At 49.8% G+C, this 143,720-nt stretch overlaps 2 protein-coding genes across 2 annotated transcripts; both read right to left on the minus strand.

Moving 5' to 3' along the window:
• Window positions 1-8,810: 8,810 nt before the first annotated feature.
• Window positions 8,811-68,762, minus strand: NUAK1 (NUAK family kinase 1). The gene is made up of 7 exons (XM_040990968.1): window positions 68,541-68,762; window positions 43,085-43,205; window positions 25,837-25,988; window positions 22,000-22,065; window positions 14,031-14,150; window positions 12,105-12,237; window positions 8,811-9,974 (listed from the first exon to the last, which is right to left on the minus strand). Exons 1-7 carry the CDS (start codon window positions 68,760-68,762, stop codon window positions 8,821-8,823), a joined length of 1,968 nt encoding a protein of 655 aa, XP_040846902.1. The 3' UTR covers window positions 8,811-8,820.
• Window positions 68,763-124,292: 55,530 nt separating this feature from the next.
• CKAP4 (cytoskeleton associated protein 4) lies at window positions 124,293-131,919 on the minus strand. Its single transcript, XM_040984879.1, has 2 exons — window positions 131,467-131,919; window positions 124,293-125,932 (listed from the first exon to the last, which is right to left on the minus strand). The coding sequence occupies exons 1-2, from the start codon at window positions 131,917-131,919 to the stop codon at window positions 124,604-124,606; spliced, it is 1,782 nt and encodes a 593-aa protein (XP_040840813.1). The 3' UTR covers window positions 124,293-124,603.
• Window positions 131,920-143,720: the final 11,801 nt, after the last annotated feature.

Consider the following 143,720-nt stretch of genomic DNA (forward strand, 5'->3'; position numbering starts at 1 on the left):
GCTCCAAGCAGGTTGTCTAGAAGCAGGGTGTCTCCAGAGGCACCACAGCTTAGGCAGGACTCCTGGGAAGCGCACAGACACATCCGTAAGCAGGAGCTAACTGCTGAGGTCTGAGTTCCGCAGGTGCTTATCATCCTAACTCCTCCAGCCCATTCCACCAATAGAGTGGAGGAGCCTGATTCATTCTATGAGTTCCACCTGTGGAGACCAGATCCTTTAGTGCTTAACACCAGTGGGATAATAGCGGGGGAGGGGATGATGGTTTTCCCTGTCCTGTTCACTTGGAGAACATATTGACTCAGGCTAGTGTCTTCTGAAGTTCTCTGTTCAGCCCCTGCAGGAAGACGTTATCTACACAGAGATGGTAACAGGCTAGAGAGCCAGTGGGTGGCATGGTGGATTAAGCTGTTGTCACCATATCACAGCACGGATTTGAGACCCAGCTGCTTCACTTTGGAACAAGCTTTCTGCTAATTCACCTGGGAAGGCAGCAGATGATGGCTAAATACCTGGGTCTCTGCTACCCATGGGGGACACCTGGAGTCCTCTGACTCTGGCCTTGGTCTGGTCCAGCCCTGCCCATTGTAGCCACTTGGGTAGTGATCTAATGCATGGAAGATCTGTGTGTGTGTGTATATAAAATTCTATCTTTAAGATGAATTCTGTCAGGGAGTGGGAATGGGGGGGCGGACATCTCAGACTCTATGGAATTGTACCATAAAACCAAAATTTCAAATAAAAATTTAAAAAGAGAAAAAAATATTGAATTTTATAAGAAAAAGGCTGAGTTAACAGAAGACTCATCCTTTATATCCAACAGAACATATAAGAGCTTGGGCAAAACAGCCAACCAGCCAGTCTGGGATTTAAATCTAACTCCACTTTTAATGGTTAGGCGACTACTCAGTCAACGTACTGTGCTTTTCCAAAATGGTTTGCTCATCTGTAAAAACAGCAAGAAAGGAGCGTGAGGAACAGCCAAAGAGCAGAGGGGGGTAGAGGCCTCTTACCATGCCTGCTGCCCAGTTGGCACTTGGAGCTACTAACAAGAACTCTCCTTGGGGTGTGGTGGACATACTGCTCAGCATTCATTCACCCTGGGTTAGTTTTCCCTCCTTAAGTACTATAGAATCAATGACTACTCTAGAAGACAGGTTGGGGTCAGGAGACTGAATTGTAGCCAGGTCTTTTTTGTTTGTTTGTTTTTAAGATTTATTGATGCATTCATTTGTTAGGCAAAATGACAGGATGGGGAAGACAAGGAGAGAAACAAAAAGAGAAAGAATGAGATCTTCTATCTGCTACTTTATTCCCCAAATGCCCAGGGCTGGGCAGGCTGAAGCCAGGAACCCAAAGCTCCACGGGTCTCCTACATGGACAGAAAGGGCCCAAACACATCATTTGCTGTGTTTCCAGGCACATTAGCCAGGAGCTGCATCAATAGACAGGACATGAACAGGCACTCATATGGGAACCAGCATCACCAGTGGTGTCTTGACCTGCTATACAAGAATGCTGGCTCCCAGGCCTGATTTTTTAAGAAGTCCTATTCATGCCCTGTTCCTCATTTGCATGGTTAGAAAGAGCCCCAAATGAGAGAAGCTCAAATGCCCAGTGACTGCTTAGAGGCAACACCTGGTAGAAGCCCTGCACAATCCGTGCCGGAAGAAAGAACAGCTCATTGTGCTGAGCTTTAGGGTTTGCTCCTTCAGCACACGTGGTGGTCCAGACCAATTCATGAACAAATGCTAGCCTGAGGAATGGGTGCAGTAGACAGTGAATCAAGGTACAGTGGAGGGCCTGGTGTGATAGCCTAGTGGCTACATCCTCACTTTGCATCTGCCAGGATCCCATATCAACACCGGTTCATATCCCAGATACTCCACTTCCCATCCAGCTCCCTGCTTGTAGCCTGGGAGAGCAATAGAGGATGGCCCATAGTCTTGGGACCCTGCACCCACATGGGAGACCTGGGAAAAGCTCCTGGCTCCTGGCTTCAGATCAGCTCAGCTCCAGCTATTGCAGCCACTAGGTGAGTGAATCAGTAGATGAAAGATCTTTTCTGTCTCTACTCCTCTCTATATATCTCTTTCCAATAAAAAAAAATAAAATAGAAATAAATCTTCAAGGAAAAAAGATACAATGGATATTCCTGGCCAGGTAGAAATGGACAGTTCAAACTTTCAGTAGGAAGAAAGTAATTGTTCCAATTTAAAACAAAAGTGACTTCTAATTTCTTGTACCATCTTCTACTGGAACCAGTTGTGCTAACATGGAGCAAGCCCAGTCTCTCTCTCTCCTCTCTCTCTTTCACACACACACGCACATGCTTAGTCTGTTCTTTCTGGACTTCAAAGAGCATCACTGCTTTTCCATTTCCATGACCCAAGCTTTTCACCAGCCCTTGGATTAAAAATACCCTCTCCATAAATTTCATTGGCAGTGGATTTCTGCAGTGGAAACATATTCACATTTGAAACTGCCCATCACAGCATGCATCTCATCTGGGGACCACCTGTTGAAGGAACCAGGCGTTTGCAATTATGATCACAGCCAGTCCACGTGAGAACACGGTCACACATGTTTAACACAACATCACACTCCCTGGACTAGCTTATGACAATGGATCAGAAATTAGCCCTATGAAGCTCCGTTTGGAAGACCCCAGGGCCTTTGCAGGAATGTTCCCTTTCCTTTTGTCTAGTTCTTCATCTTCTGATCTCCACCCAGAGGTCACCTCTTCAGACACCTCCCTTGACGACCCTTTCCACAGGAGCTACCCCCTCTGTTCCTTCCCGGCCTCCGCATCTTCTCCATCTCCTCCATAGCACTTACTACTGTATTTAGTTGGGGGAAGTTTTATTTTGTTTCTTCCCTGTGGTCCCATTATTCCCAACAGAAGTAACTCATTATGAACCCCATCTTACCTTTGGAAATCCAGGTCTTTGAGCTACTAAAGCTCCTGTGGTGTTCAAGCCAATGTTTACTGAATTTTGTGCTATGAAAGCTGATTTTATAGTTAAAATATTCCCCCCAAAATGTATCTCTTCTTCATAACAGTACAGTAACACTGATGTCTTCACCAACATCTTCAGGATCAATGAAAAGCTTTCTATGCACCTGGTTCTGCTAGACACCTTATTTTTCCCAATAGCCTTGTCGATTAGGGATCATTTAATGGTATTTTGTAGATGAGGAAATGGAGACCCCAAGGTTAAGCCAACCCAAGTTACTTCTGTCTGCTTTGCATTCCTTCCTTGCAGCACTGGGTGATTCTAAAGGAGCTATTGTCATTCACATACACCACAGGGAGGGTCCAGGAACCAGGCTGGCCAATCATAGCACATTTCCCTCTGGGTTCTGCAACTGGGACTAGGCAGAGGAGACAAAATGACTCAAGCAAAGCTAATCACCCCCCTTCCTTATCACATATGTGCCAAGCCATCTTCTAGTGTGTGATTCTAGGGTCACTGTTTCCAGAAGCTAGCTTAGGACCATACAAAGCTTGCCTAAGAATAAAACCCACATCCAGTGCAAATGTGTGAAAAGGAGTCCCACAACCTGTATGGAACCACAACATCCAATGTAGCATTTCCTCCTTGGAACTCTCAACTTCCTGAAGCAGTAAATTCCTCGCATCACCTGACATGAACCTCACATGTAAGAGCACTTCAAAAGAGGCAATGGATAATGGGATTCAAAATTTAGAGCAAAAAAAAAAAAGAATAAAGCAGCATGGTTTCGGGTTTTTCCTCATATGCAGTTTGCGTAACTTTTCTGGACACCCCCTCATAGAAACCCCATGAATGTTCGTTGAACTTCTGTCCTTAACATGAACACTGCCCATTAACTCCAGCAACAGTTGACAACATGCAGAACTATGTTTTTCCAGAGCATTTCACTTGAAAGCAAACTTCCTCCTAGTCCCTTACTCTCTAAATGACTGCCCATTTGCTAATGGTGCAGCAACTGCAGTGGAAGATTAAGAGCCTAGGGCCCGAGCAAATTGCTTTTTAATGCCGCATTGTAAGTCATTGGACATTGCCCCGGAAAGAGAGGATTACTGTTCGCCCTTCACAAAGAGCTTTATACTCAAGAGGTAACTTAATAAAAATTCCCCCTTTTCTTCTTCACCAGCCATGTTAGAGATGGGTTAAATCACAATATACCTATTAGATGAGAAAAACAACACCCACAGAGGTATAGCAATATTGACTCAGGAGCAGTCATGAAGTCCAAACTGGATTGGAACTCCTTCCACCTCATCCCAGTTGGATCAGCATCATCACATTCTCATTTGGCAGCCCACAATTACAAGCATCCACTCCCCAAGTCACTGGTGAACTGACCCACACCTGCTCAATACAGTCAATTAAGTGCCAGCAGATTAGACTGCTGAGCAGATTCAGAATGCCAACTTAAATTCAAACATCACATAATTTCATTTTCAGTATAAGCATGACTCAAATATCGCTTGGACTGTACTCAGACTAAAATATCACCCATTGTTTATCTGTAGCTGAGATTTAACGGAACATGCTGTAATTCTATTTGCTAAATGTGAAGATGCTACATCAGGTATTCTTCCAGTAGATCAACTCTGCAAGTGGTATTTTCTTTGGAAAGTGAACCTTGTTCTGAATGGATTCCACAAACTACTACTGGGTGCATAGCATGACTGTCTAGCATAGTTTAATGTCATACGCTATTACAGCCAGGACCCAGGAACATCTCAACCTCACCCTAGCACCCTTTATCCTTTCCAAGATCTTTCTCTTTATAGAAACAATGGCAAAATGGGGCTCAAATGTCATTACAGCATAGGTGGAGCAGGGACTTGCCCAGTAGAAAATAGTGACCCATTGATCTTGACTCTGACCCAACAGATGGAGTTTGTCCACCATTGGGATAGGAGAGCCCCTAAGAGGGAAACAAAGGAAGTTGAAGAGTGGGGAAAGAGCATGGTTGAATGTTGGTCTTTGATGACATCTCTTTAGTTTGAAGGAATCTGCATAAGAATCTGTACACATGGAAGCTCTGGGGCAAGTCAAGCGGGGACATACAATCAGGGAGGATAAAAGAAAGCTGGGACACCAGGAGGAGCAGATAAAGGCGTACTTGATTCTATGGTTCTTTTTTTTAAAATATTTATTTTTATTGTAAAGTCAGATATACAGAGGAGGAGAAACAAAGAGGAAGATCTTCCATCCGTTGATTCACTCCCCAAGTGGCCGCAATGGCTGGAGCTACACCGATCCAAATCCAGGAGCCAGGAGCCTCTTTTGGGTCTCCCACACAGGTGCTGGGTCCCACAGCTTTGGGCTGTCCTCGACTGCTTTCCCAGGCCACAAGCAGAGAGTTGGATGGGAAACAGGGCCTCTGGGAATAGAACCAGCGGTCATATGGGATCCCGGCATGCATAAAGCAAGGATTTTAGCTATTAGGCTAATGCACTGGGCCAAATTCTATGGTTCTATGGTCCCCTACATGTCCACATCTTGGCTCCAGCTGCACTGTCGAAACCCGAATAAATTCCCTTTTCCTCTGATGGCTTATTTGGGTAGGCTGCAGTTAGTTCTACCCACCCTGGCACCTACTGAACTAAGATCAACAACAGAAGAAAGAAGCAAGGTCCCAGTTTAGTTGAATTCATCAGCACTTTATTTAATTTAATAGTAAAAACAGAAACAAAAAAATGAAAAAAATCAGTTACCAATGAAAACACAAACACTTTGAGTGGCTGTCCAGTTTTGTTCTGTTTGTTTTCCCTGTAGGCTATTCTGGGCTCAAACCAATCCAATGAATGAAAACCAATTTTGACTGGAACCATAAAGCATGTTGCACCAATTAAATTACACCAATATATTATTATAATACCTTTGAAATGCCTTTCAGACCAATAAATAAAAAAGACAAATTCAAATAAAAAAGTCAACTTTTTATTACCAAAAAAAAATAGAAATTAAATAAAAGTCACAATATGGATTTAAAAAAATGTGCAGTCAAGTTTCTCTCTCTCTTTTTTTTTTTTTTAATCATCTAGGAATGATACCATGCCAGTAAATCCCTACAGAACATTTTCCAGTTTGGCAACAAGCAGTCAGTTGATCATTCACATTTGTACTCAAGACAGCAGGCTTGCACAGAACTCGCCTGAAGTGACCCCTGAGAAGTGCTCCCTGCTCGGACTGCAGAGGCAGGCAGCACCTGGGGACAGGGCTGGACATTCAGACGGAACATAGCACTTTCCTTTTGCCTAAGGTCTTGGAGCACTTCCTGAAAACTGATCATGCCTTGACATTTACCTGCAAAAAGAAAGAATTCTACCCCATTTGGCAGATGTGTAAACTAAGATGCTGAGAAGCCCCCCTGGAGGCATAGACCGGAAGTACTGACAACCATCCTCCTGCAGTGCCCCCCAGGTCATGAGAGGGTCCCTCACTGGTAATTCCATGCAAGTGAATCAGGCATGACTTCTTTAGCTGCTAGGGGTGGGAGGGTTACTGAGAAAGCAGGGAGCTATTTTCCAGGACTTCCCACAGAGGATGTCGACAGGATGTCAGAAGTGGACAAGGTCAGAGAGGCCAGCAGCGAAGCCACCCCTCTCAAAAGAAACCATACACCCTCTAACGCCACCAGCAACCTCACAGCTGATGGAAAAGCAAACAGCTCAGAGTCTGCCTCTAGATGGAGGAGGTTCTTGACCACGTCCACTGTCTGTCAGAAGGGAACATGTTCGAGTTTCAGGGAGGGAGAAGGACGGAGAAGGATTCTCCCTAATAAACGTCCTTTATACTTAAAAAACTAGACTGTTGGGAACTATGGAGAAGATTCAATCACTTGGTGACAGGGAAAGAAATAGCAACCGACAGGCAGGTGTGATGCCTGCGTCACAGGGGCAGCCACCAGCCAGGCTGGCGTGCAAGCAGCCGGCAAGGTGGCAGGAGGGCAAGGTGCCTAGAAGTTGTGGGTTGCCCTCCAGGCACTCTCACACCCCGAACCATTAATTTGTCAGTTAGAGACTGTTTTTTTGTCTTTTTAACCTTCTGGGATTCAGAAAGCCAGTGGGGTTGAAGGGTAGGATGGTGGGCAGCCCCCTGTGACGCATCACTCCACCTGATGGAAGTGTAAAGCGGACAAGGGGAGCGGACAGAGGCATCCCCACCCTAGTGGATGCTCTTAGTGCTATCAGTAAACAATTTTCCATCTCCCTGTGAGTTACTGTTGTTCAATGTTCCCAATGACAGCCCCAAACCAGTCCCAAGTGGCTACCTCAAGCCAGCCATCCGATTCAAGGATTTCTCTTGGCCTCGGCCAATAGAATCTGAAGTCATCCCCCAAAAGACCATTATTAGCTCCTAGCGATATCCCATGATGGGCGTGGCACCTTTTCACCTGTAACCTGGATGTTTGGGAACTATAAATCTAGCTCTAAAAAACGTATTTTTAAGAGTTCTGTCCTACTTCCTTTCTGCGTCTTCTAAAACAATTTGGACGACAGCTAAAGAGACGCTTCCTCTCTCTTACATGCTTCCTCCCAACCTGCTCCATTCTTTTTCACATCTTACCCATTAAATGAATGGAACTTTCTTTTCCCCCAAAGTCCAGGAGTTCATAGTGAAGTTCAAAAGCATGACATTCAACCCTGGTCTATCAGGGGGATAAAGCACCTTGTGCCCATCTTTCCTCATCCAAACATCCCATCTATACACTAACTCCTAAAAGCCACCTCCTCTCTCTCTGAGGGGTTTACACTCAGGGGACAGGAAAATCCAGGAACCCCAGGCACCACGACTCAGCTGGGAAATCCTTCGGCATCTAGTGTCACATCCGATTCAAAGCGTCTGTAGGTGAGAGCCCGAAGAGCAGCATTCCAGTTAGCAGAGAGAAAGCAGAGTGGCACATGGCCCCTTGCTGATGTACGTCAAATTCCACTCATGTGGAATGATCACTTTGGCCTACATGATCACTTTGGCCTCTGATGCCACCAACTTCCTTCTCTGTCCCCACTTTGGAGGTTCCAGGTCAGAAGAAGGGCTAGAAAAAGATGGCAGATAGCGAGGAGCTGAAAAATCACCAAGGTGTGATTCTACGTCCTTAGCAGAGTTCAACACATTCTCTCTCTGACCAGGGCCCTGCCTTCCATTCAAGGTAGAAGAGCTAATGTAACAAAGACCACACCAGTGGTGTGGGAAAAAATCCCAATGTAGACCCCATAGGATGCTTTGAGCTAAGTCCCAGGACTTGGCCAAATCTAGGATGACAACTAAGTGACACGAAAGCCATTGCCTCCCTTCCCGTTCCCGTGGCAACCATTACTAGTCAACCACAGCACTCCCCGATAGGCCTGGACTACTCAAACCAGCTCACCCAACAGATCATCAATTCAAGCTCAGGTTGCTGAAATCCACTTGCCAGACAGACCAAGCCTGATGATACCAGGAGAAAACAAGCACAGCAAGCTCGTTGGCTGTATCCCAAGCAGGTGGCTCTCATTTTTCTGGCCCCACCTCCAGAAGTTTGTACATGACTTCTAGGGAAAGACCCTTCTCCCTCCTCATCCTCTGTTTCTCCCTCCCCTCACAGGCTGGCTAACACCACTACTTTCCCTAGGCAGCCAGTCCTGCAGCAGGTGCCACAGAGCAAATGCTAGCTGGGACCCAAATTCTGACTGGCGCTTGGCAGAGCTGGCAGGCAGCAGCTTCTCCCTTTGAGGTGCTCAGGCTGCAAACAAGGCTGGGATGCGATGGTGCTAATGCTGCCAGTCTATCGTCACAGCCAACAGACAGTCCCACTGCCCGACGCCCGCATCCCCCAGGGCTAGTTGAGCTTGCTGCATATCTCCAGAGCCTTTTTGTACACCTGAGTCACATCATCCATGTCTGTGAGGAGAGAGAAGCTGCTATCCGCCAGCCGATTTCGGTAGCGCTTCAGGTACTGGGGGCGGGGCCGGTTGTGGAGCCCCTCGAAGTCCTGGATCTGGAGGAAGTTCTCGGCCGAGACACAGCTGCGGATGCGCTGGCGAGCAGGCCGGTTCTCCTGCAGGTCCAGCAGGTCCAGAGAGTCGCTAGAGAGGATGCTGTCATCGCTGATGATGCTGGAGGGACGGCTATAGCTCCGCGACAGGCCCTCGGCCGGGATGCCGGGCTCTGCCAGGGATTCCAGTGTGGGCATTTCAGGGCTGCCGAGCGCCGGGTCCAGAGTGCCCGCCGAGTACTTGCTGCTGTGTTTCAAGATGCCCTTCCTCCGGCAGGAGAGGCTGTGGGAGGGACCTCGAGCTGGGTCTGGGGGCGTGGGGGACGGGAGGCCGCTGCCGGGGGTATCATTACTGTCCAGCAACTCAGAGGACTCGCTTCGCTCTGGCGATGAGTAGTAACCCGATTCCCTCTGTTGCGTCTTTTTCAAGATGCCTTTCTTGGGCAGCGTGGCCGACTGCTTGGGGCTGAGTTTGCCCGGCACATCTGCCTCCGGGGAGGTCTGGAGGGCCACTCCAGTCCGACACAAGTCCTGCTCCATCTTGAAGGCAGCAGGCATGGCGGGTCCCACAACACCTTCAATGAAGCCTGTGCTGTGAGAACGATGCTCGCTGTTGCTTCGTTTCTTCAGGATCCCCTTAGGCCTCTTGGGACTCAGCTTGGACGGGCTTTCGGGTGCTGAGTCCTGGCCAGACTGGGCAAAGTCATTCTCTTTCTTGGACTTCTTCAGCGATCGCTGCCGCTCCAGCACGACTTCCGAGGCCCCGGGCTTGGCCACGCCCTTCATTTTGGCTTCCGTCTCAGCCTGCAGCCCGGTGGAACGGTGGTGCCAGTCAATGATCCGTGCCAGCAGTGGGGACTCAGAGTCATGAAGGGCATCGCAGTCACATACACTGCTCTTGTAGCCCCAGTTTACCCACCAGTGGTTGGCGATGTCCTCGATGGTGGCACGGCGATCCGGATTCACCATCAGCATCCAGCGGATGAGTCCTCGAGCATCTGCAGGGAAAGAGGCACACGTGGAGTCAGGCAGTGCAGGGGAGCTTGTGGCTCTGCGACACAGGTGACCCTCTGGGAGTGCCTACAGAGACACATTCGCCTTAGCAAGCCAATGCCTAATCAAGACTCAGAACCTCGGGCCAGCAAGCCATCACATCCTGGCACGTTCTTCTACACAAGCAAAGACACTGGAAGTGCTGAACTGTCCAGTCAGACCTGATCAGGTCATCAGAAAGAACCGTGAGCAGGTGAGCACCATTCCCTTGGTGAGCACCATTTTATGGAAAGGGAAGACAGGTGTGGATCACCTCAGCTTGCTTTATTCCTCCACAGGCTGGCTTGTGCACGCATGTAGCACCCGTGGTCAACAGGAAACTGCAGAGGACAGAGCAGAGCTCAGGGGCACTTACCTGACACCCATGGGTAATTCAAACAACCTTTGCCCTCTTTGCCAGGTTCTGAGATCCTCATAGAGTGAGCTCACCCCCTTTCCTTGTCTGACATAAGCCACGTTCTACCAAGCTAGTCTACGATCTTTGCTACCCACTCACAGTCTGTCCAAAAAATCCTGATTGCAAACTTCTGTTGATAGAGAATTAGGGGGAAGGCCCCCAAACAGATGTGGTGAAAGTCATGGGAACCACAGAGCTGATGAACTTTTAAGATCAAACTGCTGATGGGTTTAGAGCTATGGTATACAGCAAGTTAAGCCACAGCCTGCTATGCCAATGTCCCTTAGAGGTGCTAGTTCAAGTCCTAGCTGTCCCACGTCTGATTCAGCTCCTTGTTCATGTGCCTGGAAAAGCAGTGGAAGATGTCCAACTGCTTGAGACTCTGCCACCCACGTGGGAGATCTGAATGGAGTTCTAGGCTCCTGGCTTCCGTCTGGCCCAGTCTTGGTTGTTAAGATCATTTGCTGGGTGACCAGCAGATAGACGATCTCTCTCCCTTCCTCTGTAAGTCTGCCTTTCAAATAAATTAATAAGTATTTTTTAAAATTCAAACTGTATTTCCCCAGAGGAGGTTGAGTTATCTCCTGGGAAGGACCACTTTCCTCTAATCATTCACACAGGCTGATATAAAACTTACGGAAGCCTAAATATGGGGTCTGGGTTAACTGTACCCCTGAAAACCAGAAGGACGAACATACGTTCACCCCCTACAACATGCCAGGAACTGTGCTGGGGCAAGTTAGCTGGTGAAGCAAATACGCCCACCACGGAGCTCAGCCCAAGCTTTCTCAAAAACAACAGGTTAACTTGCTGAAAACACATGTAGAGAGGGATGTGTTTCTCTTTAAAGTACGCACACGACGGTTGATCTTCATCACCTGAGAATTCTGATTTACACATTGGCCTACTTGCTAAAACACTCCTGGGAGCCTCGTGTCAGCATGAGTCCAGCATTCAGACGAGATGCCTGTGTCTTAGATCCGGGCACCTGCTCTGGTATCCAACTCCTGAGGTTATCTTCCTGTCAGTGCAGCCTGGGCAGGTGCTGCTGCCCACACAGGAGACCGAGACTGTTTCAGGCCTCCATTTGTCCCCTTGGTTGCAGATACTTGGGGCATAAACCAACACATAGGAAGTCTCTCTCTTTCTCTCTCTCCCTTCTCTCATGCTCTAAGTACAAATGCATACAAGCCTGTCTGCACACATGTCAAAGAAATAAATATATAAAATCTTTTCGGGAACTCTTTCAAGGGCTGGCTGGCATTGTGACACTTGAGGCTAAAACTCTGCCGGTCATCTTATATGGGTGCCACTTCAAGTCTTGGATACTTCGTCGTTTTAAAGAAAAAAATAAAAATCAATTTATTTCTATTGGAAAGGCAGATTTACAGAGAGGAGAGACAGAGAGAAAAATCTTCCATTTTTCTCTGGTTCACTACCCAAATGACTACAACAGCCAGCACTTGATCCAATCCTAAGCAAGGAGACAGGTGCTTCTTCTGGGTCTTCCACATGGGTGCAGGGTTCCAAGACCTTGGGCCATTATTCACTTTATTATAAAAAAAAAAAAAAAAAGAATGGCTTTTCTGGAAAGAAGAAGGAGAGAAAGCAGGAGACTCCTTGAGGAAATAACCCGACCACACCCTCCCTGAACCTGCAGCCCCACCAGGGCACACACCTGAGGGCTGCGTGGGCTCCCGGTATTCACCACTGCTGATCTGCCGGATGAGATTCTTGTGATCAAAACCGTCGAAGGGCATAGTTCCATACACGAGAGTGTAGAGCAACACGCCCAGTGCCCAGCTGTCCACCTGCAGCAGAGAGGCAGGGTGTACAGGGATGGGATGCAGTTTCCCGGGGGCCACAGCCCGGGAACAGCCACCTCCCTCGGCCCCAGTCTGATGAACTTAACATCTGGGAGAAAGACTCCCAGCCCAGCCTGATGACGGCATAGCAAGCCTTTCCATTTTAACCAAAGGCCAAACTGACTGAACACCCCTCCCAAACCCATGATCCTCTTTGAGCCTTTGTGAAATAGGTATAGGCAGGCCCATTTGCAGCCCCATTTGGCAGATGACAACACTGAGGTACAAGGACATCAAATGGTTTCTCCGGGGACCCAGTCCCAAGTGACGGCTGGGACGCAGGACTCTTAGTTCCTAATCTGGGACTCAGAGCCTTCCTGTATCTCCTCAGGAATTTCCTGTATCAGGAATTTCCAAACTCAAACCTCATAGGAGCCAGGCAGACAACAAACGTGGACACTGCAAACGAGAGGCAGCCAGACCACGTGGAGAGCTGAGGACAAACCATGGAGTGCAGGCAACCTCGGCCTGTAGGAACGCAGGCCCGAGCAGGACCAGGGCCTTTGGTTTTGGAAAAGCAGTAAGAAACAAAACTTTGTGTGCGTGTGTGTGTGTGTGTGTGTGTATGTGTGTGTGTGAGAACTCTTCCCCCAATTATTAATGATGCTCCCCCCCTTTTTTTTTTATAGCAACACTAACATGGCCAAATAAAGCATGTTTGCTGGCCGGATCACAGGCTGTCAGCTGGTAACCTCGGAAACAGATCCAAAAAGATGAAAGCAGCACTCGCTTATCCGCGATGAATGTGTGGCCTACGAGTGAGTTTTTTCTAAGAATGGGCAAACTGAGCCCCAGGCTCCTCCCTCGCAATCTTGTTTTTCAAAGACTTTTCTCTTCCTGGTGATTGGTACAGTCTCCTGGCCCCAAACACACTCAAATGGATAAATATTTGGAAGACAACATTTCAGCATATTAAGCAGCTGCTATTTAAAGGGCATGGAGTGGCTGAATCGCTCACTCCCCCTCTCTCTGTAAACAGACTTTTTTCTCCCTAACAGAGTAGTCATTTGCAACTCATCCACTTTCAAATTAAAATGTTCACGTACTCATATCTCCCCTAAAACTTCAGGAATGTACAGAAATACATTTCTCAGGAATTAGAAGGTGCAATTAAAATCTTTCTGGGGGGTGCAGACTATTTCCTCCGCAAAATAGCACATGTCGTCAAGTACATATGAGACAGTCGCTGCAGAGTTGGGGCTCTCCGTTTCCTTGCTTGTCCCCTCTTTAGTTAATATACCAAGAGAAGACCGAGTGTCCAAAGTCTGTGGCCAGTGTGAAATACAATATTCGAACCATGAAACATTATATTGTCATTAAAAATCATGTTTGCATGTCACAATTCTAAGTTTGTAACAGCACGATATGCATTTGGAGGTGAGACATGCATATGCGCACGAGTTTGAGGAGCTTGATCTCAATGATTGCTGAAATGGAGAGCTCACGTTGCCCAAAGCCTCAAAGGAAGCTCACAGGTATTGTGAAGTGCTGACCCTCTGGTAGAGGATTGTGGGTAACTCAACTTTCTCCTTTCAGCTTTCCTGGATCTTCAGAATTTTCTTCCAGGTGTTTGATGCTGGCTTTTTAATCACATAGGACATTTTGCTTTGCTTGCTTTTTGCGTGTTTGAGTTTTTTAGAATTTCCCTGATCCATCTCTTGCCCTTTCCATATGGTCTTCCCAGTCTTCCCCCTCCCCTGCGTGCTCTCTCTCCCATACACAGCAGGCGACCTGCTCACCTCTGGTCCTCGGTAGGGCCTCCCATTGACAATTTCAGGAGATGCGTAGAGTGGGCTTCCACAAAACGTCTGCAGGAACTTGTCCTTCTGGTACAGGTTGGAAAGCCCAAAGTCTGCAATCTACAGAGAGAAGCAAGATGCAGAGAGCTGTGTCAGCCAATCAGATCTTGGGGCGCTGGATCAATTCACAGCGGACGCAGTGGGTCAGGGGCCCCTGGCTGGGTCTGCTGGCTGCATGGCCACTTTCTTGTTAGTCCTGTGTCTTTGCTAAAGATGGTTCAACACAACAGGGCCACTGATTGCCAACCACAGTCGTTAGCACCCATCCAGAGTTTGGCCACGTCTGCAGAGTGAACGTTCTACCACCTCCTCAAGAATGTTCACATTTCCTGCCAATGTTTCACCTAACCTTTCTGTAATGGCACTCATTTTCTTCTTTGGTTTCCTAAAGCATGCTCATCATTCGCCTTTTACTGCACCACTTGCACATGTATATATAAGAATATGTACACAGATGAAGGGTCTCTGAAAAGTCACACACTAATCCATTTTTTCCCATAAATTATAGCACATCTGATATACGGGTGTCTTCCCTCCCAGACTCCGAGGCAACGGACAAGTGCCACATCCACCCCTCGGGTCTGCACCACTCGCTGCTGAGCACTGTCCCTCTCCACACAGGGACACTTGTCACCAGAAGAAACATGAAGTTTTAAAAGCTCCAGATCACTCACAGACAATGCAAATCCATCATCACAAATGTAAATGCCACTTAGTGAACAACTTCCAATTGTCAGGCCTGGCCCCAGACTGCATCTACATAACAACACAAGCACAGCTCATCAGCTCATGCTCCTGAGCTGCAGGCCTAGGGATGGCTAAAATGGTACATTTAATGAGACAGATATTCTGCCACAACTTTTGTTGAAACTTCCTTGGGCGGATGAGGAAACTGAGGCTGGCCATGCATCCAAGGAGATCTACCTGCAAAGAGGTGCAAGAGGGATGGCATTATGATGTAGTGGGTAAAGTCCCCTCTCCTGCAACGTTAGCACCCCATAGAGACACCAACTTTCATCTTGGCTGCTCCTCTTCCTATCCAACTCCCTGCTAACGAGTCTGGGGAAAGCAGTGAGGATGGTCCAAATGCTTGGGTCATGTCCCCTATGTAGGAGACCCAGAAGAAACTCCCGGCTACCGGCTTCAGCCCTGGTCCAACCCTGACCATTATGGACATCTGTGGGGTGCACCAGCAAATGGAAGATCTCTCTTTGCAGCCTGACTTTGAAATAAATGTTAAGAACATAGCTTTAAACACACACACAAAACAAGAAGCAATGTAAAGCCCTGTATCTGGCAAGCAACACACTACCGAGCCACACTGCCCCTGAGTCATGAGCCAACATTACTGCAGCCTGAGCCAGCCTTGCACATTTCTGCTATTCCCCAAGCTGATTTCCATGTGAGGCTTTTAAATAGTCTCGGCTAGTCACATGCCCAGAGAACAGTCCAGCCCACACACCAGGGTGGCTCTGTTTAGAATGCAGTCCCAACCATAAGCCTATTTTATGAAAGTCGTCCCTGAATGAATGGAATGTCATTGAAAGCAGCTGGTGTACAACCGCCCTCAGTAAACACATTCTAGGGGCTCATGTGGCACTTCATTGCTCTGAATTCCACGTTCTTATCAAGGCCCCTGATTTGCTGGCAGCAAGTGGGCTGGAAGCTTTATGAAGTGTGCCCTGTTGATCAGAGGGCAGAACGGAATGGCCTCAGCCTGCAGTGGACGAGGCCCTGGCTTTGCCAGGACAGAGGTAGTGGGGACACATGCTCCCAGGCCCTCCCTGTGAAACTGTCATTGCCACTGACACAAGAATAGACTAAGAGCAGCCTTCGTTCTTGGCCACTGCTTTTGGAAAGCAATATTAGACATACATACACACACACACACACACACACACACACACACACACACACACACAGGGTTCTCAAGTCTTCAGCCACTCAGACTTGAGTTTCAGAGCAAAGATTTAACACCACAGAGGTCAAAATAACTATAGATAAGAAAGGAAGACTTTCTGAAAGCTTTGGTGTATCCATCCATAAAATGGGGATAGAAAAGATTAGCTGCCCGCTAGAGTGACCTGGCAAAAATTAAACAATTCAAAGGACAATGCTCATAGCAGTGATGGCACACATGTGGATCTCAACCATTTGCTTCTCTGTAACTCCACATGGTTCGTGAACATCATGATCTTTAAACTGAGTTGACCCTAAAAACTGTGACTCTTAACCTTGAATTTGATGCAATTAAGTAATTGAATCACTGTGGCTTTCTTGAGCCCCTCTCAAATCTTTGGATTAGGTCAAGGAGAAGGTCAGAACTGGGCACAAGTGTGCCCGTAGCATGCCCTGGTCTGCAGCTGCAACCAGCCGTGGGTTCCTAGTGACCCTGCTTCTCCATTTATGGCAATCCCTAAGGGATTCTTTCAGAAAATCAATATTGCTTTTGAAAGCAACTTGAACAAAATAAAAACAGTGGGTGAAACAGCCGAGGAAGGATTTTTGGAACAAGGCTAGTTCCACAACCCACACTGGGAAAGACCGATCTGAAGTATGACACAACAAGCACATCTTGAGCTGAGAGGACGTGAGCACTGCGAGCCCTGTCCCCGGCTCTGGCAGCAAAGGCCAAAGGTCAGGGCAGTGCTCTGCAGCCCGGGGACCTGCAACAGCAGCAGCCTCCATTCCACCTCAGGCCAAGCACTGTCAGGCCTTCAGTGCTCCCAGCCACCCCAGGACAAGTGTTCCCTCAGCCTCCCCATTCTGTAGATGCAGAGACCAAGGTACAGAGTGACCAGGCAGCTTGCCTGAGGGGTTGGCAAGGAGCTGACTGGGCCGGACAGCTCTCCACAAAGCAGGGCTGTGGCTTTCCAGGTGAAACGTGAGGAAATGGGCTTTACCACATGCGGCTTCTGGAGGACAGGGGCTCTGTCCACAGAGCCACGCACACAGCTCCTGTCCGGTCTGGCAGATGCAGCTGCTTCACCTGGGACAGCCCCAAGCCCCAGCTGTCGAGAAGCAAAGGCTGCAGGCCACACGAGGAGTAAAAGGAAGAGCCCAGCTTCCCTCTGCTGGGATCTGAGCTCCTACCTACTCAAGACCAGGACAAGAAATGGCCTATAAGCAGCAAGCTGGGGGCTTCTTCCTGGGGTGATGGTGGGCAGTGGTGAGCAGCTGTGGCCAGCTTGTTGGCACACACGACTGGCAGCCTGGCTTCACAGCCCCCATCAACACGTGGACAGTCTCCTGGGCATAGCCGTTCCAAAGCTGCCGGCACACAAGGTGAGGCTGACTGCAGCAGGGACCAAAACAGGGCTGTGTGTCACACACTTTTAGATGCAGGGCAGATGCGGGTGGTACTGGCAGAGGGTAGAACTGAACAGGTGTCAGTTGTTGGAGTCCAGTGGCCACAGACACATAGCCAGGTCCATCATTAGGCCTGGGAACATGTCCCCACATTGGAAAGATTAGAGTTTGCAGACTCCCCTCAAGGGACATAAGGCCCAGGAGTTCCAGCAGGGACTCATATACTTCGCTTCTCCATTCCAGTCTCCTTGCTACTGCTGGCTTCACAACTGCTAGATTCTGAGTGCCAAGATCCACTACCAAATCCCCAGCACACAGCCAGCCCGACCAGGGCAAGCAGAAACATGGTATATATGTGTGATCAAATAATTATCATCTTGGAAATAAGTACAGGAAGAGGTGAGTGAATGTAGGCATGCTTGGTTTATATAGGGGCACTCTAGTGTGTGGGAAATAGAGTGAAAAGGTAAGTCTATTGGGTTGGAAAGAAATGTTGATCTCCAAGCCTAGGCTGTACAGACTATACACCTCCCTGCGTTTCTCAGGACCCCGCACAGGCTGGACACACACAAATGGATAACTGAACAAGCAAATGAATCAATTAGTACATGAGTGAATGAATGCAGCGTTCTCACATGTATAAAAGCAAATCCCGGGTGGCTCTACTTAAGCCTCAGAGGTTTCTGTTGCATCTGGACCCTGGCCATTGAAAGCTTCTTTTTCTTATCCGTAGCAGCCGCATTTTCATTGTCATCGGGGGCAGCGGGCCACTCCCCTCCTGCCCCTGTCCTCTGGGTGCTGGGGGCTCACCCGATTCCCAGCCCTCTTGGCCGGGGTCAGCTGGCCCTGGAGGTTGGCTGTCTTCTCGGGGCCAAGCGTTGGTACAGGAGCCTTCTGTGGGAATCATCCACATTCCATTCTCCCAAAGAGTGGGATGTGAATCTGGCTCGTTTTTATTAATTGCAAATTAATGCTCTGCCGGGTGCTATTTCAGTGGACAGGCTTCCGCAGAGTATGGAATGCAACCCCAAGAAGCACACTGCTCTCATTCTTTCTGCCGCCTGACTGTGTGAGTATTTTTAGAAGCCACACCCTCTCGCAGTGGCCAGATAAATCATTTTCTAAATGCCAGATGTGTTGCTTGCAAATCAACATCAGGCAAGGAAAGGGAGAGGAGCAAGCTACACGGTTCATGGCACAACAGCAGTGACACATGACAAGTTTAAACCAGTAGCATTACTTACAAGGTTCCCCAGGGCAAAGTCTTCTACTCTTGAAGCACAGAAGATGGACTCGGATGTAGCAAAGTACCAGAGGGGGTACCAAGGGAGGAACTGGCAGCTTATGACCAGTGAGTGGAAACACATCTACATCCAGGGTCCCTGGGGTCCAGATACAGATGGCTGGGACACTCTTGCGCTCAGAGGGCAGCTTGCAGCCATGTGTCTGGCTGCCTTTGTCAGCAAGTGCCCTTGCTAAATATGTCTCTGCAAAACGCTGAGTCAGGAAGAGCCGAGCGCATACAGGCAGAAGGCAAAGCCATGCCAGTTGAGACACTTTTTTTTAAAGCCTTTAGATTGGGTGTGAGATGATGGGCAGAAAATTGGCTTGGAAGTCAAACATGGGAGTTCTAATCCTGGCTGGTCATGTTTTCACTCTACAATCAAACAGTTGTGCCAAGCACTACCCTACACACAAGGAAAACCAAGACGCAGCATGTGCCCTGGGATCTTGGGCATGTTATTTTAGACTTTCTAGATTATAATCATTAAAAAGCAGGACCGGGAAACAACCCTTCGGGTTCTTTCAAGCTCTGGGATTCTCCAACCTTAGTAGGAATCCATGATCAAGGAGAGAGAAAAATTAAGAATTTTCTTGAAATATATTTTAGTGATTTGAAAAGCAGAGCGACAAAGAGACAAAGATTTTCCATCCACTGATTCATTTTCCAAATGGCTAAAACAGCCAGTGCTGAGCCAGGCTGAAGCCAAGAGCCAGCAGTACCATCTGGGTCTGGCATGTGGGTCACATGGGCCCAAACACTTGGGTCATCTCCTGTTGCTTTTCCAGGGAACATCAGCAGGGAGCTGGATAGGGAGCAGAGTAGATGGTACTTAAACCAGCACTCCAATATGGAATGCATTACAGGTATAGGCTTATTCCACTGAACCACAATATGAGCCCCCTATAATACAATGAGATTTGGTTTATGTTTGTCGTAGTGTGTGTGTGTGTGTGTGTGTGTGTGTGTACATGTGTGTGACCAGCAGGATAGAAATTCTCCAGAAAAAGATGAGGAGAAAGACCTAAGATCTAATCAATATCTTAATTTTAGAATGTTCTATTCATATGGCATCTCCCTATCCAATGTACAGGAATCCTAAGGAGAACTTGGCCCAGAGTGCTACTAGGCACAGCCTCCAAATGGGCCATTCTTCTGGGCTCTTGCCCTCATTGTTCCCCTGCACAATTGCTTTCAGAATTGTAACCATTCTTCCCCTCATTGGGGAATTCTGTGACTTGCTAGGAAGCTATGCGCCTTATCACTTCTGGGACTACATCATGGGACCAAGAGGTCATACTGTACTGCAGAACCCAATCCCCAGGCAGCAGGCTCACATTCCAGGCCTTGTAAAGATTACATTTCCTTTTGAGAGCTCTGGGGGCAGGTGGCAGGAAGAATCTAGAGAGAAAATGAACAAGGTCAATGACATACACCCTTAGAAGGCCAGGACCCCAGCACCTTCAGAGCAGCTGAGTTTGGGTTTGGTTCCCTCACCCATGGTCAGCCACTTGAGCAGGTTCCTGGTAATAGCAATAAGCACTGACTGTTCTGAACATAACATTGTCTAGAAGTTCTACATTTGCCACTGCATGCAGTAACTGCTCAGCAAAGATTCACTGAAGAAATAAATTAAAAAGAACAATTCACCCAGGGACAGGAACTGGCATCCTACAACCAAACAGTTAGGTTATCCAATTCCAGGCTTACTGCTTCTAACCTTGACTCACCTACAAACAATCCTTGGCAGGTTATAAGTCAAAACACAGACAAGCTCTCTTCTAGTCCTCCAAGTGAGTCTGTGGGTATTTCATAGTACAGGGGTTTTCTCAATGGCAAGCTCATAACAACTCATATGACCCAGAGTTTGATAACTGAAGCCAGGGTTCCTTCTACCACAATCCAGCCATTTGGCCACATATGGAGAGAGACCCTAAGATTTCACTTCCTACCCTACACAGAGCTGTTTTGATCATCCATCCATCTGTACCCTACAGACTACTCAGAAATACATGGCTAAAGCCTGCAAGCAAGGGAGGTCACCAGCACACAGCTCCCGGAGTCCCCTCAAAGGACGACTGTGACTAAAGGTTGTGTTCCGCTCTTCCAACAGAACCCAGACACCACATCAGCTTGTTTCATCATGCACACACCCCTCAATCAACAGCAACTACAACCAGAGCAAGAGGGGAAGACAGAAGATCATTCCCAAGCTTTGTCTGGGAATGGCACAGACGTCACAAGCAGTCAATAGGAGGTCTCCACGGACACTTGGGAGTGCTAAGGCCGTTTCATAATGAAACCCATGCAGGGAGCTCCGTTTATTTTGAAACCAAATTTGCTTATTTTGCAGACGTGATCAAAAGGACATTGGAAATGTTCCCCAGGACACACTTGAACCCTGTGGGACACAACAGCTTTCTCCAGCGCCCACAGCAGCCAGCAATAATACTCTCCCTCCAAGGAAAGCCCATGGCTTGCTGTTTCCCAGCAGCACACAGTATCCTCACCATCCCACGGCTGACTTCAGAGGGTGGAAGTGCTGGGAGTAACAGAATAAAATGGCTAAAGAGCAGGTGTCCACTCTAAAATACTCTGAATTGGTCGGGACGAGATTCTGCCAGCTCTGTCTTCAGACCAGAGATAGTCTCCCCAAGATACCATTAAATTTATCTTGACAATCAGACGCTGGACTCTATGCTTGACTGAATTCGAACTGTAATACTGCAACAAGGTGGAGGAATCCACCATGGAGGGGTTGGGGGAATCCCAGAGTCTATGAAACTGTGTCACATAATGCAATGTAATTAATAATAAATAAAATAAAATACTCTGGAACCCAGGTATAAAATCAAGCATGGAACTTTGAACTTGGGCTGGTGGGTCAGAGACCCTCAACTCCACAGCTTACTAAGGTATTTAACTGTTCTTTGCCTCCATTTTCTTTCTGTGAAATAAAGCAAATGGCAGTATCAAACTCCCAGGCTGAGTGTGAAGATAGAATTTAGTGACAGTGGACAAGTGTGAGGCGAAACACAGGAAATGGACCGCGTGTGGGAAATATTCTTGTGGGGACGCTTAGACTGGGAGCCTCCCGAGGGCAGCGGCTGCAGCCCAGACTCCTTAACACACTGGAAAATATCTGATATGCAGCAGGGTGCTAATAAATGCTTATGGAACTTCATCATCTGAGCTGAGCTGACAGCCAGAGCAAGAGGGAGGCCCCATGTCGGCGGCCAGGCCTGAGCGGGTCAGTCCCTGTCTGGCTGTGAAGCCCGCCCCCTCCTCGTGTCTCCAGCCTCGAGGCCAGAGCTTTACCTTAATATTGCAGTTGTCGTCCAACAGGATATTTTCCAGCTTCAAGTCCCGGTGGACCACGCCATTCTGAAACGAGAAGACAAAGAGGAAGCTGACTGGGGTGGCTGGAGTGAGAGCATGGGAAAGAGGAAGGAGGAGGCCAGGTAAAGAAGGGGTGAGAGAGTCAGCCTGGTGGTCTACAGCCCCATCCTTGAGGACCGCCCTAGTTCACTATCATGACCCATCCCCCAACACACACACCCCACTTTCCCTCCCCCTGCGGCCAGCGACCCAGCCGGGACAGAAGAGCATTAGTCACTTGCTGTGTGGTTAAGGGAAAAATGACTGGAATCCATTCTCCCCCAGAGCCCATAAAACAGCTGGGGGATCTGTGTTGGAACGCAGTTCTACTGTGTGAAAGCAACCTAATCCTCCTGCGGCAGTGGCGGCAGAGGCAGCAGCGGTTCACAGCATCTGTCTGGGATGCGATTCCCAGAGAAAGCAGAGCTGCACCTTCCTGCTACTGACACGTGCTGTCAGCCTCCCGGCCCGGCTGTCTATGAGTCTGCCTGCCTGCCCACATCCCCCCGGCCAGAAAGTGACCTTATTCCAATCCAGGAAACTGCAACTGACCTGCATCTGGCCCGGGGCCAGCAGGGTATTTCTGAAGTGACCTGAAGGCAGGACTCCAAAATCCCCCCTCTCTGGCTCAGAGTCCTCCACCCAGAGCCCGAGCTGGGTGAAAGGCGAATGGGGGGGGGGCGGGAGGCCAGTGAGAGATGGTGGCCCCTGGCCTCACCAAAGCAGGTGGGTACCACACTGTGTGATTTTTCAATTCAGGCAACTGTGGGTATAGCTGGACACTGGACTTTGGGAACAAGCAGGCAGCCAAGCCGAAAGGTGCACAGGCAAGTCATCAGCCCAACACACACAGCACAACAGCCAGCCTCCTATTTGCACCGAGACCTAATCATCTTGCAGGCCCAATGGGCACGAGAAGGGCAGTAGGACTGCAAAGCCGGCCATCTGGGAGTGGGCAGGTGAACAGGAGTGCGCTCCGACATCCTTCAGCACAGAGGGCAATGGCTGTGGAAGTTACGCTTTTGAACAAACCAACTGGCTAGGAATTTCATGTCTTTCATTCAAGATTCCTTTCATTCCACGTCTATGTGTTTACAACTGGGTCTGTATTGTTTATTTTCTTTTCCATCTGACAGTTCCTAGTATCTCCCAAAGCACTGGCTGGAGGGAAAGTGAGAGAGAAGGAGAGAGAGACAGAGGAAAAGAAGTCTTTCTGCTATGCTTTTCTAATGCAAGCCTCTGGGGAACTGTTCTGAATTCAGAAATGCACAAAACTTAGTCTTGATCAAACACAAGGAATACAAGCACCTGACTTAATCCAGTTTTGTCTTAGGAGAAGCTTGGTCCATCTTGTTACATTCTTGCTTCTTTTATGATTTGTTTTTATTTGAAAGGCAGTCCAAAGAGAAGAGACAGAGATCTTCCATTCGCTGGTTCACTCCTCAAATGGCCACAACAGCTAGAGCTGAGCCAAACTGAAACCAGGAGCCAGGAGACTCTTCAAGGTATGTCACATGGGTAAAAGCACCCAAGGACTTAAGCTGTCCTCCACTGCTTTCCCAGACCATAAGCAGAGAGTTTAATTGGAAATGGAGCAGCTGGGACATGAACCATTGCCTTTATGAAATGCTGATGCAGCAGGCAGAAGCTTAGGCTATTATACCACAGTGCTAGACACAAGACTGACTCACTTTAAAGACAAAGCGACAGAGAGAGAGAGAAGACGAGACAGATCTCCCATCACTGATTCATTCCCCAAATGGCCTCAAACAGCAAGGGCTGCAACCAGGTTCACACCAGGAGTTACAACTCCATCTGGGTGACCCACATGACTGGCAGGAGCCCAAACACTTGGGTCATCCTCCTCTGCCAACTTCCCAAGAGCATCAACAGGCAGGTGGATGGGAGGGGGAGCAGCCAGGACTGGAACTGGCAAGCGGTAACTTGACCTGTTGTGCCACAGTGTCAGCCCTAGACTGCTGATTTTATAATGAAATGGAATAGGTCTAAAACAGCACCCTTCATGCAGAATGCAAGTGTTCGGGTGCTCCCAATAATGAAAATACATTCTGCAGTGCTTGCAGGTGGTACCTGGTGACTGAGTACAGAAGACTGCATTGCCTGGATCAGGAATGCCTCTTGAGTCAGCTAAGAGTAGTCAACTAAAGTTCACAGGGGTTCAGGCTGTGGGGTCGGGGACCCAGGCACAAGGATCTTTTCCTGACCGCCAGAGCCACTCTGAAATGTACAGAACAGAACAGCTCCCAAGCACAAAGGCCTCACAGTGCCTCAATGTGGATGAAGGAACTGACACTATTGAAGATGGCATGTTGGGTTTGAGTCATATGGTCCTAAAGTAAACAACCTCCGTAGGGATGACAGTTCTGGGTACAAGGCTGACTACAACATACATCGATCATGGCTAAAAGGAACACAGCTCTGGAGAGCCATACTGCAGACACCTGGGATGGGTACATTACTGTTGAGATAGGAGCCCATCCCAGCAGGTAGGATGCAATCAAGGAAATGAGCAGGTAGGTGAGGAAGGGTACCCCGCTCACAGCAAAGTCCCAGACCTTCCGCCTGGCGAGCCCACTTCTGCAGCCTCCCTTACAAACAAGGCTCAGAGGAGAGGAAGGTACTCATGCATAAAGATGCTGACCAAGAACAGCCTAACGAGGCCACAGCCAGCAACTGGAGGCAGGTGTCAGAGGGGAGGGTAGAAGGGAGTCTAGATTAAAATATCAAACTGAAAAGGTAAGACACAAACTGGGTGCACCGAGGGCTCTAACTAGACCCTGGAATCGATATAGGTCAATGGTGGGAAAACCAGTGACTTCCCAACACCACCTGAGATGCTGTTGATGGTGAGATAGGAATGTTGGTGTCTTGGTTTTGCCAAACACATCACAGTTGTGTACAATGTTGCTATGAGGGGAACGGAGGAAGGTATATGTGGCAACTCTCTACCTTTGAAACTCTTCTGTACATGTGAAACCATTCAACACAAAAGTGTAAATTGAGGGGCCAGTGCATTGGCACAATAGGTTAATCTTCCACCTGTAGCATTAATATCCCAGATGGGTACCAGTTCATGTCCCGGTTGTTCCACTTCTCATCCAACTTTCTGCTTGTGGCCTGGGAAGGCAATAGAGAATGGCTCAGGTCCTTAGGCCCCTGCACCCACATGGAAGACCCAAAATCAGTTCCTGGCTCCTGGCTTTGGATCAGCTCAGCTCCATCCATTGAGGCCATCTGGCAAGTGAACCAGCAGATGGAGGACTTTGCTGTATCTCTCCTATTCTGTAAAAATCTGCCTTTCACAAAATAGTAATAATAATAATAGAAATTTAAATTGAAAAATAAAATTAATTAGGACAGAATTGTGGAATAATAAGCTAAGCCTCTGCCTGCTGCACCAGCATCCCATATTGGTGCCAGTTTGTATCCCGGCTACTCCACTTTCCATCCAGCTCCCTGCTTATGGTCTGGGAAAGCAGCACAGAATAGCCTAAGTCCTTGAGACCCTGAACACATGTGGCAGACCCAGAAGTTCCTGGCTCCTGGCTTCCACTCAGCTTAGCTCTGGTCACTGCAGCCATTTAGGGAATAAGCCAGTGATTCAAAGATTTTGTGCATGTGTATGTGTTGTATGTTTGTCTTCTCTACAACTCTGTCTTTCAAATAAAACTAAAACAGGTTCTAGAAGGAGAAGAAAGAGTCATGCAGGACTAGAAAAGCCATGAAGGGCAGAGCTGCCAGCCAGGTGCAGGGTACCTTGTGACAGTAGTGCACGGCGGAGACGATCTGCCGGAAGAAGTGCCTGGTCTCCCGGTCGCTGAGGCGCCGCCGCTCGCTGATGTAATCGTACAGCTCTCCTTTGCTGGCATACTCCATGATGATCACAATCTTGTCTTTGTTCTCGAACACTGTGGAGGGAGCAGCCATCAACAAATGCTCAGTCTGTGCAATAAAGCTCACTAAGGACTAGATAGGGAGTGACAGGTGGAGATGTCACGGAGGGAAGAGCAAGCATACCCACTGGCAGGGACACAGGAGGGCCTATTCGATGCCAAGAGTGCTAAGACAGGTTCCCCCAGCTCTTGTTTCCGAACATACCTTTGTATTGTTAAAGGACCCCTGCCCTGTTCCCTCCACCAAGCTCCCTCCACCAGACTAGCTCTCCCGCAGACCACTTCATGGATAATAACAGACACAAGCACCACTTAGCAACCATTCGCCATGGATCAGGTCCTTGAACTTCAAAGGTCTACCCTGCCCCGAGATGGAGATACAATCTGGGCATCTCTTTGTTCCAAACTTTGCAGACTTTCCAGCTCATTCAAAGAAAACCCGATGGTTCCTAAGGTGGCCCAGCAATCCCTACACTATCCCAGGGATCTCCTCAGCCTGGTGACACATCCACTCTGTGTTTTCACGCATTCTGTCTCTCCGACTCAAATGTAAACGAGAGTGGGTCTAGTTCACTCTCAGATAAATCCCAGCACCTGGCAGAAACTCAGTGAAACCAGTGAACTCCAACTTCCTGAATGCTTTCTGAATAAAACAGCTAATGATGACTTGTACTCAGCATGCACAAGTGTACGCAGAAGCTTCTGAGGACCTGACAGACACTGACTCACTGAAATCCCACCACAATGATCAGGTACATTTCTGTCATTTTCACATTTGGAAAACGAGAAACCACAGGTGCTGGTGGTTAAGAACCCTGAACAACCTCAATCAGGTTGCTTCCCTCTGAAGATGCACCCAGTGTGGGCCAGGTCACAGCGGGGGAGAGGGAGCTTGCTAGGGTCCCCCGCCGGGCTCCTCCAACGGGGACCTTTGCTCTTCACTCAGCCTCCCCAGCACCCCAGGAGTGCTTCTCCTCCCCAAGCTCTGACAGCCAAGTTCTAAGTCAGGTGCAAGACAGTCATCCAGCAGCCAACCACGAGGAAGGGAAGCCACAGAGATAAAGCTCTAGGTCCTTGGCACCACCCTACCCCAAATCTCCCCTCTGCTACCTGTTTCATCCTCTGGGACTCCACCTACGATGTCTCTGCAGCAAAGACAAAATCAGTAACAACCCTTTTGAAATCTCTCCCTTCTGAGAGTCTACAGGTTTGGAAACCTCCCTGAAGGGCCCCCACCTGCCTCCCTCCATTCCATCAGTCTCTCTTCTCAGCAGACCTCCCATGCTCCCTGCCGCAGAGCTGTGGTTGCTTCGCAGCATCTCACACACGACCACATCACTCTTCCCGTCCAGGCTCCTCCGACTGCTGTAAGCATCACCTGCCACTATCAGCCAAAGCTGCCCCGACTCATCAGTCAAGACTGAACCCAGAAGGGGTTTCCACACCATCTCCCTCCACCTCTTAGGGCACTTTCACACTGTGGGCATTTATTTGCTAGTTCATTTCTCCACCTCCTCGACCTGGAAGCAGAGAACTTAAAAAACAAGAGCAACAAAAATTCACCATGTCATTCTGGAATCCGCTTCTCCTGGAGCAGCCTCTTCCTGCCTCTAACTTGTCCTCTCTGAGCTCGGTTTAGTCAAGTATAAAGTGTATATCCTATGAGTTCAGTTCTCTTCAGAAGCAAGGTGTTAAATGCTTAATGGGAGACAAGCATTTCATAATCATTATTGCTGCTGGTATTGATATTATTGGTCAACCCCTCTCCCCGTCCCCGCCCCAGAGCCTAGCACCAAACCACACACATTCATTCAACAACTGAGTTGAACTTGAGCCTGCCCTGGGCCTGGGGCCCTATCCTCCCACGCCTTGTTACTGGCTGCTAGAAGCCCAGGCCCCTCCAGTTCCTTTTTGGCTCCTTCAAGTCCAGCCAAACCTTTCTGATAAAATGCAGGGCGGGGAGAGAGCTGGTAGGAAGCATGAGGAGGAGGAGGAGGAAGAGGATAGAACAGCCAGATAAACTTGGCTGCTCCGGCGTCTACTGGCCTTGGTGTGCCCTGCGGCTGGGGCTCCCGCCAGGACTGCAGCCTGCGATGCACTTTTCATTAACAATCAGCTTTGAGAATTGGCAGAGCTGCATCAAGATGCATGGCTCACACTCCCAGAGAGTGATGGAGTGACCTGCAAGGCTTTCTAATTTTAAAGTAGGGAGGAGGCAGAACGAGGGCAAGTACTTGCACAGGGAAGTCAACAAGGCCTACACTACAGAGGACTTCTGAGAGGCCACCAGAAGGCATGCATCCCGTGCCTCCAGCGGTCAGAAGGCTGCTCTGGTGCCCACGTTCTTCTCTTTGTAACACACTGGTCTGGTACCACGGAGACATAAATGCACTTCAGCTCAATAACAGCTCAATAGGACAAATAGTTCCCCAAGCTCCTCAGTAGGTCCGACCGGCCCTCACTCTGGTCCCCTTGCTGACTGCTGTGGGAAGGTACTGAGGAGTCGCCCCACCCCCACACACTCCCTGCAAGATATCCTGGAGAAAGGCAGGGTTCCATGAGCGGACATAGGAAATCATGCTGGGGAAATGAGAGACCGTGGACAACGTAGATTCCGCAGTGTCCTGCTGGCTTCCTGGGCCACCTCGGTATTCCTACTGCTACCCAGAATGCCATGGGAAACACTGGATTAAATGATATGAGAGCTGAGTGATAAAAACAGCCTCTTATTTTCATGGGCAGGGCTGGTCAGCAGGGCAGCCGGATCAGAGAACTACCCCAAGGGGGCCAGGTCTGGCTCTGGGTCACCATCCCCCACTCTGTAAGCCGGCCCTCAGCTACTGTATTCCTCTTCAGCTTACGCAAATCATACAATGCCACTGTGTGCTAGAGGCAGCTACAGGGGACCGGTGAGCTGGTCGTGGGTTTAGTGCTGTCAGCATGGGGCTTGGCCCATGCTGAATGAACAGAAGTTCCTCTCCTAACGGTCGCATCTGCCTCTTGGGCAGCTCTGGCCCAACAGAACCCTGCCTTGCTCTTCTCCCCGCCAGCACGGCTCTTTCAAACATCTTGTAGCTGCTGCAGACTCACAGGAAGGGACTTTAGACACCGTCTATTATTTTTCCAGAATAGCCCAGGATTTATAACGTACAAGAGCAAGGCCTTGGGAATTTGTCCTAAAAAATGACCGGTTTCCGCACCCTTGACCTCCCCGCTCCCTACCGGCTCCTTGCCATGGTTAAGGTCACTATCAGAGAGGTGATAGGAATGCTCCTGGCCTTTCTTCTAGCAAAACGGGTTGCTTCCCCCTGGGCATTTTTACAACCCGTTATTTATAAACCCAGAAATCTTGTCTGTGTTTATATTATTAGTCACCAAGCAAAAGCTTATTTTCCACCAGTTGGGAAGGGTTTCCTTTCTGAAAAATGAAAGCCTGGCTCTCTTGGCCAGACAGTTTTACCCAGAAGCCCAGTGGCTCCAGAATGGGAAGAAAAACTCTGGACTTTGACATGCCAGGCCTACCAGGAAAACGCAAGTCCTAAACAGAAACTGGGCTCAGGCGCAGCCAGCTCACAGCAGCGGAGTCAGGTCCAGCGCGTGCACAGCCTGGCTTCTAGAATAGTAGCCAAGTTTTATGAAACACCTACTATAGGACAGCTGTGGGGATGGACAGAAGACTTGACCAGGTTTAAAAAGAGGAAGAAAGCCAGGCAAGATAGAAGGGGTGGCATGTGGAAGGTGCCTGGGACAGGAACAGGAGCACTTCTAGCAGCTGGCAGGTGCCTGGGAAGAAGGGAAGAGCAGAAAGAGGCCTCTGAAAAAACGCCAAGGCTTGAATGTCCACCCAGAGCATTGAGCAATTGCAGGGCAGTCAGCCAGGCAGTCAGACTCTGTGGAGAACAACCCCAGAGCTGGGAATGGACACCTAGGATCTGGCTCTGTGAGACCAGGGCTTACTTCTTTCTAGAGATGGAGCTCTCCACTCCTCCTACAGAATGAACCACTATGGTTCGGCTGTTGTATGCCACGAATGAAAACACTCAGTCTTGACCACAATCCTAAGAAATAAGCATGAGTTCAATATTCCAGATCAAAAATGTTTCAGATACGGGGCTCTGAAAACTACAAAGACAGTTCAAAGAGTTTACAGGACAATAGGACTCTGGAGCAGGTGTGGCATCACAGGGGGCTAAGATGCCACTTGGGGCATCCCATATCGGGGCAGTCAGGTGTGAGTCTGATACAGCCCTGCTAATACTGTGCATCCTGGTTCAAGTGGCTGGCTCCCTGCCACTCACATGGAACACCTGGATGGAGTTCAATTTCCAAACTTCCCTGGATGTGGCAGATTTTTGGGGATGAAACAGGAGATCAAACATCTCTCTCTGCTTTCCAAGAAAATTAAAATAAATATTTCTTTTTTGCTAAGTTTATTTTGTTGCCAAAAATCTTTGAAATCCATGCATCATTATTTCACAATATCTATTTTCCACAAACTTTTTGAAGTACCCTTAGATTGGCATATACATAGTGATGGACCTTGGGGATGGGACCGAAGCATAAACACAAAATTCACTTACATTTCACATAAAATTATAAACTTGTCCTGATGGTGATGCTAAACAATATTTTTCATAATTTGGTGGATGAAACAAAATTTTGTGGTATGCAAGTTTCTGTTGTAGTATTGCTCGAAAAGTTTGGGGTTTTGGAGTATTTCAAATTTTGAGATCAAGAATGATCAGACCTGTATCAATGGTATTTCCACTTTATCAACAAAGAGCCAGCACTCAAATCCAGAAAATGCTGCTTGAACCCTGTAACCACCCTCCTTGCTCCCTCATCCTGCTACAACAACCCAAGGACATAAATGAAGAAGTCAAGTTCATGAGCATATGAATATAAGCCAAGATCACAGATCAGTTTTTGCTGAGTTGAAAAAATAAATAAAAACACTGGAATCAGGTGGAATATATTTTCTTGTTTCTGGCTTCATCAGCCCAGGTAGAACACGATACTCTGCCAGGTCCGAGTGTGTTCTGCATCAGCGCCTCAGACTTCTTCAGCATGTGACTATAGCACAGCTTACTCATCCACTCTACTGCTAAGGGATGTTCTCATCAGAAGGTCAGCAATAACACTGCCTGTGCACATCCATGGGCACGGCACTGGGTAGACACTCAGAGAAGACCAAATCCCAAATTCATGCAGCTGAAAGCCTGGGTGCTTACCACAACTCTCCACCACCCTCTTTCACCATCATTTACTCTCCTTGTATTTTACTTACTGAAAATTCTCCTTCCTTAAACAAAGCAAACCTCACTGCCTTTTCTTCTATATATTTTTTTTAACTGAAGATTTGTTTTAATTAGTTAGGTGAAGGACAGAGTGACACAGAGACAGAGAGAGAGAGAAACAGCAAGACACAGAGAGGAAGGCAGAGAGAGAATTTTTTATCCACTGGTTCACTCTCCAAATGTCCAAATGGCAATAATGCCAGGGCTGGGCCAGTTCACAGCCAGGAGACCAGAACACTGGGTCTCCCATATGGGCGGCAGAGGCCCATGCTCTGGGGCCAGCTTGCACTACCTTCCCAGGTGCAATCAACACGGAGCTGGATCAGAAACAGAGGAGCCAGGATTCAAATGTTGACATTAGAAGCTGCAGCTTAACCCACTGGGCTACAACACCAATGCCCCTGCCTCTCCTGAAAATGTATTTTGATCTCTGCAGTGTTCATCTGAACACTTTGCTGCATGTGAAAGTGGATTAAAATGCAATAGAAGGTCTGGTCTTTGTTCTCAAGGAACTACTAGGGTCAGCCAGTGGATATACATCAACCAATTCAAGAGCCAACCTATGTCCACTGACACTGTAAGTGCCCGGGGGCTTGGGAGGAAGACCCACGAGGTAAGCCTGAATGGAGCTGAAAAGCCTCCTGCAGAAAGCAGGCAGATCTGAACCAACCCCGAGTGAGCTGGCTGGGCTCTGAAGAGCTGATTTGGCCATCACTGCCGCATCTCCTAATACTCAAAGTCTCTCTCTCCTGTCCTACACAAGTGCCTTCCTGCCTCCCAGACACCAACTTGAATTGTTTTTCCTTGTTTTCTGTTTATTTTTCATTTCAAGGAAGAGTAGGAAAAATGGTTTCCATGGCAACAGCTGCTTCTCCAACATTCATCCTGAATTTCATCAGATGTTCAGTTTGATGACCTGATTCTGCCTTCTGACTGCCTGCCTTTCATGACCATACTTATCCAACTCTAACAGCTCCCTACTGGCGCCCTTGAGGTTAATAACACAACTTGTCTAAATGCCTGTTATAAAATCAGTGCTCTGACCTGGGAGCAATGCTGAACTGATGAGTGAGGAGATCTTGGGGTTTTAACCACACCCTGGCCATCATGGAGCCAAACCCATTAGACTAAAAGAGGAAAGTGAGTTGGGAGGCAAAGGGAAGGGGGTTGAGGGATCGGTTCTGCAGGATACTCCAGGCAAAGAGAAGTTTCTAGAACAGGGAAGATAGCCTTCCATGGAAATGGCAGTCTCTCTCTGGCTATGTGTAACCTCCAAGGAGAACTAGTTTGCTGGTTTTAAACAAAAAGGCCAGAATATTCTTTATGTCTTGGCCTTCCATCAACTCCATCTCCTCCACTGGTTCCAGGATGTCATTGCTATGGTGCTGTCTGCCCAGGCAGAGTTGTTTTCATGTACAAGGGACTTATTTCTTATTCAGAAACGGAAGTGTTTTCCCTTGGAGAGAATCGCCTGCAACTCATGTACAATACAAGATTCAGTCTTCGCAAGTTTCCTCCCCGAGAACTAACCTTCGGATCCTGCATGGGCCCATGGATTCACCAAGCTTCCCTCTGATCCCTTTGAGTCTGAAAGCTCAGGGCAGTGGAGTGAGGAAAAAAAATGAGCCTGGCAGCTCCCATGTTGCCAAGGGCTTGGTCAGAGGTGAGTCAGTGACGTTTCCTGGCCTGGACAAGGGAAGGCTTTGCTTTTTTAAAAAATCATGCATTGTCTTTCTTTATCCCAAACATTTCTAGAAGTTGACTGGCATGCCAAGGGGAGCCACAGCCAACCAGGCCACCCACTGAGGACAAGGAGAGTAGGCAGAAAGAACTGCTAAGAAAGAGTATACGCTGGGGTAGGGGAGTTTGAGGGGAAACGATGGTTCAGTTGACTAATCCTTTATCTGCATGTACTGGCATCCCATGTGGCCACTGGTTCATGTCCTGGTTGCTCCACTTCCCATCCGGCTCCATGCTTATGACTGGGTAAAGCAGTGGAGAATGGCCCAAAGTATTAGGACCCTGCACCTGCATGAGAGACTTGGAAGAAGCTTCCAGCTAGAATCAGCTCAGTTCAGGTTGTTGTGGCCATTTAGGCAGTGAGCCAGCAGGTGGAAGATCTTTCTGTCTCTCCTCCTCTCTGTAACTCTGCCTTTCTAATAAAAATAAATAAATCTTTAACAAAAAAAAAAAAAAAGGTAGGGAAGGAAGGAAGGAATTGAGAGGGATGGAGGGAGGCAGAGTGAGCAGATGCTACCTGCACAAAGTTCTGCCAAGACCCACCTGTTTGTCCCTGCTGAGATGCCTAGTGCCATTTGGGGATACAATATCAAATCTCAGGGAGGAGGGAAACTGGGCCAAGGTAGAGAAGAGGGTTGGGTGGGAAAGGGACTGGAGAACACCCAGATGCACTCTACCTTCCTTCCACAACCATCCCTGGTGGGAAAGGGCCACTTCACAGAAACCAGGTAGCGCTATCAGGTGGATGGGACTCCATCATCCATCATCTTAATACTTAATCAACTAACCACTCTAACCAACATGAATATTCATCTATACTAGTAACTAAATAATCATATGTAGCACATATATTCCATAATCGTGCATAGATCAGCACACCCAGACTGACTTTACACCCACCACAACATGACTATCCCTTCCCCCAGGGGTCCCTTAATCTATCATCCTCCATGACACCAGCAACCCGCCCAATACGGATCCCCCTGCTCACTCTGTGCCCATACCACTTGGGGGTCGCTAGACTGAAACTATAACTGACATCTAGTTCTTACTTCAGGGCTATAACATCTAAAATTGCCCACATGTTCCCCTTAAATAAGACATCTCGATGGACTAATGACTAACAAGCCCATGCTCACACATAACTGTGGTGTCAGGCATTTGGTATTTGGGGGGGAGGGTATGCTTGGACTCACCATGGCCATGGTGGTCCATAAATCAGACGTAAAATCATAGCAGGGCACCCCCGTGATGTGGCCCACAGCCTCCCTGATCATGCCACCCCTTGGTCCTCCTACACTTTTAGGTCACATACACAGTCACAATTCTGAGTCTGAGAGCCCTTGGCCGACAACCAGAGCCTCCCACAACAACCCCAGGTGGAGGTTGTGCCATCTAACCAGGGTGGGAAAGCTAGGACTGGGGTTAGCACACTGCTGGTTGCAGCCCCTGAGGATGCACTATGGGAGGCTCAGCCATCAGAAAGAGCATCTTGTCAATGCTGAATTCCTGCCAGCCTCATGGGCAACTCAGGGCAAACCTGGGTCCTACCATGTAGCAGTGGAGTATGGGAGTCAGCCTTACTGGATTTCAAGTTCTATATCCATAGATAGGACTTAGCTTCTACCTGTGTCCCCACTCTGAGGACTGACACAGCATGCGGCAGCAAGTGCACAGAGGGGCACTCCCAGTTACATGAGCCAGTGAGGCTGAGCTTTGAAAAGGAGAATAAATGAAAGGAAGCACTGCACAGAGACAGGCAGTACCCACACATGCACCTGCCCCTCCACTCCAGGTCTATATGTGTGTGACAGGAGGGGCTGAAAGCATGGTGGGTAAAGGAAACTGATGCTCACACACATTACATGACCCATCCTCAGGCCAGGGGGGAGATAAGTCTGCTTGCCTTAACATGGGTCTGTTGTTCAATCCCTGGCTCTGTTCCAAGCACACATGTCAACCTCAAAGCTTATCCACCAGATAAGCTCACTTAGAAAGTACGGGGAGGTGGGAGTGGGCACATAGCCAAACAGTTGTGCCATTTCATGGGATCCTCTCATATCCCACATGCCATCCTATATCAGACCGCTTGGTTTCAGGTCGCAGCCTGGCTTCCTGCTAATGCCCACTTTGGGAGGCAGAAAGCAATTGGCTCAAATCCTTGGGTCCCTGCCACTCACATGGGAAACCTGGATTGAGTTGCCACCAACTAGCCTAGACCTGGTTATTGCAGGCATTTGAGAAGTAAACCAGAGGATGGGAGCACATTCTCCCCTAAGCCCTTCTCTTTCTCTCCCCCACCCCCCGCCTTGCAAATGAATCAAAATAAGTAAGTAAAAAGGGTGCTGGCTCATGAAAGGGAGAAGGAAGGGTGGTGCCCCAAACCCAAAAGTCCTGGATTGTGCAGGTTCAAAGTTACGGGTCATCTGATCCAACTCTCCCTTTTACTCTGCAACGCCATGCCCCCCACCACTGTGGTACATGGCCAGGGTATTCTCAATACCCTTCCCAAAAGCACACTGTTCACCAGCCAAGTCAATCAGTTCATTTCAAAAGACCCTATACTAGATTGCAACACGCTTTCTTCTTTTTAAAAAAGTAGCTGTGAGTACAAGTGGCATTATTTAAGGTGCTAGAAAACACTGAATTGCAGGAAGTCCAGTAGGGTGAGGCAGGACAGCCAGGGAGTAGGACTGGGTTCCAGTTGTTTTATTTCTAATCTCCAGCCTCTAGAAAAATGACTTGGGTGTAATCGAATGAAAACAATGAAAATAATGCCCTGGAAGGTCAAATAGCCAACTACAGAGGAAACCCACTGGAACCATGGCAGAGCTGGGTTCATACCTCTGGTACTGTGCCACGTCCAAGGGAGAGTCCTTCCCATGGACACAAGGCCTGCACATGGAACCGGTGAATCCACCAACAAAGGGACTGTTGTGAAAACGCTCCACAGTCTGACTTTGGTTTACAACAGCGAACATGAGCAACATGCGATACTTGGTCAAGTTCAGCCAATTGCTACTTCCTGAGGTGCTACGTCCCTGATGAGAGCAACAAGCCAATGGCCAGGTAAGTACACTCAAGCCCACTGGTGTTACCTGGGGGTGGTGGCTGCTGGCCATGTGTTCTCCTCTGGAATGAGGCAACTGAGCCTCTGAGAACTGGATCCAATCTGAACCAACTTGAACTGGGAATTAGACACCCTTCTAGAACAGTAATATCTTCATGTTAAACATATGCATGACTAAGCAAGCACATGAATGGCCACAGACCTTGTAAGATCAATTGAGCCACTCTAAGCCTAGTTCGGGTCTTGCTTTTCTGTCTTCCTGCCTGAGCACCCTGGATGAGGACCACTGAGCCTGAGCAGGGGAAGCCACACTGTACCCAAATAACAGCTCCTGCTGAACTTCACACCCTTCCAGAAGAAGCTTCCCTGCTCCAGTAGTTCTCAACCTTGAGCCTGCACTGGGATCATGGGCAGGGGGTCCCATCACCCACACGGAGGGGCCTCACTCCCAGGGTCTGTTCAGGAGGCATGATCCAACAGTACCCAAATATTGGCTTTGGCTTCTCCGTGGACGCTCTCTTTGGTTTCTCCTCTGCTCTTTGGGATGTACAGGGCAGTGGTTTGCAGCAGGAAGAGAGAGGGAGAGCCCTTCTGTAGTGCCATCCAAGGAGTCCCAAGCAACTTCACAGGGCAGGGATTTATAGGGGTAGGAATTCAGAAAATATTTGAGAATGTAGACTCCCTTCCAACTCCTCCTAAGCAAACAGGTTTCAAGCCCCCAGAGCAGGATTGGGGTCCAGGGACGATATCCAAGGAGGAGTGTTTGTCTATTTCATTGTGTTGGATTTACATCTGAGAAACTCTTCCAACAGACAACAGTCTACAGCTAGCAACTGTTCCCCGGGCTTTCTGCTTTGGCCCAGAAGACTGGGCTCACCCCTACCTACCAACACACGATGATAAAAGGGTTTGGACTCTGCCCAGAGTGTCATAATGTACAGGTTCAGGAAAGAGATGCAATCTCGCCTGGCCAGGAAGAGAGATTTTAACACCAAGGCATTATTAAAAAAAAAAAAAAAAAAAAAAAGGCACAGGCAGAGCCCCGCCCCTTCCACACCCCCTTGCTTTCGCTTTCTCGACCTGGGCTGCTGGCAGATGGGAAGGCCAAGGTTTCCTGGAGGGCTGGGCAGCAGAGAAGAACCATCTCCTGAAATGAGCCACTCGGCACTTCTGCACATTGGGTCTCCTACACTTTCAAAGGGGAACCCCGAGTGAGACAAGGTGCCTTTGATGTCTGAACTCAGTCCTGAAATCAGAGACTCAAGCAAAAAGGGGGAAAAAAAAGTGTTTTTCTCTCTTCCATCCTGGGTAGCGCTGTTGAAAGCTCCAGCAGCCACTTCCTTTTCGGCTGTTTTTCCCATGTTGTCAATTACCTCCCTGCTGAGAGAATGAAATTCCTCTGACTAGAAACAGGGGTCCATCTCTGGCGTGGGGATGTCTTTCTTTCCTCCTGTTTAGGCTACCCCTGGCCTCACACCTTCTATAGACACCATGCATGCGTCATCTTTTATTGACTTAGCATGATGAGCCGGGTTTGGTTTGTGTTTGCAGGGCTGACAAATTTGAGGGTTAATCACCTTCACCCCACAGGGTCACCAGCAGATTTAACCCCAAGGTCCAGCTCTAGGAAGACACAGCAGAATGGAGTTATTCTGGAGATTTACTGAAGAGCGAGCTGACTCACTGAAGTCACCGCTTTTATGGGCCTGTGAGGACTGGGCATTCCACTGAAATAACTCTTATTTTCCTGGTGGTCCACAGTTTAGAGTAACGCTTGACTTCTGAGTTTACCGGATTGGAGTTCCCAGCTTTCTTTCACAGGTGATGGCTGAAATGTTTGCTGAGTTAATGCTTCCTGACTTGTCACACAGCTACCCCCGTGAAGGCATGGGGTGAACCTCCTCCCGTGAGGCACCGCTGCAGACCGTACAGCATGGGCTTCGGCGGGTCCCTGCCTGAGCCCACTTCCCACTCAGTCTGCCTTCTACCAACAGGTGTAACCTTGGAACCAGGTTTTGCCTCCACGTGGAATTCTCCCTGCCATAAAATGGAAATGATATGAACCATTCATATTTCACATAGACAAGGAATTCATTAAGCCAGGGCACTTCACAAGGTCATGAACAAATAGAACTAAGGAGCAGACGCTGGGCCCAGTGGTTAGGATGACACCTGGGATGCCCACAGCCCGCACCCATGCACCTGATCTTGAGTCCCTTGCTCCACTTGTGAGTCCAGGCTTGCAGCTGATGTGTGCCCTCAGAGGCCGCTGGTGCTGCCCAAGAACCTGCATGCCCGACACCCACACGGGAGACCCAGACTTCACCCTGAGCTAGCACTGTCACTGCAGGCATTTGAGGACTAAACCAGAGAATGGAAGAGCTCTTTCTTTGTCTTTCAAATAAATCAACTTTTTAAAAATCACTTTCTCAAGACTCCCTGAGCTCAAAAATCCATCAGAGGGCCTTCCCTGAACATCATGCTGCTAACTGTCTGTGTCCTGGCCTCGGTTCTCAGACCCAGGAGAGATGGCCGATCAGCATCAGATTCCCGATGTCTTGCAGTGGGCCTGGCTCTCGGTAGGCACTCCAGCAGCCCTTTTGTAATGAAAGGATCCCCCTTCTTCGAAGCGTGTATTCCCACATCTCCACTGAGTGCAGTCCTGCAAAGTACCTTCTCCTCAGAGAAATCCCCAAGCCCCTCCTGCACAGAGCTCAGCACGTCTTTGCTTTGTCATGTTGCTGCTGTTGACACTGTGGCCACTGATGTGGCTTTATTATTATTATTATTATTATTATTATTATTATTATTATTATAAAGATCCTTGCTGAAGCAGAAATTCTAAAAGTCTTTAATAGCTTCTATGCACTTGGCTGATATCCAAACAGCCACTTAGGAGGCACTGAGTTCTCACTAAGCAAATGAATGTGTGTCTTCACTCTAGGCTCAACCTGTCACCCAGCAGCTTCCAGACAGAAAGTGCCCCACCCCTTCTGTGAGTGGCAGGGAGAATTCACCCACTTGGAACCACATCCCCCCGGCCACTGCTCCGTTCCAGAGCTGCAACTGGGACAGCAAGATCAAAACAGAAAGAGCCCATGCTGCCAGGGGCTACAGGGCCAGCCAGTCAAGCCAGGAGAGCTGTGGCATGCTAGAAGGAAAAATTAAACAGAGTCGGGAGTACTGTGTGTCAGACCCACCACAGGGAACAGCACCCAGTATGAGAAACAAGATTGCAAACCCCTGTCAAAGCAGGCTGAAGCCCCAGTCCCTGGCACCTTAGATTCTGATCCTATGTGTTACAGCTCCTCTGTAATTATGCCAATAGCATGAGCCCAAACCCAACAGAATCTGCACCTGTATGAGAAGAGGAAATGTGCACACAAACTGGTAGAACACAAGCATATGGGCAGGCCCAGGAACCCACAAGGACTGTCATCTTAAGCTTAGACCTCCATCCTCCAGCATCACAAGGAAATACATGCCCATCGCTTGAGCTGCCAGCCTGCGCTCCACTAGCCCCAGCCGACGCATCCACCCAGCATGTCGTCAACCTTCTGCTAGAGCCTCCCAATTGCCAAACAGGAGCCGCAGGCTTTGCCCACTGCAGCTTGCAGGCCCATGGAGAAGGCACACGAAAGACTGTGAAAAGTTCTACAGATAGCACCAGGACTACTGATCTAACCCACTCAGAGCTACATGTCAGGGGTCCTGCGCATCATGGGTGTCCCTAGAGAGAGGGGATTGGAGCCCTAGCATTCGCCTGCTCCAGATCCCTAGAAGGGAAAAGAGCAGCCTTCCTCCCCAGTTATTTCATGGGAGTGGGAGGAACAGAACTTGCGTGGGAGAAGGGAAAGGGAACAGAACAGAAACTACCGATCTCTAAGAAATTCAAAGCAAAAACAAGGCCATGCTTAAGTCCCAGAGAGTTTTCTCCATAAAAACAGCATGTTGGATTTGAAATGTGCACTGCAGGTCCCAGAACACTTGATAGTAGTGAACCTACTTCAACCTGCTGAGGTCAGGAATTGCTCTCAAAATCTGATGAAAGCCTTGCTTCCCCTTTCCAGAAAATAATAATAATAACAATTACTCCATGCACCTGGCACATAAAACATCATATGCCCCAGATATGTTCCTAGAACTTTCTGCAGCAATGAAAACACTCTTGGGTACCGTGGCCACTGGCTTCACGTGGCTGCTGAGCATCAGAGATGAGTGAGGTGAGCAGGACTCAAGAACCGGGCTTTCCGTTGTTTGATCTGAATTCATTTGACATGAAATCTCTGCCTGTGGTTCGCCAAGTCTGTAGGGGATCATGTGGTTACACTGCCCTAGAGGGACTTGTGGCTCCTTTGGCAGTGTGCTCATCAATGGACCCGCAGTCAAGACCCACCACAGTGACAAATCAATCCAAGGATGGTCGTTGTGGAGCCCACCAAGTTGGGATATCCTGTCACTGAATCCCATCAGCAATGCCATTGAGAGAGGGGGTGGCATCATTCCATTTCACAGGCTCAGTTACTGAGGCACTTGGAGGCCCACCACCTTGCCCAGGGTCTCATCTAGTCCACAAGCAGAGGATCTGAGACCAAACCCAAGACTGACCAACATGAGAACTCTAGCTCGTGCCTGACTCCCTGACACCTGCTGGAAAGGTTTCATGAATGGAGGCCCATACTCCTTCCTTTCCCAAGACCTCAAGAGAAATTACTTCCACTCCCTAAAAGAACTCCCACTGGATCTGACTTGACCTTGTAATGGAATACTCTTCCATCAGGTTCACCTCTGACCTCTTTGGAGGGGAATGTATCCCGTGCCCCATTTGCTCTGCGCACTCCCAAAGCCAGAAAGGGCACCAGTACTAACCAAGGAGTTGGATTTCAGCTGCTGCAGACCACAGCATATTGGGAATAAATTTCCTCTGCCTTGCTGGAGAAGATTTCCACTCTGGGCCGAGAAGTCCCCAAGCACAGTAGCGTGCTCCAAGCCCAGGATTCACCCTGGTCTATGCTGGGCAGGGCAGGTCATCCATACCACCCTAACCTCAGGATGTTGTGGTAACTAGGACACTTGAGCAAAAACGCTCAGAATTTAGGGATTTCTTGCAAAGTGCAATTTCCTCCTGAATTTCTATTATGACTTATTTCTAGCATCTAGAAATCCCCCCAGGTCGCCAGGCATATTCAGATTTGCTTGATGGCCTGGAATTCTACTCTGGCCAATTCTTCCCTAAAATGCCTCCTTCAAGGTCCAGGCTGGTAGCCATAAATCTCCAAGGAGGCCTCTGCCCTCAAGCCCCTACGATGCCTGAATATGCTGCCTATATGACTCCTCACTGCTTTTCCACAAGGCCTGGCCTTTGGGATCTGCGTCATACTCATCTTCAAACCCCTAGCCTCCGTGAAGAGAGTGCTTGGCAGGAAGTGGTACTCAGGAGGCCATGGTCCTCAAAGTTTCTAAAACATAAGTTTTTGGAGCTTCCACTGCTCTCCCCAAACTGCCCATTCCGCAGGTCCTGGGGGAGGCCTCAGAGTTCACATTTCTTGCATTTCTAATACTCTCAAGGGATGCTGCTGTTATTGGCTGAGAGACAAATCAGGGCAAAAAAAAATGTGTGTGGAATGATAGAATGAGTTAAAAATTTCCCTTAAAAATCCCCCAAGGCCTCCCAACATGAGCTTTCAAAAGATCAGGAGAAAAGAGATGATCAATATTTACTTCTAGATAAGAAGCAAAAATAGAAGAAGGAGGGGAAAAGAATGGAAAAATAGACTAGAGAACCAAACGAAACAAAACTAAAAATGTCAGAAATGTTTTAGGGTCACCATCTGACTTCCTTTTAATCCTGTGTGATAACTTGTTATGGTCAGAACAGAAATTTAAGATAGATTTATTTTTCTCACTCCATCGTTTGTGTGTGTGTATTCATGGGAAATGCTTAGAGTCAGCAAGTCCAAGATTAGGAATTTTTCATAAGGAAGTAATCAAAATGAACACCAAAATGATGCTCAAGGAAGGTCCCTGAAGCTCTGTTTATTACAGCAAAACTTTGGAACAACCTAAGTGTTGGGCAAAAAGACTAAGACTCAACAAATTATGGTATGTTCACAAGTTAAATACTATAATCTTTCAAAAGGTCTTTACATGGAATATTTAAGGACATAGGAAGAGATGCATAATACAACAAATGAAAAAAAAATAAAACTGTATAAGTAGTATCATCCAACTCTGTATAAAAACCACACACAGATATAAAGAAATGGATGAAGACCAGATATGATGGAGCTATTTATCCAACTGGGACAAACAGAACTATTTTCTTAATTTTAACTTTTGTATTTAAGTCATTTCTGTAATAAACATACACTGCTTAGATAATTTCTTTACAAGATACTTAAAAAAAAAAAAAACCTTTAGGATGGGGCTGGAGGGAATGGTCCTATTTTCCATTTCTTCCTAGCAAGGACTGAAGAGCTGAAAGGCAGCCCAGTGATTCTGGTGTTTTCCCACTCTGCCATCTCAACAATGACTCCCTTCCTGGTGCTTAGCGCACCTGCTCCGAGCAAACCCCAAGAGCCTGATTTTGAACGAGTCTTCACACTACCATCAAATGATCATCCCTGGAGGATGACTTTTATCACAGATCCACTGTGCCTTGGTCATTTCCAGGAAAAGTCCATTTTCCAGAAACCGTGGACTGTCTACCTCACAGACTAGCTTTCAAGCAGGCAGGCTGCTTAGCAACCACTGAGAAACTGAGAAGCAGGAACGTGGCACCCTCCAGTGATGTTTCATGACCCCAATGAGCCACACTACATGTGTCTGGCTGCATTCAAGGTAACCAAATCAGAGATAACACCCTGCTATTTTTTGCATCATGAGGGAAAATACTTGGCTCCCACTCAAAAGGGCAATTACCTAAAAGTCTTGGCAGTCTCCATGGTATGAGAAATGGGAACTGATAGGAAGGTAAAAAATGTAAAATAAAAAAAATCACTGACCTTCATAAATACTGATGATATGAGGATGGCTGAGGGATGACATGATCTCAATCTCTCGTCTGATGTGAACCATGTCTTGGTCATCCTTAATTTTGTCCTTACGAATGGATTTTATAGCAACCTGTAAAGTCAGGAAATGAAACGTTACTCAGAGAACTAAACAGATGCAAATCAGCCATTGGAGGAGTTTGGAAAATAAATACAGATGTTACTTGTTGGCAAGACCCACAAAAACCAAAACAAAGCTTCGAAATACCCCCCGTCATGTCTTTCATTTATAGCAAAAACACCCTTCTTCCAGCAATACAAAACATCAGGTTTTTAACAACCTAGGGTTTTTGCTTTTATTATTATTTTTTTTTCAGTAGGAAAGAGGCTGCTTGACATGGTCAGATTCAATTACTCTAGGAATCTTGCTCCTTTGAACAAAGCAAAAAGGCAAGCTTGACTTTCAGCGTGTTCATTCAATGTAGTCAGGTGACATCTATACCACTCCACTCCATGTGCAGTCACTGCAGCAGTGACCCAGAACAGAGCAGTCTGTGTGGTCAATCCCAACACCAGCACAGCTTCAGGCCTCGTGTTTGAAGATGCCCCCACTCATGCCAAATCCTTCCTGTGTTCCTCTTCAGGCCCATCCATCTCCAATGGCACATGACATGACAGAAAGACTCCTCTAGAGACAAGTGGAGTAAGACGAAGGCAGTGACTGATAGTCCAGTTCCCTGCCCAACCCCCGTGGAATGCAAAACTCCATGCCAACATTGTCAATGAATCCGAACTGTCCAAAACTGCCACGGCCAAACACAGAGCCACTACTCCAAAGAAACACATAAACCCGGGCATCAAGCAGCAACAGAAATCTAATAAGGAAAAGCATGTTGGCCAATGGAGGCATCTTTGCTCAGAACAAACTGGTTGCTAATTTAATCTATCCTGGCTCCAAGGGAGAGGAAAAACTCCTTGTGGGAGAAGACACCCATGGATAGCAAGGAGTCCACCAACCACCATGACACCTGCTCAGGAAATCTGCAAGGGCCCTTCCCCAACTGGTCCTCTTGTGACCTCAACTCTCACCTAAGTGTTAAAAAACACCAAATTCTCTGGACAGAAACATCTTAGCAGCAGCAGCCCATTGTCACACCTTGACCATCTGGTCAAGGTCAACTGGTCAACCTCAGCCAATGCATCCACAGTTCTTGACCCTTACTAGTTCTTCCCACTGACCACTGAAAATACAAATCTCTCTAAAGTACAAGACTGTAAAAAAATCCATGCAAAATGGAATTGACTAATAAGTTTATGTGCATACAGAAAAAAATCGGAAAACTATTCACTCATGGTTTCTATCATGAACCTTTTTTGACCATTTCTGAAGATCCCTCATAGGCAGGAGCTTCAAAAATGTTGCATCCATGTCAATCTAACCTTCTAATCCCATTTTTTTACAAATTTTTTGAAGTGCACTTTGCAGAGAACTGTGTTGAAAAGGGAGAGATCGCCTGAGTTCATAAATAGCATGATTAAGAACCTTTTTTCTTTCTTGTTGTGGGTGGTGTTGGTGGTGGTGGTGGTGGTGGTGTCCTAGCACCATGTACCATCCGGAATGGAGACAATGGGTAACGATCACAGAAGGTCTTCCTGACAACCCACGGCAGGTCCCATCCTCCCTTAGACCATGGACGGACACATGGATCAGGCAAGCTGCCAGGCAGGCTTCCAGGCCCCGTGCAGCGCCATTCAGTGCTTTCAAGAAGAGCCACCCTGCTGACGTCACAAGACAACGCTCTGCCTGTTGTCTGAGGACAGCCTGCCATCCCAGGAACTTGTTCTTGGCGGAAGCAGACAGTGAACACACACAGGCCAAAAAGGATGTGGGTGGCTGTTGGACTCGCTCCTGCATTCCTCCATAAACTCAAGTCAGGCCAAGGGTAGAACCCTCCCCTCCGATTATGCAGCAAGCTGAACTTGGCCTCAGGAAGGCCTCGTTGTCAAATTACAATAAGAATAAAATCTTTCACCAGTCAGGGTAGTGACATTCTTGTGGAGGGGGAAGAAATAAGCCCTCCTGTCAGCAAGAGGTCAAGGGTCCCGTGGGCCATTGCCAGGGGATGCTGCCAGCTGGATCTGGAAAGACAAAGTGCCCATATTGTACTAAAACCCCTCCAGGGCTCCCTCGATGAGGACAGCCACAGTGGCCAGCCTTCCACAAAGGCTGCCCTCCATCTACATCGAATCTGTTGCCAAAAGCACCCAGAGACAGCTCACAGGGCACCCCCACATCAAACGGGGTGACAGGAAGTCTGGAGGCAGTCGACATCACTTAGAACCAAACCACCAATGTCAAGAGCAGAGGGAAGGCAGAGCAGGTAATAGAAACCAAGAAAATAACAGCCATGGTAATGACAACAACTGCCAGTCATTGGAGCACTCTGTGTGTGGTCCCATGCTATGCTGAGTGTGTTGTACACCCTGAGTATTTGTGTCTTTCTTCTTCAACACCTCAGTTGCCTCCCACCCTTTAGGAGGATCCTTGCTTGCCAAGCCCCGTAGCTGATCCAGCCACTCCCCTTCCTCGGCATCCTCCCCATGTCATCTTTTTAAAACATCTCACAGCAACAGAAATGATCTTTCTTTGTGTGTTTACTGCATATGCAGCCGACATGTGTAGGCCACAGGGAGCTTAGGGATGATGGTCTTCTGTTGCAAGGCTGCTAAGACATAAAGGGGCTTTGCCAAAGCAGCTCCTGTAGGACCGTGTGCTTCCCAAGGTTGGGAATACACTGAGGCCAGTGCACAGGGAGGCACTGCAGCTGGGGGCCTGGCTTTGAGTCCAGGCTACAACTGTTCTCCAGCTGTGTGAACGTGGGTAGGTTACAAAACCTCTCTGCCTCAGTTTCCAAATTTTGCGAGTAGAGAAATCACAGTGGCTACCTCATGGGTGAATCTGTGAAGATTCTAGTGGGGGCTGGAGAACTGCTCTGTGAAGTATCAGCCATTTTTAACCCAAAAAGTGCCACAGGGAGAACCCCGCTTTTCTTTTCTGCCTCGGAGCAAAGCTGAGCTGCCCATGATTCCTCAAGGCATAGCATCGGTGTGTGGTGGTCCCTAGCAGGGCAATCAGTTTTCTTCTCAAAGAACACAAGGATGACTGGGATGCCCACCCTTGATCTGCAAGTTACAAATTCATATCAAACATCAGGAAGCCTTAAACAGCTGGGCTTACCATGGTGACCATGCCACCTGCATCCAAGGGCAAACACCCAACTTCCATTCCTCCTATCTCCTTATCATGGCCATTCCATTTAGACTCCGAAGTCTCCCTAAGGGCACCTACTTCAGCCTTTCTGAATCTTGACAATCTACCACATCCCAGGCCAGAGCTCAACATAGGACAGATTCTGCCCCAGCCTTGAAAGGGAGCAGGGAGGGAATAGAGACATAGAACTTGAGCAATAAACCCAAATTACTCCAATTATCACATAATTGCCCTCATGGCCAAAGGCTACCCAAGAAAGCACAGACATGCCCAGAATCCCTCAATGCCCACCAGGAGCAGGAAAAACAGATGAAAGGAAAGGGCCCAGCAGGAGGAGATGAACACATGTCTGAATCACACACCAGCCCCCTCCCCAAACCACATCATTGCTATGCACATCAGGGCACACGTCACAAGGAGGACTCAGGTGCTTGAGCCTGGCCCGGCATTCAGCCACATACATAAACGCCCCCAAGTCTAGACGGCACCCCGTGCCCTATAAATCAGTCTGCTTTTAAATCAAGCCACCCTAGAGTCTAATGTTTAAACCTTACCCAGTGGCAGGTTTGGCCATGGACCTACAAATCCTGCCCCGTGGTGCCTGCCTGTTTAGGGGCACATTCAGGCCAGCCAATTCCCACCCCTTGCTCAATCTAACAGTTCAGCCTCCTCCTTAGGGTTCCCAATTTTAGCAAGGTTTGGGTTTTTGCACATATTCACTAAAGACCACCTGCTTGGCAGCCTCTTAGGTACCTTTTTCCATAAGGTCCCATGGTGAATGCTGAGGGTTGCTGATCAGGCCAGGCTAGGGGACACTTGCAGGTTCTCCAGCTGTGTGGTGACTCAAGCAAACCCAAACCTCACAGGTCATTGTATCCCCATCTTTACAACAGACTTAGTGAGTCCTACTTCTTGGCTCCTGCTCTAGGGAGTGGAAGACACAGGAGGCAGGCTATGTCTACCTGAGGCTCTACTCAAGACAGCCTCTGCCCTGTTCCCTCTCCAGCCACCTCCCCTCAGTACTGACACATTGACATGTGCCAGCTGTAGGCTGGATTCCAGATAAGTCCCTGGCCAACAGAAGTCATCTGGCATCTTGTAACAATGCAATTTCATAGGCCCAGGTTGGGGCCTGGGATCTTGCATTGCTAGCAAGCTGCTAAGCAATGCCACTAATGCTGGGCCAGAACCAGACTTCAAGAGGCCAGGTCTGGTGCTTCATCTTGGGCCCCCATATCTCAATATTTTAAATCAGCAGCTGTACACTTGACAGTCACTAAGTAACTAACATTTATTCATGTTAACCATGGACCCATAGACCTGACTGACTTTGGCCTTACTGCAACCCCATTTTACAGAGGAGAATTTGAGCCCAGGCGTGCTGAACCAGGAGCCTGATGATTGTCTAGGCTGTGGACACAGCAGGGGTGGACAACAAGTCCACTCCAGAAAAAATGCCCAAGGGTCTCTGGAGACTGGAGAAGATGGACCACCTTCAAGCAGAGGGAATCTTACAGGTTCCTATGTGAAGTGCCAGAAGGCAGGGTTGGGGAACGGAACAGCAGGGAAGAAACCTGCTCATAAACATGGCATGAGCATTCCTGAGTGAGAACAGGTTTGTCTTCTAATCCCAGCAGCACGAGCTGGCAACCTCCGTGCCACTCAGCGTGTGATCTCACCCCAGGCCATGCCCAGGCGCCATGGGAGCTACGGAACACTGAGCTGGAGGTAAGTGGGAATGAACAAGGGGAGAGTCTTTCTACCCAGGAAGCCCTCGGGCCAGCTGCAGAGGAGACCAGCAGCTGTGTCCAGCTGCAAGCCAGCAAACAGGAGGGTTTTACTGCCCTGGTCTGGGAGGTTGACAGTGTCTGCGGTGTGCCCTTGACTCCACGTGGACCATAATGACCCAAACTCTCTGAGACCACGGATCAGCTCGCATCGGCCAGGCCCTACTCGACAATGACTACAGTGGAGAGGCCACCCAGAAAACCATCTTACAAGCAAAACCCCTAATGAATGAAATGACCCCCAGCTGTTGGTACAGGAGCCTAGCCAAGTCAGGACAGCGTGCAGCAAGCCGCACGACACAACAGGCCCTGTAGGAACCCAAGCCAGCTCCGCCCCAGGGCCCATGGGCTCCTCTCCCCTTCCTCCTCCCAGGCCTGTTGATTCATGTTGTTCCATGGATGTTTTTTCAGACAGAAGCATGCTGAGAGCCAAGAGTTGTGTCAACAGGCTTTGAGAGGTGCCCAGTGCCAAGGAGCGTGGCATGTGTGAGGACAAGCTTTTCAGCCAAGAATGGAATCCGCCATTTGCCACCAATACGGCCCTTGAACCTGGCCAGAAGTTCAGAAAATAAAATCCTGGGGTGATGTTCAGTCCTCTACTTTCCAAAACTCCCCCTGAAAGAAGATGAGGATCCCTTGGATGATGTCAATTTTTCCACCGCCATGAAAAATGTGTTCTATTTTTTCAAAGTTTCAACAGCAAAGCAGGTTTGTAGTGGACTGGGCTGGGGCTTGACCAAAGAAGCCCTGGGCTAGGACTGTGCCAATGGGCTAGGGCTGTGCCGTCCTGATGCACAGGGACGGTCACTTCCTGCTAACACCCAGCCCCTGTCAAGGACTGAGCTGAGATTGTCATGATCACAGTGGCAATGCAGCAATGGGAGGAGAGCTCTTGACTAAGAAATCTCAGGACAGATTTATATCATGTGTGGCATTGAGGCTTGTAAATACAAGATAGTGACCCTGGCGAGCTGGGCAGGAATCAAAGGAGCGGCAAAAAAGAAGGCCATGTGTCCACACCCAAAGCAAGCCACTAGATGCTCTGAGTTGTGAGGTGGGAGAGGAGTGTACAGCACATGGCCTACACAGATCCCCGGGTCAGGAGAAAGACCATTATGCAGATTCCGAGGGCCACTCTCCACCTAAAGAAGTGGGGGGTGTAGAGGGAGGCCTGGCATCAGCAATTTGTTTTTATCACTTCCTGCCTGATGTGCCACTCTGAGGCTTGTGATCGGCCACATTAAACCAGAGTCAAGGGCCCAATGCAATGATGGCTCAGGAGCAAAAACCTCGCATCACACACTGGGATCCTATATGGGTGCTGGTTCATATCCCAGCAGCCCCGCTTCCCATCCAGCTCCCAGCTTGTGGCCTGGGAAAGCAGCAGAGGACGGCCCAAAGCCTTGGGACCCTGCACCTGCATGGGAGATCTGGTGGAGGTTTCTGGCTCTTGGCTTTGGATCGGCTCAGCTCCAACTGTTGCCATCACTTGGGGAGATTGCCGCTGGATAGCCCCACGGGGGAGTAGCATGGGATCGCTTGGGGGGGCTGCTGGCATCACAGCTTGGGGAAGCCCATGGCTGTCCAGCCTTGATGGCTCATATTGCAACCCCAGTAGCATCCCAGCTTGACTGGCACAGAAACTCTGCCTCAATGCCTGGGCCCGGGGGTCAAGGCACCTTTCTCCCCTCCTTGGCACACTGGTGACTGTCCAGCCCACACCTTGCTCCTTGCCTGGTCTCCTATCACACGCAAAGAGACAGGCTCAAGAGGGTTTTAGCCCATTATTTCTTAATTGGCTGCAGGTTTTGTTTCTAAATATTAACTTCGGCCTGCTACTGAAATCACAGACCTCGGGAACGATGAACGAAGGTTTCACAAAAGACCAGGAGAAAACAAAATGAAGTTTTCGAAGGTAAAGCAAATCAGCCTGCTGAGTTTAGGCAGTGCAGGTGAACAGGAACAAAAACAAGACTCGTTTTCATTTCCCAAGGAGGTAAAGTATCATGAGCACAAAAGAGGTCTGGCTTTCAAGTTTGTATTTTCACCAAGGGTGATTTTATAGGGAAGTGAAAAGCAAGTCATGTCAGAAGTCATTTTTTCACCATGATACAATTCTTTTCATTCAAAAATTTGAGCAAAGACTATTATCTGGGATGAAGGCCAATGGTGAGCAGCTCCAGTGGGTCCCCCACAGTCCCTGGAGAGCACCTGTGGAGGACCACGACAGACACATGCATTATCTACTTACAACATCTTCCTCCCTCTAGGGGACACTCTCGTGGCCCATTCTTCAGAAAGTGAAGAGGCTGGCCCCTGCTCCTCAGCCCCATTGCCAAGTCCATTTGGAAGCCTGTCAGCTCCCTAATTAGCCCTCCACAGTTAATTGTGCCAGGGATGCTTTTATCACGGCAGCATCTCTGGCTACACAAGCTTAGCAGCCCCCAGAGACGAAAGCCTAACCCCTAAGCAGTGAGCTCATGCCCAGACACACATCTCCAGCTACCCATTAGGTGCGTGAGCCTAAGGCGGCGCTCAACACTCAGTTCCTGTCCTCAAGGTCATCACAGGGTCCCAGGAGCAGCCTGGGGGTGCAGCTGCTCATGCTTCAGGAACTCTGGACCTGCTCTCGTCCTCTCTACCAAGAGCCCTCCATAACTCTCCCACCTGACTCCATCTGCAACTTTTTCAGCTCACAACTCATCCTCTGCAATCAGGACCCAATCCTTGACATGATACACACACACACACACACACACACACACACACACACACACACACACACACACACATTCTCTGGGCTTGCACGTTCCATACACAAAGGCCGTTCCTGGTTTGGTCACAACGGTCCAAAGGGGCTTCCAAAAGTTCATGGGAAATGAAATTCTGAGCCAAGTTTATTTTGTCACAAAAAGAAAAGCCTCAAATCCATGATCCAAGGGGTCTTCCAAAAGTTCAATGAACATACATATTACAAGAAAACAAAGTACGGGTTTCCACATTTTTTTATATCAAAATAAACAGTTTTGAGTTCCATTTTCCATGAACTTTTCTAAGAATGCACATACCTCCAGTGCTATGTAGGTGACTGTTGGACATAAGGGATATATGCACAAACACACACAAAAAAACCACCTGTTGCTGAAACAGACCTGGGTGTCAGACAGGGACTGTTAGAACTCATGCCATCATGGGACATCTTACTCCCTTCAATTTATGCCCCAGCCACCTGCTGCCCCAAGTCTTCTGTGACTTGTTGGTGTCTCAAGTATTAAATCCCTACTTGCCTCCAAATCACTCCTTTTTCTGGAAAGGCTAGGGTGACTCACAGTCCTGGATCCCAGCAAGCATCATACTTGCCAACTGTCAAAGCTTTACTCCATGCCAGGCACTGGGTTCCACTCCTAAAACCTCTTAACCTCCATACTCATTCAATTCTTGCAGAAACACTATGATTTCTGCTTTCTTCAGGAACATGAATGAAGCCTGAGGGAGACAAGGGCATCACACGCAAGGGTGCATCACTAGCAAGCCAGAGAGCTGGGTCTCAGCACAGAGATGCTCCTGGAAACCTCTGCCCTTTACTGATAAAGAGCTGAGCCCAGCATCCAGCACATGGCAGGTGCACGCAAAAGAAGAACAGATCCAACTCTATGCAGGGAGAACACTCCAAGCTACAGTCTTCTCTTCAGCTGAAGTTGCAACCACTTCCGTCTTCGAAAGCCCCCAATGCTTTGGGGTAAAGGCAGAATTAGGAAGGGACTGGGAAGTTTACCCTAAGACAATGTGATGATGAGTCACCACTCCCAGCAAGCAATCTTGGAAAACCTGCTCTGCATAAGGCATGGATCCGGTCTGTAGAACTGAACCTGGACCTGCCCTTCCCAGGCAACTGGAGACAGCAGTAAGGAATTAGCTAGAGGAACACCCTGATGCCATCCTGGGCTCCAGCCCTGCCCCACCACATACAGGTTCCAGGAGACAAGGAGTTCAACTGCTGTGCCCTTACCTTGCCAATGGGCGGGTCTGCATCTCTGCAGCTGGCTGGGGAGGCACCCTTCCCGAGGCCCTCGGACCCTGCACAGCTCTGTGCATATGGGCAGAGGTGGAGTCCACCAGACAGCCACCCATGCCTCACTCTCCCATTTTCATCTCTGAATCTCAAAGATATTGCTAAGCAAGAACCAGTTCAACCCAGAACTGGGTCTCATGTTGCTCAATGACTCATGTTTCCCCATAGAGCACACAGTGTGTCCACAGTCCCCGCCTCACATTCCATGTTCTGCACTTGGTCTTCTAAACACAGCGGGCCTGTGACCATTTCGCTTGAGAGGCACCCACACATCCTGAGATGTTATCTTCAGGATCCAGTCAGATGCCATTTCTGTGACTTTATCTCATGCTTCAATAACGCCAAGCAGAATTACTGTGAGATTTTGGCCCAGGTTTTGAAGAGGGCGGGGGAGGGGAGATGCTTGGTATGGATGCTTTTGATCTGCTTGGCCCCAAAGTACTAGACATCTGGCCACCAAATAACGTTGGCATCCCACAGAGTATTTGCCAATATTCACGCCTGCCACCTAAATCCCAGTGCATCCATGGGGACAGTGACCTATGGCCACTATCCAGAAACAGCAAGTGTTCTGTCTAATCCATGGATCCAATGTGCTAGAACAAGGAAACACTTGTGGTGGTCCAAACATGGTGACATTACCTCCCTCCTCACCACCCCAGCCCCAGCCTGAGGATAAACTCTAGGGAAAACAAGCTTGGATACTACATTGTCCCAATGCAGACAATCTGGTTAGGAAGCTAATCAGAACAACTCGAGTATGTGGCTGAACAGGGACACTCCTTCCTGGCTCGAACACGGCCTGCTCCATGGCAACACTTCACAAGAACTGTTCTCTGACAACACAACTGTCAACTCCAGCAAGCCTGAGCCAGAAGCATCCCCGTGGAGTCCTGCCATGCTGCTTTCTGATGTCCGGTACACACAAATACCAATATTCCCCAGATGTTCTGTATGTCAAACATTTGGTTTGAGACACAGTTCTCCTTCGCTCGCTCTCCAAAACTCTTCCATTTGTTTAATGGACTCATACAGTTCTTCTCAAATATCCTGGAGCAGACATCTGAAGGCAGACTGGCTCGAATGCAAGCGACCCATCTGCAGAGGAGACGAAACAAGTAAATAAGACAGCCCTTCGTCGGGATTTATGCTCCCTGCATCTTTAAGCAGGTCATAAAATGGGAGCAATGCACAGATAATAATGCAAGTGGCTTTTCAAGTGCATCTCAGAGTCCATCTCGGTATTAATCGAAGCCTGATGTTGCAGTGGAGACTGTGTCTGGCAGGCTCAAAGAGGAGCTAAATCTGCCTCTTACTCCCTCCAAAAAGAAGCCGAAATCTTGGCCACTTGATCAACCAAGATAACTGACGTAAAGCGATGTTTCTCCTGGTTTCAGTTATGCAAACACAATAGTTTCTTTATTCCAAAACTACTTCTCCCTTAACCTACCATGTCAAACACAGGTAAGAGGGAGCAAGGTAGGAAATGCAATTGATCTTGAGTCAAGAATCCTAGCTCAGCCACATACTAGCTGGGTGACCCTGAGCAGTCCTCTTTAGCTCACCTGTCAACACAGAAAAACAGATTTCACCAAATCCACACTCGGGACCCATTTCAGCTCTGAAGACTGGGCAGGGGAGGTAAGTAACATTCAGAAAAGCCATCCAGGAGACACCACGGAATGCAGGCACCGCAACCCTGCGGCTGACCACGCACACCAGCCCAACAAGCCTACTCCTAGCAGAGTCAGGGAAGCCGGAAAACCAGGCCTGGAAAGCTGCCAGCAACAACCTCCCGACAGATCCAAGACATGACAACTAACTCTTCACTTTTCTGTGTGTCGTGCATGGCACACCTCCTCTTCCAAACGGAACCCTAACTGCCTGCCTCCCATGGGTGAAGGGACCAGGCTCAGGTTTGGGTTAACCCTCATCACTGTCAAGAGAAGGCAAACTCTAAAGACACAGCTTACCAAAAACTGCCCAGCACACAGGACACACTGTGTATGCTTCCAAACAGCTGGTGGGGATACTTTATTAAGGTTCATTAATTTTTATTGGAAAGGCAGATTTTACTGAGTAAAGGAGAGAAAGAGCTTCCATCCACTGGTTCACTTTCCAGGTGGTCACAATGGCCAAACCTGAGCCAATCTGAAGCTAGGAGCGAGGAGCCTTTTCGGGTCTCCCATGCAGGTGCAGGATCCCAAGGTATTGGACCGTCCTCTATTGCTTTCCAGGCAGGGAGCTGGACAGGAAGTGGAGCAGCCAGGACATAAACCAGAACCCATCTGGGATGCCACCACTTGGAGGTGAAGGATTAGCCCACTGAGATATCGTGCCTGATCCCTTTTTTTATCATTATTGACAAACAGATCTCATGAAGAGATATGTGTAAGTTAGAACACCGCAATGAGGCCTTCAAATATACAATTTGGAAAGACAATGTCATGGAGCAAAATGAGAAGGGGGCTAGGAACTAGGGAGCCGCTGAGAAGCCATTTCAGGTCCTCCCAGCCCCACTGGAAGAAGCCCCTCCAAGTGGATTTGAGCAGCCCCCCAGGGAATCCATTTTGCATGCTAGAGCTATTTTCCCGAAATATACAGCCAGAAAAAGGTCACAACGACTGGGGCCTGAAAGGAAAACAAACTGGCTGCCAACTTACCGGCAGCCTATGATGCAACTGAGAAACTGAGAAAGGGTCCCAGGGCAGGCCCAGTGGGTGGCTCTGGACGTGCGGGTCCTCCATGGAGAAAGCATGATGGGCCAAGGAAGGCCAGGGTTGGGATGAAAGAGGAGTTCACCTTCATGGGAATGAGGGTTCAGATCATGGGTGAGGACAGCTTACTAATCCCCATGGCTGAGGACCAGGCTAGCGAGCCTGAGGATGACACGAGACAGGTCTCCAGCTGCCTCTCCCATTCACGCAGGACACTGGGAGGAACCCAAGCTGAGGGTTTTAGCTCCAGGGACAGCTCTCCTAGGTGGTCAGATCAGCTCCTCTTCCCGTGCATCAGTTCTTCACTGTAAACATGCAGAGGCGTTGCCACACAGCAGCTCCTCACTTGGTGCTGTGCACACAAGGCGCGCACCAAGCTGTCCACAAACCACAGTTCCACATCACAGGCCCAGGGCAACACGCCCCAAACAATGGCACATGCTCTATGAGGGCAGGGATGGACATCTGCAGACGAACAGAGCACCTAACATCCACACACACCAATCCCCAAACAGGCAACGGCAGGAAGACTCCCAAGCCATGCCTGCAGGCAACTGGTGAGAAGGGATACAAAGGCACACTCAGCACACTGGAGCTAGTCTGAATCACACAGACAGCATCAACACGGGCAAGTGACTTAATGGTGCTTTCGTTTACTCATCCGCTAAATGGGAAGAACAATGCTTGACTTAGAATGCACATTACAACTGTCAGGAGCAGCTAGTCGCTGGCACCTCTGCGAGCCCTTGATCTACTTTGATGAAGGCCCACTGTGTGCCAGGCAGAGGCAAGGCAATGCTGCCTGAGAGACGACTTCCCTGGTGTGTATGACATCTTGTCTGGGCACTTACACCTACCAGACACCATCCCAGGTGCTGCAGAGAACAGCAAACATGACGGATGGTGGCGTATGAGGACACTTCCAGGTAGCAACAAGTGCTAAGCAATCCAGGGAGCGAGAGGGCAGAACATGCCCTCCTTCAACCTCACCTCTAGAGCAGCACTGGTCCTGCCCACCAGAACTGTCTCTGATGAAGGAAACACTGGGTGCTATACTGCCCAAGGGTATCCCCTAACCACATAGGGTTCCGTTTTCTCATTGTTATTTAACTGTAATTTGTGTTCACAATCATGATCTAGTGACAGAGAGAGACAGATGCAAATTGGGAATGACAACGCAAAAAAAGCCATCTGTGCTCCAAGAGGGAGGAGGCCCAGAGAAGTACCATATGCCATCAGATGCCACTCACCCAACTGTCAGATGCCCTAATACTCTCTGGGGAATTGAAAGAACAAGGCCAGGTTGAAGGCATGGTGCTTGGGCTGGGATTCTCCGAGCCCATGATCTCAGTCGTAAGGGGGTATGCAGCCCAGCGAAGCCCCAGAGACTGCAGTTCAAGAACACACCAGGGTCTGGAAGGTCTGGCCGCAGCTGTTCAAGGGATCCCCTTCTCCCCCCACCCGCACCCGCCTTCATCCCGTGCCTGGTCATTTTGTCCTTGGCAAGCATGTCCCTCTGGGCCCACGACACTGCATGGAAATTCTAGATTTGTTCGCTTCAAGCCTAAGGATGAATACAAGCCTCCCAAATTCCACCGGAAAATTGGTGGCTAATCCAAACATTTTATAAAATTAGAACTCATTGTGGGGCTAAAAGGAATTCAGACTGTGCCGCCACCAGAAATGCAAAATATTTGCTAGGATTTTTTTTTTTTTCCCTCGTGAGCTGTTTTCAGAAGCAAGTGTTTTTTCTGCTGGAAGCAAAGAGGTTGGGGGAGGGGAGAAGGAGAGTTGTTGTGTCTTTCTTTCTCTGCAGTTAAGAAAGAAAGAAAGAAAGAAAGAAGAAAAGAAAAGAAAAGAAAAGAAAAGAAAAGAAAAGAAAAGAGCAGATGGAAAAGCAAGGAATCCTGCTGTACCTCTCCCCCTCAGCTAGGAAAGTTAATAAACTTCCCTGCAACGGCTGCATCTTTTCTTCGTAAAGCAAAAAAGAAAATCTGTTTTTTCTTGCAAATTTGGACTCACGGTCTTTAACGTTTTTCATGGGCTTCAACCCTAAAAAGCTTTAGATCCTGAGATGTCACATACGACAGAAGTTGCCAGCTCCAGTGTCCTGTGCGCAGGTCACAGGCATGCTGACGTGTGCCAGGCACTGCCCTTGCCTCTTGGGATGCATCAGCAAACAGCAGTGATGAAAACCCTGGCCCTGCTGGGATCTGTCTTTCAGGGGAGGCAGACAGAGGAGCAGACAGCAACAGCAGCCGCCGACAGCGTTTCTGGAAGGGGCTGGAATGTGGACCAGACGGAGCACAAACCTCTTCCTTGCCGTCACTGCCCCTCAACTGCCGAGCAGAAACATGTGCGAGGGTAGAGATGCGTGTGGGGGCAGTTCCTCACTATATGGCGAAAAGGTCCCCAAAATAACTTCTCAACTTTGCGAGAGCGTAGGAGCCATACACAGTCCGCACTACCCTGAATTTGCATTCTGGATTTGGACCTTCTCCGGCGCAAGCAAGATATCACCCCATGCCCTCTCGTGATAGTGGGCAGTGGGAATGGGCACAGCTGCCCGGCAGTCCCACGGAAGGGACACATCTTGCCCAGAGATCACACAGCTTCAGTTGAGGCAATGATAGGGCTAGTCTTACCCCAAGTCTCCTGACAACATGGCCAGACCCTCAGCCCCCCACTGCCATTCGAGGTAGGATATCCATGAGTAAGAATGACTGGGATCCAGGAACTCAGTACCTTCAATTGCTGTCTTCACGAGCGTGGAGTCAGTGTCTCTAGACTGTCAGCCTGGGTTCAACAGGTGCCTACCAGTATCCTGCTAGTAGATGCAGATGCAATGCAGTGAGCTGCAGGAGCTTCTACAGTTCTGTCCCTAGGAGAGGCCATGAAGCTCATGAGTTATAACCAGGAATCCAGCGAGTTGCACAGGACCCCGGCAGGCCTCTGCGGCCTTGTCTGCAGATTGAGCATGAGGCACCTAGGAGTTCAAAGGCTGGAACATGAGGGCGGTCAGGACAGCTCCCAGCACACACTCGGGAAATGTGCTCTGTTCTGGGTCACTAGGCAAGTGGCCCCTCTTTGTACAACCAAGAGGATGGCTGCGCCTTGGGATGGGAGCTTGACTTCCTTTCCCTTTCAAGGGCGCTGCCACCAGCTGCCTGCATGTCCATGTGTTCCCTTGTTCCCCTTGGGGAGCGCTGCACTCTGTTCTGCCTGGGAAACAGATTTTCCACGGGCAATGGGGAAGATGTGCAATGACACTCTGCCCCCAGAGCACATACAGGACTACCCTAAGTTTCCCAATCCAGCGTGTTCCAGTGCTCAGCTCTGAGCTCCCTGGATAACCGGACTATCAGCTCTCATCACCCCACTTTACAGTCGATGGAATGGCAGAGTCTGCTGGCTGGCAGGAAACGTTTTCCACCTCATCCACGTCCCCCACCAGGTGTGGTTAGGAAGCCAGAGCTGCCCTGAGCCACAAGAAGATGCATCTGCACCCCCACAGTACGGACCAGGGGGGCAACTCCGAGAAGCCCTCAGCTGCCAAAGCGATTCTGAGAACTGAAGCTACTGAGCAAGGAGCCCTCCCGCCATCCACCAGGAGGTGGGGGCCGAAGGCTGCACTTCACCTATTCCTTGCAGTGAATCCCAGGCTGCTCTGCCCAGGAGCCAGCAGGAAGCTCCAGGAGGTGTCAAGGTGTTGGACACAGGGGCACATGCTGCGGACTGCCCACTGGACCCAGGCTACTGGAAACACAGCCCCTACCCTGCCCCTCCTAAAGAGACCCTGGTGAGATGAACTCCCAGCGGATGCTCACACTCTTCCCCACACACAAGCAGTTCACTCTCACAATCACTTCCCTTCCACACCTGAAGGACCAGCCGACTGTCTCAAGTTCGCACAGGAGACCCGTGGTAGACGCCCACACCCGGACATTCTGGCTCCAGCAGCTCCTTTGCAAATTATAGATCCGATCATCTTGTTCTCATGATCCTATAGAAGACTGGGATGCCGGGGTGGTCTCACTGCTGGGAAGGACCCCATGCATGCAGTGCCCGATGCCCTGTGAGCCAGGAAGAACACCAAGGTCCCTTTCAACCTGTTACCATCAAATGGCTTGAGTGGCTGCAACAGCCACATGAATAGCAGGTGCTTGATGGTGACACAGAAAGAGAGAGATGGAGACACAGAGAAAGAGAGACAGAGAGACAGAGAGAGAGAGACAGAGAGAAGCAAAGGCCCTTTCCTAAACAGGGAGAAATGGCCTTTCAGAGCAAGCAGAGCCCAGAACCACCTGAACCGCCCCCTTAGCACTCCCCCACTGCAAGTGGCCTGATCCCTTGTGTAGTCAGTGGAGTGGAATTCTTGAATTTTAAATGCACATCATGGTGTTTTGTTTTGTTGTTTTCTCCCCCGGCATACATGACCCTCCGCACTCCAGCTGCCGAACAAAACTTAAAGTCCGTGATTTACAGCCCAGGGAGAAATGTTTGGAAAACCCTGCTGATGCAGGTCAGGCTCCCCCTGTCGGCAGAGCTGATAGCTGGGGCGTCTCAAATGGGGAAGCTGGACTCTCCAGGGGAGGACAGGCAGGTGTAGGAGCAGCGACGGGGTTGCCAACCTCAGACAGGGCCGGGTTCCAGTACCTTCTTATCCAGCTGTGGCACACAACTGCTAGCGACAAGCATCCCAGCACTGAGGAAGGGGTGACCCAGGGGTGGTCATCCCTGCTGCCTCCCACCTTCTCAGGACTGCTGGGACACGCTCCTGGGGTTATCCCTTCATTCAATCACTCACTCATTCATTCATTCATTCATTCATTCATTCTGAGTGTCCACTACAAGCCTGGAGCACCAGGCCAGGGGGCAGTGATGAATCCAACAGTCCTGCCTCCAGTCAGATGAGGAAGTAGGGGGAGAGACTGCACAAAGAATCCAAGCCGTACTGTTCACTTACTCAACAGGGGGGAGACTTGGGTCAGAGAAACAAGGAGGCAGGGAACCGAGGTGGCGGGAGAGGAGCAAACTCACAGGAGACAAAGGGAACAGCAGTTCAGATCTTAGTCCCATGGCAGCCCGGGAGGGAGTCAGCTTCTCAACTGTTTGAGAGGAGACAGGGAGCTCATACAGACCACTGTGCTGCTCACAGGCCTGCAAAGACCAAGGCTGGGCCGAGCTGAAGTCAACGAGCTGGGAACTCAATCTCCATGGTGGCAGGGACCCAGCTCAGCATCACCTGCTGAGTCCCAGGGAGAGCACGCGCCAGCGGAGAGCTGGAGACAGCAGTCACGGCCAGGAATCGAACAAGGTGCAGTGACGTGGGACACAAATATCTTCCTCACTAAGATCACTGCTTGCCTCCCCTCCATCCCCACCCCAACCTCACCTCCCTCCACCACCACCTCCACTCCCCCGCCCCAGGGAGGATGTTAAAGCCAGGAGTCCAGATAAGGAGGCCCTTATCTCACACCACTTCTCTGAAATGTCCCACAGTCTTGGGCAGGCTGCTGGCTGACTTCCCTCCGCGCCCCCCACTCTGATCTGTGCTGCGTCATTCTTACAATTGCCAGCCAGTGCAGTGATGAAAGCTGCCCCGGGTGCGCCAAGCAGGGCCCCACAGGCTGCGTGAGGCACCAGGCACCCCGCAGAGGCACACAGGAACAGTACCCAGCCTACTATGCTCACACAGGGCCACCAGTCCACAGGGGTGGCATGGGAGCTTTTGCACACAGGCCCACCTAGGGAGGCCTTGGTATAATTCACACAAGCGTGCCCTGTGCACCTCCTATGTGCCCGGCACAGGGCGAGCCCTCTCGACACTCCATAAAAAGGCAGAGCTGCTGTGAGCTCCTTTCCCCGCCCCACCCCCAGAGGCCTGATGGACAGATAAGGACTTCCACCTGCAACCCCACCACCCCCCTCACCACAAGCAGCTTCAAGAAGGTACAATGTGCACAGCATCCGAGTTACTGCCAAAGATGCACGATTCCAAGGCCTGCTGTGTGCCCGTCACCCTCGGCCCCAGTATCAGCTATTCTGCAGTCACGTCCCACCCAACCCCTCACCACACCACCCCACCACTGACCCACGCCCCATCCTGGATTTCCTCCTCTGGAGGTTTCATAGAAACGGATCATCCACTCTGTGGTACTTCCTCACCAGCTCCCTCACCTGTGTAAAGCATCCCAGGTCCACCCGTGTCGGAAGATGGACAGAATTTTTATTGCTGAACGGTATTCCATAAACACCCTATCCATAAAGTTATACAATTCGCCCTAAAGAAGATTCTACAAAGAAAGCGGGCTCACCACGACGTGTGCGTATGCATTCGCCAGTGGATGGGCAGCTGGGCTGCCTCCGCCATGGCGCCCACAGGAACACCACTCCTGTGAACGTCTGTGGATGAGCTTCTACGTGGACCTAGTTTGCGTCTCTCCTGGGAATGGAACCACCCAGCTTTCCTGTTGCAGCTGGGCGTTTCCCGGCGAGCCCCACCATGCAGCCAACATCTGGCTGCTCCTGTGCCGTTTCCAGGGAGTTCACTCGCGGGTGGATGAGTGAATTCCCGGGGCCTGGGATCTTCTCATCACTGCACTCGGCAGGGTCGTCTGGGCCAGCTCGATGATAAATGCATCCTGCTTTAAAGCAGATCCTTCACAAATCATAAATTACAGATGCTCCCAGACTTTCATGTGGGCAAGACAAATGAGACTGCTGCTGTCTGACTCAGGAGCTGTGGAGGACAGGAAGCTACAGCCAGGAGCCCGGCAGGCCCTGCAAAGACGGCTCCCCCTGGCAAACGCAGGAGCCAGGATGAGAGAACAGGGACTGGCACACGGAAGTCCCCCCGCCTGTCTTTTCTGCTGCCTAACTCTCCATTCATTTCCAGCCTGTTCTTCTTCCTTCCCAATCAACCCACAACTCCTTGCGGTCTGGGATGATGGCCTACGGTCCCTGCACCTCCCAAGGTAGTCTCTTGTTCGATGCAAGCAGTTCTGTGCCACTCAACAAGCCCACGTTGAGCACCTGCTGCGTGCTTGGCCCTCTGTCAGATGCAGACGGTCGGCAGTATTGTAGGATGGGGTCCAGATAACTCGACAGGGTACAGCAACAAGACACCTTCACTCCACCCCTAATCTCCCTAGGAGGAAGTGAGAGCAAGGCAGCCTAGCAAGGTACTGGTGAGTCTCTGCAGGCCAGGAGTGAACCAGCTCACCCCTGCTGAGCCCCCACCTCTACCTGGGGCATTCCAGGATCAGAGGCTGTCTGGAAAACAAAGAACCAGTGTCAGTCCAGCAGACAGCGCCCTGACCCTGCTTCTGTGGAACACACTCGGGGTCGGACGGGCAGACAGCAGCCTCGATCCTTATCTTTGCAAACCCCAACTCTTGCGAAAACCTCCCCTGTCCTGGCCAGCACACCAAAATACTTCCAAACCGCCTGGAGCTCAGCCCACCTCCAGGGAGATGGAGAAGGTCAAGGTGTTAGCACCCGCATGCCTCGCTCCGTGATTGTGGGTGACCTCGGGGATGAGGCACAACCTCTCCGTGATTCTTATCTGCAGAATGGGATGCTAACAGGACTGTCAGGATTCCATTAGTCGGGATGTGCTGTACCTGGCCTGACACCAGCATTCTAACCAGCGTGTACATCTCCCAGCATTGTTGGGACTCAATGGGGGACCCTGTCTATCAAGCAGCTAGCAGAGCATGGAACACCCCAACTTCACGAACAGAATGAGCTGCTACTAATATCACCATTATTTTTCATTTGAGAGGCAGAGATAGATAGACAGACAGAGGCGTTCGCTCCCCCAAATGCCCATCATGGCCTCGGCTGAACCACAGCAAAGCCAGGGGTTGAGAACTCAGTCCCAGATTCCTACCCGATGACTGGGCCCCAAGTCCCTGCACCACCACGGCTGTCGCCCAGGATGCACATCAGCAGGAAGCTGGGATGAAGAGTGGAGCTAGGACTGAATCCAGAGAGCCCGCTGCACGATGCAGGTGCTGCCAGACACATCTCCCCCACTGGGCCACTCAGCCCTGTGGGTGTCCTCACCGTCAGTTACACACGTCCCTGCCCCATCCCACTGAACCAATCTTGCCTCTCACTGTGTCCTGGCACAAACCCTGAATTCCACACCCCCTGGCCCATCCACCTTTCCCAAACAGACGTGAATGAAAACCCTGGAATCTGTCATGTGTGTGAAATGCCTCTTATTTCAATCCAAAACACACATCAATGGTCCTCTCCCTTCAAAACAAAAAAAAAAGTATTTACTTGAAAGTCAGAGTTACAGAGAGAGATCTTGTATCCACTGGTTCATTTTCCAGATGGGCCCAATAGCCATGTCTGGGCAAGGCTGGATGCAAAGTGCAGCAGCCAAGACAAAAAGTCAGCACTGCCTTTGGTGGCTCCACCTGCTTTGCCACAGTGTGGATCCCTAGAGTCACCTTCAACAGTACTCACCCCACGAGAGCTAGGGGTGCACATGCACCCTCACTCCATCCCACAGAAGGTCATGGGGCTGCCGAATACAACCCCAGGACAGGCAGGTCCCTCCCGCTGCCCTTCCAGCCCCTCTGGCTAAGTCCCTGGCACATGCTGATTAATTTCTCCAGCAGCCACAAACTTCGAACTTCTTCCAAGCTGGCAGACTTGTCCGACACCCTCGGCCATCTGACCCACAGCAAGTTGCTCAAACTCCATATGCATCACTTTGCCCATCTGGGAAATGGATCAACCCAGAATGTGCATCCCACAGGGAAAATGCCCAAAGCACTAGGAAGCAGGACATACTCCAGGATCTTGCAAAACAGCAGCAGGTGGCCACCCTGGTGGCAGGGATGACCCAGGGAAGCGGAGTCCGGACCAGAATCAAACACAGGTTGAAGAACCAAGAAGCTGCATCCCAAATCAAAAACCCCGAGGAAACTTCTGTCTTCTATGCAAAGGTTGCTCTCAACCTGGCAGCGGGTCACCCTGCCTGTGCCAGCCTAAGCTCTCAGTCGACTCGTATGTCTCCCTGTTGAGCAGCAGACGGCACACGGTAATAAAACTTGGTCAGACAGTGGGTTCCAGCTCTATAAGAACATTCCATTTTCTACAAAATCCTAAGTTCTTTTACAAAAGGAAAATCTCTGGGGCTGGTACTGTGGCATAGTAGGTTAAACCTCTACTTGCGGTACCAACATCCCCACATGGGCACTGGTTGGCGTTCTGTCTGCTCTATTTCCGATCCAGCTCCCTACATTTGACCTGGCCTGGGAAAGCAGCAGAAGAGGGCTCAAGTCCTCGGGCCCCCGAACCCACATGAGAGATTCTGAAGAAGCTCCAAAATCAGCCCCAGCTCTGGTTGTTGTGTCCAGTTGGTGAGTGAACTAGCAGATGGAAGATCTTCTCTGTCTCTCCTTCTCTCTATAAGTCTGCCTTTCTAATAAAAATTAATAAATCTTCATACAAAGGTTCATCTCACTTGGGTAAAAATTTCTCAAAGGAGCAATGGAAAAATACCAAACCGAGAACCAGGTTTCTGAGACGCAGCCCAATCACGGAGCTGATGAAGCTCAGAAAAGTGACTTAGCCCCTCTGCGCCTTGCTTCTGTCTCATGGGATGAGACCCCCAGGCCACACGTTTGCCCAGGTCGAGTACACTTGGAAACTGGCTGTGCGTCTTGGCCACGACACACACGAGGGACAGCCCCTCTGGCGAGGCACATCGGTCATTTCTGGTGTGCAGGTTTCCAGCAAAAAAAAGTTACAAGTGCCTTTGGACCAGTGCTAAAACACCCACTTTGGGCCACATCCTTTGGTCTGCTAAGCCAGGATGCCACCACTACTGCCAGGGGCTGGAGCCGGCTGCCAAGGCAGGCCAGGGACACACTCAGGTCTGTCTGTGCCCGAGCCCTCTCCTTCAGCTTTCATCACACCCTATTCTGCACATCGGGAACAACCTGGAGCAGAATGCTGACCTTGGCTCTTGACATTGAGCGGGTCCTATGATGTCTCTCTCCCAACCAAAACTGTGTGTTTGGGGCCAATGCTTCGTGTGGCCAGAAGGTCCAGGGGGTTGGGCTCCAGGAAAATACATGCAGTGTTACCAGCCTGTGGCTCACCCAGCAGCCCTGCCCTCAAGTTGTACCAAAACAGAAGTTGTGCAATCAGCGAGGCCCAGATTCCAGGTTTCAGAAACGCCTTCAGATCCTATCTGAACCCAGCTCATGGACTCCCCTTCCTGCGCACACACCTCCCTCATCGTCCCAGCATGTTTAAGTAATGACACTAAAGACAGGATGATGTCCCCCTTCACTCTGGGTGAGTGAGGGTAGGCCCTTGGTCCAGGACACCATGCCTCTCTGATCCCCTTCGAGAATCCTCATGAAATTGTGAATGAGAGGAAAGAGGGGAAAAAAAAAAAAACCCCTGCCAACAGGAACAATCAACTGCTTAATAATTTCCCTTTCAAAGCTTTATACATATTGTTTCATTCTGTTGTTATGAGTCTACCGGGTTAGCCCTGTGAGCAACCCATTTCACAGATCGGGAGACTAAGGTTCAAAAAGCAACACGGCCCCTGCATCACAAGCCAGATGGGGCTAGGTCACTGGTCAGAATGGAAGTCTGCCAGGGGTCCTCACTGTCACACTTGTTCAACTCTGGATGAAGTTTCCTGGGGTTCCCGCCTTGTGGACCAGCTCAAGCAGCCTGTGTGGTTACTTTCGGCAATGACAGCAGATGCCAGGACCATACGGGGGGCTGGATCCACTGACCCCAGGTTCCCTACTTGGCAAACTGGCCTCCACAGGGCCTTGCACAGCACGCTGAAGATGCTGCTGTGGCATGTTGTATTCACAAGGCCCTTCCAGATGTGCAATTACAAGCCACACCATTCTCAGACTTAAAACACATATACACACTTCTCTTGTGAGCAGGGCCGCTGCTTGCCACAGGGATGCCGATTCCCAGCATCCCAAGCAGCCGGATCCCCGCAGCCCACCACCAGCTGCTCTGATCATCTGAATGAACACACCAAGACGGCTGGCAAATTCTCCCCAGGGTCAAAAGGGCTGACACTCTCTCAATTAGACTATGCCTTAGGAGCAAGGGCGGATGCTCAGTGCAGCGCTGGACCCAGAAGATAACTCCAACTTCACACCATCAGTGGAAACTCTCACAGCCCTGGGCAGATCCTTGGCCACCAGGCACTGCCTGGCAAGCACAATCCACTGACAACCTTTTTGTCTGCTTCCGAGCATTCTCCTGTTCAGCCAGGCACAGGATACTTTGCACCTGCCTGCTTCTCTAGGAAGTCGCTGCACCGCCCTTGAAAGTGATGCACTCAGCAGGGCAGGGGAACACCCCAAAGCCCAAGCCTCGGGTTCCTCATCTGTCCCAAAATGCAAGGAAGAGCTGGAGGTAGCTCTTAAGGACAGAAAGCAGCCCCCTGAAGAAACCAAGCAGTTCGGCGATTGCCAGTATCTTGGGCCTGGATCTGCTTCCAACTTCAATTTTTTTTTTTTTACATAATTTCTCGGTAAAAACACGAGATGTAGCTGAAATGAGTAGCACAATGGGACACTGAATCGGGCTGGACAATAATAGAGCCCACTCGAAGCTGAGAGATTGAGCCTCTACCGTTCTCAGCGCGCCCCCTAGCGGCCGTCTGGCTAAATCCGGCTGGAATGTTCACAGATTTCTGCAAATAAAGAGCTAGACATCCACGCAGAGAAAGGCAGACTCCTGCCCACTAAGCAAGGCCCTTTCCTTCTTAACCTTGTTTAAATCAGAAAGCCGGAAGCTCCAATGACGCTCAGAGAGGGGTGTCCCCCTGAAGACAAGGTTGCAGTCTGAGAAACGGCCTTTAGCATCAGGATACCCCAGACACCCTTCTCACCGCACCCCTCTCAGGCTCTCATCTTCAACCTGCAGCTGTAGCCGCGTCTGCTTTTGATTATGCTGCTTCCCAACTTCCCAGCACCATTCTCCAACAGCTCCCATGACAACGGGAGCAAGGAAGGGGCTAAGCTTGGGGGGTGGTTTTTTGTTTTTTTTTTTGTTTGTTTGTTTGTTTTGTTTGCATCACTTCAACAACAAAAAAAGCATGAATGAGATGATGTCTTTCTGGGCTTCTCCTACCAGCCTGAAAGTGTGCTTCATAAAGGGCATTCGCAGGGCCCATCTCCTCTTTAGAATATTCCATGCGCCACAGTGGCACCTGCTACTTGCTCGCTAGTGAGGTAGTTAATTATTTCAGAGGCACGCTTAAAATACATGTGTGTATATATATATATATATAAACACCATCTCCAACATCAAATTAATCAATAACAGACTTCTTTCTTTAAAAGTTCTGTGATAAAACTATATCAACCCAGAATCTAAGAAATAAGAAGCTTATCCCGGTACAGGCAAGAATTTAGGGTGCTAAGCTTTAGCTGATGGGCACCCATTTACAAATGCAAATGGAAAAACCAACACTAACCCCGCATTTGACAGCTCATTTTGCTTCTTCCACCACCCACCAACCTCCTCCCTCACCCTCACAGTCATTTGTTAAGTTTATGAGCAACCCTGGGCCCCCAAAACACTCCCCCACACCCCCAGAAGCGCACAGGAGAAGGCTCCTAACCAGTTTGTAACTTTGGCTGGAAATCGATTAAAATCCGCCTGATCTGTTTCAAATCAAAGAACCACGCTAATGTTCGGCCACACACCCCACGGAATCTTTGTGCAAGTCAGTCCCTTTGAACCCCAGTCCCCAGGCACCAGCTGTGTGCGTTCCAGGATTCTGTCTTACAGAGACACATCAGAGCTGTTAAGAGACCAGAGGGACACCCCCCACCACCACCAGCAGCAGATAGTGCTGGGACCCTTCCAGGGTTTCAGCCGTCTGGGGGCAGCTGGATAAGGAAGCACCCCCACCCACCCACCCCCGTGCGAGCGCACACACACACACGCCGCCCCACTTAGGCGATTTGGCAGCCCTGCAGCCTGCACCGGCATAGCCCTGAACTCTGCCGCAGCGTCCATCTGACGCTCCCCATGCTCTGGGCATTTCCAGCGGCCACGATGCAAACTGTCACAACCCGGGCAGGCGCCCGCCCTTCCTTCCAGCCACAGCATAGCGTGACGGGCGTCCAGGGTGCGAGGGTGCACAGAGACGCTCTGTGTGGCTTCATAGGGGAATCTGGGGACAACGACAGGACAGGGGACTGGAGGGACCAGCTCCGAACTGAGCATGTAGGAATGTATTACTATTATTGTTGTTGTTGTTATTACTATTATTATTTTGAGGTAGAAGGCATTGCAGGCATGGTCTGGAGAGCAAACCTCACAATCCCAAAGTTGGAAACTGCATGCAAAGCCTACATAACGCTTGGCCGCTGGGGATAAAAAAGGGGGGGGGGGATTAAAAGCCCCAAAGTATGTGTAGACAGGATGTAACAAGTGTTTAGAGATGCATGCCTGAGTCACGGGGCGCTGCGGGCAGAGAAGTAGCCGTCTGGCTGGGAAAGGCGGGGAGGGGTCCCGAGGAAGCCCCCCGCTCGGTCCCGCCGTGCACACCGCCTCGCAGGGCCAGCCGGAGCTCCCCCGGCAGCCCGCAACTCACCACGCGGCCCGAGAACCTCTCGGTGGCCCGCTTGACTTTGCCGTAGGTGCCTTTACCCAGGGTCTCCTGCAGCTCGTAGCGGTGCTTCAAGTTGTGCTTGTGGTGATGGCGCTTCACCCCGTGCGGCTTCCTGGGCTCCGGAGCCGCCGCCGGGGGAGAGCCCGGCGCCCCCAGCCTCGGGTCGGGGCTGTCCCCTGCCGAGGGCGCAGCGGCCCCTTCCATGTCCAAAGATGATGGGGACGAGGAGCCGGGCTGGAGAAGGCAGGGACCCGGGCACAGCGCTCGGGGTGCCGGGGATTCCAGGCAAGGCGACGGGGGATGGGGAGAAAGCCGGGGTGCGCTTTTAAGGTCGCCCCCGCCGCATGAGGGGAGCGGCTCGGTCACGGGCGGCCGCGGGAAGTGCACATCTGGCACCCCGGGCGCGCACGGTCGGCGCGCCGGCCCCCGCCCCCCGGCCGCGGCGAGCTGTGCGGAGCGTCGGGCGAGGTGGCGGTGGCGGCGGCGCTGGTGTTTGCAGCGGCGAGGGCGGCCGGCCGACCGAGGGGTGGCTCCGAGCGCCCGAGGGGGAGTGTTTTGTGGGGCGCCGCGCCCCCAGCCCCTCCCCCGGCAGGGCGCGCAGACGGCCGGGGGGCGGGCCGGGCGGTGCTCGCGGTCCCCGGGGAGGGGAGCGGGCCGGGGGGCTGCGGGCGCGGACGCCGGGCTTCCCTCGCCACCGTCGCCGCCCGGGGCCACCCGGAGCCCAGAGGGCGCTGGCTGCGGGGTCGCCACCCGCCCTTTGTGCGGCGCGGCGTAGGCCCGCGCAGGGGACGGCCGGGGGGCTTTGTCCTCGCTCCGCCGCCGGGGGAAGGGCGCAGGGCGAGGCGGGGGAAAGGCTGGCGGCCCAGCCCGGCCCGGCGCAGCGCTCCCCGGGGCTCGCGGCCGCAGCTACCGCCGGCCTCCCACCGCCGCGTCCGCCTCGGGCCGCTCGGCCTCGGTTCCTGCTCGCGCCCAGGTGGAGGCTGCGGCTCGTGGGGCTCCGGGCTCCGGAGAGCGAGCGCGCAGCGAGCCGGGCGCTGCCGGGGTCCGTTGGCGATCCGAGCCGGGGCGCCGCGGGCTCGGGCGCCGGTTCATTTTCTGGTCGGTGGTGATGGTATGGTGGTAGTGGTGGTGACGGCGGCGGCCAGGCCGGAGCTGCGGGGATGGGGGAAGGGCGGCGGGGCGGTGTCGGGTTACAGCGGTGAGTCACGGCCGCGCTCCCGCGGCGGGGCCTAGCTGCGCGCCCCGGGGGCGGCTGCGAGGCGACACCGCCACCCCCCATCCCCCAGCCCTCGGAATGCTGAGCCCTGGCGGGGTGGAGGGAGGAGCGGGCCGCCGCCTGGCCTTCCAACACCACACGGGACCCCGGTGGGGGCATCGCCTGCGAGGGGAGGAGGAGCAGGGGGACTTGGCAGAGATGGGGTACCGGAGGTACCAGGACCGCGCCGGGCCATGCCAAGGCGCCCACGCTGCCCGCGGAGACCGCCATCCGAGGTGGGCCAGGCAGGCACCACCCACACCCAGGTCTGCAGCAGGGCCCGGGCATTCGGGAGCGGGTGAGGCGGGAAGGACCCCTCACGCTGAGGGTTCCCCCACCCCCACTCCCCTGCAGGGACGCCCAGGCTAAATGACAAGGAAAAAAGCCCAGGGGAGATTGCTTGTTAGGGACACAAGGTGTCAGCTTGGACCAGGGAGACTGTGTATGCTGTGCTGCTTAGGCTGCCGCGGGCCCACGGATCTGTTTCCTGGGCATAGTTTTCTCTGTAGTTCTTGCTGCCTTCCCTGGTACCATTCCTGAAGCCCGTTCCCTGCTGTTGCTGATGGCGACTGGGCCCCTGGCTCTCCACACCAGCCTCCTGGCCGCGGCCCTGCCCTCCCCTGCGTTACTCCCTTTCCATTTTCTTTTCCCTGCACTGACGCTGGAGATAAACTCCCTTCCTGGTGCCCCAGGAGCCTTCCGGTGATAAAGCGTGTGTGAGTCTTCACACCTCTCCAGGCCACCCCACTGGCAGTGTCCCCCAGCCCTCCTCCCAACACCCCCGCTGCTTTGTGCCCCTTCTGCAGACACGTGTGGGAGTGAGGCCCACAACCCTTGAGTGCTGGCTTCCCAGTGAAGCCAGGTCAAATGACCTGATCTCTCCAAGCTTGGGTTTCCCCTTCTAAAGCTGTGGATTGGGGGATGAGTCAGGCAGGTAAACAGTATGCAGTGGTCATTGAAACTCTTCAAGGACTTTTGGGCCTTTCCTTTCGCTGGGCTGGTGGGGGGAAATCCTCCCGGCCATGCGCATGACCACAGGACTGGCTTTGGCCAATGGGACGAGAGCAGAAGTGACGCGCTGCTTGTGTGTGGGTAAATTAAGGGAGAGTGGGCAAATGGCCAGGTCTTCCTTCTCCGTGATTTGACCATCATGGGAGGGGACAGAAGTCAGAACCTCCCCAGGCCAACGCGGGTCTCCATGGGAGGATTCCAGAAGTGTCACAACCCACGTACACTGGGAAAGTCGACTGAGTGACTAGTAAGCTGGTTTGTGGATTAAACCAGTGAGATGCGGGGTGATGTTGGTTAGAGCAGCCTGCATGAGTACCCTACGTCATCCTGACTGACAGTGTCACTTCCCAGGCCAGGGGACTTCACCTGCTGTGGGCTAATGGGAGAACAGTAACCCCCTGGCAGGTAGGTACCTGCTGGTATCCCTCTTTGAATTGAGAAGGTCCTCTCCAACAAGATTGGGTAATTTGCCTGAGATGACCCAGCTGGTAAACAGAAGCACCTGGATTGAAACCCTGCCTGCCCAGTCCCAAAGCGCCTGCTCTTCCCCCTCCACCTGTCCTTAAATGGTTAGCCTGGGAGACGTCCGTCCGGCGCAGGGTCTGGCACACAGTCAGGCCCTGGGAGCTCCTCCCCGGGCTGGATTCCTACGGCATTTAGTGTGGCCCACATCACAGCGCAGCGTTATCAAACACCACGCACAGGTGTGTTGCACGTGCGCGAAGCGTTTCCTCCAACAACAGCCAGATTCCCGGAGGAAGAGTCAGAGCCTCCCGGTCCACAGCCTGGTGCCACCACTGCTGTAACCATTTTTGGATAAGTGTTTCCTCCCCTAAGCTTCGGTTCCCTCATCTGTAAGTGGTGATGGCAACAATATATTTCGCAGTTCTGGTGAGGATTGAAATGTGTATACACACATTTGTATGTATATATACAGAAGGGGCGCACACACACACACACACACACACACACACACACTTAGGGACCAGCACAGAAGTGTAGCACACTGATCCTCAGCCTACTAGCGCCACCATCCCATATGGACGCTGGTGTGTGTCCCAGCTGCTCCACTTCCCGTCCAGCTCCCTGCTAATGGCCTGGAAAGCAGCAGAGGATAGCCCGTCCTTGGGCCCCTGCCCCCACATGAGTGGCCCAGGAGAAGCTGCTGGCTCCCAGCTTTGGACCAGCCCAGCTCTGACCATTGGACTGAATGTGAACCAGCAGATGGGGAATCTGTTTCTCCTTCTCGACTCTGAAGTAAAATAAGTCTTTAAAAGAGAGAGATTCACCAAACAAATATGTGGCTTTTAAGATTATATATTTGCTCTTCTTCTTCCATGTCTCCTATTAGAATTCTGAGCAATAGCAAAAAGTTTAATCCTGCTGCTTAATTAGACTCTGATTTCATGCTGATCCAGGACAAATGCTGGAACATCTGCACGTGGAAGCCTAACATCTTGTTATCCTCTGTCTTAATTTATACGTTCCTTTATTATGCTTTGTATTTTTCACATAAAAAGATCCACTCACTTTCACAAGAAATCTGTTCAGAAAGCAGTAGTACCAGTTATCATATATATATACACGTACATATAATATATTCCCCCTAATGTTCATAAAGCTGCAAGGTGGATGCTGGAGTCCCATTTCACTGCCAAAACTTGAATTTCCAAGAGACTGAATTGCCTGTGGCAAAGCTGCAAGTGAGTGCAGGTGCTCGGCCGGGAGCTTACGTCCCAGCCTCCCTTGCAACTAATTCTAGCAGCACACACGCATCTGTGACCCTTGTTGCTTCCCTGCCAGGGTGTTTAAAAAGCCTTTCCCACTTTGCCAAGTCAGAAACAAAGAACCCCAAGACCCCCAGGGGATGGGGAAGCCAGGCGCTGAGGAAACACGGGACTCTACAGCTACCTGCCTTGAGGAGTAAAACCACCCTGGCCAGGACACTGGGCTGGCACAGGCAGAAACTTGCATTGCTAATTTAGAGGGTTATATGTTAAACTACCAGAACTGCCCCAACTAATACATACATTTCACACAAACTCAGTATTTACATTTGAAAAGAAGTGCAAGGTAACAACCATGTGAACAGTTGGGACCAAAATGATGCCTTTGGTATTCTCCACCTGCTCACTATTTAAGAGGAAAGCACACTGCTGGAGGATGTTTTTAAGTTTTCCTGTGTTACATGTATCCAAGATCACAAAAGACTATTCAACAGTTAAGAAACCCAAGGTTACTATTTTCCTGCTGCCTGCCACGCAGCTGAGCTTGGGGCTGCCCTGGGACAAGTCAGCATGGTCTCTTCTTCAGGAAGCTTCTGTCCAGTCTGGGAGCAGTATGCACAATGTAGGACATTCCAGCCACCAAAGCTCCTGGCTGTTTGGATGTGCGATAAATAAAAACTAGAGCTGACTCAAAAGCCTGAAGGCTAGCTTCCTTCACCCCTACACGATAGCGACAGCAATTGTAAGCACATGGTATCTGGCTCTTTTCTGATGCTGTGACGAGCTTAGGTGTAAAGAAAAGAAATGTGGCTCAGAATTCTGGAGGTTGGGATGTCCCACAGCATGGAGCAGCAGGTGCTCAGCCCCTGGAGGGGCTGCTTGTCAGCCTTGTGACATGGCAGTGGGCATCCAGTGACAAGGGTGCACACAGAGGCAGACTGCTGAGACAATCCCAACATCCATTAACCCATCATACTCATTATAACCCTTGATACCTCCCCATGGGGCTCGAGGGGTGGACATTCAGGGCAGCAAATAAATGGTAACTTGGAACATAAACTCAAGACCAAACAAGTTCAAGTTCCGGCACTGTCATTTCTAGCTCATCTTGGGCAAATTTATATTTATTTATTCAGGTTGCTCATCTTTTAAATGGAGGATATTAATGGGGGAGAGGGAGTGAGGAGCACAGCCACTAAGACCCAGAGTGGAAATCTGTCCCATACTAGAGTACCTAGGTTTGAGCCCCAGCTCCTTCCCATTCCAGCTTCCTGGTCATGCACCCCTTGGGGCAGCTTGAGGACCTGCTTCAAGTCCCATCTGTTGCAGACATTTGACAAGGAAACCAGTGAATAAATACACTCTCTCTTCCTAGCTCTCTCTCTTGCTCTCTCTCCCTCCCTCTGCCTTTTAACAAATACAAATAATTTCTTTTACCATGAGGGACATGAACACCTACCACAAAAGGTCTTTGTTGAGAACTGAGTCAGTCATGCAAAATAAAACAGCATTGCAAATAGTGGGACAGGAGTGGTTGCAACCAGCACATTCGGGTTGTTAGGGGTTTTTGCAGACCTCCCAGGGGTACTCTATGTTTTGTATGAAAGAATGTAAGAAAGGGTCTTTTTGTGTCCATTAATAGGCGACATCAGGAAACAAATGTGTAAATAGGATCTGGGGACAGTACAAGGACGCCATCAAAACAACCCAAACCAAGGCTTTGCTTTCAGTGTGTCTCAGCTGATAGAGACCTTGTTGGGGGAGCACCTGTTTGGGCATCCACTACAGCACGGGAACAGTGAGTGGAACAGGAAGGGACCCAAGGAGACCTCTAGCACTGACCTTCCTAACTCTCCCTGGTGATTCCCTCATCCCCTCCTCGCACACTCCTCCTCCTCCCTCCTTCATGAAAGTGCAAAGGGCACATGGACAAGTTGGCAGCAGCCCCCTATCCCAGCTTTGTTTCCTCTGTTGTAACTTCATTCTGAAGAATGGCATAGGCCCTTTCCGGGGGAATCACAGAGCAGAGACGTGTTGGAAAGTTCCAATATCAAATAATGAAACTAAAATGAGAGAACTCCCCTTCAACAGGGAGGGCACTGGCAGGACTCCAGAGCGGAAGCCACACTGTGCCGCGCTGGAAAGAGTGGCCACCGGAAAGTGGCATGATTGGATGTATTGCGTGTGGGGTTCCGTTAAGGGAGGGTCACGCAGAACTTTCCTCTATTGGGTGTGGCCTGAGTAGGATAATGTATTCAGTGGCATTAACTAAGTGCATACCCATTATAATTCAGGATCCTGGGGATACCCAAGTGAACACAGCAAGGAAAAACACTCCCAGACTTCATTAAGTTTACTGACAGACACTAAGCTATGGACAAGTAAGTGATGTGTCAGACAGTGGGAGGGGCCGGCAGGAAGCTAAAGTAGATCAGGGAGTATTGGTGAATGTGCAGGGTGGCAGGTGGAGAACAGTGTCTGATCAGGTGACATTAGAGGTCAGGCCCCTGGGAGGCAAGGGAGAGGGCAGGATACAGGGAAAGGCCATCTCACTATCTAATGGAAGAGCCTTCCCAGGCAGGGACCACGCAAAGGCCCTGGGGCCATAGGGTCCTTCCTTTGTTCAAGGAATACTGAGGAGGTCACTGTGGGTGGGATGAAATAGACAGAGTAGGAGGGGATGGGTCCAGAGAGTTCACAGAGGACCAAAATCTGTAGGATGTCAGGGGGCAGTGTTGAAAGTATGAATTTCATCATGGCTCAAGCAGTAAGCCATGGGCCAATTTTGCTTGAGGCAATGACACAACCCACCTTGGGTTTGAAAAGTTCCTCTAGCCATGGTATTGAAATAGACTTAGGGGGAAAGGAGTGGGTGGACAAGGAAGCTTTTGGGCAGCCCAGCGGCTACCCACAACAAATGCAAGAACATCCAGTCACAAATCTGAACACCTAAGTCCATTTCTCCCCGGCCTTTCCCTCTTCCACATGACCAGCACAACTCTGCTAAAACATGCATCTGACCCTGGCCTCCCTCCAACACGCTGCGGCTGCCCAGTGGCCTCCAGGACAAAGTCTGAACAAAGCAGACAGATTGCTGGCATTCGCACAAGAAAGACTCCCTAGAATCCTGGCTTTTGAAGCCCCAGCCCTGTGACTCCATCCGAGCTGCTCCGCCTCTCTCACTGCAGCCCGTTCTCTTTCCCTCTTGCCCCGGCTGTTTCCTGCATGTCTGCAGCGGCTCTGTGCCCTGCCCTACACACCTGGGGCGATGCCTAACACATAGCAGACACTCTTGCCCAATAGGCAAGGGGACATAGGAGCAAGCATGGGCACATGAAAGCCGGCCCCAGCAATGCTCCCTTTGCTGGCTTCGTAGTATTCCCTTCCCGTTTTCTGCATGGTCAGCCCTGTGGTACTCTCTGGACTTGTATCTATACCCATCTCTCCTGCAGCCTGCATTCCAGCTGCGCTTCTCGCTGCTCCGTGCCTCCGGGCCTTTGCACAATTCTGTGTCTCATGCTTATGATGCTTCCTTTCCTGTCCTCCACATGACCCATTCTTCCTCATGCGGGCACCTAGCTGATTGCACATGGGCCTTTAGCTCCAAGGCCGACTGTATCTCTTACCCCCTGGCATTGCAATGACTCAGTAAGGCACCCATCTCCCCACAGGTGCCTGTGAGCTCCCCAAGCCGGATGTAACATAGTTCTGTCCAACAGACACACAGTGTGAGCCCCAGAGGCTTGTTCTTCCAAAAGTTCATAGAAATGCGTAGGATAAAAAAAAAACTATGCATAAATTTGAACTCATTTTGTACCAGAATAAATCTACTTATTAATTTCACCCAGTGCTTGTAAGAGGAGGTTTAGCCAATAGAGCCATTGAGCCAGTCCAATTTTAACATTTTTAGCAGCTACATCCCAAAAAACTCCTAAGAACCAAAAGAAGCAGGTACTCATTGTGTGTGGAATGAATAATCCGATGGAGAGATGAAACATTTGAGCTGCAGCTCTTTCACCTGCCAGCTCCAGGGTCTCAGGAGGGAAGTAAGCCTCAGTTTCCTCATCTGTAAAATAGGTATAGAGTTATTACTTACCTATTAGACATGGGCAAGGCGATCCTGCATGGTATATGCTTGCCTTACAGGACTAATTAAAGGAATGTCTATGAGGAACTTAGCACTGTACCTACAACAGCATGTAGTACGCCCTGCCAAAATGGTAGCAGCTATTACAACTGCATAAATAATATCTTTACTATTAAACTTATTCTACCTATGTTATAATCGCTATATAAAGCAATTACAATTTCCCAAGTAATTCTACTCCAAACTCTCCTTTTCCTGCCCCTCCCTTCTCCAACAACAACAACAACAAAATCTAGGTCAGGAAAGAACAGGCTTAGGACCTGGGGTTTCCACATGATTGCCTATATTTACCTGAGCTGTTTTTATTTGTATTTCTTAACCATGGGAGACAGGTCCCTCGGCCCCACCCTGCCAAGATCCAGGGCGGATCAGTGTCAGGCCTTGAGTACATTATTACTGTGACCAGGGACTTGGGTTCTTTGAGGAGGTCATCCCAGGCGGGTCATCAGTCTATCACAGCAGAAGTCCTATTGGCCCACCTGCTCCGGGGCAGTCATGCCAGCCCATGCTGGCCCAGAGCCCAGTCCCGGGGCTTAAGCACAGCCAGACTGCCTGCACGGCCAGCTGGCGAGAGATCCACCGGCTGCTGCCTGGCAAACGTGGCGCGTGCCCTGAATTCCTCCCAAGGACCTGCTTCTCCACTCTCTTGCCCAGTCTCAGCCTCTGAAACCCCTAGTTGAACATGTGTCCGGTCTGCCCACCCACACACAAAGCCCTGCATCCACCTGTCCACTCCTTCACTGGACAGATGGCAGTTGAACAACTATTGTGATGCAATTGTGACAGGGATAGAAATCCAAAAAGTCATGTTAAGATGGTCCTCTGCCCTTAAGGAACTTCTAGCACCTTCCATCTGCACTGGTTTTTTAAGCGTTTACAAAACGCTGCCCTGGGAGTGGTCTCTTTTAATCCTCATAAACATATCTGGCCTGGGATCAGAAATCTTTATTTGCCCGGAGGACACTAAGAGGCTGAAAGATGGAGATCTCGCAGGCTGCACGTGACAAGATGGATCTGAACCCAGAGTTCCAAATGCCCAAGTCAGCAGGACACATATAGTCATACACACATACGCACACTTACACACACATACACACATACGCACATACTCGCATGGGGATATAAAGGACACCTCTCCCCCCAAAGCACTGTCTCCATCTCGCCTTTCACATCCGAGTTCTCAGGAGAAACAGCTTCCCACAGCACCACCAAGTGGTCAAGCCTCTGCCCACTAGAAATTTCTCCAAACATCAGTGAGGAGAAATGTAGTTCCATGGCAGTTGCAGCACAAAGCTACGGACGGGGACTGAGAAACAGAGGTTGATAGAGATGGAGTGGAGAAATGCAAGGGAGACTTGAGGGACACAAGTATTCTCAGAGGAGAGAGAAGGCAGACAGTCGACATCTTTATCCCTGGGGGCCCGGCTTCCGCAGGTCTAGTCACTGTCTGAAGCACCGGTTCAAGTACTGGCTGTTCCATTTCTTTTTTATTTTATTATTCCATGATACAGTTCCATAGGCTCCAGGATTTTCCTCCCCACTCCCCAGACACCCCCTTCCCCTGCCACCACACACACAATGATTTCCCCTATGTCGTTATAACAGTACAGTCCCTCACCATCAGTCCTAAGCCCATTATTCTGCTATTTAAGTGCATCCTGACACTGTAGGCATAGACAGTGGCACAGAGTCCAGCATCCTATTGTCAAGATATAGTAAGCAGTTTAATTGGGAGTCCTTGTTTGATCTGGAAGTAAGGTTGCATGCTGCATTGTATCTTCACATCTGGATGTCATCATCACCACTACACAGTTACCATACATCCCCTTAAATGAAAAACCATAAAACAAAATCAACAACAGAGAGAAAAAACAGAAACTTTACAACATGAAGTTAAATAACATGCTACTGAATGACCGATGTCAGAAATGAAAACAATCTTGAAGCAAATGATGCTGTTGTGTGACTTATGAGTTAGTGAGGAAATTAATAAGAAAAACAAAAACTGAAAATAAAAACAAAAATATCAAATCCCCTAAGATGTAGCAAAAACAGTATTGAAAGGGCTATTGATCTTGTATTTTGCATGATGGCTGCCTTATATCAAAGAGAACATATGAATTTGTCCTTTTCGGATTGACTTGTTTCACTGAGCATAATGGTCCCTAGATGGGACCATTTGCTTGCAAATGGTAGAATTTCATTCTTTTGAATGGCTCAGCAGTATTCCATGGAGCAGATGTACCACAGTTTCTTTAACCACTCCTCTTTAGACGGGCATCTGGGTTGTTTCTATGTCTTTGCTATTGTAGATTTTGCTGCTGAAAATATAGGATTATAGATCCCTTTCTCATATGCAGATTTCATTTCTTTTAGATATATTCTCAGGAGTCGGGTGGCTGACTCATTCAGTTAGGTCAATTTCCAGTTCTCCATACTGACTTCCACGTGGTTCTTCTAGCCTACACTCCCATGGCTGCTCCACTTCTCATATGGCTTCCTGCTAATGTACCTGGGGAAGCAATGGAAGATGACCAAAGTGTTTGGGTCTTGTACCCAAGAGGGAAACTTCTGGATCCTGGCTTTGTACCAGCCCAGCTCCAACAATTATGGCCTTCTAGGGAGTGAATCAATGGATGAAAGTCTTTCTCCCTCTCTCTGAAACTCTGCCTTTCAACTAAATAAATGCTTAAAAATATAAAATAGTGGGCCCAACTTGATGGCTCAGTGGCTAAATCCTCACCTTGCACACACTGAAATTAGATATGGGCACCAATTTGTGTCCTGGCTGTCACACTTTCCATCCAGTTCCCTGTTTATGGCCTAGGAAAGTAAAGGCTAAACATCTTGGGACCCTGCATCCATGTAGGAGACCTAGAAGAAGTTCTTGGTTCCTGGCTTCAAATTGGCTCAGTTCTGGCCATTGCAGCCACTTGGGGAGTGAACCAGCAGATGGAAGATCTTTCACTCTCTTTCTCTGTAAATCTGCCTTTCCAATAAAAATTTTAAAAATATTTTTTAAATGGTAAAAAATTAAAAAATAAAAAGCAACAGATAGGCTCCTGGATACCTTCCTTACGCTGTGAGGGCTCTTTCAGGAAGTGAACAGATGGTCCCAGAAGCAGTTCGTGGACCAAGACAAGGAGGTGCTGCCAAGGCAGGAGCAGGTGAGCAGCCTACCCAGCCCAGATCCAGCAGTGATCCAGAGAGTCTGGACCTTCTGAGAGTTCCTAGAGAAGATGAATCTGATTTAAAAAACAAAAACAAAAACAAAAACCCATGCATGCATTCCAAAACACTTTTTTACACCAAAATAAACTTAGCTTTCCATGAACTTCCTGTAGCATCCTCATACCCTCACCGAAGTTGATGGGTCACAGGCCTACTTGCCACACACTTATGTGGCCTCAGAGTAGCTCTGCTGCATGGTCCAGAGCAAGCCCAGAGCCAGCTCAATCCAGTGCAGAAGAGGCTGCTTAACTCTGAGATGGAAACAGTGGAACTTGCTCAAAGCTGAGCCAATCCCAGCCCTCTCCACTTCTTCCTGTGTGACCCTGGGCAAAATGGTTGAGCCTCTCTAGGTCTCAATTTCTGAGCATGTACAAAACAGCAGCCCAACAAACACAGACTAGAGATGTCCAAGTAAGCCTGAAGTCTGGCAGACAACACGGGCTCCGTTGAAGATGGGTATTATGGTTTTTAATTGACGGTATAGCTGCTTCTCCTTCATTATCTCGTTAGCCTCAGATCAGGCCAAAAGGAAATACTTGCTAAATGGCAATGAATGAGTGAATGAATGAATGAATGAATGAGCAAAAGAATCAGGTATATCACTCCATTCTACTGTACAGCCATGTTCTGCATTCTTGTGTCCAATTTACAGTTGAGCAAAAAAACCCAAGAGGCTACTCAATCCATGCACATCTGGAATTCAGTCAAGGGCTGGAGTGTTGGCCTATGTTTGGGCCCATTTCTTCATCAGATAGTTGCAATTACCAAACCTCTCTGTCTGGCTTGTCATGGGTAGCTAGTGAGAGAGGAGGAGATTTGAAACCAGCATTTCGTGCTTATGTCTTACTCTACAAGAAGGAAGCTACTTTAATAAGACTCAGATTCCCTGTTCTGCTTTAGCCAAAGAAATAAAACTCTAATTATAAAATGTCAGGTGATATAGGTAAAGGGGTGGAACTTCCATCACATTTGAAAATAAGTGGCATGCAGCAGCATTGGCTGTCTCCTGACAGCATAATCCCAGAATCATCTGATGTAAAATTATTTAAATTGGTTAGACAAACCCTTCCCTTTAAGACCCCCCCATAGATGAGTATTCCCTTTGGAGAAGAGTCCTGGGTGATGCTTTGATGTCCAGGAAGCACCTGTAGGATTGGCACACCTGTAGTAGCAGGTGCTCTCTCTGGACCTACTCATGGGTTGAAGCCAGCAGGTGAATTCTTTTTTTGTGTGATCTGGAGCTTTTGATCATAGAACTTGAAGTATCACTTAGGAAAGAAGAAGAAAGGGAGGAGGACCCAACACATAGCCCGTGCCCTTTAATCAACTGCCATTAGGGTTCTTGGGCTCTGTCATAGAAAACTCCTTTTCTAATTGACTACAAGCAAATAAGTAACCCCTAATAGGTCAATACTAGGTATGCCAGTTGGTGCCCATGCTGGCTCTGCTTCCCCACCCACCTGTTTGTCTTGATGGAGCTGCACATTGGGCCATCTTAACATGCTTGGATCTTTGCTGGGAGGTAGGCAGCCCTGGTGTGCTAATGGACGGAACTTCACAGAATGAGGACACGGGTGTGTCCAACTGCACATGACACAATGTTAACATGTGTCCAGATGCAATATGGGACCCCATCAGTAGGTACAATCTGTATCTTCGGTTAGGAAACAGAATTAAAAGAAGTTTATTTCAGTGCAAAACAATTTCAAAGCCACAAATAATACTTATTTTCCATGAATTTTTTGAACCCTCATATCGGTCCCAGACCTGGAAAACTGAAAGCCATATATATATACTCATCGACTCCATGCATGCCATAGCAGATGTGCAGAAAGTCTCTCGCTGGTTTGATTAGCTTCGTGCCCTGGCCCTGGCACTTCCAGTCATTCCCCTTCCCATTTGTTGTGGGAATGATCTGTTTCCTTGTTCTCCCCAACCCCGCCCAGTGGTGAGCTCTGTAAAGAAAAGTCTGATTCTCTCTTTAGTGTATCCCTGGTGCTACACAAAATGGTCTTCGATACAATGGAAGTTAAGGAAATACTGTACTCTGTCAACTTGAGGACTACAAGAGTAATCATAAAGGAATGAGAATGATATTCCTAGACACACACACACATGAAATGAATGCTGTCCCCTTCAGAAGGGGTGCATTTGTTGGGCCCTTTGGGAGGAAAAAGTCCATTTAGTGTGTGGCACAATTGTTTGGAACTGCTTTATGGAGAATACACCTTCCTCTCACAAGAACTCAGGAGTATCCGAGAATGTTGTTAGTGACAAAGAACAAACAATCAAGTAAAAGTGCCTTACACAATGACGGCATGCTGTGATCTCATATGACAAGAAGCCTGGAGGTAAATAGTTTCTGAGTTGGCTCAGCAGTTCAACAAAGACATCAAGGACACAGGCTCCTGATTCTTATCATACTTTTCTAATCCCTTGGGTTATTACCTCTTGGGCATGGTTGGCTGCCACAATTCCAGACATCACATTCTGTCATGCCATTGGCTCTAAAAGACGTAAGAGGGAGCAAGGCTAAGGATCAGATGCCAGAAATGTTCTCAAGCTCCCCAGTTCACTCACAAATGATTCAGTTTGTGCTCCATGACCTTGATCTGATGGCCCTGGGACTGGAGACCCAACTCGCTTGAGCCTTGTGCATCTATCCACAGTTATGTGAGCCCAGCACGTGTTAAGTCCCCCAGGTGCAGAGAAGAAGGGCAACCAGTTAAAGCAGTCTCGTGAGCTAAATAAATGGCTGATTTTCTTTTTAAAACTTAGTTATCTTTATTGGAAAGACAGATTTACAGAGGGAAGGAGAAACGGAGAGAAAGATCTTTTAACCACTGGTCCACTCCCCAAGTGGCCACAACAGCTGGAGATGCACCAATCCAAAGCCAGGAGCAAGGAGCTTCTTTCAGGTCTCCCACACGGGTGCAGGGTCCCAAGGCTTTGAGCCATCCTCTACTACTTTCCCAGGCCACAAGCATGGAGCTGGATGGGAACTGGAGCTGCCAGGACACAAACCGGTGCCCAGATGTAATCCTGGCACTTAAAAGTGGAGGGTTATCCAGTTGAGCCAACATGCCAGGCCCATGGCTGATGTTTTAAGCCACTGAAGTTTGAGAGTCGTTTATGTCACCAGAGACCCTGGCTTGCCCAAGGGTGGTGATGAGAATTGTAGTAACCATGCACCAGCTGTCTTAGGAATGAGGAAGTGAAGCAAGCAGCCTGTCCCTATGGAGCCCTTGCTATTTCATCCAAAGAATCCAGTTCCGCCTCTTCCCTTTTGCTCTCACTCCAAAGACCGGCCACACAATCTGCAAAATAAGAGAGAATCACAGATGGCTCCAGACACTGGGAAAACAAGCCATGCTGGCCATCCTGTCTCTCAAGCCAGCCTCCGAGGGCTTTAACTCAGCAGCCCTCAAACCCTGGGATCAAGCTTACTCTACCAGGAAATGACTATTGTGGGCCCCAGAATTAGAACAGTTCAAAGGAATGTTCACCAAAGGATGCACTGCCAGGAAAGTCTCTTATGCAATGTAGAAAGGGGTGAAGCCCTTGCTGTTCTCCCAATAAGCCCCAGCCCGTAGGCGCTAAGCGTTTGACTTTCACTGAATGAACTCTGTCTCCATAAACTTCAAGTGACTTCTGATGCTTCCGCGAGGGAGAAGCTGTCTTCCTTACAAGTGTCTTCATCGTCCACTGTATTTATCAAGTTCAAGCCTCCAGGCTCATTTCTTGGGACATAAGTAGGAGGATACAGACAAGCCTTTTCTGAGAAATACTCCCCTCCACCCATGTATTTCTTCATTTCTTTTATTTATTCAGTCAGTTGTTCATTCATTGAAAAAATTCTAGGGGTCATGCACAGAGCGGTGCAGACACAGGGCCTTCGGAGGGACACAGAAGAGGAAGAAGAGAAGATAGTCCCAACGACCATGAGCCTTTGCCTCCTCGATGAGCGGGTTAGCTTGATTTTGATTTAAGCGTTCATGTCCTGGGAGCCTGGCACAGTTTTGGACTTGGGGAAGAAATGAATGTTAAGAAAAATAAACAGAATTCACTTTCAGAAAGATAATGGCAGTTGATGTTTATAATGAGGCTGCTGGGAGGACTTTTTTGGGTTAGTTCTGTTTTTGTTGGTTTTTACCTTTTGGCGGTAAAAAAGACAAAACATAAACTCCGGCATGTGGAGTCTTTTGACGTGTGCAGCTTGGTGGCACTTGGGGCATTCACACTGTGGTGCAACCATCGCCACCATTCGCCTCCAGAGCTCTTTCATCTTCCCCAGCTGAGACTCTAACCCATAACACTAAATCCCCATCCTCTCCACCTTCCAGCTGCTGACAGCCAACATTCTACTTCCTGTCTCTGTGAAACTACACCAGGACCTCCAGTACGTGGAATCAGAGTCCAAGTATTCATCCTTTCACGTCTCTCTTATTGCACTTGGCGTAATGTCTTCGAGACCCGTCTGTATTACAGCATGTGGCAGAATGCCCTGCCTTTTTAAGTGTATGGGTCTACCACATTTTGCTTATTCCATTGGGACATCAGTGGACACTTGGGTGGCTTCCACCCTGTGCTTGCTGTGAATAATGCTGCTAGAAACAGATGTGTAAATATCTCTTCAGGTTCCTGCCAGCGTTTACTGAGTGAACATCTGAGAAGTGGGATTGCCAGATTATATGGTAATGCTTTAACTTTTCGAGGCATCTTCATACTGTTTACCACTGTGGCTGCTCCATCCCACATCCCTGCTGAAGACGTACAAGGTCTTATTTCCTCCACATCTTTGCCAAAATGTTGCATTCTGCTTTTTATTTATTTCATAGGCAGAGAGAGAGATCTTCGATTCACTGATTCACTTCCCCCAAATACTTGCAGCAGCCAGGGCTGTGCTGGGCTGAAGCCAAGAGCCTGAAACTCCATGCAGGTTCCTCACATGGGTAACAGGGACCCAACCACCAGAGCCATTACCTGCTGCCTCCCAGGAGCACATTAGTGGGAAGATGGATTGGAAGCTGAGTAGTCAGGACTTAAAGCAGCCAGCTTCAATATAGGAAGTGACCACAATGCCCACCCCTATTTCCTGCTTTTTTTTTTTTTAAAGAAATACCCATATTAACGAATGTGAAGTGGTATCACATTATGGTTTTGGTTTTGGTTTTCCTAATGATCAGTGATATTGCACATCTTTCCATGTGCTTACAGGTTGTTTGTATGAAAAAGTTCAAGGAAATGTGTAGGTATGATGGCACAGTGGGTTAAGTCTCCTCTAGGGCCAGCAGCATTCCTTACTGGAGTGCTGGTTTCAGTCCTACCTCATCTGCCTACCCAGAGTACCAGTCATGAGTACTGGGAGAGAACAGATGACAGCTCAAGCACTTGGGTCCCTGCAGTCCTTGTAGGAGGCCTCACAGAGCTCCTGGCAATAGGCTTTGGATTGGTCCCCCCTGGCTAGTGAAGAGCATTCGGTAAGTAAGCCAGAGAGCAGAAATCAATCTCTCTCTCTCTTCTTGTTGTCTTTCAAGTAAATGGGGGAAAAAAAGCATTAAAAAGAAAAAGAAGAAACTCAAAAACAGAAAATAGAGAAGATAAATTGTACTGCCAAAAATTTGAAACACACGTAGTTTGTTTTTTTGTATTATATGTGTACCATGAACTTTTGAAAGACCCCTTATCCTCACATATTTCAAAATGTTTGTACCAAAATGAAATCATCTTCAGTGTCTTCATCCCATAAGTTTCTAAAGAAATGTCTCATGTCCCTTGCTTTTCTTTTTCGTGGTGACAGGCCATGTTCCTTGCTGTGCCAGACACTCTAGGGAGTTCCACAAAGCATTATTTCACTCACCCTCCCTAGAAGCAAGTTCCCATTTTACCGCTAAGGAGGCTGAGGCGTGTGTGTGTGTGTGTGTGTGTGTGTGTGTGTCTCACTTGCCCCAAGACACGTCTAGGAAGGGGCTGAGGGATGGGAGGCCAGCCTGTGGGGCCCAGCAAGCCACACAGTAGTTCAGGGCGCACCTGGACCCAAGCCAGCTGTTCTTGGGACTTGGAATCTTCCCTTGGGACTCTTGGGCTGCATTTTCTTTTCAGGTTGTCTCCTTGCTAGGTCTGGGTTGAGTAAATGCTTCTTTCCTTCCAGATCTGACCAGTGCTTAGCGCCCCAGTGAGAACCACTCCCTCTCATGGAGGACTTTTTTCACTGAATGACAGGAAGAGAAAATCCCCAGGAAGACTTTACTGAAGGCTCCACACTGGGGTAACCAGAAGAGGGCAGATCCTTCCATATCAAGCAATTTCTTTCTTCATTTTTTTTTAAGATTTTATTTATTTTTATTGCAAAGTCAGATATACACAGAGAGGAGAAGAGACAGAGAGGAAGATCTTCCGTCCAATGATTCACTCCCCAAGCAGCTGCAACAGCTGGAGCCAGAAGCCTGGAGCTTCTTTTAATTCTCCCATATGGGTGCTCTCTGCAAGCATGACCGTCCTCGAGGACCTGCTCTGAGATTCAAACACCCTCAGGAAGGGCCTGTGGGAGAAGGTGCAGGCTCCCTGAGGTTCCCACTAGAGGAAGCCCAAAAAGGCTCCTGGAGGCACAGCTTTGACAGGAGGAGTTGGGGCTGCCATCTGGGCAGTCTGTCAGGGTGGCAGAGTATGATGCCCAGAGCCAGCTTCTAGTAGTACATTTCAGTCTAGTCTGCGGGACCGCTGGGCCAGGCAGGGCGTTGCAGGTACTGCAACCTGTTGGGGGAGCTCTCGGGTCCACTAGAGGAGGGGACACTCGGAAACGAATTCAGGCCCAACCTTTTCACCCGGGTGCACCTGGGAAAGCAGCAGAAGATAACCCAAGTACTTGGGCCGCTGCAACACAGAGGGGGTTTCTGGCTCCTGGCTTTAACCTGGGCCAGACCTGGTTGTCATTCAGAGGGTAAACCAATAGATGGAAGATTTATACGGGGGGGGGGGGGGGAGGAGGGGAGAAAGAGAGAGAGAGAGATTCTGCTTTTGAAATAAATTAATTAATCTAAAATAAATAAATAAATAAAATGACTAAAAGCAAGGAGTAGTCAACTCAGTCCAGAGATTTCTGGGACCCGCAGTTCACACGGGGTGCGCTGGAGCCAGCTGTCTTCCGGGGACTGGAAGAGCTTCCCCTCCCAGGTCAGCTGAAGGGTCAGAGCCAGATAAAAGGCCTGCCCCCTGCCCAGCTCGCTGAGTGGCTCAGCCTGCATGCAGGATTAACCAAGGGTCCTCACTGGTTCTTGGGTTTCAAAACAGAACAAAACTTTGAAAGAAAGCTGCATTCAGTGGCAAATGCCAGAGGAATGGGGGTGAGGGAGGGAATATGGGGCGGATACCACCTGCTGGGCATTGGTTTGCACATGCTGCAACCCAAACATTCTCTGAACATGAGCATCAAGGACGGGTTAGCACCTTGTGTATTTGGAAAGCACCAAGACCATCCATGTCCCCTCAGCGCGCTCAGTTTGAATCTCAAGCAGGAGGCTGAGCGAGGGGATTTTACACAACTCAGTCCTGGTTTAGAGAAGAGAAAATTGAAGTTGGGGGGGAGGTTGGGGATCACAGAGGTGGGAAGAGAGATGTTTGGAGCTGCGACTAAATCCCTTCATCAACATGCAGTATGTGTTCCCCACTACACACACACACACAGAGCAGTGCATCCCTAAATCCCATCCCAGACAGCTGCCCAGCTGGCCACATCACAACCATCTGGGCCTCCCACAGAGACAATAGAAGTCTCAGGAGGACAAACAAATAAAAACAAAAGAAGTACTTTTTAGTGATGTCCAGACGTATTTTGGGGCCCTAGTCCGTCCGTTTAAGCTATGCTCACAGGACCCAGGAATCCTGGACGATCCGGGCTAGGCCGTCAGAGTGCATCAATCCAGCGCCTGCTCAGAGCTGTCCTCCTGGCCACATTTGAACAGATACACTGGGTCCAGGCTTCCTGCAGAGACAGGAGAAAAATTGCACCAGCTTGAATGCAGGGGGCATTTTCTGCCTTCTCCTGTGGCCTTGTGGGTGGCAGCAGTCCAGGGCTAGTACAACAGCCCCCGTGGTACCAGGGCCACTGCAGCCCCACATCTTTGTTTGGGCCTTTAACAGTGTGTGCTGCCGTTTGGGCTCCCCTGACAGCCGATGCTGAGCCCGAGACCTGCAGATAAGAAGTTCACAGAGTGACTGCTCCCAGGATTCACCCTTACAGGGAAAGGGCACAGGGGCCAGACCGGGCATTGATGTCACCACCAAGGTCACAGCTGCCAGAGCTCTGAAGCCATGGTAGCCTCTCGGGGTAGCAGGGCTCGAAATGAGAGAGCAAGGGGAGACTGGTCCCTGAATAGCCACTGCCCCTGAAAGGGATGTAACCTTGAACTAGACAGAGGACTCTCTCCCACTAAGGGCAGTGCTCATCTAGGGCAGCTGTGAGAGTAACATCCTTCCATCCAACAATGTAACCTGGCTGACACAGTGCCTCCTGCCAGGCTTGGAGGGACTGGGCTTGTCTACCTGATGTGTCACGTGTGGAAATCCTCGGCCCGGGGGTCTGTTCCACCAGGGAAATACGAGTGGCCAGGACCCCTCCTCCCCTTCCCTCTACCAAACACTCAGCTGAGCAGGCTTTGGAAACTGCCAAGCCCTGTGCAGATGCCAGCCATGATTGGTTCATCCAGCTTTGTGTGCCTCCAAGATTGGGGAATCGAAAAGTCCATGGATGGGAACTGTGTCTCCTTGGATGCCCCGGCCGAAGCACCTGGAAGCCGTTGCTGGAGAAGGTCGAGGAGCGAGCGCCCAGGGAAGAAACAGCGAGCTCATTTCTGAAGCAAAGGCTCCAGATCTCACAGGGGGAGTCACTGCACAGAGCGATGCATCTGCATCGATGTCTTCCCCCACACCCCCAGTCATTCTCGGGAAACAACCATCACATTGCATTTGGGGTGACTAGCGAAGAAGAAATAATTTATGAGTGACCACGTGTTATTTCTGAAAGTCGCTATTAAAACATAACCACTGAAAAGCATGTGTTTTTCCATTCTCTGGAAATCAAGAAATAGGGAGCTGTTTTTACTCAAACTTTTCCAAAACAAACCACCTTTTGTGACGGAAAATGTCGCCCGAAGGAGAAAAATGTTCAGAAAAATTATGAGTGGGGGAAAGAAAACAGCACCAAATAGAAATCCTTTTTAATAAGAACAAGAACTTCGGGCAGCAAGCCTGAGTCCATTCACAGCCTGAACCCTCAGCCACCTTGCTCTCTCTCTCTCTCTGAAGTTTGACAGATCTTGGTTCCCATCCAGCTGTGCTGATATTGGCCGAACCTCAAGATGTGCCCTCACCTCTCCAGGCCTCAGTTTCCTGATCTGTAAAATGCATGTCACACATTTTTCTCACCACTTTGTGGAAATATCAAATGAGCTGTGACTCCGAGTGTCTGTGAGGGCTGGAGCTGTGGCCCCTTGGGCTGGACCACCTGTACCCAAGACTAGAGTGTGAGCTAAGTCCCAGCTAAGCGACTTCTGATCTAGCTCCCTATTAATGTATCTGGGAAAGCAGTGTGCCATGAGTGTGCAAGACCCGGATGGAGCTCCAACCTGCTGACTTCATTCTGGCCCAGCCCCTACTGCCATAGGCATTTGGGGGAATGAACCAATGGATGGAAAGTCCACTCCCGCCCTCCACTGTGACTCTGCCTTTTAAGTAAATAAACGAATTTGTTTTAAAAACTAATAATGATAGTAATATTTCCAGAATGTTGTAAAGTTTGAAAGTGTAGTCATCCCTCACCATCCTTAGGAGACTGGTTCCATGACCCCCTTGAATAGCAGGTGCTCCAGATGCTCAGTCTCAGGTGTAAAATGGCACGGCGGGACAGGTGGTCTGCAGCTGGCTAAGGCCAACAGTGTGGGACCTGAGGATGCAGAGATCAACCGGCTGTCTTTTCTTCAGTGTCCTGGAGCAACACGTGGTATCCCACCTCCTAGGTCAGCGAACCAGTCCTTCCTGGGGGTGCCTTCTAGAAGATCCTGGTCCCTCCAACTGCGAGTTTTAGGCTTCTCATTCTTATTGCTACCAGAACAGGAATTGGGGTTACAGAAAGAAAAAAAAAATGTTCTCACTTACTTGTTTAGAACAGTGTCGTTGCCTGTAAGAAGTAGGTGGGTGCTGTCGGTGGAAAAGGGGGAGGAAAAAAGATTGAGGGGAAAAAGCTGAGAAAGAAGAGGACTTCAACTTCATCTTCAAGTTCACAAATTCCACTGAGAGATAAGTTATTCACTCAACCTAAGTAGCTATATTTCCAGGGCCCTTCAACAAGCATGTTTCAGATAAACTAAAAGGAAATAGGGTGAAAGAACTGTGGACCACCCATTCTGATAAGTATTGGTATGCCCCTTACCAAGTGCAATTAATAAGTTTATGACACTTTTTTAAAAAAGATTTCTTTATTTTTTATCAGAAAGTCATATATACAGAAAGGAGGAAAGACGGAGTGGAAGAGTTTTCATTCACTGATTCACTCCCAAAGCAGCCACAATAGCCAGAGCTGAGCCCATCCAAAGCTAGGCTGCTGCTGCTGGGTTTTCCAGCAGGTCCAGGATCCCAAGGCTTTGGGCCGTCCTCAACTGCTTTCCCAGGCTACAAGCAGGGAGCTGGATGGGAAGTGGAGCTGCCGGGATTATAACCAGTGTCCATATGGGATCCTGGCATGTATGAGGCTAGCACTTTAGCCACTAGGCTACCACGCCAGGCCCAAGTTTGTAATATCTTTTTTTTTTTTCCAGTTGCTTCTTTTTTTTTTTTTTAAAAAAAAAAAAGTATTATTATCATATTATGATACAGTTCCATAGGCCCTGGGATTTCCCTTTTCCCCTCCTCAAGCCTCTCCCCTCCTCACTGAAGCTTGCTATATGATGTTACAGAAATAGAAAGGCCCCCAATCACAGATATTACATGATCTCAACTGGACTCAGCACATTTTGCACAGACAAAAGTAAAAAACAAACAAAAAAGACATAAGAGCTTAAGATGTTTGGCTAAAGTTTCATACCAACAAAGAGTTCAATCTTTCCTTCTTTCTTGTTTTCCGGCTTTTCACTGTATCACTTTTGCAATAAAGAGGAAATACTTCATTTAAAAAGAAAAGCTGACTTTCGAGAATTCCATATGAGACGGGGGGGAACATGAAACCAGAGCAGGCTGGGAAAACTGGTCAGATCAAGTGGTCTACCCAACAGGTAGGTGCTACAAGTGGTTCACCCAGCAGGCAGGTGTTACAGGTGGTTCACCCAGCAGGCAGGTGGCAGGGAAGAGGGCAGCTGCCCTGGGACATAGGCTGGAGGGGAGAAAGCAGAGCCGACCATGGAGACATTATCATAGGGGAAGAGTGTTTATGGAGGCTGTGATGTGGCAAGAGCATGGGGTGTAACCAGAGCAGTCAGGTGCTATAACACATCCAAGGAAACAGATAGGAATGGGTTGGACACACCCCTATGTGCCTGTTTCTTAACTGAGCACTTACTACAAACAGGCTACCAGTCTCTATGTTTGGGAAATTTTATTTTAGCTGTATAGTTGTTAATTTTTTAAAAATTAATTTATCTGAAAGGTAGAGTGACAGAGAGAAGGAGAGAGAGAAAAAAAATTTTTTTCTATCTGCTGGTTCACTTCCCAGATCACTTCAACAGCCTTGTCTGGTCCAGGCCAAAGCCAGGAACTCCAACCTAGTTTCTCACATTGGTGGCAGGGACATAAGTACCTAGACCATCTTCTGCTGAATTTCCCAGGAGCATGGCCCAGCAGCAGAACAGCTGAGACTGCAGCCATTGCTCAACTATGGGATGCCAGTGTCATAAACGAATCCACAGTGCCATAATGCTGGCCTTAAGTTGTATAGATTTTTAATTTTTTAAATAATGGTCTCGGAGCCATTTCAGAGGCAGGAAATGCACTGAAGTCGGACAGCAGGGATTCCCAGACCTGTCACAGTCCCTGGAATGCTTTCTACAGGTTGGGCCATGGGGCTGGCTGCCTCCACCTGCAATACCAGCATCCCATATGGGCACCGGCTTGAGTAGTCCTGCCTGCTCCACTTCTAATCCAACTCCGCATTTAAGGTACCTGGGAAAGTCACAGAGAACGGCTCGTCTTTGAGCCTCTGCACCCATGTGAAAGACCCAGAAGAAACTCCAGACTCCTGACTTCAGCTTGGTCCAGCTCTGGCTGTTGAGGCTATTTGGGGAGTGAACTAGCAAATGGAAGATTCTCTCTCTCAAATAAATTATTTTTAAAAGTCTACAAAAAGTTGGGCCATGTCCCACAGCTAACATAGCGGCCAGCCTGAGACTTTAACACACCTCCAACCACTGCGCCCATTTTTTCCTGTTTAATTCTCCTAAGTTCCATCTTATTCTCCCATAAAGAGGAATCATGAACCTCAAATGGGACTAAGGACAAAGGTTTTGTTCCCCCAACTCTTATTTCCAGTATTCAAGGGATAGTTATGTATGACAGTAAGTCATATGAAGTCACCAACACAGTCCCCTGTTAAACTGAAGAAACCATTTCACAGAAACTGGCTTCCAAGTCATTTTTTTTTCAGAAATTAGAAAAGAAGACAGACACAGGGCAGGAAAATCACAATTGATCCAAAGTGAACACATGGAAGATTCGGGACTCAGCCAAAGGAGACAGAAATAGCCAATTTATTTCAATTACCCCTATTTTCCATCTCCTAATCTGTCATCGTATTGGCTTGCCAACCTTGAGAAAACTTGACCCTCTTCTGCAGGCTCTGGTGATGCTGCAGCCAGAGGACAGCACATGGCCACGCTTACTCACTTTTTTCCCCAGGGCATCCCTCTGCATTCATGACCCAAGGACCTACTCATGGCTCTATCTGGCTACTTCTCAGGCTCTGCCCAGCACCCTCAGACTGTGGCCTTTGGAACTGGTTTGAAGTTTGAGCTTAAGCCCAGTAGTAGATTGCCTTGGCTATTGGAGCTCTCTAAGCCTCACTTTCCCAGTCTATACAATGGGGCTAACAAGTTGTACATGACTTTTACAGAGAAAGAAGAAGTACCCAACACCTAGTGAGCCCTCACCGCACACCTACTGCCTATGTGCCCCGTGGGCCCCTCATACGGCACACCTACCATCCCTGGAGCTCAGAATTCCTTCCTAGTTCATATTTAAAGTAAGATGTGAGGAATACAAAGAGGAACAAGTTCTAAAAAAAAAAAAAAAGACAAGTAGGGTTTTCTCGCTAAAAACATCAAAATTGGTAAGCCTAAGAAACAGATGGGTCAGATGGGAATAACAACCCAGAGGTTCCCCCTCCTCCCAAATCCCCAGAAAGACATCTGTGTCCCTAGCCTTAACTAAATGTTGTCCAAACTCAATTGACGTCAGAGACTTTCCTTTCTTTCTTTCTTTCTTTTAATTAGGGCGCAAGGGGTCAAGGATTACAGGAAAGTGGGTAAGACCATTGTTTCCACATTTTTGACTTCAGAGATTTTTATTGAGTCATATCCACTAATTCCCGCCCCCACCTGCCTCTTGCAAAATTCCATTTCACCAGCCTTGCTGGGCTCATGTGTGGGAGCAGGTGAGAGCCTCAGGAAGAGACAGCTTTTAGGGAGCAGTGAGGATGTCGCCCAGGCAGGACAGCAAAAAACCCAGGGTGACCAACGCCACAATCCACAGCCTTTCCCCGACACCATTCTCCCTCTCTGCTTTACTTCCACCCCCTTTTCCCCCAAATTCAACTGCAGCTAGCACTGCTCTCTCTCTCTTTAACATCCATTGAATGGAACATTTGACCAGGGGTGGGCACTTGGCATGGTGGTCACAGCAGCACATGCGATGCCCGCATTCCAGAACTGAGTGCCTAGCGCTGCGGCTCTAACTCCAGCATCCTGGCAGGCGGCAGGTGAAGGCTCACTTGGGCAATTTGGATTGAGTTCCTGGCTCTTGGCTTCAGCATGACACATTCCTAAACGCTTCGAGCGTCAGAATAGTGAATCCCCAGTGGAAGACGCTTGAACAAATGTATGGTAGAGCTCCTGGGACAAATCCACCCAACTCCTCCTCAGTCAGATGTGCCAGACGGAAAATGAGCAAGACACACCAAGAAGCAGGTCCCTGGGCTCTGCAGTGAACAGTTAGCTGACAGACAGGAAGAGCCGGGGTCGCCGTCCCTTGAGGACCGTGGTTCCGAGGTCCCTCTGCGTGGATCGTGGATTCAGATCTCACTTCCACCAACTAGTGTGTGATCCTGAGCCACCTCTGAGGCTCTCTCTTCCTCCATGCCCTCAGCTGGCCAACGAATCTACCTTGATGGCAAAGTGATTCAAACAGTGCCCAGTGACGCCCAAATACTTCACAGACGGCAGTTGCGGGTGCAGTTAGCATTTGATGGGCGGTAAAGGCCACAGATCCACAAATGCCCCTGATTGCAGCGGACACAATGACCTCTCACCCGCAAAGCTCCTTCCCTTCCCCTTCTCTCAGCTCCTCCCCCTTTCCCAGCCTTAGAGTCATGCCTTCAAAGAACCGGAGCCAGGAGTGTCAACAGAAGCCCCCTAGCCCTGGCAGAGAGGGCCCGACCCCTCCCAGCCGGCCCTTGCACTCAGTGACCACTGCAGCTGTGCAAGGTTAGTGTCAGCAGCAGGAGCACAAGAGAGATTGACCAGGTCACCAGCCCATTCAAGGACACCTGCCTGTTCCCCAGCCTCTCCCCCCTGCCACCAACCCCAGCCTCAGGGCCTTCCTGGCCATTGTTACAGAGGAGTCCTTCTGTTCTGCCGGGTTTAGTCTGCTGCCTTGAGTCCACAAAGGGCCCGGCTGCTCCCCTTTGCCCTGCAGAAGGCACTCACACCGAGCTTACACCAACAAGGCCGTGTCACCCCTGCACCTGACTCAGACAAGAGCCAGTGGGTAGAGCTGGGGCAGTGAAGCAGATGAGCTGGACCTGGTGGGATTCCTGCCATGAGCAGACCCTGCGCTGTGAAGGTGGGGACTTAAGCTCCAGCCGGATGCCTTCTGTGTCCCGGAGTCACCCAACACCCCAGGCCTCAGCTTACTCATAGGACTGAATCAAAGAATGTACAGAAACTGTTAGAAGACATGGTGAGCCCACTGGCTATTCCTTTATTCCTTACAGCAAGTCTCTCAGGCAGAAAACGTCCCATTTTCCTGATGAAGCACTGATATTCACAGAGCCTGGGAGTTGAGAGCTGCGACTCCAAGGTCCCTAACCGCTGCCACATCACCTCCTTCTCTGGAGGTTCCCACGACTCCATTGCCAGTGCCTTCCCTGCTGATGGAGCATCTGGGAAGTGCCTGCTCTGGAACAAGGGAACTAGAGAGAAAGGGAAGGGGGACCACAGGCACCACATGTGCTTGGGCGGGTCTGCGGTTCGGTTCGTGATCTGTGGCTGAGACAGACACAGAGCAAGCAATAGGAGCAAGGGAGAGGCTTCCGGGGTGAAGCAAGCATGGGAAAGCTCCCTGAACTCAGCTCTGCGAGAGTCAACAAAGCCCAGACTCCTGGTTCTCAGTGATGCGAGCCCATAGTGCTGTAAGCAGCGGGCTCCGTGGCCGGCACAGGCAGTCAGCCTTGCCTACTTCATGGAAGCTTCTGCTGGGGCTATCCCTATCAGAGCGCCAGCTCGGGTCCCAGCTACTCTACCTCTGATCCAGCTTCCTGCTACTGCACTGGTAAGCAGCAGAAGATGGTCCAAGTATGTGACTCCTTGTCGGGGAGTCTGGCCAATCTGTGTGGGTCGTGACTTCTGTCGTGACTTCTGTCTAGGTTTATCTGTAGCAGATCTGTTTCAGCCATCTGTGGGGTTAAATTAGCAGATCAAAGATCCCTCTCTCTCTTTACCCTCCTCTCTTTCCATCACCCTACTTTCAAATTCACAACTAAATCTTACTTTTAAAAAAACATGGACAGGGCCCGGCACCGTGGCTAGCAACTGAAGTCCTCACCTTGAACGCGCTGGGATCCCATAAGGATGCCGGTTCTAATCCCGGCAGCTCCACTTCCCATCCAGTTCCCTGCTTGTGGCCTGGGAAAGCAGTCGAGGATGGCCCAAGGCCTTGGGACCCTGCACCCATGTGGGAGACCTGAAAGAAGTTCTTGGGTCCTGGCTTCAGATTGGCACAGCACCGGCCATTGTACTCACTTGGGGAGTAAATTATCGGAGGGAAGATCTTCCTCTCTGTCTCTCTTCCTCTCTGTATATCTGACTTTGTAATAAAAATAAAATAAATCTTAAAAAAAAAACATGGACAGAGGAAATGAAGAGAGGGCCTGGGCTGCTGGGGTTTAACTCCCAGCCCTGTGCACACCTGACTTCCCTGAACTTGACTCCTCCCCTGTAAATGAGGATCCCTGTGGCACAGCAGGTGTTGAACCCCGAATGTGCACGGTCAGAGAGTGGGCAGTCCCTAGCTACCTGGCCCAGGGACCAGGGGAAGAATATTGGTCTTACTTTAAAAGCCCAAGGGTAGACTGGCAGGATTTGTGCACAAAGCGCAAAGGGGACAGTGGCCAAGAGAGGACAGTGGCTCATCTAACGGCCATGGCCTCTTCCATACCACAGCAGCCAGGCTCGGGCAGGCACCACCGTGGGCTCTGGCATTACTAGGCCTTCTAGTTTTTTCAAGAGGCAAAAGGCTAGAAATCCAGACTTTTTAAATTTAAATATTTTCACATTTTTAAGCAGGCCTCTTATTCCCAGATGTTTAAATACCTTAAGGGACAAGCCAGCACCTGCTGGGACATCTGGTTTACCACCACAACTCCCCAAATGCCAATAAACAAAAAATCTATAACTCAAAAACAAAATCTATAACTTAAGCCACACCACCTGAGGAGACAGGTGGCTCCAGAAGAAACCAAAACATTTGCCTGGAACCAAAGGAGGTGTCAGAAGAGTTGCCAAAAATTAAATTCCAGCCACACTGCTACGCACAGGGTAGAGGCTCTGGTGCCTGAATGAAAATACTCAGCAATAAAACATGAGTAAACTACACAAAATTTCTCATTTTCACCTTTGAACTTATGAATGGTAAAAAGAAAATCTATGGGAACCAATAGTCCCTTTACTGAGATCGTTAAATGAATTTATTCCCAGTCCCTCAAAGAGCCTGACAATCCTTCCACTCTAAGAATATCATGGCAGGTGTTCCTCTAAGAGTCTGTGGTCTGCACACATTTTCCAGCACACACAAAAACCACTTAATTAGGACATGGATTGGTCAGGCAAATCTATTTGGTGAATAAAACTGGTTGAGTAAAAGATTTAACTCTGAGAAAGAATTATGCATTTCAGATTCTTTAAGTATGTATTTATTTGAAAGGCAGGGTTACAAAGAGAGAGAGAGAGAGAGAGAGAGAGAGCCCTTCCATTTACAGGTTCACTTCCCAAATGGCTACAAGAGCTGGCGTTGGGCAAAGCCAAAGTCTGGAGCTGGAGCTTCTGCCCTATGTGGGAACAGGAGCCCAAGGACTTGGGCCATCTTCTTCTGCTTTCCCAGGTACAGTAGCAAGGAGCTGCATTTGGAAATGGAGCAGTTGGGACTTAAACCAGCACCCATAAGAAATGCCTGAGTCACAGGCAGCATCTTAACCCACTACACAACACCAACCCCAGTAGTTCAGGCTTCGATTTTTGAGACGTTTTACCTCCATGAACCGTTATCTTTTTCAAAATAAGATTTCTTTATTTGAAAGGCTGGTGTGGAGGCTGAGAGAGACAGATAGAATGACCACAACAATTTTGGGCCAGACCAAAATCAGCAGCCAGAAACCCCATCTTAATTCCTCACAGCAGCAAAGGGAGCCCCAGCAGCTGGCCACAGCTGGCCGATCTTCCACTGCCTTCCCGAGTGCATTAACAAAGGAACCGAACTGAAGCTGAGACTTGAACTGGAATTTGCATATAGGATACCTGTATTGCAAGTATTGGCTTAACCCACTGTGCCACAGTATTATTTTTTTTCTTCCCCCCACCAAAAAAAAAAAAAAAATGAGCGTTGAATGTGGGCCCTGGGATCTACTGTTAGGGAACTTACAGTCAACTAGAGAAGAAATAGTTACACATTGGCAATTGCACTTGCAGACTAAGGAAGAGACCCAGCTAAGCAGTTGTTGAAGATAATAAAATATTTATAACAGCAAAAACAAGAGGAAAAATAATTCCACTGGCCTTCAAAACCTATTTTCCCCTCCCTACGACCCCATCTCACCTAGAACAAAAAGTGGACACTGGGTCTCTAATGGAAGATTTTATGAATACCCTGGATGTGGAAACTGTTTTGGAAGAAGCTTCTGGAACGTCCTCCAGGATCCAGCTGAGTAAAAGAGCCATGACATGGCTTTCTAAAGAGGGTGACCAGCTGGAGCATGCCGCAGGGGGAGGCTGCCAAGACGGGGATCTGCTGCCCGCCTCACTCACCCCCAGCCCCTCCTGGAAACAGATGGAAGCGTAGGTTATACGCTGGCTTAAGGAATCTGAACGTCCCAGTACAGCACTGAGAGGACAGAGTGAAAGAATCACGACACAAAATGCACCCCAGAGCCCAGATCAGAGACAGCAAAGACGAGAGCAGAGTTAGTGACCTGCCGCCTTGAATTTTGGCAGCTCCTCGTACTTGGATGAGAAAAACAATTCCATCTCGGCTTTCACTAACTGAAAAGGGGCTTGCTCTTCTGTTATGAATTAGACAACAAATCACAGTGGTATTAGCTGTACCTGTAACTCCGAAATAAACTGTAGTCACAGATATTCACGTAATAACATTTCCTTTGTGCCAGAAACCCTGAAATAGTATCTATGCACCTCATGACATCAAAGCCACGGCAGTTACTAGATCTGCTGCCGACTACTCTCACCTATATGAAGAAGCACACTTATTACGACATCATTTTTGTCCCCGATGGAGTCCAAGGCCCAAGATGATGAATAGCCCCCACACAGAGGGCTACAAGTGCAGCCTTTCGAAGAATGAGTTGCTTGAAATGTTAAAGGCGTGAGTCCCATCAGGCCAAGGAAAGAGCAGGCATTCGAGGTGAAGGGAAACCATGTGCTTTTTAGATGCTGTCATTGATGACTGATGAGGACTGATGCTGTTAGTGATGGATCTGAGGGGTGCAGAGTGTGGTGTCCACTTTGGCCTGGACTACAGCATCACTGAGGGGCCCAGAGTCAAGCTTTGGACCCTGATCATCTAATGGGATTCTAGGAACACTTTCTATGCATGTCTTAAAAGAATTAATCAGAACATTTCAAAATATATCACACTTCTCCTAACCCCATGTTTGGCATGTCTTAATTGTTTTTCAAAGAATCTCTAGCCCAAGCATCTCTGGAGTTTTTCAAGGGAGTGAAGCTAGCTAGGAGGGAACGCTTTACTGGACGTGGGAAAGACATGAGTTAGCAAAGCAAACTGGGGCCAGTGTTGGGATCAGAACCTGGAAACCACAAGTAATTTTTTACATTTATGTGTGTCTGCAAATGACATGATCAGTATAAGGCTCGTCCCTTGGTTTGCTTCCATCCCTTCTGGAAACAGCAGCTGAAATTGCTTTGGTAGGACCCCCCCCCCATAACTATTAAGGCTGAGGGTGAGGCAGGTTATGCAGAACGGCCCCACAAGCCCCCGTGGCTGGCCTAGAGGTAAGTATATAAAAATAACACCAGCTGTAACACTGCAAGTATTGTTCCCAGGATGGGTATTCACCCAAGCTGCCCAGTCAGAACAAACCTTGAGGTCTGTGCAAGTACTGTTGGCCCAAAGTATTCCTTTTTAGGCTGGAATGGACCACAAGAGTTAAACCTAGGAAAATCATCTTGCTATCATGTAGTCTCTATGAATGATGCCAGACATAAGAAAGCGGAGTCAAGAGATGAAGAAAGATAGAACAGGCGTAGCTACAGCTGAACGAGATACACCTTGGACTAGACACAGATCTGGCTATAGAAAGAGCAGACTACCAGCTGGAGGAGAACAACCAGGGGATTCCTGCCATGGAGGGAGAAAGACCCAGAAATTCAAAGCTCAATTTCTGTCACAAGAGTGCTGTATGATCCTATAATCCCTGTCCTGTGGATGAGGAGATTATCAATCCACTTGACCTGAGTCATGTGGTTGGCAATGGCAAAGATGTAGAGCCCTTTTATGAGAAGGGTAGTAACTAATTGGGAATGATGCTACAACCCACAGCCAAGACCTTAAAGGTAAATTTGACTCAAACACCTCATTTGACATACACAAAAACTGAAGCTTGGGATTCAGCAAAGCAGCTAAAGTCCTCATCTTGAACGCACTGGGATCCCATATGAGTGCTGATTCTAATCCTGGCAGCTCCACTTCCCATCTAACTCCCTGTTTGTGGCCTGGGAAAGCAGTCAAGGACAGCCCAAAGCCTTGGGACCCTGCATCCACATGGGAGACCCAGAAGCTCCTGGCTCCTAGCTTCAGATCAACTCAACTCCAGTTGTTGCAACCACTTGGGGAGTGAACTAGCAAACAGAAGATCTTCCTCTCTGTCTCTCCTTCTCTCTGTATGTCTGACTTTCCAATAAAAATAAATAATTAAAAAAAAATCTTAAAAAAAAAAAAAGAACCTTCTCCAGAACCATGATTTGAACTTGTTTCCAGCTTCCAATAAGAACAGAAAATTTGCTCGGGGTGATTGGTGTCTTGGAAACAAGTGCAAGAAATTACAATATTGCAACATTTTTTGGATTTGGTCATTTAGGCTTGGAATTGAGCGTTTGGGACTCCTTTTGTTCTTGATTTGGGTTGTTTTATAAGTGAACTTTTTCAATCCTGCAGAAGAGAAGTAACTGGTGATGACTACTACATGCCTGAAAAGAGGCAGCCTCTGATGGGTGTGAGGCGTCAGGAGCCTTGATGTTGTGAATTTTCCTGGGCAGTTAGGAACTTTGCAGAAACACTTCTCAAGTGACACGTTTCACTGAACTCTCTACCCCTGTTGATTAGCCAAATATTCAACTGATTTCCCACTCTGAGAGTGTAAGCTGACCGTAGACCCCAGGGATTCTGAAGAAGTTGTTTCACCTTGAAACAACGAGGACTGTTCAAGATTTGACCTGAGCGTCTGGCCTTGTGTTCAGCTTCCCAACTTCCCAGGACTCCTCTGGACCCAGTGACTCATGTCCTGTCTTGGTGAAGACAAGGGGATCTGAGGTGCTCCAGGCTGAATATTAAAGCAAGACAGGAGCTTTCTCTGGTCTTCCCGGCTGAACACACCCAAAAAGAGATGGTGAGCAGGGCAGCCAGCTATCAGGCGAGGGAAGGGACCCTCACCAAATCTTTGCCTCGGCCCCTCCCGCCCTCCAAGATTCCCCCGTGTCCACCTGCTTGCTCTCCAGAGCCACTCTGATTCTCTCAAGGTCTGTCCTTACCAAATCTCTTCACTAGCTAATACAGTCATTCACCCAACCCTCACCAGAGTGCCTTGTGACAGATCCCATAATCCCTGTTTTACGGATGAAGAGAGTGAGCCTCAGAAAGGAAACGGATGGATGCTGGCCCCATGGCCACAAAGCCAGTGTCAGAAACTCCATCTACCAGTGTCCCAAGCCACAGACACTGAAATTCACTCAGATAGTATAGAATACTTACCACTGCAGGTTCCATGCGAATCTGGAAATAAATGGTGAGTGACCCTCAGTCCTCAGGCAGCTTATTCAGAATTCACTTGGCAAATACCATCTGACCTCCCACATGTACCTGTGTCAAAGCAACTCATAACCTACTAGTAAATACAGACAAACTCATCTTCAGCTAACAATTCAATGTGCTAAATGCCACCGTCATTATAAGCTCAAGGGCAGGTGGGCACAGAGGACACGAGTGGGAGCTTCATTTCTACCACTTGCCTTGAACAGGGCTTGAGAAATCTTAGAATAAACCTTCCCAATACTAGTCTCTCCAGTTCTACTTAACAGCTTGTCAAAAACAGGGGCCTGCTGGGATGTAGGGCAACAGCTCATCACAAACAGAGGCCTGCTGGGACGTAGGGCATACCGGTCTTTGGCTTCATTCTCTAGGGCTAAAGAGAAAGATATTGGAGTACTGCCTCTGGACGGAATCAATTTTCTCTCTTGTTCAAGAAGCCAGGCAGGGTCCTTGCAGCTCAGTAAATGGGTGGGTGATGGAAGAAAGTCTGAGATGGTTCTAGAGAAGTCTAGAAATGACTCTGCAGTCAATTACTGAGTGTAAGTGAAGAAATGGGGTCAGCTTCCTGACAGCTAGGGCTGAGAGAAGCAGCAAAATACCACAGAGCTCCCATTTTCTGCGTCCTCAAGGATGCACATCTAAAAATAGATGCACAATAGCATTTGGATCTAATGTGGATTTCACAACTGCTGGCCCAGCACAAAATGTTTGGCTTTGGTCAAGTCAAAATGTAATGAAAACCAGCCTGGAAGCTGAACATTAGCAAGACGGAGGTTACGAGGCAGAATAACAACCCCTCTGTTCAAACAGCCTTCACCAAGGAAGGGTAGTTCCCTGCTGCCCCAGATCTTTGGTTGACTTTGCCCTGCAACTTTCCCAAAGCTTGTTTTGCAAGCCAGGGACTTTCTATGATGCTTCATTCCAGGGACATTGGAATGGCGCTTCTCTTGGAAGTTTGCCTAGAACTAGAAAATTACTGAGAAATCTCCATTATTTCTGTCCAAAGGGAAACACAACTGCAAGTGTGGGATGTGGGTGGGATGGGCTAAGAAAACATTCTAGAGAGGAGATAATTACAAACACCTGATAGACGATGAGCATGGCCCATGCTGGAGATGTTTAAGAAAATATGAGGAACCCAGGAGAGAGCTGGTACTCTGGGGGTACAAAGCGAAACAGGCAATTCCAGTCCACTGGCAATGACATTTTTTTTTGTTGTGTGGTGTACCGTGCCGTGCATAGGGGGCATATGCCAGAAGCTTCTCTCAACCCTTCACATGAAACATCTCTCCTGTTCCAATGCTAAGATCAGTTCCATTTTTCTGAAAAGCAAGGTGATTCGGATGGTTCCTATCTTGAGAGAACATCAACAATCCACCACTGGTCCCTAAGCTGACTTACACCTCGGATTTACCCCAGAAGTCCTAAAAATTATAGATTCTGGGATCTCTTTTAGACACACTTCCTCCCTGAGTTAAAGGAGTCAGCCAGGAATCCACATTTTCCTAGGAATCCAAATGATTGTTAGCCTTGATGGCAACTTGTTTATCAATCTGTTGGCTTCTTTATTTTCATACCCACAGAGTCCTGGTGACATGCCCAAAGGAACCCGGTCATATGGCAGCAGAATCTGGACTAAATCTGAGGTTTTTAGTACGGTTCTCCGGCCATCACAAAATGTATTCCTCACTGGAATCCTGAATGGGGCATAGGTGCTGTTCAAATCCTTCAACTCAGCTCAGTGCAATTAAAGGTGTATTGAGCACCAGCTATGAGCTACATGGAGTACTTGATTCAAGGAATTCTTTGGGGATCAATAGGAACATTATTTCCTGCCCACACCAGACTTGGAATTCAATAGAAAATAAACTTTTCCCCCCGTTTTACTTTGAAAGGCAGAGAGAGAGATCTTCTATCTACTGGTTCACTCCTCTGCTTGCAACAAGCTGGGTTAGGCCAGGCAAAAGCAAGGAGTTCAAAACTCAATCAGGGTCGGCCTTGTGGGAGCTAGCGCCATCACCTGCTACCTCCCAGGGCACACAGTAGCAGGAAGTTGGAATGCGCAAGAGTCAGGTCTTAAACCCAAGCGCTCCCAGGTGGGATGCCTCAGGACAGTTCTTAAAATGTAACCAATTCACTAAATAAATCACAATCAGTGAAAGCAGTTCTGTTTTCTCATCACATCCCATTCAACCCCACTCTATAGCTCTGTTCCTTTGAAACCTTAGCCATTTTAGATAGAGTCTATAGCTATTCCAGTCATTCTTGGGCATTAAAGAATGAAGTCATTTGGGATACAATTTATGAAGTTCCATTCATGGAGCCAGGTTATGCTGCCTCCTACAACATGGGTGATCCCAAACTAGAGTTCCAGTTTGAATCCTGGCTGCTTTGTTCCCTGCTAATGTGCTTGGGAAAACAACGTAAGATGGTCCAAGTACTTGGGTTCCTGCCACCTATGTGGGAGACCTGGGTGGAGAGCTAAACTTTCAGTTTCAGCCTATTCCAGCCCCAGCCTTTGTGGCGATGCGGAATGAACCAGTGGGTGGAAGAGCATGCAAGTCTCTCTCTCTCCCTCTGCTATTCAAATACATCTGTATTTTAAAATTCCATCTGTTCTAATGTCCAAGCTGCAATCCCCAATGAAAAAGTTCTGCTCACTCTTGGCTTGGGACTGGCTGGAGCCCAGAAGCTTCTGGACAGACAGGGATGGGGAAACCTCCTGAGCTTTGCCCTCCTTCCTTGCTTATTATGCCTCCTTAAAGATCTCCAAGGTCAGAGCAAGGGTCCCAGGGAGCAGAAAGGAGCTATGAAAGAGATGAAGAAGGGAGACAGCCAGAGCCAAGTTGACTAGTCACATGTCCTCACGCCCAGCAGCTGTCCCAGTACTGGTTCCTTCTTCCCCTCTGCGCTACCTTCGGCCACTAATGGACTTGACTTTCTCTTGCTGTCCTAACTGCTCTCTTTGTTCATTGCTTCCACCAGCTATCTGGGCCAGAGTCTCTCTGTGGACCTGTCCCCTTGACAAAGACTCCTTTGGTGGCTAAGCCCTCACTAGGCTCCTATGAACCCTCTTCTCAAGTAAACCTCACCTGTGGGCTCATGGTTTGGGTACATCTCCTCCTAAAATCAAGTGCTGAGGCTTGGCAGCAATTGGAATGGCTGGAAGAGGTGGGACCTTCGAGGGAGTGCCTGGGTCCTGAGCATTCCTCCCTCGTGGAAGGAAATTAGGTACCCTTGAAAGAGCTCACAAGAGGGAGTTCGTCCTGCTGGCCTCTCTGCCTTTTATAGCACCTGCCACTCAAGGTACTATCTTGGAATCAGAATCACCATTCCCACCAGCACTTTGGATGGACCTTCCCGAGCTCCAGAACTGTTTTCGTTTATAATAAATGGCTCAGTCAGCCACTTTTTTTTTTTTTTGTATACAACACAAAATATGCCCAGAAATCTAACCTTGGGTATTTTGCTGAAGCAGCACAAAACAGCACGAGATGCGAACAAACTATGGTGTTTCAACATAAACTAACTGTAAACTCCCAGCATAAACGACTGCAGCCACGCCTTCACCCCCATCCTGAAATGTACATTTAAAGACATAAACACTGGCATCCTTTCTAACAGCTCAACTCTAAATCCCTAGCCCAACTCTAGCCTGGTTGAAAGGACCTCCCTAAGAAGGCTCAGAGCTGCCAAAAGAATTGTTGGCCCCTCTATCCAGACCTTCCAGGCATGGAAGGTACCATTCCCTTCAAGACCACAGAACTTTCCTAATGCTTCTCAGAGAGCCTCCTCCTAAGGCTTGGGGAGAAGGCAAGAGAAGCCTGTCCTCCCTCACAACTCTCTGACACATCTTTCTGAGCAGAACCATCTGCACCTCCATCTTTGTCAATCCTTCCAGAATTCCCCCCTATGGCCTCCTTACAGATGCTAAGAATTTTTTTTTAATAAAAACTGATTTCACAATATCTTTCTTAGCATGCCCTATACAGAGGGTTTCAACCCTTGGATATTTTGTTAAAACACCAAAAGTCATTTAACATCCACAAGCAACGACAAAGCCAGCCAGAGAGCCAGTGAGACACACGGCAAAGGCGTTCGGGGTCAGCTCACTCAAGTTCGCAGATCTTTCCCTTCCATGTCTCTCAGGTAAAGGAACAAGACACATTTTTTTTAAACCACTAGACAGATTTTCCCAAGGGCAGATGCTGTAGCTCAGGAGTCACATGTCCCAGCCCTCCAGAAGAGCCCCTGCTTTGCAACATACAAATCTAACATTGAAAAAAAAAATGTGTGGGCTCTGTAGGAATGTCTGCTCCTCTCTTTCAAATCACAGATTGTAAACTTTTAGGAAAGGTAGACAACCTTTTTTAGGAAAGGCTACAACCTCTGTGGGGCAATGACAATGATCATGATTATGGTGATAATGACAAGATGTTGATGGTGACACTGATGAGTGTGTCTCTTAATGAGGATGATTAATGGTTGGGGGTGAAGAAGCAAAGAAAGATGATTGGCTCACACCTCCCATCTTTTCTAACCATTGATATATTGTGCAGCCTGCCCGACCCAATTCAAACATCTGTCATATTCCATCAACATCATGCCAAAACCATGGCATATTTGGATTTATAGCTATAAACTAAAGGGTTTATTGCAGTAGGCAACCTCCAAGACAGTCTCCAATGAGTCCCTTTCTGGCATTCACACTTTTGTCAATATCCTTTCCATGTGAAAAAGAGAAAGAATGGAAACAGAATTGAGCATGAGTCGAAGTCCTGAGAGACCCTGGCTTGCCTCACACACTGAATCTCAGCACAGTCCTGTGGATGGAGCAGGGAGACAGCCAAGTTGCTTGTGGTCAACCTGATGTTTCCAATGTGTGGCTTACTGAGCAGCCCGTCGGGACTAGCCTACCAGAACTCCATTGACAAAGAGGCCAGGGGTCTGGAAAATAAGCCACCTTAAGAGAGCAAAGATTCTTAAGCTGGTATGGCAGGATAAAGATTACCATAACATTTTTGACACCTTATGTTCACAGGTGGGATTCATTTTATTGACCTTAGTTCTAAGCTGGCCTGTAACTGCCTCGTACAACAGGGTTTGGCAGAGGTGACACCATGCTGGTTTTGGGGTCTGGTCTTTCGTTTTTTGGGGCTTCTTCTTAGATCTCCTGGCCAACATTCCTCAAATGACAAACACTTCCAGGCAGCTGACTTGACTCTCAACATCAGGTTAATATTTTTTGGTGCTGTTCAGAAATGCTTGTAGATAATTGGAGTGGTTCCATAAAAGAACAATGAAATATTTTTTTGTGATAGTCCAGAGACATCGTTTTGCTCCCATGTTGGAATAGCATGGAAAATATGGGATGTGTGCGTGACACAGGTGCAACTGTCCCATTTTTTGAGGGACCTAAAGAGATTTCTCAAGTCACTGAGGTAGAAAGTGACAGAACCAGATTTGGAATCCAGTTCTGCCTGGCTCCAGCATCTGTGTAGTTCACACTAAATGGTCCAGCCTCGCTTTCCATTGTTCCCCTTCAGGGTTCTTGGTCTTTTATTTCCATCTGGGATTCCCAAACTCCCGTTTCATTGCTCATTTGTTCCATTTGGCTAGCAGTCGTTCTTCCATTCCTCCCACCCAACCCTACTCCCACATCTGAAAGTTCCTTTCCTGTGAAGGGTTTCACCAGAAGAATTCACTGTTTGCTATGTTTCTGTAATTCTGTGCATATTATGAATTTCAACACATGGTGAGATTTGGCCTATTTGTCTCCTTGACTCAACAAATATCAGCCATATTGATAACAACCACCAATGTCTTACTCAACATGTATTAGATACTCTTCCAAAGATCCAACGTTTAAGTCACATCTGCACTATGTGACGACTTAAGTACTACTATTATCCTAATTTCATAGACACATAAACTGGAACACGAAGAGTTAATTGGCCCACAGTTACCAGAAGGCAGATCTTGGAACTAAACTCACATCTATAACATTTCCAGGCTCATGTTCTTAATCACTAGATTGGAAGAAGAGGGTCGTACCTTCTCTTTCTCTGCACCCTACACAGGATCTGGTCCTCCATAACTAACCATTGAATGGATGGTGGAATGAGCGAGTCATCACTCCCTGCACCTTCAGCCCCTGACACATGCTCCATAAACACATGCTGATTGAGTACTCATTCACGTTCGGCTCTAATAAGCCGCGCTGGTGGGGGAGGAATACAGAAATGAAAACATCTGCCCCAGGTAGTTGCTACAATTTCCTGATTCTGAAGACTCCATGTATGAGGAGGGGTCTAGGGAGAGAATCTAGAAGGACCTGAGCATGGAGTCTGTGAGGTTTGCTCTAAAGATTTTCTCCAAACCAGAACCGGAGGCCTCGTCCTGAAGCCAGCCAAAAGCCACAGGCAGCAGCAAGGACCTTTCTCAAGTCACTGCTTCAATCAAATGATAACAATGAGTTGATATAATAACTGCTTTCTAGACCTTTCTTTGTGAGCCCCTGGGCCAACAAAGCAGCCTCCGTGTAAAGCCTTCTCAGTGTCGCCTGTGGCAGGAAAAGATGAGGTGTGGATAGAGATGGAAAAGGAGGCCCTTTTGGCACCTGACACGGCCTCCCCTCGTTTGGCTGCAGCTCTGCTCCCAGCCAGACCCACCTGGCAGCCCACCTTCCCTAACGTGGTTTTAATCAATCCCCAAGGTCTCGGGACTGCTCTTTCCCCTGCCAGGTGCACTGGTGAAAGCGAGCACAGACACAAGTGAGGCCTGGAGGAGAAGGAATGTGGGGTTATGCCACAGGAGTTTGTTTGGAAAGAAAACAACAGAGACTGTGAAGTTCAATGAAATAATAGTTATAAAAAGCCCCAGTCCAGGACCTGGCACAAGATGAAATGTTCAGTAGGCGTGAGTTCCCCTTCCTTCTGCAAATTACAGCTCTGCTAACAGCGACATTAGCCTTGGCAGAATATGTTTCCAGAATGTGCTTAATGCACTGCTTGAGAGTGTAAGATTTTTAACTGCTGGACCTGGCACAACGGCTCAGGGGCTAAATCCTCACCTTGCAAGTGCCAGGATCCAATATGCATGCCAGTTTATGTCCTGGCTGCTCCACTTCCCATCCAGTTCCCTGTTTATGGCCTGGGAAAGCAGTAGAAGATGGCCTAAAGCCTTGGGACCCTGCACCCCTGTGGAAGACCCAGCAGAAGCTTCAGTTTGGCTCAGCTCTGGCTGTTGCAGCCATATGTGGAGTGAACCAACAGATGGATGATCTTTCTCTGTCTCTTTTCTCCATAAGTCTGTCTTTCCAAAAATAAATAAATAAGTAAATCATTTAAAAATAAGTCAATGCATAGGGAAATACAAGTGTCCCATGACATAGAGTGGTCCCAGGTCGAGTGACTTCTGAAGGAACCACCCTGAGTGATGAGAGAGACTGCCAGCCAGGCCAGCACCTGGGCAGCAGGTCCCAGAAGGAGGATGAGGTAAAGAAAGCAAAGGCCCTTGGGGGAGGGGGGAGTGCGGGAGGAGTTGAGATGGGAGGGGCACTGACTGCTAAGGACAGCAGAGGGATGCTCAGAAGGCAGCCTGTGGAGGACTCTGCAGGCCACAGAGAGGGCACTGCTCTGCCCAGCTTCAGTCCACGTGGCACCTGTCTGCGAGCTTGACTCTCTTCAGGGTAGAGTTGAGAGCTGGAGGCATCACTCCCCTCACCTCCCACCCATCCCTCACCTTTACACCGGGATCCCCGCCCAGAGCTTGGTTCAAGCAGCAATCCTGGCAGTATACCAGTGATTCAGCTTGTCTGTGTCTGAAATTTCTCCCCAGAATTCCTGTTCTGTGCTCTGCATGTCACCACCGGCTTAGCAGGCAGCTTAGATGCAGCAGCAGTTTCTTCACAATGGCAGGTGTGTGCTGGACCCACCCCTTGCCTCAAGGGCATTAAGAACATGGACTTTCAAACATCCCCCAGAAGGCTGGCACTATGGTGTAGTGGGTAAAGCTGCCACCACGATGCCAGCATCCCGTAAGAGCAACAGTTCAAGTCCTGGCTGCTCCACTTGCAATGCAGCGCCCAGCTGATGGCCTTGAAGGAGCAGGAGAGCAGGCCCAGATGCTGTAGGAAACCTAGGTGAGGCTCCTGGCTCCTGGCTCCAGCCTGGGACAGCCCTAGCTGTTGCAGCCATCTGAGAGTGAACCAGTGGATGAAAATTCTCTAACTCTGACATTCAAAGAAATGGTTTTCTATATATTATTTTTAAATTGAATTACTATAAACAGATGTTATGCAGTCCACATGTACAGATCAAGAAGGCAATCGCACTTCCCTCACTCCCCTTCTGCCACCATTCCCTTGCCTCTCTTCATCCATGTTTTCATGATTTTCATCGACTCTATAGCCACAGGCTCGGTTTGCCACACATCAAAACATTCAACAGGTTAGCAAGTAAGAAGACCACATCTCCACTGGCGCATAGCCATGGGCTAAAAATGACAATCTGACCATAAAGTGACCATTTCATTCCTGCCCCTTTTCTGTATGTTAGCTGCCATATTAGCTACCACATGTCAGAGAAAATGTATGAGATATGTTGCTTTGAGACTGGCTTTTTCCACTAAGCGTATAATTCCCACTTATATCTACTTTGGAATAAATAAAACTTTAAACAAGGCTAGGACATGCACAACAGGGACACCCAGGCACCCTGTGGGCCCTGTACACACAGGGACTCCTACGCTAGGCTGGACAGCCCAGCCCAGCCCCTGACCACCATCTCAGTGTGAAGCAAGGTCCTCTGAGTGCCAGCCAGGACAGAAGGAAATGCCCCTGAGACAGACAAATGCCCTCGTCAGTGGGCGGGGGGATCCACATCCAGATTCTTCCCCAATCCCTCCACTCCCATGGGCAACCTGGGAAGCTAGGGGGCTTCAGAAATGGGATTCAGGCCCAGCCCTCAAGTCAGGGCTGTTCTGGATCCCCTAGGACCAATGACACTTAGAAGTAGCCTTTCCAGTCAGAGGAAGAGATGCAAAGACCAAGGGCCAAGTGTGGGCGGGAAGCTGGTCCCAGAGGGGCCAGGAGCCAAGGAGCGTGGGTGGCCTCCGGGAGCTGGGAGAGGCCAGGACACGATCCCCTGTGGGTAGCCAGCCAGGACTTTGATTTGAGCCCCAGAGAGGCCAGTTTTGGACTCTGGCTTCCAGAACTGAAAGAGAAGAAATGCATGTTGTTCTAAGGTGTTGCATTTGGGGTAGGTCGTTTCCTGCGGCTGCAGGCTATCTGCACCAGCTTGCTTTCTTCAAGATCTTAATAAGCGGCTCTCTGTCTGCTTTGTGCCCCCCACCACCTCTCCCAGCCCTCAGCGGCTGACACAGAAGGTGCGTGACTCGGCAGGTCAGCAGGTGGCTCTGTCCACAGCCAAGGGGGGAAATGCAGACACGGGGCTTTGTGACCCTCTGAACTTTCCCTAGACCAGAGCCAGAGGTCCCAGAATCACAGCGGTCAGAGGATGTCAGACCGTTTAAGGTCCTTCCAACAAACGCTTACTCTGCTTTCCACCCTTAGTCAGAAGCAAGAGATTTCATGCAAGCAGATCCGACCTGGCACGGACGGAGCATCCACAGGAATTTAGCAAAGCAGGGCTGTTTTTGCATCCAGCATGAAGAGCACCCACTAAGCAAACAGCACCCTCTTTCCAGCAAATGAGGATGCTGCCAGCATGTTTGCTCAGGCCCCTGTAATTACTCTGTGTGACGGCTGGCTTCTCGTGTTTGCTTTTTTTGCTCCATAAACAATGCAATTCGCCTTTGCTTTTGACAAAGTTCCTTGGAGAGAGTGCAAAAAAAAAAAAAAAAAAGACCTTGACTTTCTGCGATTCCCTTCCCTCCCCATGGCTTGCTACTGCCAGGCTCCAGATTTTTCTGAGGAAAAAAAAAAATCCACAAACATCCTGCCCCAAGATCTCACTCGGCACATGGGCACTCAGGTTTGGAGTTCTGGGTGGCCATCACGGGTAGTTATGGCCACGCCTGTCAGAGGCAGCCCCGCCCTTGTATCCTGAATGCAGAAGCTGGGCAGGAAGTGGGCCACGGCAGGTGGACAGGGCAGGATTGAGAAGCAGGGCCCTGGAGCTGTGCAGGCTAGGCTGACAAGAAGAAGGAAGCAAGAAAACCACGAGTGGGGAGTGACATGCACGCCCAGAGAAGGATGGACACCTGCTACATCCGACAGCACAGAGGGGAGCTCCGGATCCGGGCGGGCGGGATGGGGCAGCGACGCCAAGGGCTCACGTTCACACGGCTCCTTCCGGAGGCCTGCCCGTGGCATGGGGGCGAAAGGTGGGGTTCCACGCCCTCCAAGTTTCCTTTCTTTCACATTGCACTTCCCGGGTCAGCAGAGAGATGACCATACGCCAGTGAAAGCCAGCCAGGGCCAGGAGGAGAGCTGAGGATGTGGGCCAAGAGGAGCATCTCACCCTGCAAGGCCTTTCGCTGAGGGAGCCCTGCAGGGGTGGGCTTGTGGCGGGGGTGGTTCAGACACTGCATGGGACCCCCTACGTCCCATACGAGAGTGCCTGGTGTGAGTCCCAGCAACTCCACCACTGAACCACCCTCCTGCTTCTGGAAGGCCGCGGACGATGGCGCGAGTCCCGGGGTCCCTGCCCTTCAGGGATTCCGGGCTCCCTGCTGCAGCCTGGGACTGAACCAGGAGGTAGGAAATACTACAGAAGCCCTGGGCTAACTGCGTAGGCCACCAGAAGGATGGTGATTTAAGACAGCTTCTAGAATGTTCTGCTCTTGACGCTGCCTACAACTAGCCAGGGGATCTTGGTCCACTCCCAGGAGCTGTGTGAGCTTCCATCTTTGTTAACAGTGATATAAATCCTTCACTCACTACGGAGGAATCAACGAGCTAAAACTTGGAAAAGGAGCAGCACGCATTCACTAACTCCTGCTTCACACGGGATTGTGTCACACAGGCAAGCCAATCCAGCTCCTGTTGCTGGATTTACAGAAGTAGGACAGGGCCCAGTGCAGTAGCCTAGTGGGTAAAGTCCTCGCCTTGTACATGCTAGGACTCCTTTGGGACCCATTTGGGCGCTGGTTCTCATCCTAGCTACTCCACTTTCCGTTCAGCTTCCTGCTTGTGGCCTGGGAAAGCAGTCGAGGATGGGCCAAAGCCTTGGGACCCTGCATCCATGTGAGAGATGCAAACAAGGCTTCCCGGGGCTCCTGGCTTTAGATCGGCTCAGCTCCAGTCATTGCAGCCCCTTCAGGAGTGAACCAGCAGAAAGAAGATGTTTCTCTCTGTCTCTCGTTCTCATTCTGTAAATATGATCTCTCACCCACTGGCTCACTCCCTAGATGCCCACAGTGGCTGGAGCTGGACCTGGCCACAGCTGGGGACTGGGGGCTCCATCTGGATGGCAGGAACCCAGTCATTTCAGCCAGCACCACCACCTCCCAGGCAGCTGGAGTCAGGGGCCAGAGCTGGGAACCAAGCCTGGTGCTCCAATCCAGGAGACTGGGCTCCCGACCAGGATTTTAAACTCAAGACCAGACACACATCCCTAGCGCCCGTAATCTTCACAAATACTCAAATACAAGTACAACGGGGATCACAGACATGCCCATTCTACACTGAGGTGATAACAGGCTTAAAGCGGAACTGCAATGCAGCAGGTTAAACCACTACCTGCCGAGCCAGCATACCATTGGGACGCCAGTTCAAGTCCCGGCCATTCCACTTCCCATCCAGTCCCTTGCTAATGTAGATGGAGGATGAACCCACACCGGAGACCAGGAACAAGCTCCTGGCTTCAGCCTGGTCTAGCCCTGGATGTGGCCATTTGAGGGAGTGAATCAGCAGATGGAGGGTCTCTGTCTCTCCCTCTTTCTCTGTAACTCTGCCTTTCCAGTCAAGCAGTTTTGAAGGAGGAGCAGTGAAGGCACAGCTGGCTTCAGAGTGAATGAGCCTGGAATGGAGACCAGCAGAGCTGTGTAACCTGGGGCCCCTGGACACCATCTGTGGCCCCGGACCGCGAGCTCAGCCTTCAGCGCTCTCTAGACGCTGTCCCTGATTCCAGTGGGAAAAAAGGCACAGCGCAGAGCCAGCAGCGGCAGAATTCCACTGGGGCTGCTGACCAGGCATGCTCGGTGGCTCCCCCAGCAAAGCCAGAGAGGGTTTTTCCTGCTGACTTCACGTTTTACTTTCTGCCAAGGGGCATCCCTGCCCAAGCCACGGGAACAGCCCGTTCTGGGAGGATTTTCCATCCCGAAAGGGGAAGGCTCTGCTATTTACAAAATGTGGAGGAGGGCAAACCATCAGTGTGGGCTGTCAGCAAACTTGGAGCGCTTGTTCAGAGCGAAGGGCAATATCCGGGTCTGAGCTCTTGACCCCAGCTAGAGGAACCGGCAGGCGACCCCGGTCCCCACCTCCAGCACCCCTGGCTGGATCCATTTGCTGAGATACAAGCCCCAACGCTAGGAATCTTCTTCCAGCCATTTCTCCATCTCCCTACTGCGCAGCTCTGCTTTCTCTTGTACAAATGCTGGCTCGCTTTCCAATTCTCTCTTGGTTGGGTGGCAGAATGTCGGAGCTGCAAAGGTGACCACGCGAGATGGACCAAGTTCCAACTGTGAGCACCTGCTGTGGCCTGTCACTACAGCGCCCTCTTACGGCAGAGGCGCTCAATGACCTCTGAGCAGCATCCGCGGTCCAGGTCCTAACGTGTCTCTTGGCACCTGCTTGGGGCTGAGGTCCTGGGCTGCGTTTCTTCTGGGTTCTCCCTCCCTCTTTCCTGCCTGCCTCCTGCTTGCCACAGCCAGCCCCAGCTGCTCCCTGAGCGGTCGGGAGGAGGGCATACCCCTGTGGGAAAGAACTCAGACAGGCAGGCTGGAGCTGGAGCTGGAGGGTTTGTTCTCTCGGCCACAGGAGCTTGGGTGGGAGAAACCATGCCCAGTGCAAGAACACCTAAAGATCTTGAGGCACAAGCCTGCAACATCACAGGCCACAAAAGGGGGTGACAGGGAACCCAGGATCTCTACGTCTTAGGGTGGCAATGTCCATTATTCACACTGCTAGGATCAGAATGCCAAAGGCCCCCGATAGTGAAAATGGACTCGGATGGAGAAGATGTAAGTGAGTGATGAGGGAGCGTGGGGCTGGGGGGGGAGCAGGGAGCGGACCTCCACAAGACACTTGGACTTGGGGTTCTATATGCATGTGTCTTGCCCGCCCCCACAGAGGCTCATTTCATCAGTGTCCCATCCCACCCTGGCCTGATGGTCAGTTTTGAAGTAACGCTTGTGGACACGCCACTAAGCTTGGATGGAATGACTATTTGAAGCCTCACAACAGCCCTACAAACTATGTGATTTCATTATTTATAAGTGGGGAAATTGAGGCCTAGGGCACGTACATAGCTTTCCCAATGTCAGAAAAATAGAAGGTGATCCAGCTAGGACATGAATTACACAGCCTGGGTCCAGGACCCATTTTTTAAAATTATTTTTTAATTGGAAAGTCAGATTTACAGAGAGAAGAGACAGAGGGGAAGATCTTCTAGCCATTGGTTCACTCCCCAGGTGGCTACAACGGTCTTTACTGAGCTGATCTGAAGCCAGGAGCCAGGAGCTTTTTCCAGGTCTCACACGCAAGTGCAGGGTCTCAAGGCTTTGGGCCGTCCTCAACTGCTTTCCCAGGCCACAAGCAGGGAGCTGGATGGGAAGTGGAGCAGCTGGGATATGAACTGGCACCCATGTGGGATCCCAGGACATGCAAAGCAAGGAGTTTAGCCACTAAGCTATTGTGCTGGGCCCCAGAACCCTTTTGTTTTTCGTCACCAACTTCATGTGAGAGTACTTCAAAAGTTCACGGAACAAGATTTTTTAAAAGTTTGTGCAAAAGTGAAATAACAAGATAAGTTTATGTTGGTGCCAAAAAAAAGTGAACTTCATGTATATTTGCATATTTTGTCATAACATGGATTTCCCATGAATGCTTTGAAGACCTCATGCATGCACGGGCTTCAAAATGTGGTGTGGTATTTTTTCTTTTTTTTTTTGGCACCAAAATAAACGTATTCCATTTGGTCACACACTTTTCCAAGACCTGCCGCATATAGAGTTCTATCCTGGGGCCTGATGGGAAGCCAGCTTATCACCTTGGGAAAAGGAGGTGGTTTGCAGGGACAGAGAGCAGGTGAGTCTGAATCCTGATTCTCCAATTTCCTACGCGATCCCAGGGCAGGTGAGTGACACATCTGCAGCTGCAGTGACGCAGCAGTAAACCCGGGACAACTGCTCTTACTCCCTGGGACAGCCACCAGGATCAAGGGCGCTGATGCATGTGCTACTTCAGCTATGACTTAAAACACAAATGCGCAGCTATGACTGGCTGTTCCTTAACGACGCAGCAGCCCACATTTAACTAACCTTCCGTTCTGTGCTAGCTAGGACTGGGAAAGATTGGGGCCAGTGCCAAGAAATAGTTGGCTAAACCTTTGCCTGTGGTGCCAGCCTCCCAGATGGGTACCAGCTAGAGTCCCAGCTGCTCCGTGTTCGATCCAGCTCCCTGTTAACAGGCCTGGGCAAACAGCAAACGATGACCCGAGTCGTTCAGCACCTGCACCCATGTGGGAGACCTGGAAGAAGCTCTAGGCTCCTGGCTTCCGACTGGCCAGATCCAGATGTTGTGGCCATTTGGAGAATGAAGTGGCAAATGGAAGATCTCTCTTCTTCTTCTTCTTCTTCTTCTTTCTCTGTTAACCTGTCTTCCCTACAAAGTTTTTTTTTTTAAGAAAAAGCAGTTGAAAGGATAAAAGTCCTTATGACTTGAAACTTCTGAAAACAAAAGTCGCATATTTCTAAAAATCTTTGTCCTTGCCCAAGGGGCTGATGAGGGAGTATGCATGTTACTAAAATTGTCATATCGTTAAAAGCATGCCCATGATTGCTTTAAGTGGTAGATTTTCCTGGTATTTGCATGGTGCGGACTGGACTTGTGCCTGCTTGCTGAAACTAGAAATACAAATACAAATTGTTCCTGTGAAACCTCGTTTAGTCACTAGGTGGCGCTACACTTTCACTTCAATTGCACTCTGGGTGCTATGGCTTCCCTGGAGCTGAAAATCCAAGACCTTGAGCCGCCTTTTGTTTCACAGGTGCATCCAGGCTTTTTATGAAAGTGCACGGACTTCCAATGAATTCATACAAGACGAACCGTTCCCACTTCCTTTCAGTAAAGTAAGAAAATCCTTCATTTGAGCCCATTGTGTACCAACCCTGGTGGGAGCTAGGAAAGCAGGCTTGGTCCAAACTGACCACCTTCAGATGGGTCTACCCTCCAGTCCTTTGCCTTTCAGGCTGCCTGCTACCTACAGGAAGATCCAGAAGAATCCTGTAAGATGGTAAAGTCAGGGGAGAAAATGGACCTGGAGGACTACGCAAAAGTCACTTCCAGGTGGGAAGGCAGAGGGCTAGCCAGGGAAGGGAAGGGAAGTTGTTTTCCAGGGCAGTGCAGCCTGGGAGGCCAGATCCCAATCCCAGGGGCTTCCCCTCCCTCCCCCCTGCCCATCCAATCTTGCCCAGGAACCTCCCCAAGAAAAGCAAGGAAGGATGGCCACAGTGACCCAAGTCAGTCGGGCACTCCCTGGACAGGGCTCGTTCTAACGCAGCAGCTGCACGCAGTTGGTGGCTGGCGTTTCCACAGAACAGTGCCAGGCAAAGGTATTTAAGCACAGTGCCAGCTGCCCTCCAGGCACAGAACCTTACAGGTACCAGCAAGCCAGGCCAAGGGGCCACACCTCTTCCCGCCGGCTGTGCTGTGCCCCTGCAGCCGCCAGGGTCCTCTGCTTGCTTTCTGTAGCTTGGATCTTTGCTCAAGTCAGGGGTGGAGCCACAACAAATGATGGGGGAAGGAGAAGAGAGAGAGAGGGAGAGGGAGAGAGAGGGAGAGAAGCAACCAGGCTCTGTTGTGTTCAGGGATCTGGATTAATTCCTTCCCTTGTTAGCCGCAGCTCTAAAGCCTCTCCCGGGACTATCTAGGGGTCTTTATTCTGAAATGGATCTAATCGTGTCTGAATACAGTGCTGCACTAGTCTCCTGCTTTATACTATTCTCTTCCCCCTTAAAAAGATGTAATTATAAAATACTTCTGCCTACAAACAGGTATCAAGAACACGGGGACGCGGATAAGCAGGCAATGAACAAAGAGCCAACTGTTGGCTGTAGTAGCTGAGTTGTGGCTACAGGAGTGTGCACTGAACAGTTTCTAACTTCGAATTTGCCCATAAAATGTTTAGAGGAAGAAAAGCTGTTAAGAATAATACCATGAGCGTCCACGCAGTCCTCACCCAGACTAAGAAATGGAACTTCCTACTAACTTCTTGCCACTTCTGCTTCAGTATATGGACACCCCTCTACTTAACAATGCTTAGATTCTGATATTCCACTGTAAGTTGCAAATATCCTAAGTTTGGAAAACTATTCATCTGTTGAAAGGGAGTTTCTCTCCCCAGATGGTTACAGCAACCAGAGCTGGGCCAGGACTGAAAGTGAAAAACAGCACCCCTACAAGGCCGAAAAACCCAAACTGGGGTCATCCCAAGTCAGACCAGCAGAACGCTGTTTCGCATGGAAAAGCTGCTTAAGTGCTTGCCTGCGTTCCTCCTGGCTGCTTTCGGCAGCTTATCTTTCGCACACAGCACTCAGGTGTGAGACGTGCACACGGATGTGCTGGGATTCCGACTCGTTCCACTGGATGCGCAAGTGATCAAGTGTGCGCTGACCTGGTGACCAGGCACTTCAAGGACCCTCAACCTCCCTTTGCTGCAAGCAGCACCGCAGGGCTCACTCCTGACCTGGCTGTCACTCCTCACTAGTCAAATATGCCCTCAGTGGCCACTCCAACACATGCCCAGACCTCCTTCCTCTTGAGCAATTGGCAGCCCATCCTCCACCCACCACCCACCTCCACCATGCAACGGCTTGACCCCAGCGTCCTGCGCTTATCCTGCATATCTTTAAAGAAAACAGAATAGATAATTTTGTTGACACATTGGTATAGTTAACACAGATTTGGCATTAACCAGGCCCAGGATGCCCACCAGCTATTGGTTGTTTTTTCTCCCAGCAGTGTAACACTTGCCTAGGTACAGTGCGACCGGGGGAGTTGCCTGCAGCCTGGGGGAATGCTCTAACACAGAGACAAGCTGTGCTCCTCCCGAACAGGAAGAGCAGCTCTCACATTGACCAGACACAGTTCTGGCCCTCCTTCCGGTCATTCCAGCAAAGTCAAATGAACTAAGTGGATAAAAGGGGTCCCTCACGAAAGCAAAAATATGAGGGGCCTTCAAAATTTTTGTGGAAAAACAGTGCAGGGAATGGGTGTTTGGGCTAGTGGTGAAGACACCTGCCTGCCACCTCCAGGTTCTTCCTGGAGATCTCTTCTGCTCGCGGCCTCCTTCACGTGATTCCCCAGTGGTTTCCTTCCTCCTCTGATCACTCTTCCAGGGGTTTCTTTCCTTCACATCTTCCTTCAAATCTTCCCTAATGACATCTGCCTCATTAACTTCCTAGCAAATATGAGGGTATTTCCAAAAGTTCATAGAGGGGCTGGTGTGGTGGCTCACCAAGTTAGGCCTCCACCTGCAGCGCCGGTATCCCAAATGGGTGCTGGTTCAAATCCTGGCTGCTCCACCATCAATCCAGCTCTCTGCTCGTGGCCTTGGAAAGCAGCTGAGGATGGCTCATGTCCTTGAGCCCCTGCACTCATGTGGGAGACCTGGAAGAAGCTCCTGGCTTCAGATCAGCTCAGATCTGATCATTGTGGCCATTTGGGGAGTGAGCCAGTGGAAGGAAGATCTCTCTCTCAACTCCATAAATCTGCCTTTAAGTAAATAAATCTTGAGGAAAAATAAAAAGATTTCCTTCCTCAAAAAAAAAGTTCATGGAAGATGGAATTAAAAGGTAGGTGGTTTGGGGGCAAAAATGTTGATGTCCACACGGAGTTCGCCCACAGCACACTCTTTCTCCAAGTCCTTGGTATGGACGGTTGGCTCTCGAAGGCAGCCTCCGACTGAGCTCAGGACCTTGGCATGCCAGGAGTGCCTTATGGGCACACTGTCTCTCAACCTCAGACTCCTCTCCCTCTCTATTGCCCCATGCACCTTCTGAGGGTCTAACAGGGCATGGTATTGAACAAATCCATCGACAAGGGGCCAGCGCTGTGGCATGGTGTGTCAAGCCACCTCTAGCAATGCGAGGATCCCATGCTAGAGTGCCCATTCGGGTCCTAGCTGCTTCATTTCTGATTCAGCTCCCTGTTAATACATCTGGGAAAACAGCAGAGGATGGCCCAGCATCCAAGGATGCCGCTCAAGTAGGAGACTCAGATGGAGTCCCTGGCTCATGGCTTCAGCTGGACTCAGCCTCTGATATCGTGACTATTTGGGGAACAAACCAGTGAATGGAAAATCCAATCTCTCTCTGACCCTAGTTTTTCCACCCCTGCCACCCTGTCTTTCAAACACATAAATAAATTAAAATCCACCCCGACCCTCATCTGCAGGCCTTCTGTTTAAACCTCATTGGTTGCAGCCTAGAACACTGAGAATCCCTCACCCCCACCACGACCCCCTGCTTCTGTCTTATTCTCCTCCAATCCTGCCAGTGGGGGGTGCTCTCAACGCCAGCTCCCAGCATCATCATTACTATCCCTCACCTTGCTTAGAAGTGCTTGTTGGGCCTGGCGCAGTGGCCTAGTGGCTAAAGTCCTCACCTTGAATGTGCTGGGATCCCATATGAGCAGCGGTGTTTCCCATCCAGCTCCCTGCTTGTGGCCTGGGAAAGCAGTCGAGGATGGCCCAAGGCCTTGGGACCCTGCACCCGCATGGGAGACCTGGAGGAAGTTCCTGGCTCCTGGCTTCGGATTGGCACAGCACCGGGCGTTGCAGTCACTTGAAGAGTGAACCGACGGACGGAAGATCTTCCTCTCTGTCTTTTCTCCTCTCTGTATATCTGACTACACAATAAAATTTTTTTAAAAATTAAAAAATAATCCTAAAAAAAAGAAGTGCTTGTTGATTTCCCAGTGTTCAACAAAGATACCTGTCCTCTCTAGGACCTGGCCCGTCAGCCTTCCAGCCCACCTCCCCCCTGCTGCCCAGCTCTAGTGTCCAAGAGAGCTGCCCACAGATGTCCACTCTCCTAGCCTTTCCTAAGCCAAGACTTCCGGCCTGGCTGCCTGACAACTCAGATTTTTGGATTGTGATTAAGTTTCATCACCTTTTCATGTAGTCACTTAAACACACACACACACACATCAATTATTGAACTTAAGAGAAGGGATACATTCTAAATATTTCATCAGTTGTCAACCATGGAATCCACCCATCCAAGTGTGGGTGAGCCCCGTGCTAGTTGCTGGATTGTTGAAGAGGTATGGTGGCTCAAAGAGGGGACACCCAGGGACTCAGAGCAGTCACCAAGTATTTCAGTCTTCCAGCCTCAGGTGTGCTCATGCATGACCAAGTTTTGGGACCCAGCGTCACGTTATCCTAGAATTAAACCCCTCCACCTACCTTCCATGAGGTTTCATTGCGCTCATCCCCAGCCCTGTCACCATCCGAAGCAGCAAGATCACAGCTGCTGCCTCTACCACCTCCACTGTCGTCACAGCATTGTTCCCAAATGGGGTGTGGGGGGCGGAGGGCAACAGTTTTCTCCTCAGCATGCCAGCAGTCCTGTCTGGGCAGCCCCACAGCCACCTCTTACCCTGGCACTGGGGCTCTGCTCAGTGTATCTTAACTGACACCTTCAATAACTTGGGTTTCTTTTTTTTTATCCAAAGGACAGCCCAGCCCAATACTTCCTGAAGGTTCCCACCACCCTTGGACACGTTCTGAGGGACTTCCCACAGGTTTCTGCAAACCTGACCTACCTACAGTCCAAACCCTGGCAAAACTGGTCTCTTCCGCCCTCTTCCCCCTTTTCATCCAGCCATTGTTCCATTTTTAGTGTGTGTGCTGGCAAAGTGAGCACTCCACATGGCCATCTCACTTGTTAACTCCTTCCAACTCCTATCACCTTACACCACCTTACACGATCCTTTCAGGATCTTACCCTATTCAGCTTTAATTTAGCCGACTGGCCATGATTCCACTAAATCTTGGTTGAATGATTGAATGGATGCATGAAGACTGAACCGAGAGTATTGCCTAGGATAAGCCCTATCTCCCAACTACCCCATCAGGAATATGTGAATTCAGTTTGATTCATTCCTTGTATTGATCTTCACCACTTGTTAATATGTGGTTATTCATCCAACACATGCCCACGCTATCTACCATAACGCGACACGAGACCCCAGCACTCTGAGGGGCAGAGTCTGGAGACTTCAGAAACAAAGGCAGGAAAAAGAGCAAGAATATGCCCTGTACATCCGACTGGCCTAGAAAGGAGCCAGAATTTCATGTTCTCCACAAAGGGGAGATCCGCACACAGCCCCCATCAGAAAAGGGTGAAAGGAGTCAGTCGCCCAACTCAAACTCCAAAATGGAAATAAAGACTGAGAAACACAAACATTTATTGTGAAATAAAGAGACCTTTAAAGTGAAAACAGAACCCAATGTAAACGGCTCATACCTGACTCACAAACCACTCTGGGAAGCTGAGACGAAGGGCTTCAGGCAGAAGTGTACAGTACTGTGTGTGTACCCAGGTCCTGGCCCCTTCAACTTCTGTTGGGAACAGGAAAGAACTCCTACACCCTATAGCCCAGTGATAACGCACCACTGTCAGGAGATGACGTGGCCACCTTGTAAGCAGGGCCTGGGTCCAGCCCTCAGCTCTGTCCCCTCCTAATGACCTTGCATGATGCTTCTCAGCTTGCCCAACTCCCTTGAGAAATGTGAAATGGAACAACCTGCCTCGGGGAGACACAAAGAGGAATCAGCAGAGACCTATGTGGTACTCAGCAGGACACCTGGCTCACAGGGATGCAGCTAACAGGTGCTCATCAACAGCACCCGTCATCCACTGCCACTGCAGGGCGGTAGGTGGAGGGCAGCCTGGGGCAATAGAGGAAACAGTGTGCCTATGTGTGTCCTGGGCTGAGGGTGCTAGGACGACCGAGGCAGTGGTTCTCACTCTGGGTGCCAGTGCCAGCCCCTTTATACCCAGCGACAGGGCATGGGCACTTTTTGAAAGCTCCCAGAAGATTCTGACAAGATCCTCTGTTGTGGCCAACAGAGTTGGCGACAAGCAAATCTATAAGCCTGAATGTCCATCATACTATGTCTTTAGGCCCATCTTGGTTTCAGCAAAATGAATGCAAGCTTTTTCTAGTCCTTGACTGTTTTCTTTTTTTTTTTTTTTTTTTGGATTTGGTCTGTCTCCCGAAGTAAACTTGTTAGAAGCTTTGTTCCCCAGAGCGGTAATGCTAGACGATATGTGGAACCTTCCGGAGTTAGGACCTAGCATGCAGTCCTTAGGAAGGGATCACAGGACCCTGGGAGCTTTGTAAAAGCGTGCACAAGCCTGAATCTGTCTGGCTTCCTGCTTCCAGCTGTTGTTGCTCCTGAACAACCCATGAGCTCCTCTATGGGCCAAGGTGGTGTGAGCACCATGCATCTGAGCCTCCAGAACTGACAATTAAACCTCTTTTCTTTCTCTAGTCAGCCTGCCTCAAATTCTGTGTTATAGTCATGACAGACTCATGCACTAATAAAACACATCAGTCATTATTACCAAATTTTCAGAAAGTAGCCACTCTGGAAAAGTCATAACAAAGCTCAAGTGTTTATTAAGAATTAAAAATACTGTAAATAAGCCATACAGTTCATTTCACAGTAAACTAAACAAACTTTTTTTCTCCTTTTCCTTTTCGTGTTTTTTTTTTTTTAATTTTTTTTCTTTCTTTTTGAAGAGCAAGACAGCCATTAAAGAACAATACAGTTCCCAGGAAAACAGACACAGCAAATAGTGACTGAATTGCAGCAAGCACCATGTGCCTTCCAGACAGATGGGCCCGCGCAGACGGCACATCCTGTCACGGATACCATGTTCAAATAAAAAGCTCTGGCCTACATTCTGCAAGGAGACAGCCCCTCCCCAGCGGACAGCTGGCCTAACCTAGCTTCCTCCATCAAGCACCGCCCTTTTACTTTTGGTGCCCCTGGGGAGCATGGGGTGAGGTGGGGAGAAGGGTGGGGGACACTGAGGACCCTGCTGGGCGGTGCGCTTTCTGGTCCAGAACCACCTGGATTCTTTGCATAGTTACCTTGGAGGTCACTAGGCGGTTCTGGAACAGGCTGGGCAGCCCATGCGCTGCTGCAGGTGGCCCTCAAGCAGCCAGATCTCTTAAAAAGACAGAGGTGCTCCAGCCTCTCGCCCCAGGGCTGACATCTGAGTTGTAAGCAGTTTAAAGTGGAAGACAAGTGAGAGGTTGTCTCTTGAAAACTCTAGTCAAACATATATATTAAAAAAAAAAAAAAAGATAAAATGAATTTTCCTTAAGGACAATTAAAAACGGAAAGGCCCCTGTATCCCCTCCTTATTTCTAGCTTGAAATCAGGCCTTTTTTTTTTTTGATGTTGCAGTTAACCTGCTTCTGCTACTCCTCAGTTGGAGCTGTTAGCACTTGTCTGGCACCTGCTTAGTGCCAGCTCCTAGGCACGAGTCTGGGCCTTCAGGAAACCTACCAAAAGCCAGAAGCAGAAAACTCAAGAAACCACGTATGTGGAAATAACTGCAAATAAATTAACAGGGCACAAGAACGCAGTGCGTGGTGTTCGGGGACACCTACTGCTCTCTGAGCAGGGACAAGAAACGGAGGGGGACAGCCCAGGGGAGAAAACAACAGGTTTTTTTGGTCATGAGAACTTGAACTTGGAGCCGGCGCCCCGCACAGAGCTGCTTAGATCTTCTCGTGGATCTTCTCCACCCTCACAAACAAGCGGTCCAGATCGCTCCTCAGCTCGTCCAGCAAGCCCCTGGCCGACTCGAGGTTCTTCTCATTGGTTTCGATTTTCACCGAGTACGCCACCAAGCTGTCCACGGCAGTCCTCAGCATTTTCAAGTCCGACTCCACTTGGCTCACGGAGGATTTCACGTTTTCCAGAGCAGCAAGTCTGTCCAGGACGTCCTGCGGGGGCGGCTGGGCAGCCTGGGCACGGTCCTGCCCAAGCAGGGTGTGCACCTGCTCCTGCACCTTTTGCAGCGACTCCACGGTGCTGGGGAGCTCACCCATGCTTCTCTTCAGCTCCTCCACATCGCTGTAGAGCGCCAGCTGGGCCTCCCCAAGACTTGTCACGGTGCTGGCCAGGCCGTCCCTGTCTGCCCCCGAGGAGGACCCCACGCCTTCCAGACGCTGCTGCAGCGCGCCCAGGCGCTGCTCGTGCTCCTCACTCCGTGACAGCAGGGACTCCAGGCGCTCAGTGTGGCGCTCAGACGCTTCCTGCATGGAATGCACTCCTTCCTCCAGGGTCTGCAGCCTCGAGTCCAGGCCCTGGCTCTTCTCCTGGAGCGTGTCCAAGGCGTCCAGGTTTCCGAAGGAGCCGTCCTCCTCGGACCTGTATGCACTGGCCTTGAGCTGGTGCAGCTCCTCCTCCAGGCGCCGGATCTCCTCGGGGAGGTGAGCCACCGACTCCTCGGACTGCAGCAGCTTCTCGGTGAGGGCCTGCAGGGCCAGGCGCTCCTTGGCGGCAGCCTCCTTGAATGCCTGCTGCTCCTGCTTGAGGCTCACCAGTGCCCGCACCTCCGTGTAGACATCCGACTCCATGGCCTGCAGGGAGCTCCGCAGGGCCTCCACGTCCCTCTCTCTGGCCTTGGCGGACGCCTGCACCTCCTTCACCACTTCCCTCATGGCCTTCAGGTCCTGCCTGTGCCCCTCAGATTCTTCCAGAGAAGCAACCTTGGCCTTCACGCCATTGATTTCCTCCTGGCTCTGCTTCTGGACCTCAGTGAAGAGGGCGATGTTGTCGTTGATGGACTTGGTGAGCTCGGTGAGCCGCTCCTCCACCGTGTTCTCCAGGGACGTGAAGTCCCGCTCCCGGGCATCCTTCACCACGTGGATGCCGTCCGACAGGTCCTTGAGGATCTCGTTCTGGAGCTTCTGCAGGACCTCGCTGATGCGGCTCACCTCACTCTCCCCCTGCTTCACGGCTTTCTCTGTGAGGTCCTGTTTGTGCTGGGAGCTTCTCAGGATGGACTCAAAGGTCCCAAACGTGGCCTGAAGAGACTGCACCTGTAACCAAAACACACACGTTAACTGCTGAGAAGAGCCGCGAGTCAAAGACACAGTCTCCTCTTTCAGAACGCCAGTCTTCCTTTGCAGGAACGTGCCAAGTCCACGTGCTGCTTGTCCTGTTTCAAGTTGTTTATTTATCTGAGAAACAGAGGGTCAGAGAAAGAGTTCCCACCGACTTGCCCACTCTCAAACGCCCACAGTGGCCAGAGCTGAGTGGGAGAAGAGCCCAAGTCAGGGTCTCCCGTGTGGTCTGGCACGAACCCAGCGACTTGAGCCATAGCCACTTGTCCGCATTTACATTAGCTGGAAGGTAGAGCCACAAGTTAGAGCCAGCAATTCAACTCAAGCCCCTGAGGTGGGTATTTGGCACAGTGATTAAGTCGCCGTTTGGGATACCTGAATCCAACGTCAGAGTTCATGGGGTTCTTTTTAGGTCTCAGCTCCACTTCCCATTCCAGCTTCCAGCTACTGTACATCCTAGGAGGCAGCAGGTGGTGGGTCACTTCAATAGGCCCGTGCCACAATCTCGGGAGACCCAGATTAGGTTCAGGCTCCTGGTCTTATTCTGGCCCATCCCCGGATGTTGTAGACATTCAGGCAGTGAAACTGTATGTAAAAGACGTGCTTCTGTCTTTTTCAGACACGTAAATAATAAACCCCAAGCACACAAAGGAGGCTAAATGCATGTACCGGTTCATGTGGCATGGGGACAACACGGCAGGGTCCGCGTGCTCCAGGGATGGGTTCTAACACAGCCCTGGCCAACCAGCACTTCCCATTTACCCCACCCCAGCAGCAGCCACTGTGCTTAGCCCAGGAACAGGCACATGGCCTAAGAGGCCAACAGGAAATTACAGGATTTCTGTTGATGTCACCAGGGCAGGACCTTCTCCCAAGTGGGATTGCTAGCTTTAAGATGAAGGTGGCCAGGGAATGTTCAGACCAGCAGAGGAGGAATGCCCACCTCAGAGTCAAGCCAGAACAGAGGGAAGCCCATCTGGGATAAGATCAGACGCCACCCACCCGCTACCCGCCCCCACACTTCAGCATCTCCTACTGTGAAACGTGAGCAATAGCCAGATGATCCCTTACAATTCTCTAGTTCTCTGAAAACACTTCAAAACTGTTTCATATTACATGTTCCTTCTACATAAATTCTATCCTCAGTAAGTCTGACCTGCAAACCACCCAAGGCAGCTGGCTTAACAAACTTCAGAGGATTACAATATGATGTAACAACTTGGCTTTGTCCTGACATGACACGAGCTGCCACTTATAACGCTTTGTTGGAAAAAAGGAAACTGAACCTAATCGCCAAACCCCCAGGTCTAAGCACCACTGAACGGAGCGGTACTTGAATCACACCTAACACACAGTGCGTGCCCCATTAACAGTGGTTCTTGCCTCCTTCCTGTCTAAGCTCTACCCTCAAGTATCTCCAGGGTCTGGAGATGGTTAGCACGTCCTCAGACCAAGGCTGGAGAGCCAGAGAACAAACCGCAAACAGCAGGAAGCTGAACAGAGCTCCGGGGCTGTACTTCCAGCCCCACCAGTCACCAGGCTCTGGCAGCACAAAGTCCCACCTGCGCCCCAACTCCCAGGTCTCTCCAGCCTAGCTCAGCCTGCGGTCTTAAGACAGTCCGTGCCAACATTCTCAGGCACTCCAGAATTTCCTGACAGCTTCCCTGCCCAAGTCGTGAGAGGCACCTAGCGCAGGTGTGGGAGAGGGCACAGCCAAGATCACACAGTCTGTCCTCAGGACAGAGGTGTGCACAGGGGGACACAGCTCCTGAGACATGCCTGGTGTGGACCCGGCATTTTCTGAATGAATCACAGAATGAATGTGTTCAGAGTCTGATAACGTTGTCAGCTAGTTGGTTTCCCCTTCGATCCCTATCATCCCTAACCTGGGCATGAGCCTCCCAAGTGACTGGGAAACTGATTAGGTCAGAAACTAGGGATAAAACCAAACCAAACCACCTGCGACACCCAGAGGTCAGTGTCCCCCCACCTGAGGGCACACCAGATGTATCTGTTCCCCAACATTTGTGGAATGCAACCTATGAGGAGGGTATTGAGCAAGCTGCCAGGCATAACACACTGGCCAGGACAGCACTGCTGCTGCCAAGGCTCTCACAGCTAGCTGGGGGAGGGGCAGGGAACAACAGGGTACAGTGCCTGACATTCAAAGTGGCACTTTGTGCATACCAACAACTTGGCCAGGTGCTTCTAAGACGGTACCTCCTGATAGCCTCACCCACCTCGCAGGTCACGGGGCGGCTACCTCTCCACTTTACCAATGCGAAACCTGCAGGGCTGTGGGACTGAGCAGCATCAGCAAGCCAGCAGGGCTGACTACACAACCTGATCTCTTGGCCTGAGAGGTGCGTGGCCATGGGTGGGGGTGCCAGTCATGGTCCAGTGAGAGCCTGGAGGTGAGGCTGCCAACACCCATGGCCCTGTCTCCGGGACAAGGGGACCAAGGCAAGCAAAGCCAATCAGTACGACCCCATCAGAGGCCGTAAGAACTGCTAGTCTCAGCAAAGTGCTGCCACCAGACTAAGCCCACTCCCGCAATTCCTAGATGTGTCCCTGGATCGCAGAAACTGGCTCTCCAGAGAGGCCTCGACCTTAGCCATTTGCTAAAACCCAGAGCTTCTGGCAGCAGGATTTGTGGTGCAGAGGATTAAGCCTCTGCTTGAGACACCCACGTCGCCCATCAGAGTGCCTGCACTTGAACCCAGCCTCAGCTTCCAATCCAGCTTCTAACGCATCCTGGGACGCAACAAGTGGTGACTCAGGCACTCGGGCCTCTTGCACTCACGGAGTTTCTAGATCTTGGTCTCAGCTTGGCCCAGCCCCCGCAATTATGGATATTTAGAGCAAATCAATGAATGGAAGATATCCTTCTATCTTTCTATGGCTCTGATTTTGAAATAAAATTTTAAAAAGAACAAAACTCGCTTAAAAATATCTGGGGAACAGGTAGGTGTTGGCATCCAACTTCGATGCCAGCTCCCCCTCTCAGGATGTGCGTGTGACTCCGTGCCTGAGGAACACGCTCAGCCTTACGCAGCTACCTCACCTGTGAAACAGTGCTGGGAAATGGTACCTGCGTCACGGAGTGGCTGGGAAAACTCCAAGCAGGGCTGCAAAGCACTTAATGGAATGCGGGGCCCATAGTGAACACTACAGATCCTGATACCATAACGGCGTTTCTCTGTTGAGAACCAAATCCCACCCTAACCCACTCCCATCAAGGCTGCAAGTTCTAAAAGGGTTCAAACTTCAGGTTTCAGAGGAACCATCAGGAGGTCACCCCAAAGCTGAGACAGAAGCAGTGGCTGACACTGCACAGCCGAACCCAACGCTGTTCTTGGCAGGCTTTCAGTTTTCAGTCCCTTGGACAGTTACTGAGCACTTACTAAGGGAGCCAGAGGGGGGAAATCAACAGTGGAGTCGGCTGTTCCAGGAGTTAGACTGAATCCTAGCCCTGTCGCACAGGGCATCTGTGACCACAGTTACCTGCTGTCACCTGCCTTGTTTGCGACAGGGTTAAGCCATACTGCTTGCTTCCAGAGCTGTGGTGAGAACCTGAGAGGCACCCTTGTGGGTCCAGCACAGTGCGAGCACATGGAAAGTACCCAAGAAATCCAACGCATGAAGCAGTAGCTTCATTATACTTCTCTGTTACAACAAAGATGGCAATGGGGTCAGCGCGGTAGGACACCAGGTGAACCCACCGCTGGCGACCCCAGCATGCCAAACCAGTGTGAAAGTCTGACTCCTGGCTACTGGGCTTCTGAACCAACTGCCTGCTAAGGCGCCTAGGAAGGACATGAAGGCAGCACAAGTACTTGGGCCCCTCAGACTCGAGCGGGAGACCTGAAGGGCGTTCCGGACTCCTGACTTCAATCTGTGGCCATGTGGAGAATGAACCAGTCGATGGAAGATAGTCTCTCTCGGTCTCTCCTTCTGCCACAGAGCCTTGCAAATAAATAAATCTTTTCTCCTGGTGAGAATAAGTCAGGAGGGGGTAAGGGAGAGACAGAGGAAGGCCTCAACATCCAGTCTCCTCTCTCACTGTATTTCCAGATTGTCACCTGGCATGGGTAAAGTAGGCACCTCCTGCTCCCACCCGTGTTCTCATTGTGGCCATTCACTGATGCTCAACTAGGTGGCTACAGGCCGGGCCCTCCACCACGCCCTTCCGACACCTACACAGGTGCTGCTTCTCAAATGCTCTTCTTGCTCCTCCGTGCCCTCTGCAGTGCCTACACGGACCCAGACGACTATCAGACCTCGATAAATATGATGGATTAGCCAGTAGGTGGGTGAACCCAGGGAAAACAGAGAGCCTACTGTGTCTCTTTTTTTAAAGGATGATTTGACATTCACAATAGGCAAAGAAGCACTGCCCACTTAACTCCCCTGGAAAAGTCACCTCCCTTAGCCGGCAGCATTTAGCAGGCTGACTCACTCCAGCTGCTCGGCCCTTCAGAAGAGGAAATTCCTAGCACTGCACACGCAACACAAGCAGACAAACTTGGCAGGACGCAGCACGCTGCGAGGAGGAGGAGGCAGAGGTTCCGGGCTCAGAAGTGGCGGGACTTTTGTTTCGCACATGGAGTGATGACATTGGTGGAGGACGGAGGACCGTGCAACCACTCAGAAAGGACTCACTTGGTCTGCGAAAGCCACATGGGGTGAAAAGTCAGCCAGCTTTACCCTGGGAGCTCACTACCTCTGCTGGTTCAAACCGGCCCCTGGGGAGAACCTGGGGGATGGCAGGGAGAGACAGTGCCCTGACACTCCTAGGCAATCTGCCACTCACCGGCTGGGGTCTTTCTGCAGTCACTGTCACCCTCTAACCTTTTCATTTTCCAGCCTGAAAAATGGAATTCAAACAGCCTGGTGCTCCGGCCTTCGCAGGATTGCCCTGCACATCGGCTCCTGTCTGAGTACCACCTCTCAACACCACATGCATGTGTCCAGAAGCATTTTTCACCAGCCTGACCTCATGTTTTTTGGCTTTCTTGGCCTCCTAAGCCGAAGCAGCCTGCGGGAACGCAACGCGGCCCCTAGTTCAGCAGTAGCCCACTTGGCAGGGCTGCCCGGGCGCGGCCTTGCCCAAGCCTTTCAGGGATGCGTTGGCTTAACTTGCAGCCTCCTTTTCACGCAGCTCTGCGCACTCAGCGGTTCCTAATCCAAAAAGAATGGGTTCCCCGGGCCAGCAGCTTCCTTACAGGTCATCGCTAATGGCCTATGACAGGCTCTTGGCCCACCCGGCCGGCTCTGCCTGGCCCGATGATCTTTGCCGAGGTCCATCCCTCCGGTCCGCTCCTCCGCGGCCATTAACAAAGGGGGCTTGAGCACGGCCCGGGGCGGGGGGTGGGGAGTGGATTGGGGAGGGGACCTGGGAGGATCCGGATCCGGGCCAGGAGAGCATGGTGGCCCGACCTCGGGAGTCCGGCGGGGTGGGGCACCCCGAGAGGCCCGGTTGCAGGTCCCTGGGAATCGAAGGTACCCACCTTCTGCTCGACGCCCTGCAAGCCCTGGCCCAGCTCCTCCCTTTGCCGGGTGAAGTCCTGGTGGCTGCGCCGGACCTGCTGAACCTCCTCCAGGACGTGGTGGACACACCAGCCCGAGAAGGCGGCCGCCGCCACCAGAGCGAGGTAGAAGAGAAAGTTGAGCGCCCGGCCGAGCCGGCGAGAGCAGGACGCCGAGGACGAAGCGGCGGCCGCGGAGGAGGAGGACCGGCCGCCGCGGTGGCCGCCCTTGCCGTGCGCCTGGTTCTGCGGATGCTGCTGCGGGTGCTGGTGCGGCGCGGGCGGCGACGGCTGCTGCTGCTGCTGCTGCTGCTGAGGCGCCGGCGGCGGCTTCTTCGCCACGTCATCCGCGCCGCCCGACGGGTGGGCGCCCTTCTCCGAGGGGTTGGCGGCGCCGTGGCCGCCCTTGGAGCCCCTTTGTTTGGCCGAGGGCATGGCGGCGGCGGGGAAGGCAGCGGCGGAGGCTCAGGGGCCGCGGACTGAGAGGCGGGCGAGCGCGGGGGCGGGTACGCGGCCCGGGACACCGGCTCCTCGGGCTGCCCGGGGCTGAGCGAGCCGCACGCGGGCGCTGCTGGCGTCGGCGCGGCGAAAGAGCGACGGGGCCGAGGAGGGAGGCCGGCCGAGGAGCGCGGAGGAGGGGGCCTGCCGCCGCCGCGGCGCCGACCCCGCCTCCCGGGAAGGGAGGCCGGGCGAGCCGAGCTGGGAGAGCCTGCCACGCACGCCGGCCCGCCGGGGGCCCCTCCTCCCTCCGCCTCGACCCCACCACCGGAGGGCCGGCCGGGGCGGGCCGGGGCGGCGTCGGCCTACGGGGTCCGGCCTGAGGCTTCGGCCAAGTCTCCGGAAGCCCCCCTCAGGCGCTGAGGTGGCCGCGACGGGAGGGGCCGGGAGGATTGTACGGAGGCCGGGGAGCGGGGAGGGGTGCGATGGCCGAGGTGGCACGGACAGACAGAGCACGGGGACTCCTCGCGGGGGAGGGAAAAGGAAGGATGGCGGCGGACGTGGACGTGGGGGGCTGGTCGAGGGACGCCCAGGGCGAGTCCCCTTCGCGGCCTTGGGGACCTGAGCCGGGGAGAGAAGGAGGAAAGGAAGGAAGGCGGGAGACCGAGGAGCCCTGGGCGTGGGAGTTAGGGGACGGAAACCGCCCCCCGCCCCGTGCAGGTCTCCTGGGAGCTGGGAAATAGCACCCGTGTCCCCACTGTCCACGTCGGCTGCAGCCCCCCTCGGGCCCGCCCGGAGCCTGGCACTCGTCTGGTTCATCGCGATGACAGGCGCAGCCCCAGAGGACTGTGAAAAAAAAAAAAGCACCTTCGTATTTGGTAAGAGTTAGCCAAGATTCGTGGACTGTACTTAGTCTGAAGGGAACGCATTGTTGCTTGGCCCTGTCGGCCATCGACAGCGCCTTCTTTCCAAAGCCCTCTCCTCGCTCTTTTTGCTCTTTTCCGTTTGGGGCTTCACACAGTGTGTCCACAGCACCTGCTCCCTGGGCCCGCGACTGTCGCCTTGCTTTGGTAGAGGGACACAGAGTAATGCTGGCCAGGTTCTGTGCTTTTACAACCTCCCCGTAGTTGGAAACGCACAGTAAAGTAGGAGTTTGTTTGCCCATCTTCCAGAAAGGAAACAAGCCGATACTGCTGGCTACATGAGGGGCTGAAGGTCACAGCTTGGTTTGAGCCTATATCTGCTTCTAACAAAGCCCCATTTAATCATTGAAGAGTAAGGATACAAGCTCGGGTTCAGTGAAGTTAAGCAGTGTGCCCAGTGGGCTTCAGGTGAGCTGGTGCCTGTGGCTGTCCCGGGTATCTGGTGCCAGTGCCTAGTAGTGTGTTGTAGGAGTGCTGTTTGTTTCATTCCTAACCTCCCAGTGTGCGCTTTGTTTTCCAAAGGCAGAGGGGGGACAGATCATGTTCCGGCTCGCTTCCCAAATGCCCACCGGAGCCAGGCTGGACCCGGCTGAAGCCAAGAGCCCAGAACTCCATCCAGTTCCTGTTCCTGCACCTGTGTGGCAGGGACCCAAGTGCTTGAACCGTCATCTGCTGCCTCCCAGGGAGCGCATTAGCAGAAGCTGGGACTAGTGCCCAGGCACCCAGCTCTGGGATAGAGGTACCCCGAGAAGCCGCTTAACCACTGTGCCCAGTGTCCACCCCTCACACCCTGGTGTGTGTGTGTGTGTGTGTGTGTGTGTGTGTGTGTGTGTGTGTGTGTGTTTTAATCTCCTGTCTTTAAATCCTGGTTTAAAACGCCCTTTCCATTGATAAAATTTCCTTCTTACACTAATTGATAAGTCTCATGGGACTTAGCAGATAATTGCCACAAGGAATATTGTATAGAATGCTGGTGCCGCGCTTTGAACAGCCCACTCTGCAGCAGACACAGTTCTGTAAAGTACCAGTCTCTGCGCTTGGAGACACCCATTGATGATATTTCTGCATGTATCTCACCTTATAAGATGTGCTGATGATTGAGTGGATGTGTGCACGCATCTGCTCTTAGGCAGCCCCTGAGTTATACTTGGAAAAATATGCTGAAACCCGTTAAGGGTTCTAATAGAAAATGGAAATGTGAAGCGAACTTGAAGAGCAACCACTGGGCTGTGTTAAGGGTCTCTGCGACAGGAAAACCTACCACAATGCCTTGAAGCCACATTTGCATAAAAGGAAGGAGAGTGGGGGGGATATTTCTGTGACGGAAATGGGTGCACCCAGGCCACCAGGCTGAGACAAGGCGTGGAGGCGGCTGCTGGGGAAGCCTGAGATGAGCTGGGCAGAAGGCAGTGGGTCCAGACTGCTCAAGACCGCAGAAGCCTGCACAGCACATGGGGGAGGCCCTGTTCTGGGGACAGACCGGAGTAGTTGGCAGCAAGTTCTAGACAAGAAATCCAACCATGTGCCCCAGGCACAGGAATATCCACTAAACCCCAGGAGCCACGATAGGAGTCCGCTGGTTCTATAGAGTTCCCAGGACCCTGCCCTATCAGACTCAAAGATGGCCAACAAAAGGCCAGCTCATCAGAAGCTGCTTGGAAAACCCTCCAGCGGAGCTTGGGTTGTGTTTACAATCTCCAGGACACAGGAGAGACCAGCCCTTCAAGCAGTCAGTCCTGGGTACTGGGGACAGAAGTGGCAGCGAGAACTTCTGTAGAGGTTGGCTGGGGCCCCACCAAGCACTGGCCTAGGAGACAGGAACTCTGTTCTTTTGAACCTGAGCTCTGTCAGCATTCCGTGTGACCTTAGGAAATGTGCTTGGAGTCTCAGGCTCACCGCTGCAGAAAATGCGTCTCTACAAACCACTCTCTCATTTGATTGTTAGCAAGTAATTCAGTGATAATTACTTTTTTAAAAAAGATGTATTTATTTTTATTGGAAAGGCAGATTTACAGAAAAAAGGAGGGACAGAAAGATCTTCCCTTCACTTCCCAAATGACCCCCAACAGCCAGAGCTGAGCTGATCTGAAGCCAGGGGCTTCTTTCAGGTCTCTCCCACACTGGTGCAGGGTCCCTAGGCTTTGGCCCATCCTCCACTGCTTTCTCAGGCTGTCAGCAGGAAGCTGGATGGGAAGTGGAGCAGTCAGGACAGGAATCTGAGCCCATATGGGATCCTGGGACAGGACTAGCCAAGGGTTGGGTTTCTTTTTTCTTTTTTTTCAAGATTAATTTATTATTGTTGTTGTTGTTGTTGTTGCAAAGTCAGATATACAGAGAGGAAGATCTTCTATCTGAGGACTCACTCCCCAAGTGACCATAACAGCCAGTGCTGCGCTGATCCGAAGCCAGGAGCCAGGAACTTCCTCGCCCATATGGGATCCTAGCACGTTCAAAGCGAGGACTTTAGCTGCTAGGCCACTGTACTGGGCCCGAGGGTTAGGTTTCTTAAAGTCAGAGTTGACAGGCGAGCCAGAGAGGAGAGTGGAGAAGTTTGTCAAGATTTTTGCTTCTGTTGAACGCTGGAGGAGGAAGAGGAGCGTTAATATTTCCAGTGTTCCCTTCTTCCTCTGGAAGGTGGTGAGTCTAACAGTCACGACAACAGACTGACTTCGCCTCTAATTCGGCTGTACTGCAGACCACAGAGTGTGGGCCCTCTGAGCCTCAGCTTGCCGAGGGTAAGATGAGAGTCAGAAAAACTGCCTGGCGGACTTGTTGAGAGATTAGATGAGAAACACCGCCTGCTTCAGGGTGCACAGCAGCGCGGCCCAGGGAATAAAGAGGACCTCATACGACTTGGAGAGTCGCTGAGCCTCACAGAGCTTTCTGTGTCCAGATTTCAGCGGCTCTCTTTCATCATCATTTCTTGGCGCTGCCAGCACCATATGTGGTTTACAAACCACAGACTGTGATGTGTTTTAGCTTTAGAAAGAAAAAAAAGCGACAGGCAGTGTTTTCCCCTGAAGTGTGGCTCCACTGTGGGGTTTGGTTACGCCCAGAGCTGGAGGTTGGCTAGCCACTGGGGAAGTGTGTCTCCCACCTAAGAAGACACCACCGGTGCTTCTGGTAGATTTCCATCCTCCTGCCCCATCTCTTGGGTTGGCACGCCATGCATGGGTCTAAGGGAGTTTCCCTTTTCCTCTGCATCTCTTCTCCTCTGTCCCCTTTCTTCCTCTGCCCAAAGTAGCTCAGATAGCTAGACATGAGGGTGGGAAAGTGGAAGAGCCAGAGCCACCCCTTTGCTCATCCTGCTTCTGCTAAGTGACCTTCAGACCCTCAGGTCCCGCAGCCCTCTTGGTTTTCCATCTGCCTAAATAGAAAGCTCCCATCATGTTGTCCACCCCTTGTCTGTTCCAGGTAGGCAAGGCCCTCAGAGGCCAAGGGAGGAGCCCGAATGCCCTGCAAACTGGCTGTGAGGCAGGGCAGTGAGTGGCACGCTTCAGAGTTAAGCTTGGGGGAGCCGGGACCAGCTGTCCTCCTGGTTCAAACCAGAAGCCAGAGCACCTGCAGTCTGTGGGTTGGAGTGTGTAGGGTGAGTTACCAATGATGGAAAAGGGTTTTTTTTTTGTTTGGTTGGCTGGTTGATTTGGCTTAGTTTGATTTGGTTGGTTGGTTGGTTGGTTGGTTTTTGCCTCATGGCTCCAAAGACTGGGAAGTCCAAAATGGAGGGCCATGTCTAGTGAGGGCCACCATGCTTTGTCGTAACCTTGCAGAAGGGCAGATACATGACAGGAAAAGCAGGCAGAACTCGTCCTCTTTGTCACACCCACCCCCTAGGTTACTGGTCTACTCTAACACAATTGGCCCGAATCCCTTCATGTCCCACCTCCTGACAATGAAACCTCAACATGTGGTTTGGAGGATATGTTCAAACCAGTGTGTGACATCTGACACAGGGCCCAAAAAGGCCATTAAAGATGCCACTTTTTAAACACCTTTCTGCTTGTTTTTGTGTCGTATGTGTGGATACCTCAAAAGTTGCAAGGAAAATGGAAAGTAAAGTTTGTTTTGGGGTAAATACATTTTGAAATCTTTGCAAAGAGGCGCTTTCACAAGTTTCATGCTAAACATGTGAAAAGAAAAAAAGAAAACTGCATGGATTTTAAAATTTGCACCAGGTTTAAACTTAGCTTTTTCATTCAAATTTCCATGAACCTTTTTCGAGTGCCCCCATAATGTCCTCAGCACCACCGCTGGTCTCCTGAGGGAAGGAATGGCGAGGCCTGAGGATCACAGGAGGGAGGACAGTGATGGACGTTGGGAAAACCCAGTGCCCATTGCTTAGCAACGTAAAGCAGTGCTACATGTTGTTACGGCTTCATCAGCCAGTACATCCCAGCATCCTTGAGCCTGTGGTTAGCACATCCGTGTTACCAGATAATAATGCCCTTGAAGGAATTTTGTAAACTATGAGATGCCAAACAGTTATTTTCTTGCATCCCTCCCTTAGGGGTACAATTTGGTGCTAAACACACAGTGAAGTTTCAGCTACACAAGGAGCACCCAGTGAGGTCTTGATAAGATAATTTTGAAGTCGATGGCTAATCTTTGCTGTGTCTTGGTTTTGCATAGACGCTATGAGCCATAAGCATTCTTTGTGTATTAGCTTGCAGATCTCACAGCAACCCTGCAAAGAACTCTTCTTGTCCCCATTTTACAGATGACAAAGCAGAAGCATGGAACAGCTAAATAATCCACTCCAGACACCGCAGAAGTAAGTGATATAGCCATGATATGAACCCAGGCCAGCCAACTCTGGAGTCCTTACTCTTCAACATTATCCAGCTGCCTACAGTCCTAACCAGCCCAGCTGCTGCAGGAACGGGGACGCAGTGAGGGCTGAGCGGCTGAGGATAAGATGAAAACCAAAGGGCTTGCTTCAAAGCCCCTTAGAGATGGGAAGTTACTGAAGCTCGCTGATTTTCAAACAAATCCCCAGAATTAAACAAAAATACACCCCCCCAACCAAAATTTCTTTGTTCACTAATTCATGGCCAACAAGATCTATGGCATTCCCCAGTGGCACAGCGGTATTCTAGTCACTGGTCTATTGGAAAGGGAGATCTTGCTTATACAAGCTTAGTTCCAGTAGATAGGAGAGATCTTGTTAAGACTGGTTGGAAGCCATCACCATTACCCATGATGGTCAGTGGTAAAGGCCTTGAAGTTGGCGGAAAGCTAGAGCTAAGCCAGTCAAGTCCAGGGCCTTTGTGAGCTTTGCTCTGTTGTAAGGTTATAGGCTCTAGAATCAGACAAAACTGGTTCAGATCTTGACTCTTACCACTTAGGTGACCTTGGACAAAATATTTTGCTTTAGTGAATCCAGCTATTATGGAAAATAACACTCGTGTCTGCTTTATTAGGGACAGTGTGAGAATGAAGCTGATTGTCCCCGCCGCATCTTCTGTACTCAGTCTTCCATATTCCAGCTGGTGCCAATTCCGTCTGGTTGCTCAGGAGTCATCCTCAGTTCGTCTCTTTCTCTCATCCTTTTGTATTCATCACAATAGCAAATCTTGTTGACTTTACCCTTGAAACATCCAGCATCTCCCACTTTTTGTGACCTGCACAAAAGACAGATCTTGATCTTCTGGTTCACTCCCCACTTGGCCACCATGACCACACTGGGCCAGTCCGAAGTCAGGAGCCAGGAGCTTCCTCTGGGTCTGCCACACGGGTGCAAGGACTCAAGCACTTGAGCCATTCTCAAGTATGTTGGCAAGGAGTTACATTGAGTGTGGAGCAGCTGATTTGAACCGGTGCCCCTGTGGGATGTTGGCACTGCAGACAATAACTTTAACCAGCACAGGGCTAGCTCCAGAACCAGATATTGAAAATGACCTCTCAGTTCCCCACTGCCTCTCTGATCTCACCCTTTGTTACCCACCTCCTCCACCCTCATTACTGCCGTCTGGCTTCACCAACCTCCTTGACGCCCCTCCCTCCACTAGAGGATCTGATGCCCTTTACCCTCATCCATCTGATGACCTCTTTCCCCGAGTCCAGCTGTCACCTCCATGTGCTGTATACAATCACTGCCTAGACCCAGAAATGGTCTTTGCTTTATTTTTGTCTGTAGCATCTAATTGATTGTTGAGGTATGGATGTCTCTCTGAATGGGAGCTTTTTTTTAGCTCACTCTTACATCTCCAATGGCTAGAACAATGTCTAATATACAGTAGGGACTGAGTGAATGCTAAGAATGTTCTCGTATTAGAATCCCTCTACATAGGGCCTTCCACAAAGAAGAATCAAGAAGGGAAAGAAGCCATTGAGGTGTGATCTCAGGCTTAAAGTCATGAAGAGGAGGAGGAGGGGAGGAGGAGGAGGAGGGGAGGAGGAGGAGGAGGGGAGGAGGAGGAGGAGGGGAGGAGGAGGAGGGTGGTGATGGCAGTGAGAACATGATCACTAACACTGTGGGTTATAAGGGAGCAAAGACAACATGTGCCCTTGACAATCTTTACCATTTACCAATCATTTACCAGTGCCAGAAGCATTACAGGTTTTATCTCTCTTTTAAAAATTCATTTGTATTTGAATGGCAGATTTTATAGAAAGAGAAGGAGAGGCAGAGAGAGGGCTCTTCCATCTGCTAACTCACTACCTAGATGGCCAGAGCTGAGCTGAACTGAAGCCGAGAGGAGGTTTTTTTTCTAGTCTCCCAAGTGGGTGCAGGCCCTGAGCCCTCTTCCGCTGGGTTCAGGGGGTGTTGGAATAGTCTTAGAGCTTTGAAAGTTTAGTATAAGTGATTATCATTTGTAAGTCAATGTTTCTGCAATAATAGATTATAAATATATGTGCTATTATAACAGTGAAATAGAAGTATATGGACATAATAGAACCCAAAGTGAATGGGATGGAGAGGGAGTAAAAGCCTACCCCCAGAGACGACTTTAATCCTGTTCCTCTTGTTCAGTGTCTGCTGTCTCCTTACTAGAGTCAAATCACAGGAACAGGAAAGTGGGGGATTCTGCTTCCACGTCTACCTGACTCTACTCAACCCACTCCCTCATGCCCTACACACACCTGCAAGTCTTTTCTTCTTTGTTTAAGCTCTTCTTCCAGCCCTCAGAACTCAATTACCTCTTCCCTATCCACATCTATTCCTTGACGACCACTCTGCTAGTCCCTCTATCACTTGGGCTCCTCAAAAGGAAGAAGAGTGGTATGGCTATAGATTGGGTTTGATCCTGGCCAGGTGATTTACTAAGTTTGTGCTTCGTTCAGTACCTAATTGCTCCAGGTTTCAGTTGCATATCTTCACATGTGTTATACTTTATTCTTATTTGAAAGGTCCAGAGAGAAAGGAGAGACCTTCCCTCCACAGGGCCTCTGGAATTGAGCTGCATTGGAAACCTCTGACACTGGCCTTTTGCTCTGAAAATCCTCAAGTTTTAACCTCAATTCAAAATTACATGTAAGTACAAGATTATGTCCCTTTGATTAAATTCCTCAATCTTTAGAAAGCTGGAGAGTACAGGAGTTTGGATCACAACCTCTAATCAGTTGTTCTGTACAGGTTCATGTCTAGCAGGAACCTATGAGGGAAAGGCAAGTGCTCTGGGTCCTAGCATCCTCATAGACTCCGGGATATCTCCAAGGATGCAAAGAGCCAGACTAGGAGCCTGCAACGTTTAGACTGTTCCTTGAGAGTTTCTCTCACTAGGCCTGTGAGAACTGTCTAGGGAACCCAGCAGGAGACTGTCAACCCCAGGGAGTCCTTCAGTGGCTCAGAAGAGCTGTGCAGTTGGGGAAGAGACCACGAGCCCTCGTGAACTCCCCCAGGAGCCTCTGCCAACCTGGAAATGGCAGGTCTCTTAGCAGAGAGACAGAAAGGTTAACCCACTTTTTTTGCAACACCCGTAATCCCTGTCAGAGCACCAGCTCAGTCTTGGCTGTGCCCCTTTGGATCCAGCTCCCTGCTAATTAATGTGCACTGTAGAAAAGCAGTAGACGATGGCCCAAGCACTTGAGTCCCTGCCATCCATGTGGGAAATGAAGGTGAAGTTGCTGGCTCCTGTCTTTGGTGTGACTCAGACCCCACGCCATTTGGGAGTAAACAAGTAGATGGAAGATCGCTTTCTCTGTCTGCCCCTCTCTGTCCCTCTGCCTTTCAAATAAATAAAATGAACAATCTTTTTGGAAAGGAAGCTCGATAATGATATAAAATTAACTGTATGGATTTTCCACGGTGAAGAAATCAGTGTTTCCACCTAACTTAAGCCTCTCTTGTGTCAATAAGCCCAAGTACCCTTGTCACATTCTCAAGTGAAAAGGAATGGGGGAAAGCAGTCTTTCTCACAGTCTGTTTCTCTGAGGCTCAGTGATGGCAGAGCAGAGAAGAACTCCATTCTTACGAGACTCTGAGTTCAGTTTCAAGTGGATTCCTGATGTCTTCATCTCCCAGCAGCTGCAGCCTGGCCTTCATCATGGAGCCTCCAAGACCCCCCTTGCTGAAGTCTGGGCTTTGGAGGGACCCTTCTCGCACCATCTCAAGATTATGCCTCTCGGGCCCGGCGCGGTGGCCTAATGGCTAAAGTCCTCACCTTTAACATGCCGGGATCTCATATGAGCGCCGGTTCTAATCCCGGCAGCTCCACTTTCCATCCAGCTCCCTGCTTGTGGCCTGGGAAAGCAGTAGAGGATGGCCCAAAAGCCTTGGCACCCTACACCCATGTGGGAGACCTGGAGGAAGATCCTGGGTCCTGGCTTCAGATCAGTGCAGACTGGTCATTGCAGTCACTTGGGGAGTGACTCATCGGATGGAAGATCTTCCTCCCTGTCTCTCCTCTTCTCTGTATATCTGACTTTGCAATAATAAATAAATAAATAAGTAAATCTCAAAAAAAAAAAAAAAAGATTACGCCTCTCATCGTTCCCAAACACCAGCTCTTCCTGGCGCCCAGCAGGCCAGCTTGCTCTCCATGGAGTTCCACGCCAGCTCCGTCCTCTGGGATGAATGAGCTCTAGCTGCCCCTCCAACCGTCCGGATGCTGCTCTTTGCAGAGGAGAGCCCTTGGCTTGAGAGTCAGAAAAGCACTGTACTCATCCTAAACATAAATGAAGCCAGAGCATCTTAGCAATTTGTCTACAGTCACACAGCTCGTCTCTATCAACAGTCAGCCACTGTGACTAGTGACTGATTCCAAAGCCTGCTGGCTCGCTCTCTGCCAGACACACTGCCTCTTGGATGGGTATACTCCAAGGAATACTGATTAGTAGCTAATCCCAAAATAAATATTTGGTGTTACTGTATATCACAAGGAAGCATGACAAATCATTTTTAACTGATTATGGAGGCCTGTTGCAAAGTAATCGCCAAGCAAGTGCTGTCACTCATTACCTATCAAAACACTGAACGTATATCAATGTTGTGAAGTTCAGACAGAGGGATCTTCTCAGAAGAGATGATATTTTCCAGCAACGAGAAGGGAGGTTCTTTATAAACAGAGTTACATGAGGAATCATCTTTTATAAAAATGACTAGGGCTGTGTTACTTTCATAACAGCCGACCTTGGTTCAGAGCCTAAGCTGCCCAGGGGCTGGGATTATCTTTGTGACTGAGCGAGGTGCCTCTAGCAGAGCCAGATTTTGCCTTTGCCAAGCCGCGAAGGCAAGGTGTTTGTGAAGTTCCAAGTTTCTTTCCATTTCTCTAAGGAAGAAATGTTGCTCTCCTAAAAGGTAGAACCCCTTTGAAGATTGCTGGAACCTTGGGGATTAAAAGACAACTTGGATCTCTCTGCAGGCCTCACCTGACGTGTGGTCTCGTGTTTTCTCTGACAATGTCTTCCATCATTTCATCCTGCTGGTGGCTGTGAGGCAGGAATGCCTTGGGCCAAAGGTTCATTCAAGCGGAAAAGGAAAGAATTCATTTACCTGTCAGGCATTGAGCCCAGATATTTTATAGACTTGATTTCCCATTGAGTCATCTCCACCTTATTATGTAAAAATTATAAATTTAAGGGAAAAAAAAAAACAAGGGCTGAATATTCTGCACAGCAGGTAAGTCACCATTTGGGAAGCCTTAGTCTGTTTGTGAGTGACTGGTTCAAGTCCTAGCTATTCACTTCCAATTCAACTTCCTACTAATGTGCATCTTCTGGGGCAGCAAACACCTGCTGATATCTTTGGGCTCTTGCCACCCACGTGGGAGCTCTGGATGGAGTTCCAGGCTCCTGATTTCATCCTGGACCAGTCCAAGCCGCTGTAGATATATACGGAGTTAGCCTGTGGATGGATCTTCTGTCTTCATCTCTTTTTCTCTCTCTTTCTCCCTTCCTACCTTCCTTTCCCTTTCAAATAAAATGACAATAAATAGAATAGAATGAGATCCAGAGGATGGACAGTCTTCACAGATAACAGCCTGCAAGTGGTGAAAATGGACCAGAAGCCCACCTAAGTCCAAAGTCTGTGCTCTTTCAGTTCTGCCCCCACGGCTTTCCAAACCTACAGATTCAGCTTGGCCTGGATTCTTCTGTCAATCTGCTCGCATGGGAGACCTGGAAGAGGCTCCTGGCTCCTGGCTTCGGATCAGCTCAGTTGCAACCACTTGGGGAATGAATCATCAGGTGGAAGATCTTCCTCTCTGTCTCTCCCCGTCTCTGTATATCTGACTTTCCAATAAAAATAAGTAAATCTTTTTTTTAAAGTAACAAAGTCACAGAAATGAGTGAAAGACATGAACATGAGCATAATTCACAAAAGAGAACTACTGACACATAGGAGCACACTGCTAATGATACAAGAAGTGGAGTATTCGAATGTCACAAGACATTTGTCAGGAGCACGTGGTGCTGTTTGATGCCATTTTGACCACA

Source organism: Ochotona curzoniae, unplaced genomic scaffold, assembly GCF_017591425.1.
Source record: "Ochotona curzoniae isolate NIBS_2020 unplaced genomic scaffold, NIBS_Ocur_1.0 contig_1014, whole genome shotgun sequence".
Taxonomy (NCBI): Eukaryota; Metazoa; Chordata; class Mammalia; order Lagomorpha; family Ochotonidae; genus Ochotona; species Ochotona curzoniae.

Excerpts from the sequence above, each read along its gene's own strand:
- NUAK1 (XM_040990968.1), bottom strand. The coding sequence starts at position 68,762 with ATGGAAGGGGCCGCTGCGCCCTCGGCAGGGGACAGCCCCGACCCGAGG. Across the intron at positions 14,151-21,999 it reads ACGACAACTGCAATATTAAG|ATTGCAGACTTTGGGCTTTC; the intron begins GTAAAGCTCTGG and ends TTCTCTCTGTAG. Across the intron at positions 9,975-12,104 it reads GGAGCCCACGCAGCCCTCAG|ATGCTCGAGGACTCATCCGC; the intron begins GTGTGTGCCCTG and ends CTTTCCCTGCAG.
- CKAP4 (XM_040984879.1), bottom strand. The coding sequence starts at position 131,919 with ATGCCCTCGGCCAAACAAAGGGGCTCCAAGGGCGGCCACGGCGCCGCC. Across the intron at positions 125,933-131,466 it reads TGCAGGGCGTCGAGCAGAAG|GTGCAGTCTCTTCAGGCCAC; the intron begins GTGGGTACCTTC and ends TTTTGGTTACAG.